This window comes from Pongo pygmaeus, chromosome 16 (assembly GCF_028885625.2).
Source record: "Pongo pygmaeus isolate AG05252 chromosome 16, NHGRI_mPonPyg2-v2.0_pri, whole genome shotgun sequence".
NCBI classification, from domain to species: domain Eukaryota; kingdom Metazoa; phylum Chordata; class Mammalia; order Primates; family Hominidae; genus Pongo; species Pongo pygmaeus.
The window spans coordinates 76,216,341-76,360,519 of NC_072389.2; the positions used below are offsets into that span (position 1 = coordinate 76,216,341).

The following is a 144,179-nucleotide window of genomic DNA, read 5'->3' on the forward strand; positions in this document are numbered from 1 at the left end:
GAAAACAGAGGCAATAAGAAGTAACTGTCTTCTACCATGGTGAAGCAGATGTCAATAGAAGCTTGTAACCACTGCTAAGGTCTGGCACTCCTGCAAGCAGGCACTGATGTATCTAGTCACCATGAACATCAAAAATTAACTTGAAACTCTTCCCTTTTTTACTTTGAAACAAGTCGGTCAAAGACATGAACATTCAGGTAGGGTAACAAGCACACGTGTGAGAACAGTTTTTAGGTCCTTGTCAGAAGAAAGCTGGTAACACTGGAGAAAAAAAAATGTTCATGTTCTAAAGCTACAAGATTTTTAAAGCAGCAATGAGTCAATGCATTTATAAGAAGAGTAGAAAATTGTAAACTATAAAATTTGGTTAGGGTCAAGAGAAAAGGTTCAACTAAAAAGCCATAAAAAAGACAAAGCTAAATTTATCTGGAATTCTAGAACAATGCTGATACAGTTAAGTGATTATAGTCACCATAATATTAAAATTTAAGATGTTCAATGCATGAATATTTGATTTTATTTCAATAGACAATTATTTATAACACTGACCCTCTATCAAAAAGAATGTGCTTTTCTGATGGGGAAGTGACAAAAAAAAAAAAAAACTACACAGAACAAGAGTAATAAAGCTTTCGAGTAAGGACTATACTCCAATAGGAACTGACTGATTCTCTCAGAGAGCACTCATTACATCTTAGACAACATCACTCTTCTTTCCTCTTGGCCATATGTTCAGGTCTCAGTTTTTCTGAACACAGAATGGCAGTGGCCAGCATTGTCCATTATCTATGTTCCACTTGTTTACTAATTAAAAAGCTTTAGTCTTCAGTGTTGTAAATGCAATTTCTGCCTTCAATATCAAAAGGTAAGTGAATGAGACAAGATTAATTGAAGGAAGTACTTGATATTTTACTCCAGATAGCTGAATGAAAATGGATATTCTCATTTGTACTTTGGAGTCCATCGTTTCCTACTCCCAATGCTCTCACAGACAGTAAATAAAATAGTTTAACTTGCAAATCTTTTACAAGAATGTTCAAAACAATATTCTAGAGAAAACTTTACTGATGGTTGAAAACAAAATAAAACACACGTAAGGTTCCCTTCCCATCTCTAATGTGGAAAATAAAACACTTAATACGAATACTCAGTTTTAAACTTTGCTCTAAGTTTTTATTTTATTTTATTTTATTTTATTTTATTTTATTTTATGATAGAGTCTTGCTATTGCCCAAGCTGGAGTGCAGTGGCGAGATCTTGGCTCACTGCAACCTCCGCCTCCCAGGTTCAAGCGATTCTCCTGTCTCAGCCTCCCGAGTACCTGGGACTATAGGCACCTGCCACCATGCAGGGCTAATTTTTGTATTTTTAGTAGAGATGGGGCTTCACCATATTGGTCAGGCTGGTCTTGAACTCCTGACCTCAGGTGATCTACCTCCCTCAGCCTCCCAAAGTGCTGGGATTACAGGCATGAGCCACCACCCCTGGCAACTTTTTTATTTTATTTTTTATTGAAATAGGTGGCCCAAAACTTGTGAAACAGAACTCATGCTGAAGGACAACATTAAACATAATAATTAAAGAAACAGATATTGCTTATGTAAACCGTATAAAGAATTAAAAATAAATCCAATTCTGACTTTCAATGTTGTTTCAACACTGAAAAAATATGATGGCTTATTCTTTGGTATGAGAAGTCATTCTGATGGTACTTTTACCCTATTAAACAAAAATGGGATTTAAAAATCCGGTTCAGGATGTTCAAAGATAATTGCTAAGGCAAATTTTGCAATTTGAGAAAACCTAACTGCAATGATCCATTTATTCAGTTATTTGTTAATACTCAAATTAGTAATTTTCACTCTGAATGCTAAATAAAATGTTAATAAAAAATAACAAGACATATAAACTTTCCCTAATGAGATGCAGTTAATAAAAACAGTTGTTTACTTCAGAGTATTTACTATAAACATGTCCACTTATGTTATTTTATTGCTATCTATATACTCTTTCAGTTTACTGTATTACTGCACTTTTCTCTAAAACTTTAAAAATCTGTAATCTAAAATCAATTCTCTAATGCTAATTTTGCAAGAAAACTGTATTTCACATTATTAATCTCATTAATATAACTTTCCTATAAATAAGCATGAAACATTTGGAGGATGCATATATAATGAGTGCTTGGTTACTATAGTAGCAAATGTCAAACTAATTGCTAAAAAAAGTCTAAAGGTTTTCATACTTTGAAAAATCTAGTATATCATTTATCATTATTCTTTAATACTGTGGCAAGAATAGTCACCACAAGTAAAAATTAAGATACTGTTGTAGACATTAAGGCAATTTTATTATAAATTCCTGATATATTCCACCCCTGCCTGTTCTTAATCTAAATGTAATTTAGCACCGCAAACCATTTATGAAAATAAATTTATTTTAAAAGGCATAAAAGTTATTAGTGTAGAAAGAAAAAATATCTATACCTACAAAAAAGGCCAAAGACACTAATGAAGTTACCTCAATAAAGATACTGTAACATGTAACTTAGCCAGCCAAGTTACAACACATTCCTCACAACTGTATTATGTCTCAAGGTTCTGAGGATCTGAAAGGTCTTTTGATCCACCTAAAAGTGGCCACCAACCAAATTAATTTCTCTGAAAGACATCTTTAAGCAATTATTTCAGCCTAACCTCGCTTCATATGGACTCACTCAGATGGCTCATGTTTTATTAGGGACTCGAAGGTTTAAAAATATGTAGTCAATCCAGGGCAAAGTTATGTTGTTTGCCTATTTGTAAAATTAACACATACAGAAAATAAGATGCAAACTGATATTGAAAAAGACTAGCATATTCATCTAATTAAAAAAAAAAAAACCTACCAATGGAACAAAATATATTTTATTTTAATTATACCAGCACAGTAAGGCCCAGAAAGACCATGGAGTTGCACAAAGAATGTTCAGCACCAGCAAGATGAAACAGATACTGGCAGTCAGTGCTAACTGCTAGCACACAAGCCCCTGCCGCATTTGTATGATCTGGAGCAGAGCCTCCTGAACATCTTCATCCATGTGACCCTTTGGAGAAAGAAGGAAGAGGAGCATTATTTTATGTCATCTTTGTTTACATAAGAATTCTAAAGATAAAGCTTTTACAGAGCATAACTAGTCATTGATTCATCAAATGCTAAATCCTCATCATTGTGATTTCTAAAGGAATTACTGGAAAAGGGAGTACAGCCCTCATGAAAATAAGATCAATTAATAAGGAGTGCACAGCTGGGCGTGGTGGCTCACGCCTGCAATCCCAGCACCTTGGGAGGCCGAGGTGGGTGGATCATTTGAGGTCAGGAGTTCGAGGCCAGCCTGGCCAACATGGCGAAACCCCATCTCTAGTAAAAATATAAAAATTAGCCAGGTGTAATCCCAGCTACTCGGGAGGCTGAGAAAGGAGAATTGCTGGAACCTGGGAGGCAGAGGTTGCAGTGAACCGAGATTGTGGCACTGCACTCCAGCCTGGGTGACACGGCGAGACCCCGTCTGAAAAAAAAAGACTAGTGCACAACAGCTGCTCTAACTTCCATTACCAGAAAACTAATGGATAAACCTCCCTCTTTCTCTTTTTTAATAACAGCCTTGGATGATAGGGGCAGCATAAGTTATAAATGAACAAAGTAAACTACAAGGAAATCTGTTGTTGCTGCTGAGGTTTTTTTGTTGTTGTTGTTTAGAAAACTAACTGATGGCCGAACATGGTGGCTCACACCTGCAATCCCAGCATTTTGGGAGGCCAAGGTGGGAGGATCACTTGAGGCCAGGAGTTTAAGCCCAGCCTAGACAATACAGTGAGACTGTCTCAAAAACTTAAAAAAAAAAAAAAATTAGCTGGGTGTGGTGGCATGTGCCTGTAGTCCCAGCTACTTGGGAGGTTGAGGGAGGATGATCACTTGAGCCCAGGAGTTGAGGCTGTATGAGCTATGATTGTGCCACTGCACTCCAGCCTGGATGACAGAGCAAGAATCTGTCTCCTAAAAAAATTTAAAATTTAAGTAATTGGTTTAAAAAACCCATATTTATGTTTTTACATAAATAAGATCATATAATATATATTATTTTATAACTTGCTTTTTTATGTAGTGTCACAGAAATCTTTCCCTTGAGCTACCCAATTATTTTAAATTATTGTATAATATCCACTGCATGGACATATTACATTTCTTTACCCATTCCCCTAATGATGGACATTTAAGGTATTTCCAATCTTAATGGAAAGATTACTAGGGAAGAAATTGCTGGGTCAAAAAGCAGTCTCAATTTTTAATTCTGTTAAGTACTACAAAATTTCCCTCTACAGAGATTATAACAATCTGTACTACCATCAATGGAGTAAAAATGCCCATTTCCCATACACTCTGGCTAACACAATAGACTATAATCTTGTGTAATATTGCCAGTCCCACAGGTGAAAAATGGTATGTTCTTATTCATTTGCATCTCCCCCATTACTGATGAAACCAAGTATCTTTTTTACATGCATGTTAGCCATTTATATTTTTAAAAAATACTTTAAACTTAAAATGGTGGCACGAGTTGATTAAATGCAACTCAATATGGTGGGCTTATTACAATACCACACCCCCTCCCAACACACACATTTTTTTTTCCTGGAGTACCTGAATAGGTTTCAGCACAACACTTCCTATTAATACGAAAAGTTTTGCTTCCAAAATCTGTTTCTATAACAGCAGGATGTTTACATTTCAAACATTAGCCATAGTTGACTGAACTGAATTTCTTAGTTAACTTTATGATGCCAGAAGGCAAGACTATTTCTGTTGCCAACTGCTTTTGTTATGTTTCATTAGGACACAATAGAAAATAATTTCAAATTCCAGAAGTGCATATTATACAAAGTGGAAAGGCTTGTTAGTTTGCTGTATTTTTCATTAAGAGCAAGCTCTTCCTCTCACGGCCAATACTAGTGAGTTTCTCAGCCTCTCTAATATAGATTTTCTACTATTTCCCCCCTTGAACTTCCTATTCACTGTTCCTCAATAATCTTCTCTAATAATTGCAATAAACTTTAAAACTCTAGTTTATCTCTGATTTGCTCAAAAGAGAGTAGCTAAGATCCCTTGTTCTATCATATCATTCATTCTTTTTCATTAGTTTCCCCTCCATTTCCTATAGAAAAGGCAGGTCTATTTATTTTAAGAATTTGATATCATAAAGTATCTTTTTATTATTTTATCTAGTTGTTTTTTTAAAATTGATCTTTTTTTGAAGCTTTCTCTCAACATCCATCTTTCCCTTCTTCGTTTTTTGTTTTTTGTTTTTTTTTGCTTGTTTTTACAGTGTGGCCTAACATACTTCAAATCCAAATAATTCCCAGGATCTCTGTCATTCTAAAATTTGTTTCTTTTAGTACCTTTTCTTCCTGAAAAAAAATCTATTCTGAGAATTTTGGAGGTGCTGCTCATGGGGTTTCTGCAGGAAATTAAGCATAGTATCCTTTCTATGTTAATAATTTCTTAGTATGATTTTAACAATAACTTTCTCAGTACACCCCTAAAAAAGGGAATGCATAATGTTATTCCTTAATTATTCCTTGGCTTTACCAAGCCAAGTTAAGGCTTGGTAAAACAGATCATTTTGTCTTTAATTACTACAATCCTATACACATAACACCCTTTTGTCACTTTTGTACTTTTCTAGTATTCAAAGCCATTCCCACTCTCCTCTTAGATGACAGCCACATGTGGATGTCAAGGCGTTGTCTCCAGCTAGCAACACCATTAACGTGTGCTACCATCACATGTTACCAAACTGTCTATAAACTGAGTGACAAGCAGATGGAGACAACGCTAAATTTAAGATGTGTTGCCATATAGCTTTGTAAATTTTTCTGGGAGATCCACAAACAATGATTAAAAGAAACATAATTATTTTTAAATAAGCATATGGGGTGCAGCTACTTTAAACATCAATTACTTTCACATAAATTTATTTGAAAATAAAAAATTATTATCTCTAAAGCAATATTCTTTCCAAAGGAGAAGTAGTTCTTTACCTGTGCAGCACTAAGAAGGTGTGTCCGATAAATTGCAATTACTTCTTGGTGCTGTCTGTCAGCATCCTAGAAATGTGGAAAGATGGGCAGATGTGAATATCAGCGTTCACATTTTCAAACTTTGGACAATGCTCAGGCTTCATGCTACAAAACTATTATTATTATTAAGGCGATTCTGCTACTTCTAACAACAAACTACCTTGGACCTACCAGATGCAGAATTCCAAAACGTAACAATATAAACTTCTCTAATGAATGTGTGGCTAAGGACAGTAATGCTACTTTCCCTAAGTAACATGAAATGATTGCTTTAGTTCACATCTAGTGCCATGAACTTCTGCAGACACTTATCACATGTCTGGATTATTGCAAACGCTTCCCATCCTGTCTTACTATCTCCACACTATATTCCTTATCATGCCTCTGAGACTAAGGTACCTATTTCCTCACACCACTTTTGGCTCAAAAACCTTGAGTGACACTTCTTTACATACATGAGAGAATCCAAATTCATCAGTTTGGTTCTCAATGACTTCCATAGTTTGGCTTCAAACATTAACTTTCAAATACAGCAGTCCCCTCTTATTGGCAGTTTTGCGATCAGCAGTTTCACTTTCTCTATTTCAGTTGCCCATGGTATAATACAATAAGATATTTTGAGATATAGAGAGAGCCCACATTCACATAACTTTTATTACAACATATTGTTATAATTGTTCTATTTTATTATGTTGTTATTAATCTCTTACTGTGCCCAATTTATAAATTACTCTTTATCACAGGTATGTATATATGGGGGGAAAACATAGCTTATATAGGGTTCACTCAGCAGGTCCTATCCATGGTTTCAGGCATCCACTGGGGATCTTGGAACATACCCTCAGTGGATAAGAGGGGGACTACTCTATAGGCAGGCCTTTTACTGCCCTCTGGCCATGCCACTTGTATTCCATCTCCATGCTTTTTTTTTACACTATTTTCTTTAGATGGAAGAGCCTCTACTTTCCTTTCACGTAACACCAAAATAGCATCTATGTTACAAGTTCAAGCCAGATACCCCCTTCTTTAAAAACTAGTTTCTACCACACCACTAATCTTTCCTTCCTGGAAACCCCTATCACTTAGAATCTGCATTCTCAATTCTATATTTGACATCTCTCATCTTGTGATTTTTACTTTTTATGAATCTGTATTTTGCCTCTCTAACTACCCAGAACTCCTTGGGGACAGGAATGGCATACTTTCTTTGTCCCTGCTTAGTACAGTGTCATGAACATAATAAACAATAAACAAATATTTCCAATTATTAAAGGGACACTATACTCTGGATAAGATCCAAATCCACAATTTGCCATCCTCAATCTGTAGGCCTACAGTGTTAAAAAATAAACACTAAAAAAAAAAAAAAAAAAAAAAAAACCTTTCTTCTATTAAAAAATAACTCAAACAATTCTACGAAATAGGGAAACATCAGCAACAATTTACATGTGATTGGGCCGTTTTACTTGGCATTTCAATGTGTATTAGTGCATAATTAAAAGCATAGTCCCAGATACTCAGGAAGCTGAGGCAGTAGGATCACTTGAGCTCAGGAGATCAGCCTCAGGACCCCATTGGAGACGAGCCTAAGCAACATAGCAAGACCCCATCTTTTGACAAAATTCAACAACCTTTCATGCTAAAAACTCTCAATAAATTAGGTATTGATGGGACGTATCTCAAAATAATAAGAGCTATCTATGACAAACCCACAGCCAATATCATACTGAATGGGCAAAAACTGGAAGCATTCCCTTTGAAAACTGGCACAAGACAGGGATGCCCTCTCTCGCCACTCCTATTCAACATAGTATTGGAAGTTCTGACCAGGGCGATCAGGCAGGAGAAGGAAATAAAGGGTATTCAATTAGGAAAAGAGGAAGTCAAATTGTCTCTGTTTGCAGATGACATGATTGTATATCTAGAAAACCCCATCGTCTCAGCCCAAAATCTCCTTAAGCTGATAAGCAACTTCAGCAAAGTCTCAGGATACAAAATCAATGTGCAAAAATCACAAGCATTCTTATACACCAATAACAGACAAACAGAGAGTCAAATTATGAGTGAACTCCCATTCACAATTGCTTCAAAGAGAATAAAATACCTAGGAATCCAACTTACAAGAGATGTGAAGGACCTCTTCATGGAGAACCACAAACCACTGCTCAATGAAATAAAAGAGGATACAAACAAATGGGAGAACATTCCACGCTCATGGGTAGGAAGAATCAATATCATGAAAATGGCCATACTGCCCAAGGTAATTTATAGATTCAATGCCATCACATCAAGCTACCAATGACTTTCTTCACAGAATTGGAAAAAACTACTTTAAACTTCATATGGAACCAAAAAAGAGCCCGCATTGCCAAGTCAATCCTAAACCAAAAGAACAAAGCTGGAGGCATCACGCTACCTGACTTCAAACTATACTACAAGGCTACAGTAACCAAAACAGCATGCTGCTGGTACCAAAACAGAGATATAGACCAATGGAACAGAACAGAGCCCTCAGAAATAATGCAACATATCTACAACTATCTGATCTTTGACAAACCTGACAAAAACAAGAAATGGGGAAATGATTCCCTATTTAATAAATGGTGCTGGGAAAACTGGCCAGCCATATGCAGAAAGCTGAAACTGGATCCCTTCCTTATACCTTATACAAAAATTAATTCAAGATGATTAAAGACTTAAATGTTAGACCTAAAACCATAAAAACCCTAGAAGAAAACCTAGGCAATACCATTCAGGACATAGGCATGGGCAAGACATGGACTTCATGTCTTTTATGTCTTTTTTTTTTTTTTTTCATGTTTTAGACATGGACTTCATGTCTAAAACACCAAAAGCAATGGCAACAAAAGCCAAAATTGACAAATGGGATCTAATTAAACTAAAGAGCTTCTGCACAGCAAAAGAAACTACCAGCAGAGTGAACAGGCAACCTACAGAATGGGAGAAAATTTTTGCAATCTACTCATCTGACAAAGGGCTAATACCCAGAATCTACAATGAACTCAAACAAATTTACAAGAAAAAAACAAACAACCCCATCAAAAAGTGGGTGAAGGATATGAATAGACACTTCTCAAAAGAAGACATTTATGCAGCCAAAAGACACATGAAAAAATGCTCATCATCACTGGCCATCAGAGAAATGCAAATCAAAACCACAGTGAGATACCATCTCACACCAGTTAGAATGGTGATCATTAAAAAGTCACGAAACAACAGGTGCTGGAGAGGATGTGGAGAAATAGGAACACTTTTACACTGTTGGTGGGACTGTAAACTAGTTCAACTATTGTGGAAGTCAGTGTGGTGATTCCTCAGGGATCTGGAACTAGAAATACCATTTGACCCAGCCATCCCATTACTGGGTATATACCCAAAGGATTATAGATCATGCTGCTATAAAGACACATGCACACGTATGTTTATTGCGGCACTGTTCACAATAGCAAGGACTTGGAACCAACCCAAATGTCCAACAATGATAGACTGGATTAAGAAAATGTGGCACATATACAACATGGAATACTATGCAACCATAAAAAAGGATGACTTCATGTCCTTTGTAGGGACATGGATGAAGCTGGAAACCATCATTCTCAGCAAACTATCACAAGGACAAAAAACCAAACACTGCATGTTCTCACTCATAGGTGGGAATTGAACAGTGAGAACACATGGACACAGGAAGGGGAACATCACACACCGGGGCCTGTTGTGGGGTGGGGGGAGGGGGGAGGGATAGCATTAGGAGATATATCCAATGTTAAATGACGAGTTAATGGGTGCAGCACACCAACATGGTACATGTATATATATGTAACAAACCTGCACGTTGTGCACATGTACCCTAAAACTTAAAGTATAATAAAAAAAATAATAAATGTAAACAAGTAATCAGTTATTATTCTATTTTCTTGATGAGAAAACCAAGAGTTAAAGGGAATGTTCCTTGCCACTTCCTTGTAAGTGGCAGGACTTAGACCAGACCTTCCAACTTTATCTTCTAAATCCAGGCACTTATCCTTCTATATAAAGTATAAAACCATAGGAATGCCTCTTTATTCACAAAGATAAAAGATTATTTTAAAACCTCCTTTAGTTTAGTGGACCAATATTTTAGAGAGCACACTGCAATGAGAAAGATGCTGGATTTGGAGTCAGCCAGTTCCAGGTTTATACCCCAGCTGAATGACCCCACGCATCAAATATTTTATTCTTTGTTTCCTTAAGAATTAAATGGAGGGAATAAACCTGCTTTGTGAGATCGTGATGAAGATAAAGTTTATAGATAAAGTACGTAAAATGTTTAATATGGTGCCTGGTGTACAGTAGGCATCAAATAAGTATTATTACACCACCAGTACAGGTAACTTTTCGTATATAAAAACAATTACATTCTTGGATCCGAACATAGATACAGATCACTTTAATTTCTAAATGAGCCTTACAAACTAACTACGGGAGCCAGCACATATTCATGCAAAGCCCTGTGTGCCTGGTTACTCACAGCCAGCTGTTGCTCCAAAGATTTCACTTGGTGCTGCAGAGTGTCAATCAGCTGGCTCTGCCTCTTGGTGGGGTTCCCACTTGTGTAGGTGAGTTGGGAAAGGCCATTAAGTGCCTGTTTTAATCTTTCCACATCATTAAGCAGTTCAGTTATCTTTAAAAAAAAAAAAAAGTTGTAGGAGAAACATTTATTCGCTTATCATGTACAATGAACATCTTTGTACAGAAATCATTCCTTTTTGGAGACACAAGCTTTATCTTTACACACCAAAAAATTGAGGTATGAATATTGCCAAGATTGTTACCAAGGATGTATACAATATGTAATTTATAATTAAATCCCTCTCCAGAAATTCTTTACAAAAGCAATACCAAATTAAGAATAAATATTACATATATCCTAAGATGTGAGTATAAACATAGTCTTACTTTTAGCTAATATATAAGCATCTACAAAGGCACATGAACTGTCTTCCAGGTATGGAACACAGGAAGGGAAGGGGGATTCCCAGCAACAAAGTGTGAAAAGTAAAAGGGTGTGGCCCGCGTAAGTCTAGGATTAACATATGTTCCTTTTTCAAGAGTTGTATTATTTAAGACCACTTTGTTGTAGAGAGAGAAAAAACAAGGAGGCTGTTTACAGGAATAGGAAGTGCCTAGAAACATAGCATTTTTCCACCCTGCTTTAAAGTCAGACAGAGTCGACTTGTATGAGCTTGGCTAATTTACTTTTCTGAGCCTTAGATTCCACATCGGTGAAAGGTGGACAATCTTTCAGAGTTAAGAAAATCAGGTTGGGCACAGTGGCTCACACCTATAATCCCAACACTTTGGGCGGCTAAGGCAGGAAGATTGTTTAAACTCAGGAATTCAAGACCAGCCTGGGCAATATAGCAAGACACCATCTCCTCCCCCACAAAATTTTTTATTGAAAAATAATAATAATAGAAAAAAACAAAGAAAATCAAATGCAATTACATGCATATGCTCAATAAATGGCAACAAGTAGATACTAATAATTAGCTCTTATAATTACATATTACTATATATATTAATAGGTACCTTCTGAACAAGCTTAGAGCATTTAAATTCTCAATCACAGAGATGGTGTGCCAGAGGACAGTATGTACAAGTACTTTCCACTGGGGAGGGCAGTCTGTGTCTGTGTTTACTCCACTGTATCCCCAGCACATGACATGCAGAAGGCATTTAATCATTACATGTTGAATGGATAAAACTGCAGTCAATCTTTATATGTCATATCCATAGTAAAAACTTTATGCAACATCAGTGTCAAAAATATTGTTGAGTACCTATTCTGTAAATTGTACTATGAGAATTAAAGATAAGATGGAAAGTTAAGTTATAAACCCTGCTCATAAAAACTGATTGGGAAGATCAACTACATAATTCTAACAAGGTAATACAAATGTTTTAAATGGATGGCAAAGCCACAGTAAAACATCCACCTTAGAGGAGGAACTGTTTACTATAGACTAGATTGGACAGTGAGGGCTTTAGGAAGCAGGATAACATGTTAATGAATGTATAGGATTCAACTCAGTAGAAAGGAGGGAAAGGACATTCTGGGTGAGGGGATGTAGACTTTCTAGTCTGTAGAAAGACATGAGCAACAGAACATAAAATGAATTGGAGGGCTCAGTTTACTACTATGGGTGAGTACCGAGATCAACTCTGGATGCTCCCCAGTGTTCTTGGTTTCTTGCAGCCCAGAAAGAGAGCTTCCCCATCTTTCACATGCCACAGACCCACTGGCTTTTGACTCTTCATCTATGAGACAAGTGAGCCTTAAGTCTCCCCATCGTTCCTGAATTCTTGGCTAGAACAGCTAAAGAAACAGAAGGAAAAATGCTTTTGACTTCTGTTTGTGTTACTTCACTTTTTTTTTCAATTCGGAATTTTTGCACACAAGTTGCTAAACTGGAAAGGGTGTGTCTAATGGTCACTTTGTTAATACCTGTGTCTACTTTCCTGTGAGATTCTGTGGTAAAGAGCACTGCTCTGGGGTTTCCAACACATAGCCATGCACACTACTACTTTGTACCTACCTTATTATCTTTTGCTTCTATTTGTTTAGCAGATTCTTGTATTCTTCTTTGTAACTCTGTGATTGTCGTTAAGGACTTATCACATCGTTCCTTCTGATCCTTAATTTCTTGCTCAATGCTGAAATGCAGTAATTCCTTCTCATCTTTTGCAGATATTTCCTTCTTTTTGGCATGCAAAACTTCCTCACATACTTCCTCATACTTTCTATTCAGATTGGCCAATTTTTCATTTAAGCTAGAAATCTGTGTCTCCAAATCACTTTTTGTTGCTTTATATTTAGACAAATCAACTACCTCTCTAGTCTCTAATTTTTTTAATGCTTGTTTAGTATTCTGAACCTCAGACTGAAGTTTGGAGACTTCTTCCATTTTGTTTTGGCTTTCTTCTTCCTTTTCTCTCAAGCTAGCTTTTATGATTCCAACTTCTTTCTCAAATGCTTCTTTAATCTGCAAATGCTCTGCCAGGGGTATAGAAGAGTTCTTTTGATTCTCCAACAACTGATGCAGTTTGGTCACTGTCTGCTGCTCTTTCTCGTAACACCTTTGCATACTCTTCAGTTCTTCCTTTAGATTTTCAATTGTGCCATTAAGAGATTTTTTCAGAGCCTCAACCTGTTCCAATGGAACATGTTGTTTTTGCAAAAGATTTTGCACTGCAAGTATCTCAGAAGTCTGTTTGGCGTTTTCTTCTACTAGCTTCTCTTTCACATTCTTTACTTCTGTGTATTTCTTTGACAAGTCTTTTAACTGTTTGTTTAGCTCGTCTGTTTTTCTGCTTAATGTTCTTTCCATTTCATGAGACTTCTCAATGAGAACTGTCTTATCCCTCAAATCTTTCTGAAGGGTAAAAATCTCCTTCTTTAACTTGTCATTCTCTTGCTTGTTTTTCTTGACTTCTTCTTCACTGACACTATACTTTTGTGTCTGCTCTGATAACTGGTCTTTTAGTTCTTTCTCTGTTGCTTTAAATTTTCTCTCGCACTCCTCAAAGCTGACAATTGGGGCGTATTTTACCTTAATGCATTCTTGTATTGTGTCGAGTTCCTTCTTCTGGGCTTTAATTTCGGCGTGCAGTGTCACAATCTCTTCTTGGCCTTTTCTGTAGTTGGCCAAGATTTCAGCGTTACTATCCTGCACCTTTCTCATGCTCTGACTTAGCGAGCTCATCTTTGCCTCGTGCTCTGCCAGGCTGATGTACTCAGCTTTTATTTGGTTCTGAGTGTTTTCCAGGTTTCTTTTTAATATTTCATTCTTATCTTTTATTTTTACAAATTCCTGATTTAGATCTTCAAATTTTTTCTTCACATCTAATAATTCTCTGTTAGTTTTAGCTAACGTGTTATTCAGTGTCATTTTAATCTCTTCATGGGTTTTAACTGGCACATACTGATTACTCATCATCTTCTTCAAGTTAGTGTTTTCAGACATGAGAGCGTGTATTTTCTCCTGGTCTTCACCACATTTTTTCTTAAGTTCAGACAGCTGTTTCTTAAGTTCAACAATATTGGATTTCAGAGCTGTTATCTCTTTTTCATGTTTCTCAGGAGGTACAAACACAGTTTCTAGGCGGCTCACATCCTTACTTAAGCTGTCATTTTCCAGTAGCAATTTCTCCATTTCCAACTTCTTTTCTGTGTATTTTTGTGTTACATCTAAAAGCTTTCTATTAAGATCATCAATAATTGCATCATGTGACTTTTTCATGTCTTCACTTACTTTTAAAGGAACATAATGATTTTTCATTTCAATTGTTAAGTTATGTGCTTGCTCCTTGAGGAGCTTATTATCCAAATAAACTTTTTCAATTTCCTTTTGTAGTGTCTGATTTTTCAATGTTAACTCAGTGATCTTCTTCCCAAGTTCTCCTGATTTCTGTTCTAATCTGCTCTTAACCTGTTCATGTTCCTCTAGTTTGACGTGCTGAGCAAGCTTGGCCTTAACATTCTCAAGTTCTCTCTTTAACTGTCTAATTTCACTAAGTGATTTTTCATGTTCTCTTTCCATTTCTACTAATTTTTTTGCTTTCTCATTCACTTCATTTGATAATGAGCTCTTCATGTTTTCAAATTTTTCAGCTGGAATGGAAAGAGCCAACTTCGCTAACAATTCTTTTGCCTGGCCTTCCATCTCTGTGACCTTTCTTCCTTTCTTCTCTCGCTCCATTTCACACGTACTAAGTTCCTTCTGTAATCGCTTATTTTCTTCTATCAGCTTGCCTTCATCCCTCTTAAACTCTTCTACTATCATCTCATTTTGTTTGATTTGGTTTCTTAATTTCCCCACTTCTGCTGAAGCACCTTCATATTTTATTTTCAAGTCTTTCAACTGATCCTTCAGTTCCTCCGTTAGTCTGTGATTCCCTGAGGCTGCTTCACTTGTTAAGTGTTCTTTAAGGGCAAGAAAATGGGTCTGCATTTGTTTAACTTTACCTTCTGACTCATACATCCTCTTCTGCACATCTTTTAATGCATCTTCTAATTGCTTTATCTGTTCATCTGAATCCTCCTTGACCCTTTCACATTCTAATGCTAAAGCTTTGCATTCTGCCACTTTGTGTGCCAGTTCATTTTGGAGCTTCAGTCGGTCTTGTTTTGCTGACTCACAGAAAGTTCGCATTGCTTCTAACTCTTTCTTTAAAATTTCATTTTCGGAGTATGACGTTTGACTGGGTAAAGATAGTTCCAGAGGTCTTAACATAGATCTGCTTTGTATATGGGCTGGTATACCTGGGGAAGTACACTGAAAAGAAAAAAAAAAAAAAGACATCAATCACAAAAGCCTAAATGAGACATTTACTATACTTATTTGCCAAACTTAGAGAAAGTTAGCACATCATCAGGAATCAAAGGGTTTTCAGACTAGGCAGTAAGATGGAAAAAAAATCACAATGCTGATTTTTGTGGTAAGGAAACAGTTCTGGATATGATTTCCTTAATACATTCACAACATTTTGAGAGTTCTGTTCACGTAAGTCTATTTCTGGCAGAACAAGGAAAAATGGCCATGGCTACTGGGTGCTATTTTGTCTTTCTTTCCCCATTCATTAACACCTACCCACACATGAGTATCATCAACTTTATCAAAACATATTTATTATTTCTATGTTTTATGGCACATAATGTGCTTAGAACTTTAAATTCTGAAGAAAACCATCGTATCCTTGAATAAAAACAAGTACTGCAATTTTAAATTTGCAGATAATTTCACAGAATTATAGATTTAACTAATAAGATTTTTGACTTCTGCGTACCTTCACTGTTAATCCAACAGAATATTCTCTAAATTATAAAAATACCACAAAAATAAACCCAACTAGTTATCAGAGTTGTCAAGAGAATGACTGGTCACAGCCAGCACCAGGGAAAGAGAGTCTCCCAATAGACAGAAAACACCTGGAGCTGGTGACAGCAGCTTCCTGATAAGATCTCCGGAGCTGGGTGAGCAGGCTCAAGCATGCGCACTAAGAGGCAAAATGGTGGATGTATGACCTTCTTCAGGGGGCATTTGACTGGTAAAGGAAAATAGCCCCTAGAGAGCATGTGCACAACCTTAGTAAAGGCACTACACATGTGGCCCCTCCTAAGTGCTGACAGGCCACTATACATGCAGATAGCCTGCCCCCAAGAGAAGAATCAAGGGAGGAGAAATGCAAACCCCAAAACCAAGCCAGTGCATAAAAATCCCAAGCCAAGGCTGAACAGGGCACTGGGATCTCTCAAGCTGCCCACTTGGCCTTCTTCCAAGTGTACTTTGCTTCCTTTCGTTCCTGCTCTAACACTTTGTAATAAACTCACTCCTGCCCTAAGACTTCCCTTGGTCTCTCCCTCTGCCTTAAACCTACTTCTGCCCCTCAGCCGAATCCTTTCCTCTGAGGCAAGGATAGAGCTTGCTGCAGATCCCTACAGATTTACTGTTAGTTAAATCTGAACTGCCTTTCCCCTGGATCAAGAGGAAAAAAAAAAACAAAAAATTATATTTTGAATTATTCATATGTCTTCCCCTTTATATGGGCAAATATGAAGAGTTAACTGATCACTGTTAATGAACAGAAACTTAGTATCAAATGCAATGAAACTATAATTCAAATCTCTTATTATAACCACTACCATCAAAAACACTCTAGAGGGCACCAGAAACAGCAATATCTGTTTTTATTAAACTCAAGAAAGCAGGACCAACTTGTCTTTGATAATGAAAACCTCACTCTACGTATATATACTTAATATACAATGCTGCTTTCTCCTCTCTTTATAAAGGCACAAAAATTTTCTTTAAATGTTTTTTAAAATTAAAAAAAAAAAGTTATTACCTGTGCGTCTGCCATATACATCTGACCTTGTTTAAGAAGCATATCTTCTTTTCCTAAATAAATGCAAATAAATGACATTTTAACTTCAATATCCATACTAAAGTAGGCTAAACATTAATTTGATGTTATTTCCTTTATTATTCAAATAGAAGAGGTACAACACAAAGTATCTTCATTCTAAAATACCCATTTTCCCCTTATTATTTCTATAAACAGAAGTACCTACAATCTACTGAACAATAGATACTAGGTTGGTTTTTATTTTTTTCTTATTTTTTTCTATGCTCTCTCTCAGCAGAATCACTAAAGCTTCAGAAACATCGAGGACTCTTAAACTAGAGTACATGATAATAAAACATATCTTATAATCAATCAAAACAAAAATGATGATTTAAATTTATAGCATAAATATTACTGTTGTAGGAGAGGGTAGTTTAATAGTCACTAGGAAACAAACAAAAACAGATTTTCTAGAGAAACTGTTTTACATTGCAGAATAAAAAAGATTATGTAGAATCTAAAAATAATTCATAAATGTAATTTTAAAATGCCTACTTGCATTAAGACTGATTTCTCCAAATTAGAAAACTATGTTTATGTTCTTTCCATAAAAAAATGAACCCTAAATATCACAAGAGGAATGTCTATGTCTACTAATCAACAAGGCAAATTTGGTAATTCATACAATATACAATTTTAAAATACAGGTAGCTAAGGAGAATCAGAGCTTTGGTAATTATCACAATATGTTAGAAGTTACAATAGTCATCTTAACGTCTTCCTAGTTCCATGTGTTGATGAAGTTTAGCAGCAGGAATATCTTGTACAGTTATTCCCGTATAGTTAAACAAGTAAGAATAAACATTCTTCTTTGCTTGAACTAGGTGAACTGTAATGATAATTCATACTTTTATACTTACGGTTACTGAAATGACTTCCTGATCCTAAATGATCACTCTGAAATCAGAAGCATAAAATATTTTAGGGTGAATGCTGCCTCATTTTGTTAAATTCTGTATCTGTTTTAGCTCTAAATGATGCAGTCATTAAAACTACATTTTTGACATTCCTGTTTCTCCGGAGCATTATTCTACTCAAACCCACAAAAAGAAACAGCACTAGCAACACTTAGAGAGATCAGCTGGGAATAAAGTACTTCACTAAGCATTTTCATAAAAGCAGCCAAGTGTTTTAAGAAAAAACTTTATTGCTCAAAAGAAAAAAAAAAAGTGAGCCCTAAATGAACTGAAACGACTTTCAAAGACTACTGTTTGCTACTGCTTTACCTCAAAAGGAAGGAAGTGGCCACATTCATGTCAATAACTCATTTTACTTTACCACTGTAGGAAGCAGAAACCCTACCTCATTGACTATGAAATATCAACATAACCCCTTCTTCCAGAGTTTATAAAATACCAAGTACTTTGAAAGTAAAAGGAGACAGAGAGCAGGAAATGAAACTGAGGCAGAGACCTACACATAGTAATAAATCCATCAATCCATTAGTTAGGAAATAATAGAGAAACTCCAGCTAAAGTGAATCAAAATATACTGGGTTGCTCCTTTTCCCAAGTAAGCCAAATACAAAGAAATCTAATATATAAATTAAAATACTATACTTCAAGGGTAAGAGTAGGCCAGGCACAGTGGCTCACACCTGTAATCCCAGCACTTTGGAAGGCTGAGACAGGCAGATCACTTGAGCCCAGGAGTTCGAGACCAGCCTAGGCAACGTGGTGAGACCTCGTCCTTACAAAAAAAATACAAGAACGAGCTGGACACGGTGGCTTATGCCTGTAATCCCAGCACTTCAGGAGGCTGAGGCAGGTGGATTGCCTGAGTCAGGAGTTCAAGACCAGCCTGGCCAACATAGTGAAACCCCGTCTCTACTAAAAATACAAAAAATTAGCTGGGCATGGTGGCGGGCACCTGTAATCCCAGCTACTAGGGAGGCTGAGCCAGGAGAACTGCTTGAATCTGGGAGGCGGAGGTTGCAGTGAGCCGAGATCGTGCCATTGCACTGCAGCCTGGGCAACAAGAGTGAAACTTCGTCTCAAAAATAAATAAATAAATAACAACAAACACACACAAAAACATTAGCTGGGCAGGGTAACCCAAGGTACTCAGGAGGCTGAGGTGGGAGGATCACCTGAGCCCGGGGAGGTCAAGGCTACAGTGAGTGGTGATCGCACCACTGCACTCCAGCCTGGGTGACAGAGTGAGATCCTGTCTCAAAAACAAAACAAAACAAAAAACCCCAGAGTGAAATGAAGAGTAAGGATAGGCAGATGTAGTTAATATTTGTGTATTTAGGTGTATTAGTCCTAAAAGCTACATACCAAACTCTGAAGTAGCTGACCATGATAAAACAGTCCACAATTCCATGACTAAATTAATGCCACCTCCATTAATCATTAGTGCCCCCACAGTATGAAAAAATACCTATAAGCTTAGTTAAGCTCTTTGTTCTATGGAATATTTAATACTAAAGTTTACAATAACTACTAAATGGCCTCATACATGTATTAGGGGTTGCTATGCACATAAGGAGTTCAAAAAACTTAATTTGGTCTTATCTTTTTTACTCAGATGAAAACAAATATAAAAGTTGTAACATAAAATCAGCCTCATTCTAAAATATCCATTTTCCCCACATTTTTATACATACAAGGGAAATAGCTACGTTATTATACATAACTCATAACAGTAAATTCTTTTGACAGTTAAGCTTTTTTAAGCATGTGAGATAATACAGCAGTAAGATATTCAATGTTTATAAATGATGAATTCTTAGTAGTTGGTTGGTTGGTTGGTTTTGAGACAGGGTCTCACTCTGTCACCCAAGCTGGAGTGCAGAGGCATGATCTTGGCTCATTGCAGCCTCCACCTCCTGGGTTCAAGTGATTCTCCTTCCTCAGCCACCCAAGTAGCTGGGATTATAGGCATGCACCACCTCACCCAGCTAATTTTTGTGTTTTTGGTAGAGACGGGATTTCACCATGTTGCCCAGGCTGGTCTCGAACATCTGAGCTCAAGTGATCCACTTGCCTCGGCCTTCCAAAGTGTTGGGATTACAGGCTGAGACACCACACCCAGGCAAATTCTTAGTAGTTTTTAATGGCTGCTGTTATAAATACTGGGTCACATATAAAGTGGGACCTGTAATTTTCTCTTTGAAAGTAAAAAATCATATCTAGCATAAAATTTCATCACAATGAATACGTAGTGACTGAGGAAAATGTCCCCATCATATTGAATGGGAACAGTCACAAAACAGGATGTACTATATGATTCCACCTGTTGAATGAGTATATAACACACAAATTATGTACAAATGTCTGAAAGGATTTCAGTCAGGTGCTAGCAGAGTTAAGATTATAGGTGTCTTTTGCATCTGCTTTCAGTTTAAATATATTTTCTTATTTTTCTAAAGTAAATATGTATTTTTATAAGAAAAATAAGTTACTTTTATGACTATTGTAAGTTATAGACTTGACAATTTAGACAAATTGTTTGTCTAAAGCTACAGAAAAACATCTTTTTTTTTCCTTCCCCTTGAGACAGAGTCTCACTCTGTCACCCAGGCTGGAGTGCAGTGGCGTGATCTCACTCACTGCAACCTCCGCCTCCCGGATTCAAGCAATTCTCCTGCTTCAGCCTCCTGAGTAGCTGGTATTACAGGCATGTGCCACCACGCCCTGCTAATTTTTGTGTTTTTAGTAAAGACAGAGTTTTGCCATGTTGGCCAGGCTGGTTTCAAACTCCTGACCTTAAGTGATCCACCCACCTTGGCCTCCCAAAAGTGCTGGCATTACAGGCGTGAGACACTGCGCCTGGCCTACACCTTACACTTAAGACATGCGAAAGTCTAGCTCCTAGAAGAAATACATACATAAATAATATCCAAATTATATTATACTTTGATTAATACTTAAAAGGCCCCGTATATACTCCTAAATTTTCTCATTCAAGTAATTCTAAGTGTAAAACTAGCATTGTAGTTAAAAGCACAAAGGAGTCAGATGCTTGGGTTCAAATCCTGACTCTGTCACTTATTATTTGTGAAACCCCTCATGGGTAAACCTCTCTGTGCCTCAAACTCCTCACCTGTGAAGTCAGGTAACAATAAAACTTATCACATAGAATTTATTTGTTTTTTGATGTACGATAAGAATGCAAACTACATGGTCAGTGCTATTGAAGTATTAGCAATCACCAGTTTCACAATTAACCTAAAAAAGAGTCTTCAAATGTGAAGAAGACAGAAGCCACTATAGCTAGATCATTCTTCGGGTTATAAAATGGTGTTTCTGAATAATCTTGAAAATTCAGTCACATAAATATGTACACATATTAAGTGTGTATAATACAATGAATTTTTGCATATGCATACCTTTTTTAATGATACACAACCCAGATTAAGATATAAAACACTTCCAGGACACCAAAAGTTTCTTCACACACCTTACTCAGTAAACCCTCACCAAAGGGTGGTCTCTATTCTAATCTCTAACATCATAGATTAGTTTTATCTGCTTTTGAACTTCATAAAAATAGAATTGTGCAGTATGTACTCTTTGTGTCTGACTTATCTCTTGCAACACTGTGAGATTCATACATGTTTTATATTATTTTCCATAATGCACACATAGTTTTTTATTTACAAAGAAAAATATTATTTTTGCTATGGTCTGAATGTCTGCCAAAATGTGTTGAAACTTAATTCCCACTGTGGTGGTATTAAGAGGTGGGGCCTTTTGGAAACTGATTAAGTCATGAGGGCTTCACTTAGGCTCCTTTTTGCCCTTTCGCCTTCTGCCAGGTGAGGATGCAGCAAAAGGCCCTCACCAGACATGAACGCCAGAGCCTTGATCTTGGACTTTCCAGCCTCCAGAACTGGGAGAAATAAATTTGCTCTTCATAAATTTTCTTTATTTTGTTAGAGCAGCACGAATGGACTAAGGCACTTTTTTAGTGTACTTTGGGGCTGCATTCACCAACAAAGATAAAAGATTCATGCTGAATCAGCTACCTTCAGTGATGCCCAGTGATGAGTCCTTTCTGAGATAATCCTGGACATATCATCATTCATTTATATGAATGCTTTTTATTATCAGTACACTCACTGCAAATTTACAGGTAGAAATATGATGTTTTAAAAAGGTAAGGATGGACAATGAAGAGAAACTAGAATGACACTAAATGTCAATTACATGCTAGTCAATTTCAATGATCTCAAGTAACTTTTATAATTATGTGGAGAAAGAGACAATCACCCCAGTTTTGCCAAAGAGGCAACAAGTTCGAAGACTTTAAATAAGCAGCCCAAGGTCACACTATAAATAAGAGATTTATAATTCAAATTCAAGTCTGATGCCAAGAGCCTTACCATTACCCATTATGAATTACAGGAAATAATTAAACTTTTCTATACCTCAAGATATTTAAATCTATTTTTCAGAGCCTCAATAGTCCTTAAGCTTTCTTCATGTTGCTTTTCTTTAGCTGCCAAAAGGGACTTCAGCTTCTCTCTCTGAAATGAAACAGAATAGATAGAGTAAAATCACCCTGTGCTTGGAATTGGATTAAAAATGTGTTTTAGAAAACGTGAATTGGAATTACATTGAGGACTGGAGTTAATGAATTCTCCAACCTGGTGAACTTTAACTACTAATAGAGTTGATAATTTCTACAAATATACTAATGAAACATACAATATCTATAAATAAAATCATAAAAAATTCAAATCTCTGTTTTCAATCTTAATGTTTTCAGACATTTTCTTTATGTTTAGAATTTTATATTATTTTCAGGACAAGTTTCACAGGAAGTAAGACTTTCAGAGGCAATAACAACAAAATGCCTACAATAATCTATGCCACTACATTCAAAACATCCTTTTTCAGTCATGTATAGATTTTGAATTTCCCTTTAATAACCAGAAATAGAATCCTGGTCTCTATCTCAATTCAGGACTTAAACCTTTACTACTATATCATCTTCAATTCCTAAAACAATTTTAATGGTTTAAAATAAAATGTCATCCTACCTCGCTTTCCAGATCATCAGCAACCATAACTTCCTAAATTTAAAAAGAACACAAAATATTTTAATTCTTAAAAGCCTATTTTAAAAGGCATGAACTGGGAAAAGATATTTTAAAAAGACTGGCAAATGTCTTTAAGACTAGGGCCAAGGATATGAGAAGAAAATTATGTACAATTCTGTTGTATGAGTTGTCATTCATTCTTCTCACTACCCAGATTCAGAAGCACTTTTGATTCTCTTGAGAACCTATCAACCACCAAGTCCTACTTGTTCTTCGTCCTCATATCTTCTGTCTACTTTTTCCTCTCCAATCCCATGGCCCTAACTATAGTTAAGCCTTTTGCTTTTGCATATGTTCAATTTTAGGAAAATCTAACATAGATAGCAAGATATTAAAGTGATACGGAAAATTAGAATCACAAGGACACAGCTGTACCAATCACGCAGTTACTTCTTACTTTTGAAATGCAAATATCACATAAGATTTCACCTGTGGTAAGTCCTGTACATAATAAAATGTATATTTAAAGAGCAAACTGATTATACTAGATTTCATATGTATTCTATTTTCCCTCTAAAAAATGATTTATGGATATTCTTGTATTTCCAATTTTTTTATACAACAAGGAATATATTACAGGTCACTGTTTCTGTGATTTTGCTCATCACAGTGTTCTCTGGAATGCCCTCTGATTCCCTCTTACTTCCTTCAAAATTCAACAGAAGTACCATCTCCCACGGGAAGTGCCCCCCTCAGAAGCGGCAGCCTACAATGATCTCTCCTCATTTCCCTGAACATTCTTTACACTGTCCTTACTTGTTAGCTTATGCTACTTTAAATGTAAAATTTCATGTAAAAATCCTGGTCCCCAGTAAGATATAACTCCTCTGAAGTGCAATGCGCTAATTTTACCTTCTTTAGCACAATCATTAACAATTTGCTATTGATGTAGTAAGACAGTTTTTTTATTTTTTATTATGCAGATTTATTTACCTCATTCAGCTGTAACTGTAAACCATTGACTTTATCCAAAAGTATTCTTTGTTCTTGCTGAATTTTTCTCAACCTCTCTTTCAAATCTTCATTTTCAATCTCCAAATCCTTAAATAATAAAGACAACAAGGTGCCAGGCCAATCTTAAAAGAGCAAATTCTTAAAGAAGAAATTTTTAAAAGCAGTTCACTACCACACAGGTGCATACATATGTAAAACACTAAGTACAAAAATACAATAATTTCAATGATATGCCAATGATTTAAAATCTACATATCAAAAATAATATAGAAAATTACTATCCTATAATAGCTAATAAATACAGGTATATACTACAAGAGGGCAAATCATCATAATTCCAATAAAGAAAAAATAAAAAGCATCTAGACACAGAAAAGAGCAAAAGAATATGCCATTTTAACTTTTGCTTAAGACCTCCCAAATTTATGAGACTCTTCTAATCCTTTTGTTGAAGTAATCATCATTTTCAGTGCTCTGGTAAAAGATAAAGGCTCAAATTTAAGGACATAGTTCATTTGCTTACACTACATAGTAAACTAAGAAAACCCAAATAAAATGCTTTTATTATACTGAAAACAGCTATTCAATTTATCATTTAACGGTGTTTCAGTCATAAAATTAATTATGGCTCCTTCCTCTAAAATAATCCTCATAATATTCTTTGGAAACTTTGACCAATATAAAAGCTAAAAAGTACTGTGTGGTTAGTTTAACAAAATTATTTTTCTCAATCAAAATAGAAAATACTTTAAGAAAAAATCAGATTTAATTTACATTAATGATCTTTTTAATACTATAATTAATTTTCTAAAATAAACACAAATGTATGGTTTACATCACAAAACAGACACATTTAAATCAGTTATATAAAGTTGCTTTTTCTAATATATATTAAAACAATACTTTCTACACCATACTTCTAGTGTTATATAATTAAATTTTATAATACTGGACTCAAACATTGATAACAAAAGTCAATTCTTTAAGAAGAGATTAGGTAGCCGGGTATGGTGGCTCATGCTTGTAATCCCAACACTTTGGGAGGCTGAGGCAGGTGGATCACCTGAGGTCAGGAGTTCAGACCAGCCTGGCCAACATGGTGAAACCCCGTCTCTACTAAAAATACAAAAATTAGCCGGGCATGGTGGCACATGCCTGTAATCCCAGCTACTAGAAGGGCTGAGGCAGGAAGATCACTTGAACCTGGGAGGCAGAGGTTGCAGTGAGCCGAGATGGTGCCACTGCACTCCAGCCTGGGCAACAAAGCCAGACCCTATCTCTAAATAAATAAATAAATAAATAAATAAATAAATAAATAGAAGAGATTAGGCAAAAAAAAAGAGAATCACAAACAATTTTAACTAGCTTCCCTCTCTTTGCCCCACTCATTTCACCCACTCTCTTGCTTCTTCTCTTCTCTCTCAATCCCACTACAAATACTGGAATTGTTTTTAAAGGAAGACACCGTTATTTTTTTCTTTTTACCTGAATATTTTGATGCTCCCTCTGATGTGACTTCACATTTACTTCATCTTGCATGTGTGTCAAATTTCGCTTTGGTAAAATATAAGAAAACACAGGTCAGCAAGTGTAAGAATACAGAAAAGTATATTTTCCTCAATTGGCAATACACCCAGTTAGTGATTTTCAGTTTATCCAACATTAGCTGCACGTAACACAAGGTGGCAGTGTTTCTATTTAAAACTCCAAAATAGAAAGGACCTTTAAGACTATGTTTTGAATAAATCAAGTATAACTTATTTTAAAATACTAAATAATAACAAATGTTAAAATATTATTAAGGATTTATTTTAACTAAAGTCACAAAATTTTAAAAAGGAGAATTTGTAATAAATGCATAACAAAAGTTGGGCTATAAAGCACTGCATTGCCAACTACTCCTAAAATAACTCAATTTAAAAAAAAAAAAAGGAAGAGGAAGGGGAAGTCACATTAATTTGTAAAGACAATATGGAAATTATTTACTTCGTCGAGCACCACCAAAATAAAATATCAAGAGGTATGGTAAGGAAGAGACAGACAGTCCCTCTGACCCGAGCAATATAAAAAGGTCTTTAAATAACTTGGTTGGGTGTGTGTTCTGTTTTTGTAACTTACTGCTTTGAAACTTTATTCCAGCTTAGAGATTTGCTTTAACAAAAACACAACATAATTATTAAACAAGAGAATAACCCCCCTTTTAAAAAAACCAAAATGATCTTTAAATCTCCACAATAACTAATGTAGAAAGCTATTTATTTCTTCCTAATTAGGTTTAAAAAAAAAACTACTGCTTTAATTCTTCGAGATAATTTTCTCATGTTTTGTATTATTTGTTTATCTTTGCTTGATCAAGTTTTTAAACTATCATTCAAATGAGTCTGGATCTAGAACTAGAGGAACAACTCCCATTTTAAAAATATTCTATATCCACAATTTGACCCTAAGTATGTTTCCAGCCTCATTCCTTCTACCAAAGGACTGTTCTTCAAGTGGAATCTGACATCTTCTCACAGCTCACCTGATCATACCACTTTCATTCCCAGCCTTCACTTCAGAATCCTCACCCACTGCCTCCACTATATCCTAACTCAGACATACTAAATCAACCCCATCCTTTAATTAAGATCCATCTTCCTGACAAGCCTTGTTATTAGCACACTAAAAGAACCTCTCTTGCACCTCTGGCTCCACTTAGCAGCGATCTGATCACGTGCACCACTGATGGGGGTGCACACGTCCTGCCTTCTGCCATCTGGTAGTTACTGGTGGGTACATATCCAAAATCCTTATCATACAAGGTCCTTCTTAATCTAGCACTTTGTTACTTTAGCAGCCTCTTCTGCTCCCTCCACGATGGGCACATCGCTCCTGTCACACTTGTCTGCTGCTGCCCCACGAACATGTCTAACCTGCTCCCTTATCAGGGGCTGGGCACCTGCCCTTCCCTCAGCCTGTGAGGCTCCTCCCACAGACCTCCACCCACTCCCTCTTCATCCCTTAATTCTGTTTTGTTTTTCTTCATAGCATCTGCTACGATACTAAATATTCCTTTGCTTATTGTTCATCTCTCACTAAGCTAGGAGTTCCATAAGGGCAGAGACTTCATACACTACAATATTCCCAGCACTTAAAACAGTAGTTGGCATGTTGTAGATGTTCAGCAGATATCTGTGAACAAACAACTGAGTGAGTCTTACATTTGCAACTATACTGTAGGCTTCTTGAAAACAGAGATTACATGTGCCTTAGTATTTAAAAAAAATTCCTATTTACAGCACATATTTAGTAAGTGTATTCAATAAATGATGGAAACAGTAATTAGGAGCAGTGTGTCTTTCTGTTCCTCGTAGAATATTAACTCCTTGTATTCACCTCAATATTTCCTAGAGCACTGAGCAGAGAACAATTCCCATATTAATATTCAATAATTCTTTTTATTTTAAATATCTATATATTTCAGAAATCATTTTTCTCTGATTCTGTGTGAGATGGCTAGTACAGTCATAGCAGTGTACATTTTTTTTCACTCTACTCACACTTAGGTTATATGAGGCACAGGGAAGAAGGCTGGAACAGTTGCTCCAGATGGGAAAGTGTCAACAGACATGACCCATATATGAACATATTAATTCAGATGGATTGAAAAGGAAAACAAGCTTTAATGTAACTTTCATGATAAGTGCAGCAAACCACCATGGCACATGTATACTATGTAACAAACTGGCACATTCAGCACATGTATCCCAGAACTTAAAGTAAAATTTTTTTAAAATGTAGCTTTCAGATTCAGGTGAGAGGTAGAAAAATGACACAGGATGATGATCAGAATTGCTCAAGGTACCTGATTACCTTCTCTTCAGGGTTTGCAAATGCTTAGGTTCCTCTCACTAGAGAAAAGCTGAAAGCCTGGAAGGGAACAGTCAGCAGGAGAGGAAAGCTGCCTACACTAGATTTTGAGCCACGGTACTGTAAACCAACCCTGCTTACTTTAACACAAATAGATTGGCAGAAAACATAAGACATTTCACAAACCGGGACATCAAAACAGGGTTAAATAGTAATTTAATAACAAATGTAGTGCAAAGCATGAATTATTTCACGTGTTGTTATTCCGTAAAGTCCTCAATTAAATATACACAGAAAAAAAAGACTGAAGAAGAAATAAAAACGCTAACAGTGGCATTGAAATCACAGTATATAATCAGTTTAGAACTCTGTTTTCCTCATTTCTTATTACATTGAAAGATTTTCCCATAACAGTCAATATTTTGTCCTGTTATTAAGGGAGACTGGGGGAAACTGTCTATGATCTGCCAAGCTAAAGTTCATCATTTAGCAAGTTACAATGTCTCCTACTTGAAAAAGCTGAATGCTCACGGCCCCAATCAGGAGGCTATTTCTTTCCCACTGGATACCTTCATTGAAACTGAGATCTAATTTGTCTCAAGCTAAGTGATAGTATCTTGATAGGACCTCATGATCTAAGTACCCAGAATCTACATGGGCTTGATTAACTGAGAAGAGAGATAGAACACATTTAAACTCAGAATAGTTATGCTAACTATTAACTAGTTTTACTAAGCACTTTAAACTATACAATACATATAATTATTTAAAATTAAAATTAATATCTACCTGTTGCAAAGATGGTCCTTTCTTCCAAAGTTCTCTCCCTAAGATTTAGAGAAAGAGAAACAACAAAATGGCAGGTTAACTTGGGGTAGGTATGTATTCCCTAACTATACAATTGAGTCAGTATTAAATAAATAAACTTTAGAGTTTCCTCTAAAGCTTACAACTTTTTAGTTTTATTTCTAAAACATATGCTTAAAACAATAATGACATCTCACTTTTGCCTATCAAATTAGCAAATTTTTTATAACAATATTCAAGTAGGTAAGATTAAAGACTAAGGATGGGAGGCAGGTAAAAAATGGGAAATTTATTTAGGCTGGGTATGGTGGCTCACACCTGTAATCCCAGCACTTTGGGAGGCTGGGGCAGGAGGATCACTTGAGGCTAGGAGTTCAAGACCAGTCTGGGCAACATAGCAAGACCCCATCTCTACAAAAAAAATATAAAAAATTAGCTGGCCATGGTGGTACATGCCTGTAGTCCCAGCTACTCATGAGGCTGAGGTGGGAAGACAGCCTGAGCCCAGGAGTTTGAGATTGCAGTGAGCTATGATGGCACCACTATACTCTAGGCTGGGCAACAAAGGGAGACCCCATATCTAAAAAAAAAAGGAGGGGGAGAAAATTTAAAAAGCTCCTAAATTGGAAGGCAATTTGTCAACATAGACCAAAGGCTTAAAGAAATGTGCATGCCCTGAAACTCAGTGATTCAATTTCTAGGAACTGACCCTAAAGGGTAATAAAAATATACTAAAATATTTATGCATAAGGACAGTCACAACCTTTGTGTACTAATGAATAATTATAAATAGCTTAAACACTACATGTAGAAAACTGCTTTATTAAATGAAACTTAAATAAATGGAATCTCATACACCAATAAAAATCATACTATAGAAAAAGTATTTTTGAGGGAAAGGCCTTCAAAATAGGTCACATAAAAAAGTAAGCTACAATTCAGATTTACAGGTGAATTCAATTTAATGGGAAAAGACTAGAAGGATATTTCTCAAAATGTTAACAGAGGCTCCTCAGTGGTAATGAGTGACTAACTTTATTCATTGTGCTTTTCTGTATTTTCCTGTTTTTTAAAAAAAAAAACATAAAAAATCATGGCATAGGCATTTGATAAATATCAGCTATTTTACATACATGTTTAAACAGTGATTCTTTAAAATTTTGTAAGTATAAAAAGTTGGGAGGTTCACCCCTCTTCATCAAAAAAAAAAAATTAGTAAAACACTTGTCTCTTCCTTCTCAGTTCTGAAGTTATTCCAGTGTCTTAGTGTTCACTGGATAAACTAGATTATATATGCAACACACGCTGCCTCAAAGCAAGTGACTATAATGTAAGTAAGCAAATCCATGTTGTAGAGGGAGATGAACCAATACTGTTTATCAGTAAGGAACGTTTTGCTTCTTATAAACTGTAGTTCTACTACCTAAGTCTTTTAAAAAGTGGCTCTTTGTTAATGTGGACTTTTCTAGTTACAGAAAACTGCTGATACCTTTGTTGGTATTTTCCGATGCAGTCTTCAACAAGGTTAGAATGTCCAGATTGTCACCAATTCTTGCATAGTAAGAACTATCATGGCCAAGCGCATCCAGCAAGCTTATATCAGCACCATTTTTAATTAAGACTTCTACTGCATCTCTGCAACCATATTCGCAACCTAGCATGAGGGCAGTTCTAAACGGAAAAATGGAAGAGCAAAAGACTGAGAAAACTCCAAGGAAATATTGCAGAAATATTCTGCCAGAGGCTCCCTTCTTGAAGAATAGACACTACTTTAAGAAGTCATGCCTGTTACAGATATAGATTTTACTTCATATTCATTGCATTTATAAAAACATTTGCTTTGTCTTCTATATCCTTATATCCTACCAAACCAACTTCATTTATTCCACTTCTTCAATGTCCTACAGGTAAATAATCACCACAAAAATTTTCCACAACTGATACTGTCACCCCATGCGCTCAAAACCCAACTTTTTCAGTCTCTTCATGAACTGAACCACATCATGCAAACCTCCCCTAAGAATCTCTTCTCCTCCAAGAGAAGTATCAGATTCCATTCCTGATGTTCTTGCTTAGAAGAACCTTGATTCTTCTACCTGGAGACCTTCACATCTTCAGACTACAACTAACGCCATGCAACATGGATCATTGCTTTATTCTATTGCAATAGAACCACTGGGACTCAAACATCTCACAGTACATCAGCAAATACTAATCATGCAACAAAATAATTGTCATGAAAATCTAGAAGGACCCTAGAAATTATTTTGTCTAATCTTCTATTTTTTAGGGTGGGGCTAACCAACACATAATGAAACGAAATGACATATCCTATATCTAACTCTGTCTTCAATTGTGAATATTGGATCTCTTAAGGAAACTGACTCTTGCCTTTTCTCGGCTATGTATGCTGTGTTTCTCATATTCCAGCCTTGTCCCCCAACTCCCCTGTAGTTGCTGATAAGAAATTCTGTACAAAACAGGCATTAACAAAGTTTTTGTTATTTAAAAAATGCTACATATAAAACAGGAAAAAAAGAAATGAATATAGAGTATTAGAAACTAAGGTTATAAATTATGTTGAAAACCATCTGCTATTTAGTCTATACAATATACACTGCCCTGCTTCATTGGCTTTTTGTGAACGCCCAATGAAAAAACATAGATAAAGTGCTTTGAAAAATGTTAAGAGCTATAAAAAATATAAAGCACTGTATGTAGATCAACCAGATTACCCCTCTGTGATCCTAAAATTTAATTTAATTTGATTTTTTTTTTTTTTCTTTTTTTTTTGAGACAAGAGTCTCACTCTGTTGCCAGTGCAGTGGCATGATCTCAGCTCACTGCAACCTCCGCCTCCTGGGTTCAAGTAATTCTCCTGCCTCAGCCTCCCAAGTAGCTGGGATTACAGGCACACACCACCACACCTGGCTGATTTTTGTATTTTTGGTAGAGATGTGGTTTCACCATGTTGGCCAGGCTGGTCTTGAACTCCTGACATCAAGTGATCCGCGCCCGGCTGTAAAATTTAATTTTAAAATCCAATTTTCTTCATCTTGCTTGGAATCAGATGATAGTATCCACAAAAACAAAGTAATATTAAAAAGCCACTTCTTAATCACATCATTTAATTGCTTAAGAATTTCCTCCTTTGAGATGCATAAAGAAAACAATTACAGCTATAAAATCTGACAACTAAAGACTATTTTTTATACTTTTATACTTCTAATAAACTACAAACAATAGAATACATGTTTGGAAGAATAAAATTAAGTCAAAAGAAACCAAAATTTTTACTAGTAACTACAAAAATCCCAGAAATTTTAGTTTAATTTATTGTAATACTTGAAATTAAATGGAAGCGGTGTGTTTCAGATACTTTGTGACCATAAACTTCAGAATTGTAATACAACAAGCACCATGATACATTAGACCTACAGACAGAGATAGGGAGAATTCTGGATAGAAATTATTAGAGCACACCAACTAAAATAGTATCAAATACAGAAGCAAAAATAAAGCAAGGGACCTCTGCAGTACAGAAATTGACAGGTTCAGAGTAGGAGATGGCACTGTACCCTGGCAGAGTAAGGAGAGAAAACACCTTGAGAAAATCTATACTGACACATGTCAAGTTCCACAACACTCAAGAACCACTTTACTCAAAAGATTCACTAATGAAGAAGTAACTACAGATGTACTTTTTAAATTCTTCTCCTATGTATCTTACTTGCACCCATTTCATTAAAGAGTTTTTTAAGCTTAAAACACCTGGGATATAATTCCTCTCTCCTTCAGTTCTTTGACCCAAACGTAAGGCCTAATCACTGCTTTTATTCACATTTACCCTGTCATCTTCCTCTATTTCCCTCTCCTTCTTTCTTCAGCAGACTCTGAAGAAAACTGACAAGTAGATGTTAATTCCAAGGAAAAGCAAGCCAGGGAAGGGGAGGCCCCACGGGAAAGAAAGGCCAAGTCAGAGAACAGAGCTGCTGCTTTGACTTGGCCTTTCCATCCCTGTGTATCCAGCTGGTATCTGGGAGCCATGATAAAAGAATTACCTGTTTTGTTTGTCTCTGGAATTAACATCCGCTCCTCTATCTATCAGCAGTTGACATATTGTTGGCCTACTCATCTGAGTAGCCAGAACAAGTGGTGTCCGCCCGTCCTAAGCAACAGGAAAAATAAAACAGCATTAAGACAACAGATCTCCCAAAATGTAGAAGTTAGAATACATGAGTTGAAATGAGAATAAACATAAACTAACTTACTACATCTTTGGCATTCACAGAGGCCCCATGGTCACAAAGCAGCTGTATGCTAGAAGGACAATCTGCCATTGCTTTAAGGAACAAAAGAAAATGATAAATGGTGAACATCTGTTGGTAAGACACATGGTGTTTTTCTAGGTCCATATAAGGAATAAGTTCTTCAATTTCTAAATTACCAAGCTTCACATCCTTCACTCTTAGTTTAGCACTATAAGCATACATTTTTCATCTGAAAATGGATTAGACAAGATCATATTATAAATTGTCTACAATTTATTAGGACCAAGGAATAACGTCAACCTTGTAGAAGACAAGAACACACTACTATTCTAAGGATAAGCACAGATACTAAAAATCAAAGTTAAATTTTGTACTTACAGTATATTTTTAAACATGGCTATAACTGACTTGATCCTTGAAGTGTTGGCTCAGTTTTTTTAAAGAATCATATCCATTTTTTACAGAATAGTCACAGTAAGTAAAGTATGAATCATACAATTCATATTTCTCATAAAAGCAGAGATTGCAATGTCCACCTTTATGCAAAGTAAGGTCATTTTGCTAATAATTATAAAATCACATTATGCTTCTTTAACACTATAGTTCATATTTATATTAGGAAAAATTATTGTTAAATTCATAAAGTAGGATTATGTTCACAATCCCCATGAATTTTTTAAGCCTTATGAGTTGACATAAATTATAAGCACAAAAAGTACTGACAAAGTGAGCATTCTTTTTTTATTGGTGAAATAATAGAATTAAACCAAACATGAGAAAATCAAGTAAATTTTCACTTTTCGTCTCTAATCCAGCAAATCTTTTATATAAAATGTTTAATCAGCTTTAAGAAAAAGATAAACTGAACCTGAAAACATTAATTCAGGAACTGTAAAGTTAGCGACCCTTTAGGTCCAATTATAAATGAGAATTTTAAAATGTAAAGCATAATAAATTCCAGAGTTTACACATAACTAGACCATGAAGAACCGCTTAAAGCCAAAAAGAGAAAACTGCATACCACCCAGAAATCCTGGACTTGGAGCTAGATGAAGTAAATGAGTTTGTTTATATATCCTCTCCTTTGGGAGTGTATGGGAAGTAGGGGCTTTGGAGATATTTGGAAGGCCAGAGAGTTGAACTGTAGCAGAAAATGCAGTATTTTACCAAAATTTGTTCTCCTCTTCTACTATAGAGTAGGTTTCAGAATATGACTAGTCACCTAGAGAGTTTATTTCTGAGCCTCCCTTGCAGATAAATATAGCCAATTGATTTTGCTCCTATCAGTAGAATATGAATGGAGAATAATCTACTACTTCCAAGTCTGAGCTCTAGACTTTGGGCATGTATTCCACTAGGCTCTCTCCTCCTTCCTGCTAGCTAGAATACGGCTACGACCACAACTCTGCTTCAACCTTGCAGTTAAGGAAGATACTCAGAGGTAAGTGGAGAAACAAGATAGAAAGAATTCAGTTTTAAAATGACCGTGAGTGACCTGTCAATAAATATCACTGAACAATTTTTTTAATAAGCAGCTGATATCGGAGTTCTTTTGTTATAGCAACTTAGTTTCCATCCTAGCTAATGCATCTAACTAATAAATATTAAGATTTCAATTGGTCAAGTTGTACCAGTTTTTAAAGCAGGGATAATAAAATATATGGTTAACTCACAGGGGTCATTGTGAGGCTCAAATGATAATGGAAAAATGCTTTGGAAATACAGCAATACCCTTCTATATTAAAAAAAGAAATGTATTGTGTAAGAAATTATCATACAAACAAATAAAATACAAAAAGCAAAATTTTTAAAAATTAAGGTATAAAATTTTGAAGGAAATTTGAAGTATAATATGTCTTCAGTGCAGACCACCTTAATCTACTGCATATATTCCATATACATGAAAAGAGAAAGTAGACTGTTTTTTTTCCTTTGGCCTTAAATGTAGGAATATCAGACTTAGCAAGAGGTCAGGATATCTTACATTCCAAAAATACCTAAATATATAACTTTTTTCAAAGTACTTTCTTTAAGACACCTAAAGAATAATGCAAATAAATTTAGACACACAAGTATAATAAAATCTCTAAAAATCAGTATAAATCTCTTTTAAAATATAGCACATTACAGTGATGTGAAATTCAGCACTGACATCCGTAAAGGAAAACAACTACCACCATTAATTAAGAAATTATTATGTGCCAGGCACTACTTATGATCTGATTATACTTATTAATACTACTTATTGCAGTAGTAGTATTAACTTCATTTTGCAAATGAGAAAAAAGAGGTTCAGACATGTTAATTAGGTAAACATAGTTTAAGGAAAGTCTTCTTCCCATTTCTCCAATTCCCAAAGATATGAAACACACACACACACACACACACACACACATTCTCTGTTTCTCACACACACACACACACACACACAGCTTGGAGCTCCTTGTGAGCAGGATTATAGTTTATCTACCTTTGTACCTTTAGTATCTAGCAAGCTGACTGGCCTGTAAATACTGACTGAATGAATCTTTTTTAAGTGGTATAATCTAATAAATTTCTAATTTGTGCAAATGGGTTTTTAATATTCTTTGTTTCTCCATGAATTATATAAATATCTATGTGTTAAAACCCTGAAATTAATTCAAATGACTAGACATTTTAACAAATATTTGTATCCAAGGGAAACCTCTGCTCACCTGCATCGTGAAGTGCAGTTCTTCCCTGCAGGTCTGCATGCTCAGTGGGACAATTGTACTGTTAAAGTAAAGAAAACTTAGTAAAGTAGGAGAGTTTTATTTTAAAATTAGATATCCAGACTCAGATGCTACAGCTGTTATTTAATCTTAAAATATTCCACTTATCAAAGAAGCTAAAGACTATCAGACAATCCATGAAATATTCTGACATGGAACAAATACAGTAACATTATATAACTAAATTAACAATATTTCACCAAACAGGAAACATACGGTACATTATAATGAATGGCATGAAATACAGGAAAATATGTATTGTTTGGGTTTTTTTTTCACCAAGAATTAAAACTTGAGATACTCAATCAGAAAAGCAAGTGAGTTCTGCTATGAAACTTAGTGAATATGTTTATAAAAATGTATGACTGAAATCTTTGATGGGAACTTTAGCCAACTAGTTAGAATGTTGTGGTTACCTAATTAAAAATGTAATAATATTATGTAGTATAAGTTATCTGTGTTTGTATAGAAATATACAGATCCTATGTTGTATTACTTTATCTTCCACGATAGTCTAGACAACAGAAAATTCCAACCTTCAGCTATGTCAACAGGAAGGTCAAGCCTTTGTTATTTATTTTTAATACACTGAGTTATGCAATTCACTTCCCTCAGAGTTTTTGCTCTTTATTGTTCACATTCCTTCACAAATGATGGAAAAAATATGTAAGCTCATAGTCAAAGTTAGTTTACTATTCTCTTTGATCTAAAATTCCAAAAACACATTAAAAATACATCTATGATTTGTTGTCAAAATAATAAAGCTAAAGTATTAACCACTTCCACTACCTGTAGAAGTTTTTGTAGGCACAATGCATGTCCATATTTAGCAGCCAAGTGAAGAGCATTTCTCCCTATAAAAAATTTAAGATACATGTGAAGGATTATTTTCTTCATATGTAAATTGAGGATTTTTATAGAAATATGGTTCTTTTTTTCCAAAACTAGTTGATAACATACTTAATCTGTAAGTATACTTTCAGTTTCCAAAGATGTTTCATCTAGCTTGATATTTTAGTAAGAGATGACATACGTACCAAAACAATGAAGGTAGAAAGAAAAACTAATTATACAAATCTATAACAAGCAGGAACTTTGTTGTATTCACTACTATATCCCCAGCATGTAGAACAGTACCTAAAACACAGCAGATAATTAAATACTGGCACAGACAAAAGGGAAAGGAGAGAAAGACAACAAGGAAAGAAGAGAGAGAAAGAAATACTGAGATTTCACATTACATTTCCAAATAGGCAGTGTGGACACTGAAAATTGAGAAAGTTAAGAAGCGTAAGGCATAGAAAGGGTATTCCTTAACTGATTTTTCATGCTTTGGCTACAATTCAAGGTTTATTATGTAATTGTATCTCTGAAAATCAGACAACTCGTGCAAATATAATTTGTATAAAATGTGCATTTTAAAGGAAATGCCAAAGGGGGTAGTAGGAGGAGAGGTTACCAGGTAATCTGAAAGGTTAATTCTGAATACCAGAAAAGAAACTTGTAGGAACTATTTACCTCCCAACCCTATTTTTCCTAATTATATTTCTTTATACAAACACCTCTTGGATGGTGAAAGATATAAGGATTTAACCAGGCTATTCCAACTTCTAATACTTAATGCTCTTAATTTCCCTCTAATCTCACAAACTTCTTTTCTTTTCAATTTATTCTTTTAGAGACAAGGTTTCACTCTGTCACGCAGGCTAGTGTGCAGCCTCATAGCTCAGTAGAGCCTCGAATGCCTGGGCTCAAGCAATCCTCACAGCTCAGCTTCCAGAATAACTGGGACTATAGGCTCGTGCCACCATGAGCGGCTAATTTGTTTTATTTTGTGTAGAGACAGGGTCTCACTGTATTGCCCAAACTGGTCTTGAACTCCTGGCCTCAAGCAATCCTGCTGTTTTGGTCTCCCAAAGTAATAGGATTACAAGCATGAGACATCACACTTGGCCACAAACTTCTTAAAATATAATTTGGGGGCCGGACACAGGGGCTCACATCTGTAATCCCAGCACTTTGAGAGGACTAGGCAGGTGTATTTCTTGAGCCTGGGAGTTTTGAGACCAGCCTGGGCAACATAGTGAAATCCCTTCTCTACAAAACATATAAAAGTTAGTCAGGTGTGGTAGTGTATGCCTGTAGTCCCAGCTACTCAGGAGGCTGAGGGCAGAGGATCACTTAAGCACAGGAGGTCAAGGCTGCAGTAGCCATGATTATGCCACCACACTCTAGCCTAAGTGACAGAGCGAAATCCTGTCAGAAAAAAACAAAAACAAAAACACCATAATTTGATTTCACAAGTAGACCTTTTTGCTAGAAGAGTAATTTATGTTTTATTCATCTTGGAGGGATAAATAAATTGGCTTTCAACTCTCTGGTCACTTCCATGTAGCTGACTAACCAGGTTGCAGAACAAAACATAGTGAGTCCAGGTCTTTCAGGTTTTTCAATAAGTACAGATACAATATATTCAACCACACCCAAACATCCTCTAATTACAAGTCAATCAGATGTGATCATTTCAAATTTCAATTTGCTCCTGTTCATGGACAAGTGTCCTAGAAACATTTCACATTGTGAAAAGTGACTAAAATAACTGTCATTTACATATAAAGTAAGAGACAGCATGGAGTGGAGATGGTAGGGTTAGGCACAGTGGCAACAGTACCTGGTGTTCAACAAAATGCTACAGAAACTTGGTCACATAAAAATGTCAGGTCAGGGATAAGGAGATATCAAATCTAGCCACTTGAGATACGGCAGTAAAAAATCAAGGAAACACCAGATCTAAAGCACACCAACATAAATTACAACACAGGTGCATACCTGGTAAGACCTAAGTAACAAGTATCTCAAAACTGCACTAATTTGAAATCTGGTCATTTTAAATACACTTTTATATTAAACAGCACTTAAGATAATACACGTAAAGATGTGTATTCACATTGTTCAGATATCTACATCTGGATTGTAACAGACATTATAGCAATTGAGAAAAGACCCTTGTATTCAATAAAGGACAACTCTAGGGACAAACATAATAAAACATATCAAATGAAAATATAAATAGCAGCAAAAACAAAAGACAGAAGAGTTAAACACGGTATGTTGGGGTGCAATATATGAAATAATTGCTGAGCTGGGGGAAGCATTTGAGCTTGATCTGCAACGAAAGAAAGCAGGCAGAAGTCACTAGATTAGCCACTAGGCAAAATGTCCAGAGCAGAAAGAATACAGACAAAAACAAGAAAGATACTTGTTTGAATTGGAATCCACACAATAAATAAAGTCTTAAGAGCTCTGAAGAGGTATGGTTAGTCCAAAATTTCTAAAAATAAATATTCTTCTACATCAATGGAAAGCATATATAAGCAATAAACACATTTCTTTGTTCACTCAAAGGTAGCAGATAAATTGAATTTGGTCTTCTTAGAATCTGATGTATTCTTAAGTAAAGATTTACCTCACTAATTCAATTGTGATCTGTCTCCCTCTCCCTCCCTTCCATTTCTAAACACAATGCTGGGTAACAGTAATGTATTTATTTGCTCATACATGGAATCACAGGATAAAAAATTGTAAAAACTAACAAACAAAAGCCTTTCAGTTCTGGGTCAACTCCTGTATTTAATAGAAAAACAAAGTAGAACTGCAAAGAACTAAGCTGTCAACAGTCCCAGAGAAGTGAGAATGTTTATCCTGATAGATAGAAAACTAGCATTCTCATGGAACAAAAGAGATAGTTACATTCAAATACTTAAAGGTCTACCTTTGATGTACAAACTTCTTTGATGTACAAACCTTTGTTGTAAGATTTTAAAGGACAGACAAAGGTAGAAATAAGTGTAAGCAGAAAACTGAGTGAGAAATATATTTCGATTCTCTATAAAAAATGATTTTTTATAAATATAGCTAGGCACAGAATGGGTTCCTTATGAGGCATAATGGTTAAGAATACAGATTCTGACTGCGACTTAGCTACTGAAGGGCCTTGGGCCAAGTTACTTAACAGCTCAGGGCCTCAGAACTTCTCTGAGTTCTGAGAGAATAAAATGAATAAGAATAAAATGAATGGGTAAAGTGCTTAGAAGAATAGCTATTAAATGTTATATACATGTCAGCTATTCTTGTTATTATTGTTGTCTTTGATGATAATGTTGTTATGTGGCAGTTAGTTCTCCATCACAAGAAACATCCAACCAAAAGCCAAATGGTCCCTAATGGTTCTTCAAAATCTGAGATTCTAGGATTCTGTAACACTACTAGGACCTGCACTAGAATTCAGGTCTCCAACTGCTCGTCAGTAAAGGAATCCCTTCTCCCAAACTCCCTATACTTGACCTCTCCCACAATACCTCAGAAGTAAACTCTTTCTCAACTATTTAAAAACAGAAAATTGAGGACATCTCTCTTTATATCACATTTAGGTCTGAATAAAAACGTTAGCAGTGGACAATGTTTGTTTTCGCTTTATGTTTTATAATTAACTATGGAGGCAAACATACCTGCAGTGTCGCTGGTTGTAATATCAACTCCATGTATAAGGATGGCATTCAAACACTCAAGATTCCCCTTTGAGGCCACAACGTGGAAGCTAAACAAAAAAAAAAAAATTTGTTGTGCTAAGGAAACGACCAAAGGTCACCTTAAATGTTACATTAATGTCACCCTTTATTCAACACACACACACGCACACAAACACACACACATGTTTTAAAGGCTACATTAGAACACCTATATATTTAATTAAAATTAAAAAAAGAAACCTATCTCATTTACATAAGGGGTCAATACTTCCTAGAAATACCTGCTTAGAGCCAATGAAACATACTAACGTGCAAAAGCCTTAATAAGAGAAAGTTCATACTATAATATCATTAACTCTAAAGTTTATAGCAAAAGCATTGCTGCTTGGATCTTAATAAATGCACTGAAAATTTTCTATCAGATTATTTTATTTAGTTTCAAATAGTTTCATTATTTTATTTAGTTTAGCAGAATGCTGAGGCCAAAGACAGATCCAAACACTTACCTCTTCTCTTTAGAATTATCAAACTAAACCTGACTTAGAAAAGCCTTCAAAACAACAAGCTAAACTACCCTTAAAATCACAAAAGAATCAGCGCTTTCTTGCAAAACATTACTAATTACCAACTACCAACTAATTCTTCCTTTTGTTCAAAGGCCTGGGCTTGTATGATTGGCTGAAGTTTCACATGAACAGGAATAACTGAATAAGTTTCCTACTAAGGTAAGTTAAAGTTAAAAAACTAACTTTAAGCCATCAAGTATTCAAAATGCTAGTTAACAATATTTCATTATTTATTTGGTCATCTAATATTTTATTAATCAACAAACATTATAGAAATATTTTGTGTGCAATGAGAACTGACATCCTGTAAATCTATGAATTATGCTGAGTTTAACAAAAAGAACTGCCACTGACATTGAATATTACTCTATGAATCCAAACTGGTAAATACAATAGTTGTTGGCAAAGGATGTTGAACTCAAGTAGAAATAGAACTGAGGCCTTAAGTAAGTGTAATAACCATTCTAGAGATGCCAGGAAACAAAAAATGTGAAAGTGCTCAGCAAGTGCCAGGATACAGATACACTCTTGTAGCCCACTCTCAGCAGAGGTCTTCCCTGACCACACCATTAAAATTTTTTACATTTCCCCATTCATCAAAACCTTAGTACTCCTAGTTCCCCCAATCCCTGCCTTTATTATTCTATATAGGATTTAATAATTTGTAACAGAATAAATTCATTACTTTCTTTATAGTCTATCAATCTCTTCCCACTCAACTATAAACTCAATGAAAGCAGGGATTTTTGTCTAGTTTTGCTTCCTATTACATCCCCCAAACCACTAACAGTGCCAGTCAAATGACAAACCCTCAAATATTTGAATAACTGCATGCTTGGAGACAAAATCTGAAGATAGCTTACAAATTCGTTTCCAAATATTACAAGACTCAGTCTTGCGACGCTATTAATATTACAATGGATATAAATGCAAACTATAGACAAAGCACTACCAAGTAAAGCAGGTTTGTGTACAATCCGAATTAGAAAGCTGTTTCTGGTAAAAGGAATATAGGATTCTTAAGAGTCAGGTAAGTTCTCCTTCTACTAAATTAAATCACTATAAGGCTGAGTATCTCTGCCTTATAATCTCTCTGCCACAATGAAACTGGGAATTATACTATGCAATGCACCATTAGAACCTTTTGAAGAATGCTAATTTCCTTTAGCAAAGGTAGTCTCCCAACAATCTTAGAGATATCATTGTTTAGTTGTTTGCTTGTTTTCATTTCTTAGCTCACAAAATGTGGAAGACCTCTTTCTTCAAAAGAGATCAACATTATAATGATGATGTACAAAAGGGCAGAAATCACAACAAATCTACAATGCATTAGTAATGCTGATGTGCTATAAATAGATGTGCTTTGGAAAGAAGATATATCAATCATTGAAACATGCAAATAATTGTATAGGAAATTTGAAAAATTGCTTTATAAAAAATACCATTTTGCAATTTAAAAATCAACTCTATGTTTAAAAACAAGACATGGACTTCTATAACATGTCTTGTTTTAAAAACAAGACATGGACTTCTATAACAGGAGATATATGTAACTTGGACAAATGTTACTACTGAGGACAACTAGAAAAGCTGTAAAAAATATGAGACATATGCTTAAAGGTGTCAGTGAGCTAACAAAATAGTAAAAAGTTACTAGGCCAGGATGCAAGGTAGGAAGAAGGCCCAGAGAAGTGAGCTCAGTATTTCAGGCCACTTTTTCCCTGGGAACATTTGCTGATTCCAGAGAAACAGGAGACTGAACGGCACTTTGACAGCCTTGAGGAAATGGGGAGACACAAACTGGAGTCCACTGTTCTCCAAGTAGCAATGGAATCCTTGGTGAACCTTCCCCATCTTGGATTGGGCCCTAGAAGGGCTGTACCTTAGGAGAGAGGCAAACAAAAGAAAACAGATCCTTGTGGTAACTATGGCTAGGCTTCAAATATTTTATTTTTGAAACCAAATTGAGCTCAAGAAGCACATGTTCTTTTGTCTTAAATTTAGAAATAAATTTCAAAATTAAAAACAATCATTTGAAACAAATTGTTTTTGTAATTGTAAATACAGAAAATATATTTGTAACATGTCCCACGCTTGACTAAATACAACATGCTTTAATTAAGAATACAGTTTGTGTGTGAGTAAAAAAAGGGAAATACTTTATTCTATGAATCCTAGAAAGAATTCTACTCTTGGCCGGGCGCAGTGGCTCACGCCTATAATCCCAGTACTTTGGGAGGCAGAGGTGGGCAGATCACCTGAGGTCAGGAGTCCAAGACCAGCCTGACCAACATGAAGAAACCCCGTTTCTGCTAAAAATACAAAATTAGCCAGGGGTGGTGGTGCATTCCTGTAATCCCAGCTACTCAGGAGGCTGAGGCAGGAGAATCACTTGAACCCGGGAGGCAGAGGTTGCAGTGAGCCGGGATTGCGCCATTGCACACCAGCCTGGGCAACAAGAGTGAAACTCCATCTCAAAAAAATAAAAAAATAAAAAAAAATTCTACTCTCTACGATGAAAACTTCAAGACTAACAGTCCTCAAATATTTCAAAAACTAAAGTTCACAGTTCATCAAATTACACCATTATAGCTGACTATTTAATGTCACTCAAAATTGAACCTTATATCAAGAACTCCAAACAAAAACTCAAGCCACCATTCACTCAAAACATTCAAAGTATGAATGGGCAGAACTGATTTCACTGATGTAGGTTTCACTGAAAAGTTTCATCCCAAAAAAGATTCACTTCATCTTTTAACATCTTAGCATTTGAGAAAAAAGAAACATGAAGAGTAATATCACTTTTGGATATTAAATTTTCACAATTTATACTGTGAGCCCTATAAATAGCTTAAAATTCAGTAATGGGGCAAGATTCAAAATAACCAGTGTTTCCACAGCTATCAAACTGCTACTTGATAAAAGTGAGACATTATGAACTTGAAACTTTTCCAACTTTATTGCTCTTAAAAACTACTTAATTTATAGTCCTGCTTTGTTATCTTTACTATATTTAATATATAAGCATTCCAAGGCAGTGACCCACATCACACATTAACTATTCACTTCCTAATATTCATTTCTATATTTAGTATCTGGTTTCCAGTTATAACATGCTGAATAAATTCATGCAAGTAAAGACTGAGAAGAATTTTAGGAAATGAGACTTTTCACCTCTAACTTTGAAAGGGTTCCCAGATAAAGTTTTAAATGCTATAAGTATAGAGGGTCATAACAGACACTAGATCTACCCTTTAACCCAACTGCTCCCCACCCACAACAAGAAGGAAAATAATGAAGATTTGAGACGAGGAAGGGGAGAAGACAGACACATCGTTCATAAGCATATATACAAGCCAGCAGTTCTCCTCAGTAACAAAAAAACAAAAGGGTGGGATTATTACCTGTATCTCCCTAAGCCACAGTAGTTATTCTGCGTCCTTTCTGCTCTAAGCATTCTCATTTAAGTGAATTACCCAAGTATAAAAATGGATTGGGGGTTGGGAGAAAAGACAGGGTAATTTACAGAACTCTTTGAAGACACAAAGCTTGGGTTCACATTTCAGCTCTGTGACTTTACCTGAAATAAGACCAAAGTATTTAACCTCCATAAACTTTTTCCCACTTCTTTTATCAGGCTGCTTCAAAGAGCAAATATGATAAGGAATATACAAAGGCTTATAATGAAAATGCACCAAATAACCACAGGCTGTGGTTTGCCACCGGGCCTAAACAATTCTAGACCACTGGATAGTATTCTAGTGTTCTCTCTCTAGACTGGAAATCTTTTAAATTGAGAACAATTATTAGTTTGTTTGAAAGATTTTATAGTGCAGGTTTTGGCAGAATTTCTTAATAAGTAAGTTGATAACTACAATTCACAAGTTTCATTTGTATCCCAAGACTATCCAAATTCCCTTCAGGCATGCTTTTATCATCAATAATACTTACACAGATCTGCCTTCCACATCTAGTTTGCCTGGATTGACCCCCTTTTTAGCAAGGATTGAGGACACTTTTTCTACATCCCCCCTTTCTGCTGCTTTCATCAATCGGTCATCATATTTATTCCAATCTGCTGCATGCTACAAAAAGGAAAAAAAAAAAAGTAAATATGGCATACTACATTAGTTAAGATTTTCTAAAGAAAGAAAAAAGAGAAAGGAAAGCAGTACTGCATAATACATCACTTATTTTCCAGTTGCATTCTAAATTTCCTTCTCCCTTCTGTGCTAACTTCATTAGGAGAGCAGAGTTATAAAATCTTCCCAAAACACATGATGTACAAGAAACATTTAAAATTATACTTTTGAGGGAAAGCATGTTTCTTTTGTTCTCTGCCCAGTTCTCTTTGCCTTTGAGGCAAAAAAGGAAATCAATAACTACTGAACACCTACCTTGTACCAGGCACTAAAGTCCCAATCAACCCTAGTAAACTAAAATTATCATCTTCATTTAGCAGATAAGAAAAGCCAAGGCCCCAGAGACAGTAAATGTCTTAAATGTTCAAGCCCAACCATGACTTCTATAGTTCCAAAATCAGTGTGCTTTTCCCATACCCTTTCAGATTTCAAATCACACTTTCAGATTTGGCTCTGGTTACATAGCTCCTAGGACTCTTAGATGCAGTGGAATTCTACATACATTTTAAGAAACTACCCGCCCCCCAACACAGACGTTTATTTAAAAAGTACTGTTGGAAATATATTTATGGAGGCAAATTATATATATATATACACACACACATTCTATAGAGAAAGCAATTCATTATGTTTATATATTAGAATAAAATAAAACTTTTACACAGAAAAAACTAAAAATGACAGACTCTAAAGTATTAATTGCTTAACATCTAAAAAATTAAGATTACAGGTTACTTTCATTTTCTCCCTTTTTACATTCCACATGTATTGTTTTTATAAAAAATAGATTTTTAATTTTAATAAAAATTCTGTGTATGTGTATTTAGATTAAAGGTGGGGGTTTTAAGAAGGATGTCTCATATAACATACATTTTAATCGTATCAAGGTTATCTCTAACTTTAGAGAAAATACATTCAAGGTATTCTGAAGCCAATAACCTAGATCTTTTCTCAATAAGCATAAATGTCAGAACATAGAACTAAAATACATGTTACTTAAACAGGGGAGATTTTAGGCTTTTAAAATATTATACCAATTTACTAGTAAATTCTGTGCTAAATCCAGTATTATTTCTAGAACAAAAAAAGATCTGGATATTTTTCACTTAACTTACAAAACGAATCCTATGGCCACAAATACCCTAACAAATCTGAGAAAAAAACTGAATCACCTGTATATCCTCTAAATGTTTGATCAATATAATTTTATATCTACTATTCCTTATAAACCAAAAAAGAAAAGTAAAAAAAAAAACACCATCACTAATTTTCTTGTTAAACAAGTAATGTAAAATTAAATACTTGATGTAGAAAATGAATATGAAAACTGAATATGAAAAAAAGACAAATACATTAAAATTTTAACTCACTTCTGAAATTTAATATTTTAATGGAACCTGGTTCAAGTACCTACACAGATTTTAGAATTGTCTCTAAATTACTTAAATTTAGTGATGAACCCACTTCCTCCTAACTTCAAAAGTTTAAACTGCCAACTATGAGTACAGAATAACCCTACCTATGGGCTCCAAGTCTAAGCTACATTTTACGCATCACCTTTCTTAAGCTTTAAAACAAAAACAAAACAGTTTACTGACTTGGGGAGTGGTCGTGGACATAAGCTTACAAGACATTGTGTTTTCAAATGCCTAAAGGATTAAATCACGTTTAACACACAAATGCTTGTTCTAGATTTGATTAGTCTATCCTTACAATTAAAACAATCTCCAGTTTATTTCCAGGTAAACTTGCTGGTGGAAAAAAGAGCCATTTAAATCACCACAAAGTTGTAAAAATCCAAAAATAAGGCTTTCTTTAAAGATAATTAAATGTGATTAAAGTCTCACATTATCATATGATTTTCAGTTCTACACCAAGTACCATTTTCAGCTCTGATTCACTGTCAGTTAACAGTAACACTGTACAATTATTAAGATTTTATCATGTGCTTTTTAAACCCAGAGAAAGAAAGAACTTTTGTTTCCTATTACTAACCCCAATCTGCTAATCAACTAAATCAAGAAGAAAATAATAAAGCAAACCAAATTAATAAAACAGTAGTGCATTTTAAAAGAACAATTTCAGAAAGTCTAACCAAGAATCTTTTGTTACACTAGACTACTGGGATACCTACTCTGTTCTTAGGAGCACAAGAAAACCAACAGTTCATCATAGACAGGATTTAGTTTCTTGTTGCTAATGGCAAACTACTTTGCATTAAGTTACAAATCTCTGTAAGCTCACAAAGCAAACTCTCAGACAAACTCCTGACAAGTGACTCAGTCCCTCACATGCTGTGCTACACTTAGCTTGGATCTCTAACGATATTTTCTTCGTCTTCAGGATCCTTCTCCGCCTTCATAACGCTCGAATATTATCTTCCTTGCAATGCAGAACTTGATTAAGAGCAGCCCCAAGTCAGGTACAGTAACTCTACCTATTTCTTATTCTTTAGAAGCTAGCTATCTTTCAAAGTTGTCCCTTTGAGGGACCCCACTGGAAAACTTGAACAGCACTCTGCATCCTGCTGCCTCAACACTGCAACACAGACGCTGCAGTGCATGATAAAACTGTCCACATCCGAATTGTCCGGTAAACAGCGTGGAGCCTGTCTCCCATTGGTTGAACTCTATTTTAGATTCCATAGGACTTGACAGCTGAATGATAGAAAGGAGCAGCTAAGAATATATTGAAAATGCATGCTTTTCCTCTGAGTAATAAATTTCAGGTCTACTGGGGAAAATGACTCAAACATATTGTAAAACATGCTTATTATATAAAAACAAATTGTGTGACATAATGACAACATTTTAAGAGACAAATTTGGTTATTCCACAGAACAATATTTAAAACCAGTTTCAGTCTTAGGATCATCTAACATGAAGTTATAATAGCCCTGAAAACAGAATATAAAATTCTATTTTAAGCAAACGTGTCACATTTTAATTTAAGGAAACACACACACAGTAACACTTTCAAATTTTCTCCATTTTATTTTGTAACCCTATCAGTCTCTCTGCATACAACCAGGTTTCAGCTTACAACTGCTGCCAGTCTGTCTCCTAGCATGCTAAATGAGAAGAGCCAGAGGCACTGCCAAAACATTAAATAGAATACATCGTGATGAATACTTTTCAACAAATTTTAAATTTAACTCAGTACTTTTAGTTTCCAAGCTTAGCACCCTGCCTAATATGACAAGTAAATATTTTATTAGTGAAAAGTCAAATTACCTGGATTCACTGGATTAAAAAAAAAACTGGTTAAACACTAAATGAGGCAAATACACATTAGACAACGAGCTAGACTATTTAAAAAATCTCCATTTGGGGACAAAGCAGATAACTTCTCTGCATTCTCTACGATAGCATACTTGTATCAACATTTCTTACATTACCAAGACCGGTGCAAATTCAGGGTGGGTTTTTTGTGGTTGTTGTTGTTGTTGTTTTTTAACCATGTTCTCATTACCACAATAGCATGAGAATAATTTACACTTCCTCTAAAAAGACACATTTGTGAAAATTGTTTCATGGGAATGCAAAACATTCCAACACAAGTGTTTACAGGAAGGAGGTAGCTGCTATATTATAGATCATGCTGCCAGTTAAAAATTCTGCTATGTACTTCCACAAGAAATCTGTTTCCTACTAACTTTACAACATTAGGCCCATATTCTAATTATAAAATATATAAGGGTCATATACCATATCTTATTTTTGAAACAATGATTGTTTTTTCCCCCAAACCACGAGATATCACAATGGATTCATTTGGCTAAACCCAGAGACTCCACCCAGTCTATGTCAGCGTTCTTCTGAGGAAATCTGTGATAGAACTCAGACCTTGTCCTTTGGGTAACAAAGCAAGCACATTATTTCTAGAAATAGGACAGCAAAGGCAAAGCAAGAGGGAAAACAGTAACAAATAACTAAAGCCATATAAGTAGCTGCCCATGCTCAGGAGATAGGATTGTGTGTCCTAGTATTATGGATGTCCTGAGCTGCCTGCCACCTCCCCAGCCTCTGTGGCTTAAACTTCTGTGCCTGCTCTCACACCTTCCTTCATAGCTATTTCCCAAGAGCCCTAGGCAAATTCCCACCTTTGCTGTCCCCTGTACCTATAAGGTTCTTCCCTCCCCTACTTTCAGGTTCTTCTCCAATGTCACTTCCTCAGAGAGGGCTTCTCAGACCTCTGCATCTAAACGGGCCCACTCTACCCCACCACTCTTTATCCTTGCGCCCTGTTTTACTTTTCTGCAGGGAGCTCATCAGTATCTGCCATTACATCAGATGTTTATCTGTTTATTAGCTTACTGTCTCCTCAGCTCCCCTCTAATTTGACTATATCTAAGGTTTCTTCTGGGTCTGGTTTGAAACTATAAAACTAATTTTTCAATAAGTAACTTGGTAGTCAGTCACTAGATTCTCACCCATCTTAAGGACCAGAATCCACATCTGCTTCATGAATCCTCTTTCCTCTTGGACTAAATTGTTAAATAGGCTAAATCTGTAACACACATTTACCAGCAACATTGTTTCCCAGTAAACTATCCACATTCAGACAACAAGTATCTATTGACCTGAGATGAGGGCAGTTAGCCCATGAGTGGTTCAGTTGATTGCAACTGAGCAAACAGATCCTACTGCTCATGGTCAATAAAAGATCCTTCTTCACACATACTCCTGCATATCCCACACCGCAAGTCTTTCTTTACCAGTCTACAAATCCACTGGACTCTTCAAAAAGCACTTTAGTTAAAACACATGTTCTTCAGAATTTTGCCTGACTCAAAAGTCTACCTGCTGTATACTAGTGGGATAATTTATTTATACTTTCTAGGCACCAGTGCCCTCAACTACAAAGCAAGGATAACAATAGAGAACCTGTATGTGTAAAATCAAATAGCTAATAGATATGAATGATCTCAGCACCATGCATGGTAGATGTTTATGCCCAAAAATGGTAGGCACTGGCGAGAGTCACAGGTGCTCCTGCTCCTGGGTCAGAGTTACTCTTAAAAGAAAAACTTCAGCTGAATTAAATTTAAAGTTGTTTAATTGAGCAATGAACAATTCAGAAATCAGGCAGCCCACAGAATCACAGCAGATTCAGAAAGACCCCAGGGATGCCTTGTGGTCAGAACAAATTTATAGATTAAAAGGAGAAGTGATGTGTAGAAATCAGAAGGGAGGTACAGAAATAGCTGGATTAGTTACAGGATGGCATTTGTCGTATTTGAATACAGTTTGAACACTCAGCAGTGTATGAGTGGTTGAAGTATGTGACTGCTGGGATTAGCCAAGACTCAGCTATTGTTACGGGCACATACTCCTAAATTAGGTTTTCAATCTTGCCTACCTATTAAGTTAGGTTATGGTTCATCCGCAAGGACTCAAATATAGAAGTACAGAGTCCTTCTCAAGGCATATTTAGTTTGCTTTAATATTACTAATCAGAAAAACACTCTTTAAAAAATTAACAAAGAAGTGGCCGGGTGCGGTGGCTCACGTCTATAATCCCAGAACTTTGAGAGGCCGAGGCAGGCGGATCACCTGAGGTCAGGAGTTCGAGACCAGCCTGACCAATGGGGTTTAGTAGAGAAACCCCGTCTCTACTAAAAATACAAAATTAGCCAGGCATGGTGGTGCATGCCTGTAATCCCAGCTACTCCAGAGGCTGAGGAAGGAGAATCGCTTGAACCCGGGAGGCGGAGGTTGCAGTGAGCCGAGATCACGGCATTGCACCCCAACTTGGGCAACAAGAGCGAAACTCCGTCTCAAAAAAATAAAATAAAATAAAAAAATAAAAATCCAACCAAACCTCTAGAAGTAACGATTTACAAGAAATACAGGGGACAGAGAAATATAATAAACTATATCACAAAGATTGCATCACAGGATGCAATCAGAAAGATCTACCATCGAGTAAACCATGGTTTCTTAAACAAAATACGGCAAGATTAAAAAGACAGAATTTAACCTATAAATTAAAAGTGACTTCAGAAACCTATCAAGCAATCATAAGTCACAGAACTTAAGTACCCTGATTAAACAAACTGTATTTATAAAAATAAAACAATTGAGAAAATATGACTACTGACTGGATATTGGATGGCATTAAAGAATTATAGTAAACTGAGATTTCTGACATGATAATCTTATAATTACTTCTGAAAATCCCCATGTTTTAAAAATACATACTGAAATATTTTTAGATCAAATGAATCAACTGATAAGATGCCTGGTATTTGCTTCAAAAATAATCAAAACAAGCAGAGGGCAAACCTAATCTAATAGCACATTTAAAAGATTATACACCATGATCAACTATATAATCTTTATTCCTGGAATGCAAGGACGTTTCAATATATGAAATTCATTGTAATATACCACCTTAATAGAATAAAGGACAAAAATCACAATGATCATATAAGTTGATATAGAAAAAGCATTTGACAAGACTCAACATCCTTTCATGGTAAAACTACCCAAAAAACTGGGACTAGAAGGAAACTGCCTCAACACAATAAAGACCATATATGAAAAGCCCACTGCTAACATTATACTCAACTACGGAAAACTGAAAGCTTTTCCTCTAAGATCAGGCAGAAGACAAAGATGCTGCTCTGGCCATTTCTATTTAGCATAGAATTGGAAGGCCTACTCAGAGAAATTAGGCAGGAAAAAGAAATAAAAGACATCCAAACCAGAAAGGAAGAAGTTGAAATCATCTCTGTTCTCAAATACAATGATCTTATTTGAAAAAAAAAAAAACAAAAACTCTAAAGATTACAGATACAAACATACTCATACACACAAAACAAAAACCTGTTAGAATAAATTCAGCAAAGGTGTGGGAAAGAGTACACAAAAATCAGTTGCATTTCTATATAATAACAATGAACAATCCAAGACAAAATTAAACAATTCCATTTACAATACCTTCAAAAATAATAAAATACTTAGGAATAAGCCTAGTCAATTAGGTGAAAAATCTGTATACTAAAAATGACAAAACATTTTTGAAATTAAAGAAGTGACAAATCTAAAGACATCCCAGGTTCACAAATTTGGAAAACTGAATACCATTAAGATGTCAATACCACCCAAGGCAATCTAGAGACCAGTGCAATCCCTATTCAAAATCCCAATGGCATTTTTGCAGAAACAGAAAAATAAATCCTAACATTCATATGGAATCTCAAGGGACCTCAAATAGGCAGTCTTGAAAAGGAAGAAGAAAGGTGGAGACCTCACACTTCCTGATTCAAAGCATATTATGAAGCTATAGTAATCAAAACAGTGTCATAATGGCATAAAGACAGACATATGGACCAATGGAATAAAGTAAACAGCTCACAGATAAACCCTCATGTAATAGTCAAATAATCTTCAACAAGGTGCCAAGAGCACTCAATAGAGAAAGAACAATCTCCTCAACAGTGTTGGGAAAACTGGATAGCCACATGCAAAAGAATAAAGTTGGACCTTTATCTTACATCAGATGCAAAAAATGACTCAAAATTGATTGAAGACCTAACCATAAGACCCCAAACTATAAAACTCCTAGAAGAAAACACAGGAGAAAACTTCGTAAATTGGATTTGGCAATGATTTCCTGGATGTGACACCAAAAGCTCAGCTACAAAAGCAAAAATAGATCAATGAAACTATATCAAACTTCTGTGCAGCAAAAGAAACAATCAACAGAATAAAAAGGCAACCTACAGAATGCGCAGAAATATTTGCAAATCATATATCTAATAAGGGGCTAATACATAAATTACATTTTTAAATTACTATGACTCAACAACAACAACAAAGATTTTAAAATGGGCAAAGGACTTGCATAGAGATTTCTACAAAGATAATATACAAATAGCCAATAAGCATAAAAAAAAGTTCAATGTCACTAATCATTAAAAAAAAGCAAATCAAAACCACAGTGAGATATAACCTCACACTCATTAGGAATGCTAACATCCCAAAATAAGGAATAAGAAAAGAACAAGTGTTAGCAAGAATGTGTAGAAATTAGAACCTTGTGCACTGTGGGGATTGTAAAATAGTGCAACTACGATGGAACACATATGGTGATTCCTCAAAAAATTATAAATAGAACTACCATATGATCCAGCCATCCTACTTCTGGGTATATATCCAAATGAGTTGAAAGCAGGGTCTCCTAGAGATATCTGCATATCCATATTCATAGTAGCATTATTCATAATAGCCAAGAAGTGGAAATAATCCAAATGTCCATTGATGGTTGAATGGATAAACAAAATGTGGCATATGCACACAATGGAATACTATTTAGCCTTAAAAAGGAAGGAAATCCTGTCACATGCTACAACATAGATGAACCTTGAAGACATTATGCTAAATGAAATTAGCCAGTCAAAAAAAGACAAATACTGTATGATTTACTTACATGAGGTACCTAAAGTAGTCAATTTACAGAAACAGAAAACAATGGTGGATATCAGGGCTGTGGCAGGGGCAGAGATGGGGAGCTATTGTTTAATGGGTATAGAGTTTCAATTTTGCAAGATAAAGTTTTAAAGATCAGTTTAAACTTACTTAACAGTTAAGTATGTTAAGTAAACATACTTAACAGTTAAGTATGTTAAGTAAACATACTTAACAGTTAAGTATGTTAAGTAAACATACTTAACAGTTAAGTATGTTAAGTAAACATACTTAACACATGAATTTAAAATGGTTGACAGTAAATTTTTATGTTTTCAGTACAATTAAAAATAATAATAAAAACATAAATGCAATCTCTCACAATACCATCTTTTTTTTTTTTTTTTTTTTTTTTTTTTTTTTTTGAGACGGAGTTTGTTCTGTCACCCAGGCTGGACTGCAATGGCACAATATCGGCTCACTGCAGCCTGCAACCTCCACCACCCAGGTTCAAGCTATTCTCCTGGTTCAGCCTCCCGAGTAGCTGGGATTACAGATGCACGCCACCCACACCCGGCTCATTTTTTTTGTATTTTTAGTAGAGACAGGATTTTGCCATGTTGGCCAGGCTAGTCTTGAACTGCTGACCTCAAGTGATCTGCCCACCTCGGCCTCCCAAAGTCCTAGGATTACAGGTGTGAGCCACTGTGCCCAGCCTATTGCATGATTAATACTAACAAATATTAATTGTTTAAAATCAATCAGGGTTTTGTGGGTATAGATAAAACAAGATTGGCCACAGGTTAATAACTGTTAAAGCTGAGTTACAGGTTCATGGGAGTTCATTATAGTAAACTATTCTCTCAACTTCTGTATATTTCATTCGCCATTAATAAACTGGCTGATGTATACATATTTAAACTGCAAAACATCGTTATCACCAATGCCTTTCGCTGAGTCATTAATGTGGCAGGAAAAGCAGCACACCCTTTCCACTCTAATCCTTTAACAAAAGATACCTCTCTGCTTCAAAAGAAGTATTAACATATCAACATATCTTGGTGAGTCCACAGTCATATACTTACAAGGCAAGCCCCATAATATCAAATGAAAGCCTTCTAAAAAGAAGTAGTACATTTTTTGAGGGGTATTAAGGTTTACCATATATTATAACAAGTAAATTTCTATAGTCAGTTATTATGTTGGTTTGAAAAAGAGACATTCATCCCATTCAGAAAGCAGCAAGCCAAAGTATCTATGGTAAAAGACAAAATATAGTTGTTTCTAGAGAACAAACATTTTAACACAAATCAGTTATTTCACTAGGTAGATCTAACTGGATAACTTTAAACTCTAAATCAACATAAAAGAAATCACTTACAAGTTTTGATATTGACTCTCATATTAATATCAATTAGAAATTCGTAACTATTCCAGATACATAAAATTTTAATTTGAAAAGTAATGTATGTTTAGTGTAGAAAGCCTAGAATACATTTAAGTTTATAAATGAAAACAGAGATACCCCATAATTCCACCATGCAGAAATAACCATTATTAAAAACTTTACATCTAGACCCTTTTCTGTTAAAAAGTCTAAACAAGATTTATTTAAGCCTATGAGTCCAATACTGAATATTAATTTATTCAATATTTAAGACGGAAAGTCTCCTAAAAAATTTATAGATGCAAATAAGTAAGTAGACTTTAACGTATATGCAAATCCATATGAAATACCTTATACTATTTAATGGCTAGTCAACAAATCATAGCTAAAATGATTAGGTGACTAGTTTTAGCCTAAAGGTAATTTATATAGGATGATAGCAAAACTTTGATAGAAAACTGCTTAAAGCCAAGAGGAGTCATCCCAAACAAAAGTATCTAATTCACAGATCTTAATAATTTTGGTGTCATGGATCCCTTTAAAAATCTAATGAGGCAGGGCGTGGTGGCTCTCGCCTATAATCCCAGCACTTTGGGATCACTTGAGCCCAGGAGTTGACACCAGCCTGGGCAACATGACGAAACCCTATCTCTACAAAAAATACAAAAAAATTAGGCATGGTGGCACACACCTGTAGTCCCAACTATTTGGGAGGCTGAGGTGGAAGAATCACCTAGTCCTGGGAAGTCGGGGCTGCAGTGAGCCAAGTTCATGCCACTATATTCCAGCCTGTCTGTTAGAGCAAGACCCTGTCTCCAAAAAATAAATAAAAAATAAATCTGACGAAAGCAGTGGACCCTCTTTTTATTTATAATGGCATATAAGCACTCTGTGAGATAGGAAAAACCAAACTTTTCCCAACTCTCACACTCACCACAAAATACTTCCATGACCAAATGCAGAGAGGTCTTCCCCACTTACGGAGCAATTCTCCAGCACACAACATCTGGGTCTCCTACAATTTAACTCATTTCTGACACTAGTTACCTGGAGATCGCATCAGATCGCACAGACCTACAGACTCAGTCCCATAAGACTGTCACTCCCACCCTTCAGATGCCAACTGCAAGCCCCAGCTTGTGACCTGTGCTTCTGACCAACTGACTGTAAATCAGGGTTCCCATGACCCATGATTAATTTGCTAGAGCAGCTCACAGGACTCAGGGAAACACTTTACCTATGCTTACTCATTTATTGTAAAGGATGTTACCAAGCTTGCAGATCGAAGCGATGCAAAAGGTAAAGAATGTGGGAAGGGGTGAAGGGCTTCCTTGCCCTCTCCTGGCTCAGCATCCTCCAGGTGCCTCCACATGTTCAGCAACCAGGAAGCTCTCTGAACCCTGTCCTTTTGGGGCTTTCACGAAGGCTACATTGCATAGGCATGAATGATTATATCACTGGCCACTGGTGATCAACTCAACCATCAGCCCCTTTCCCTGCCCCTGAGGTTGGAGTGGGCTGAAAGTTTCAACCCTCTAATCATGGCTTGGTCTTTCTGGAAGACCAGTCCCCATCCTGAAAGTATCTAGGGGCTCCCAGTCATCTCATTAGCATACAAAAGGCACTCTTATCTCTCTGGAGATTCCAACGGTTTTAGCAGTTGTTTGCCAGAAACCAGAAGCAGGGATCAAATATATCTTTCTCGTTACATCATAATATCAAAAGCACATATTCAGAAAAATTTATATTTATTTTCAAAGGGTTCACTGACCTCCTTTGCACAATATAGAATCCATAAACCCCCAAAATAAAATTTTAAACCCTAATATAAGGAGAAGCAGCAAAAGAATGTGTATTTTACATAATGTTTATAAAATAAGTACCAAAGAACTGCCAGAAGACTGGATAATTCATTTGTTCAATAAAAATTAGACTGGGCACAGTGGCTCACACCTGTAATCCTAGCACTTTGGGAGGCCAAGGCGGGCAGATCACTTGAGGTCAGGAGGTCAAGACCAGCCTGACCAACATGGCAAAACCCTGTCTCTACTAAAAAAAAAAAAAAAAAATGACGACAGCAAAATAATTACTAAACATCTATGTGCAAAAGGATATAAATATTCACTCAACATTCAAATATGTATGATCAATTGATACTGCCAAGCCCCATTTACAGTGCTAGATATACCGGGGAAAGAAAATAGACATGATACCTGGCCTCAAGCAGGTGACAGGAATTAAACCCAGTCACTTTCTTCAACTGATCTCAAAGTATAATAAGGCAGACAGATACATATATAAACATGCACAAAACAATTACAGTATACTATAACAACACCACAATAATTATGTGTGCAATACAGAAATAGTTCAAAAGAGGGAAAGTCAGAAAAGTTCTATAGAGATGACTAACCTATCTATTAAAAGGTAAGTAGAAAATTACCAGGTTTGAAATACCATCACAAATTTAGGAAACGACAAACACAACGTGTGGCCTTTTATGGTCTACAAAGCACTTTATATTCATGATGTATGTATCAATTAAAAGCTACATGCAAATGACTCAGAAACACATCTGCAACCCAGGCTCCTCTAAGCTCCAGGTGTGTGTATATATATATATATCTCCATATACCTTCTTCATGATTCTTCTTAAGTGTTTTAAAAGCACCTACATGTCCCAAACCAAAAACATGCTCTTCCTCCTGAATTCTGATCCTATTCCAAGTTTCATTAACACAGCAAAGACACCAGAATCCATCTGGTTGTGTGTAGACAGAAATCTAGATATTAATCTTGACACCTTCCTTTCCTCGGTCCCCCCATCACGAAATCCTGCTGATTTTACCTCCCCATCTTACTGAAATCTACCTGCTCATCTCCATGTCCATCAAAATTACCCTATTCCAAGTTAGTACCATCCCTCACCAGGATGGCTGCATTTATCTCCTAAATGGTTTGTTCTCATTCATTCTAGCCCCTTTCCTTGTGTTCTCCACACTGCAGTCAGTAATTTTTCTAAAATGGAAACCTAATCATACCACCACCACTTCCCTATATCCTGTCCCACCTCAGTTAAAATCCTTTCAGTAGCTTTCCATTGCTTGTAGGATAAATACAAAGCTCTTTAATGGAGTCCAAAAATCCCTGCACAGTGCTGCCCTCACTTGCCTCCTTATATCATACAGAAAGTTAACCCTGTTTCTCATTTTATACACGCAGAAATGGAGTCACTAGGAGATTAAGGGATTTGGTCTGCTATAAGGCAACTGTAATTAGTTGCAGAATGATTAAAGAATCCTGTTGTTTTGACTTCTTGTCCAGTGCTCTTTGTACTAGTTAAGCTATTTCCATTTCTCTAATCATCTGGAAAAAAATCTTCAATGTAAAAATGCAAGTATCTTTTTAAAATTTCCACATAATAAACTTAGATATCCTTTATAGCAAAAAGGATGAAAACTTCCATATTTGCATATGCAAACTTTTATGAAGCACCTACTACTGTCAGGCATGGAAGACAGCCCAAGTCTCTCTTCCCATGGAACTTGATGTTCTAATGAAGAAAGATAAGTAAGCAACCAAGGAAAACAAACTATCACGTAAGAATAGGGAAGGAGAGCCGGGCGCGGTGGCTCACGCCTGTAATGCCAGCACTTTGGGAGGCCGAGGCGGGCGGATCACGAGGTCAGGAGATCGAGACCATCCTGGCTAACACAGTGAAACCCTGTTTCTACTAAAAATACAAAAAATTAGCCGCGCGCGGTGGCCGGCGCCTGTAGTCCCAGCTACTCGGGAGGCTGAGGCAGAATGGCGTGAACCCGGGAGGCGGAGCTTGCAGTGAGCCGAGATCGCGCCACTGCACTCCAGCCTGGGCGACAGAGCGAGAAAGAATAGGGAAGGAGACGTGATGAAAATGCTGAGAGTTGACTGTTAGGTTGGGTAACTGAAAAAGGCTGTTGTAAGAACGTGATCTTGACGGTGATAGCCGAATGACAAGGAATTTACATCCCAGACAGTGGGAACAACTAGTGAAAGGAGCTTAGATGTCTGAAAGAAGGCCAATGTAGCTGACGCATAATGAGTAAGACAATCCCAGGATGAGATAAGAAGGCAGACACCACCAGATCTATAATATGGGATTCCTCAGTTTTATCATAAACATTTTTCAAAAGGGACTTCTTGAAGGATTAAGGCAACTGTAGTTTCATGAAGTTGTTTTGGTCACTTTGGAATCAAGTCTACAATATAACTCATCCTGACAATATTACCAGCTGAATCTTAACTTGCTTTGAAATCTTTACAAGATGAATCAATTATCTTAATATAATAGATATCTTATATACCTCATCCACTCCAAACCCAGAAATCTAAATCAACTTTACAATGAACTATGCTAAAAAAAACTACCATAAAAATAGCACTCCCCAAAACAGAGTTTCATAAAGTCACCATCCTCCAGATAAGGCTCCAAGAAAAGAAAGTCTTCTCCAATGGGAAAAATATATATCCTAAATAAAACTAAACATCGTTGATGTTTAGGCAAATTCCCCCAAAACATCTAATTAACAAAGTACAACAGGCTTCTATAGTACCCTATAATTACCAACATTCTCTGTTACACAAGCTCTATCACAATTGAAAACAGCAGACAGCAAAGCTTATGAAGCATAAACATTCCTTGAAGATTAGGCTGCACAATTAAGAACTGTTCTACAGTTCACTGGATTGATGATGGCTAGAAATATTTCCCCCATTCCATTTAGTCCAAAGGTTATTACTCCCACTTATATAACAGCAAATTAGAGCTTATGTAATAGAAAAGGAAAAGAATGTTAAAATATACCAGGGAAACGAAAGCTGTACAGCCAGCTTCTTTCTCCCTGACCCCTGACTCTCTTCTATTATTTCCCTTATCCTTAGTTAATTATGCCTCATTCACTTCTGTTATCCTTCCACTGTATGATTTGAAAGTATGTAGTTTGGACTCAATGGAACAAACAGAAGAAAGGGAAAATTATATCCTATCAATCATTTTCCTGACCAAGGCAAGAACAGGCTTAATCTCACTTTACTGGATTCTTCTACATAAAAATATAAAGGACAAAAAAGATGATGATGTTTTAAATAATAAATCTAACCTCTTCAGCATCTAAGGTGGCCATGAAATCTGAAAAAAAAATTAAAGAACTGGAGTCAGAAAGACTCAGAAACCATTGCTTTGCCAAGATTTCCTAACCACCCAGTTTGATTCTATTCTAGTCTGTTGTAAATACCAGACTGTCTACCCCTCCCTAATGCAGGTATTTGTTACTTTATTAGAACTGTCTGGGCACTTAGAACAGTTTATTTAAAATATAGACAAGATGTGGCTTCTCCACGTTTAACAGTTATCATTTGTACTGTAATATTACTTATTTTACCCTTCCTCAAGAGGAGATGCATTAAATTACTAAGTAAATATATACACAGATCTTAAACAGAACAAATTATAATGTATATCATACAAGAATGAAGCTTTCAGGCTGGATAAGATTTTGTTTAATATTACCTTAAAAATACTAAGCAATTGGTTATCTGGAAAAAAATAAATTTTGTTCCTTGGTATTTTTTGAAAAGTGTATTCAACAAGAGTTCTTAAAAAGCCTAAATGTCATAAGTAAAATTTTTTAAATATAAAGCTAAAAACCAAGGAGGGTCATTGTGCCTTCTATCCCTATATATACCAATGAACATAGTAATAGCTACAGTGAATTTTAACAAATATTTTTGCCAATGTTTGATATGTATCTCAAAACAGGAGAGTTTTAGAAAGCTATGTTTATTCTCAACAAAGTAAAAGGCAAAATAGATACACTTATTAAAGAGCCTCTGATGGGGTTTGATCACAATAAAAACCAACAAAAGATGTTTTTGTACTTTTGGCTTTTTCTTGGCTTTGCAAAGAAATATTAAACAAAAATAGGTTCGCTACAACTCAAAAGACTCTTCAAGTACTAAACTGAAAACAAACATTACACTATTAGCCAATATTTTTATAATGTAAAATGGGAATTATAAGGTTATATATATAAAAGCAGAGGGTTATAGGAAAGCATATGTTTTTGTAAACATATTAAAAGTTAGCTGCTCTTCCTTTTATTTATTAAATGAATAATACTTCTGCACAAATGCATAACTTTCCCCCACACACAGCTATTTCACACAGGATTTCCTTCCAGTGAGTCTTAATACATATCTCCAATATTAAAAATACATGGCCAAATTAATAATGAGAAAGAATGTTTGTTCTCATATTTAGATCTATAAGAAAAACACAGCATTATAAATAAGGATTACATTTCAAAATTGTTCAGAAAAAACCTCTTAAGTGTTGTATGTACACAATTATTAAACTTGAAGAAGAACTCTTCAAGTTAAGTCAAACTGTTATTTCTACTTTCCAAATGGGGTATAAAGGAACTAATTTAAGGCGGTGGATGATGCAGCCACTGTCCATTTCTTTCACTGCTATAAGCCCAGCCCTTTGCAATGTGATTGTGCCACTCCTGTCATCAAGAAATGACATTTATTTCCTCATCCGTTGAATCCTTGAATCCAGCCTGGACTTGTAACTTAATTTGACAAATACAATGTGGCAGAAGTGACCTTTGTAGGAGATCCTGCTGCTTCCGCTCTACTCTGGGAATGCTGCTAGCATGCTGTGAATAAGCTAGCCCCCTTGAGGGTAGGAGAGCATGACAGAAAAAGAGCCCAGCCACCCAGCCACACCAGCAAGCATCGTGTGCCAGATATTATCAGTGCTGCCATTTTAGACCATCCAGTCCTCATGCAGCCACCAGACGACTGCAGCCACATGAGTGACCCCAGACAGACCAGACCAGCAGAACAACCATGTAGCAGAGTTCAGCCCAAATTGCTGAACTACGGAGTCATCAGCAAATAAAATAGTTGTTATAAGCCACTAAATTTAAACCTAGGACTGCCTGAATCTAGAGCCTAGATTCTCTCCACTAACTAAAGCTGCAAGTATTCTTTGGTTTAGAAATACAAACATCTTACATCTTGTAGTCTAATTCAATTTTATAGATATAAGAGCAGCCAAATTGAGAAATAATAGTTTATAATTTTTTTATCTATTATCTAAAAATAGGGGATGAGCTAGGAACAGAAATATGTCTTTTTATCCTCCTAAAAGAAGGAAAATAGATATAATATTAATAATATTACGCTGATAAAATTTTATTAGAAAAGGTACTTTTTCCACTTTCCCAAAGATATGCAAGTATTCATTTAAAACCTAACAGTATTCACCTATGTTTTATCAATAAAAGCTGAACTCAGCATCTGATCTAAAAGACAATCTGAATGGCCATGCAATAAAAACTAAGAAGTTAATAATTTTTATTAATAAATTTGTGGCTTCAAACAATGAAACGTGGCTGGGCACAGTGGCTCATGCTTGTAATCCTAGCATTCTGGGAGGCCAAGGCGGGCGGATCACCTGAGGTCGGGAGTTGGAGACCAGTCTAACCAATATGGAGAAATCCTGTCTTTACTAAAAATACAAAATTAGCCAGACGTGGTGGCGCATGCCTGTAATCCCAGCTACTCGGGAGGCTGAGGCAGGAGAATTGCTTGAACCCAGGAGGCAGAGGTTGCGGTGAGCCGAGATCACACTATTGCACTCCAACCTGAGCAACAAGAGCAAAACTCTGTCTAAAAAACAAACAAACAATGAAACACTGCTACTCCTGTAATGTCTAATCAGTATACATTCATACTTGAATGGAAACACTAAACTAGGCATGGACCATAACAGAGCAAGAACCATAAGAGCCTTCTCTATGTGTATCCTTTAGGGTTTGGCAAACTTTTTCAGTAAAAGATTACATAGTAAGTATTTTAGACTTTGCAGGCCATGTGGTTTCTGTTTTAACTATTCAACTCTGCCACTGTAAACTAAAACAGCCATAGGCAATATGTAATAAATAAGCATGGCTGTTTTCCACTAAAGCTTTATTTATAAAAATGGGCAGTAGGCCATAGTTTGTCAACCCTTGTTTTAGGTACTCACTGAACTTTGGCCAGAAGACACCTAGTTTATTGGCTCTGATCAAGCTAATCTGCATGCTGCCTTCTCATAAGACCTACCAGAAAGTACTCTCCGTATTCAAAATATTTTACTATCTGCAAAATTGCACAATGTATATGTGATGGTTAAATTTTGTGTCAGTTTGGTTCTGCTATGGTGCCCAGCTGTTTGGACAGATACAAGCATAGATGTACCTGTGAAGGTATTTTGTAGATGTGATTAACATCTATAATCAGTTGACCTGGAGTAAAGGAAATTACCCTCTATAATGTAGATAGGCCTCAATCCCTTAAAGGGCTTAAAGGGCAAAAACAGGATTCCCAGAGAAGGAGCAATTCTACCTCAAGACTGTAACATGAAAATCCTGCCTGACTTCCCTGCCTGCTGTACAAATTTCAGATTTGCCAGTACCATAATCACATCAGCCAATTCCTTAAAATAAATTTCTTTATACACACACACACACACACACACACACACACACACACACATATCCTATTAGTTTTATTTCTCTGGATAACCCTGATTTACATACTAAGGTAGTATATCCTTACATTTAAAAAGGGATATACTCTGATTTTTTGGTACATCAATGGAAAGTTATGGTAGATTGTATTACTATTTGAAATTATTTATTCTCCTGCTTCCTTACAAGGTGAGAGAGAGAGACAGAGGAAGAGGGGGGTGGGGAGAGAGGGAGGGAGGGGGAGGAGGGGGGGAGAGAGGGAGAGAGGGAGAGAGGGAGGGAGAGAGAGACAGAATGTGTGTGTGTGTGTGTGTGTGTGTGTGTTTGTGTTAGGAGTTGACATCCTTAGGTTATTGCTTTGGGGATCAGCCATGTGATATGTTTGGCCAATAGAATGTGAATAGAAGTGAGGTACAATGCATGTTACCAAAAGCTTTAAGCAGCAATCTGAGTTACAGCCAGCCTTCTTGCTGTAGTACTTTGTGAAGAGACTGGCACATATCTTACAAGGGCTGTTCCTTCAGCCTTGGTTCCCAAATGAGAAAAAGTCTGGAGCAGAGCCACAGGTCAGGGCAGAACTGAAGTTGAATCACAGTCTATAATATAAAGTTAGTGGGAGATATAAGTTTGTTATCTTGAGAAGCCACTTAAATTTGGAAGTAATTACTATAACAGGGCTGAACACTGCAAAATTTGGTACCAAAAGTGGGGTGCTACCTTAACAACAGCTACCACCAAAAATAATTTTAAAATATGTGATATAGGCTTTGAAACCAGGTGGCAGAAAGCAAGAAAACTGTTACTGGAGAATGGAAAAATAGCAACCCACATAAGGCGGTGGTAAATAAAACTGTCACATAAAAAATTGAATAACTTGGCAAAAAGATTATAAAAGCTGAACTTCAGTTGTCATTAAGTAGATTTAATAAAGTACCATTAGATTAGCTCATTAAAGGAAAAAGAAATCCCCCAGTCATAGGAAGGAGGAGGGGAGGAAGGAAGGGTGGAAAGAAGGAAGGGAGGAAGGAAAGAGGGAGGAAAGAAGAAAGAGAAAGAGAAGATGAAGAGAAGGAGAAGGAGAAGAGAACAGAACAGAACAGAAGAGAAGAGGCTCAGAAAAGGGGCCTACGTGCAAGTAAGGATAAAAAAAGAGAGAACCTGAAATTCCTGGACTTGCAAGGTAGAAACTCCCAACTATTTCCCATTTCCAACAAGTAAAAAAGTTTTTACAAAGGCCAATTATGACATAAACCCAGGGCAAAGACCAAATCATAAGTGTAGCCATCATACTGTCTAAGACCTTTGAATTAATGCTGCCCCCAGTAAATCCACTCAGTGGAACAAAATGGCTTGGTGGGGGATTCCCCCGACAGGCAGAGACTAAGAATGTGGACCCACGGAAGCTCAGTAAGCTCAAGATACCTTTACTGAAGTCCAAAGTAAAATGCACATCTCAACGAGTTGAGGATGTAGCTACTGGCACATGGCTCTGACTGAAATCAAATAGATAAAAAGAAAAAATACAACCACCAAAACATCATTCTGTTTGAATTAAGGAACCATTATTCTTCTAGATTACCTTTGGGCCCTCAATTTTCTTTTTTTTTTTTTTTTTTTTTTTTTTTTTTTTTAATTTCTGAAGTATTTATTGATCATTCTTGGGTGTTTCTCGGAGAGGGGGATATGGCAGGGTCATAGGATAATAGTGGAGAGAAGGTCAGGAGATAAACACATGAACAAAGGTCTCTGGTTTTCCTAGGCAGAGGACCCTGCGGCCTTCTGCAGTGTTTGTGCCCCTGAGTACTTGAGATTAGGGAGTGGTGATGACTCTTAAAGAGCATGCTGCCTTCAAGCATCTGTTTAACAAAGCACATCTTGCACCACCCTTAATCCATTTAACCCTGAGTTGACACAGCACATGTTTCAGAGAGCAGGGGGCTGGGGGAAAGGCCATACATAGATCAACAGCATCCCAAGGCAGAAGAATTTCTCCTAGTCAGAACAAAATGGAGTCTCCTATGCCCACCCCTTTCTACACAGACACAGCAACAATCTGATCTCTCCTTCCTTTCCCCACACTTCCTCCCCTTCTCTTCAACAAAACCGCCATCGTCCTCATGGCCGGCTCCCGATGGTCGCTGTCTCTTCGGAGCTGTTGGGTACACCTCCCAGACAGGGCAGCCGGGCAGAGGCGCTCCTCACCTCCCAGACAGGGCGGCTGGGCAGAGGCGCCCCTCGCTTCCCAGACGGGGCCGCCCGGGCAGAGGCGCTCCTCTCCTCCCAGACGGGGCGGCCGGTGGGCCCTCAATTTTCTATAGGCAAGAAGTGGGTTGAGAAAGGTGTTCAACCCTTATAACATTCCCTGACCAAGAAGAGCATATCCTCCAATACTCCATTCAAATGTAGACAAGAATGATATATTAAAGGAAACACCTTACAGAGTACCCACCCAAGAATCATGGAAAACAACAAACTGGGTGAATAATCAAGGAAAATCCCCTAGGGCCAAGAAAAGTTACCCTTGCTACATTTATCCAGTAAGATTTTCATTGCTAAGGACCCACAATTGTTATGTGCTTCCTTTCTTCCCGCTTATTTATTTATAAATTGTTTGAGATACAGGGTGATATGGTTTGGATCAGTGTCCCCACCCAAATCTCATGTTGAATTGTAATCCGCAATGTTGGAGGTGGGCCTGGTGAGAGGTGACTGGATCATGGGGGCAGATTTCTCCCTTTGGTGCTGTTCTCATGAGATCTGGTTGTTTAAAGCGTGCAGTACCTCCCGTCTTTCTCTTGCTCCTGCTCCAGCCATGTAAGATATGCCTGCTTCCCCTTCGCCTTCTGCCCTGATGGTAAGTTTCCTGAGGCCTCTCTAGAAGCAGATGCCACTATGTTTCCTGTCCAGCCTGCAGAACAGTGAGCCAATTAAACCTCTTGTCTTTATAAATTACCCAGTCTCTGGTATTTCTTTATAGCAATGTGTGAGTGGACTAATACACAGTGTCTTGCTTTGTTGCCCAAGCTGCAGTGCAGTGGTATGATCATGACTAACTGCAGCCTCAAACTCCTGGGCTCAAGTGATCTTCCCACCTCAGCCTCCCAAAGTGCTGCTACAGGCATGAGCCACCATGCCCCACCCATTCTTCCCCTTTCTTAACAGGAATGTTTATTGTGGATATCCTGTCTCTGTTCCACTACTGGGAGAGATGGATGGCAGAACTGGTATTTTAGTTCATTGATCTCTGGATCAAGAAAATCTACATAGATAAAAGATGTGGAAATCCTAAAGAGGTTTAGACTTCAAGACTAACGTTATTGAAGGAAATTCTTATTTTCCTTAAGGAAGAGATAAATATATTTTGTATGCTGAAGCAAAGAAAGTTAATATTTGTGATCAAGAGGACAAACTGTGGTAGATTATATTACTGTTTGGTATTTACCAGCCCTGTCTTTGAAGAATATGCGCCCCTGCACCTCACTGACTCTACTCTGCACCTGACCATGTGACATGCTTTGGCAGTCATGAAGTACTCCACTCCTGAGCAGAAGATTTAACAGTATCACAAGTTACAGCCAGCCCTGAATTCTGCTCACTACCATGAAAATGGTAGGTAGAGACAGAGGATGCTCCATCATTCTGGATCTTAGAATGAAAATCTGGAGTGCAGCCACTTGAACTGTCAGCCCAAAGCCTACATGTGCCATAATGCTGACAAACCACCAAGATTTGGAGATTATTTGTTTCTGCAGTCAAGCTGATTAATACAGAAATCAAATGAAACAAAAGGTTAAAGGGGGAGGAATTGCGTTACATACAAGTATTATTCTGGTAGTTGAATATAGTGTGAGATGCCTTAGGTGGTAAAATGAGTACAGTTAGTGAAGTAAAGAACACCCATTCCCATTCTGTTTCTAGAATGGCTATGGGTGTGGGTAAATATAGATTCTTTAAAGGATAAATCAGTTCAGTTTGGTTGTTGGATGTAATGGGTGGCAAAATATAAAACTACAGTTGCGGCTGGGCGCGGTGGCTCACGCCTGTAATCCCAGCACTCTGGGAGGCCGAGGCGGGCAGATAACAAGGTCAAGATATCCAGACCATCCTGGCTAACACGGTGAAACCCCGTCTCTACTGAAAAATACAAAAAAATTAGCCAGGCATGATGGCGAGTGCCTGTAGTCCCAGCTACTCGGGAGGCTGAGGCAGGAGAATGGCGTGAATCCGGGAGGCGGAGCTTGCAGTAAGCCGAGATCGCGCCACTGCACTCCAGCCTGGGCGACAGAGCGAGACTCCGTCTTAAAAAAAAAAAAAAACTACAGTTGCAACCCTAATAAATTAACTTTTATTAACCCAGCACTTTGCACAGTCCTCAACTATAATCAACACAGGCTTTTATTACCATCTTCATAAAAAGAAAAGAAACTTAGAGTGAGTTCAGTCACCTGCCAACATTACACAGTTACCAAGGAACAGTTAAAACTCAAACCTGAGATTATCTAATTCTAAACTTTAAATTTTTTCTATACCATGTTGTCAAAAAACAAGGGTACAGATTATCTGGTAAACATTCAATTGAAGTGGTTACCTGATTTTATACCATTTGCCCATTAGATGCAAAAGAAAGGTGATTCCATGAACTCAGTTCTAAGTCTGAATCCTATTTAAAAACATTCTGTATCTCTATTCAGTAAGTTCTCTTAAATTTAGACTATACTAATTCAGAATTCTGACAACTCAGATAAGGGATGGCCTATATTTACCTTTTCAATATGAAAAATATTTCCCAGGAAAATTAATAATTCATTCAAATGATGGGTGATGCAGTTTGGGCATTTTAAACACTTTATAAACCCCTTAACGGCCTTCAAACTCCTTATATTTACTAGAAATTGTCATTTTTATTATACAATAATATATTCATAGTAGAAAAATAATAGTAATACAAACTCAAAAAAAGAGGAAAGGAAGGCAAGAGGGAAGAAACAGGGAAAAGACAATCTAGCAAAATCAGTTTTTTGGTTTTTTTTTGAGACAGGATCTCACTCTGTGGCCCAGGCTGGAGTGCTATGGCACCACAGTAGCTCACCGCGGCCTCAATTGCCTAGGCTCAAATGAGCCTCTCACCTCAGCCTCCTGAGTAGCTGGGACTACAGGCATGTGCCACCACACTGAGCTAATTTTTTGTTTTTAGTAAAGAAAAGGTCTTGCTATGTGGCCCAGACTGGTCCTGAACTACTGAGCTCAAGCAATCCTCCTGGCCTCCCAAAGTGCTGGGATCTGGCCTTCAAAACCACCATTGAAACAGTAACTTTATTTTTTGTTATATGTCTTTCCAAACTTCTTTTCAATATCTAGACACACATTACACTTTTAAGTCAAAATGAGAACATACTATACACATATTCCACTTTAAGGAATATTCTTAATATGAGTTCACTGGAATTGCTTACTGATGAATATTCCTGACTGAGCATTTCAAAGCTCATTAAAATCTCAATCTTTCTGGCTCCCTCTGGTGGCAACTAAGAGAAGCTATTTTTTTTTTCTTCAATTCAGTTTGAAAAAAATTAAGGTGGCACCCCTCAGAAGCACTAATTTATCATTACTAAAAACATCTTTAAGAACCTATCTGAATATGCAATTTGTCCAGAAAGTAAAAAATGGACAATTTTTGAGTGAATTTCTATTAACCAACAGGGATTTGACATCAGAAAAACCTGGACAGAGTTCCTGACTTGACATTTGTTTGCTAGTTGACCTTGATCAAGTGACTTAGTCCCCTGAGCGTCAGTTTCCTCATTTTAAAAATAATGCTAATAAAAACCACTTCATTTGTTATTAGAGTTAGGGTTAAAACATGTGTACTCTGAAAATGCTCCACAGTACTGACACAGAAAAACAGGAAACAGCAGGTGCAGTGGCTCACGCCTGTAATCCTAAACTTTGGAAGGCCTAGAATGGAGGGTCGCTCGAGCTCAGGCATTTGAGACCAGCCTGGGCAACACAGTAGACTTTGTCTTCACAAAAAATTAGCCAGGCGTGGCGGTACACATCTGTAGTCCCAGCTACTCAGGGATACTCTTATAATAGACCTATTGTTCTTAAGACCAAAGTCCTTAATGACCTCTAAGATTCTCCATGGTCTCGCCCCTCCTTACCTCTGAAGTATAATCTTGAAATGGGTACTCTCCCTCTAGCCTCCAATCTCTTTTCATAGCGAAGTTCTTCAAAATTACCAAGTTCTCTCACAGAGTACCAAGGTACAGTGCTACTCCCTTTGTGCTTCTTAATCCTAACTCATTTTTCAGATCTCATCTCAACTTTTTTTTTTTGAGACGGAGTCTCGCTTTGTCGCCCAGGCTGGAGTGTAGTGGCGTGATCTCGGCTCACTGCAAGTTCCACCTCCCAGGTTCACACCATTCTCCTGCCTCAGCCTCCCAGGTAGCTGGGACTACAGGTACCCGCCACCACACCCGGCTAATTTTTTGTATTTTTAGTAGAGACGGGGTTTCATCATGTTGGCCAGGATGGTCTCGATCTCCTGACCTCATGATCCACCCACCTCGGCCTCCCAAAGTGCTGGGATTACAGGCGTGAGCTACTGTGCCCAGCCTTCAACTTTTTCAAAGAAACTTCCTCTGACTCCCCAGATTTTGTCAGGCCCTCCCTGTTATATATTCTGGTATATCTCTACTTCGTACACTTATTACATAGAGCTGTAGCTTTATATTTTAAGTGTGTTAGCTTTCTAATCCTGTCTCCCCCCACTTTTCTGTCTACAAATTTCTCAAGAGCAAGGAGTACATGTTCAAGCTTAGCACTCTATTTGTCTACGTAGAGTAGGCACTTAAGTATCTGTTGAGCAACTGAATAAACTGAAATTAACAAATACTGCAATTAAAGAATTCTTTCTAAACCTACTTCACATAAAAGATGGTCATGGAAATGTAAAATAATATTCCAAATACTATGCTCCGTATTTCTTCTCAGGCTATCTAGTGTTCATAAAGGCTGACAGAAAATAATACTCAGAAATATATTTAACCCATACTCACAGAAAAAGTTACACCCTTCAGAGAAGAAACTTTAAGAGCACAGAACCTAAGTATATAATGATAGTCCTTTAAACACCTCAGTTTTAATTTTTTTCAAATTTTAGTATATATGTGGTTTGCTTTCTGTAGCAAATATCTAACTGAAAATGTGTCTGAAAATGGAGTGTTTTTAACTGTAGTAGACAGTTTTACTTTTCAAGGAAAACTGGTGAATGAACTAGTACAGCTAACAACCACTCGCTAAAAGGTGTGCTTCATGGCTTCCTTGGAAGGTACGCACTGAACTATTTTAAACCAAGGCACACTTATAATTGCCTCAAAGAGTGTGACCTTTTTATAGATTAAACTCTTTCTCTATATAGTAAGCATCCCCAAGCACATAGCAAATTTTGGTCCCAAATGGCTTTGTTCTCTATTCATTTTCACCAAGTCAGAAAAAAAAAGATATCTAGAAATCCCCAACCAAAGAAAGTTACAAAGTTTGCAATACTCTCACCCAGAAGTTTGAGACCAGCCTCAGCAACATAGCAAGACTCTGTCTCTACAAAAAAAAAAAAAATTAACTAGCCAGGTATGTTGGCAAGCACCTTGCAGTCCCAGCTACACCAGAGGCTAAGTTGGGAAGATCACTTAAGTAAAGGAGGTTAAGGCTGCAGTGAGCCATCACCATGCTGCTGCACTCTAGCCTGGGCAACACAACAAGACCTCAAAAAAAATCTTCGTTTGATGGAAGATTTGATAGATTTATCTGATAGATTTTTGGTAAATCCTATGACTCCAAAACAGCAATTATTTTTCCCCAAAAGCTGCATCATGATATATAAAAATCTAAAAATTAATTTCTTCCCCTGTTAGGTCAAAGGAAAACAGAGTTTAAAATACAGCTCATATTTATAATAGAATAAAATCCTTGAGGATCATCTTGTCCAGGAAAAGTAAATATTGGTACTATATGTGGCCTCCCTCCCATGACGAATATGGATAAATCAAGCTTAGCACTCTTTCCTCTGACCAAGAATGTCCACAGACCTCCCAGGTTCCTTAGGATATGGCACTACTCAGTAATATAAGAAAAGCATAGTCATTTTAATTGTCAGAGGGAACATTTGCCGTCAATGGTTGTGAAAGGAAGTAGCCAATACTTCAGGGAAACTTCCCTTCTCCCTGTCTGAAAAGAAAATCTTTCAACTTTCACAGTGTCCCTCTAACCTTAAGGAGGACCTCTCATGGCGGATCTCTTAATTCTCCAGTCTCTAGGAAGGTGGATAGAACTGTGATCTTATTAATAACATGTTTCCTATGTTATCATTTAACCAAAAAATAAAAACCAAGAGTGGGGATACAAATGTACCTAAGTGAAAGCACAGGTATATTAAGAAGGAAGGTTTTCAAGAATTCTGGCACTGGCCATGCAGAAACAATCAAAGGAAGATGAAGGCGACACCAACTCATCAAGATAACTTTGCTAGAAGAAAGAACCTGAAATGTACCCAACACATAGAAATGATAAACACTGAGGTGATGGATGCCCTAAATATCCTGACTTGATCATTACCCACTCCATGAATGTAACAAAATTTCACAGGTACCCCATAAATATATACAAATATAACGTATCCAAATAAATAAATAAATAAAAATAAATAGGATGACTTTAAACATCTGAATCTTATTCATTCCCACTGTTCTGATTGCACCTTCTCTAAGCAAGCTTCCGACAAACTTGCTTTCCTACAGGAAGTGACTGGATGGAAAATCCAGCCCCTCAACCAGCTATTTAGTTCTCATTATACATTAATAAAATGATTTAATACATCAGTGAACTTTCAGGGTAACTCAGCACCCCCAAATCCAATCAAGATTGAGTTTCTGCTTAAATAAGCCTAAGGTAAATTCACCAAGATGACAAAAGGCCTTCACCTGGCAAGAGAGGATTGGATCTTCCCCAACAAAACTTCTCAAACTTTGACAAGATGTGTATCTGCGCAGCATGGAGGAAATTGTTCAAAAAAAAATGTAAACAGCACTGATTTTCTCATTAGCTTAGAATTAGAAGCATATTCTTTGCTGTTCGTGTATAAAATAAAACTAAATCTCTCCAAAATACAGATCTTAAAAATATATATTCACGACTTTCTCCACTTATTTTCATTTCATTTGGCTTTACTTTTTCTTCTGAAATAGAAATAAGATCACAAAGCTCAGCATCCCAAAAAGGTTTTAAGATCACATGTTAAGAAATAAACACTCAGAAAACTAATGAAAGGGAATAGCCAAAAAATTAACAGCTATGGGATGTGGTATTAGAGAAGACATTTTTTCTTTATATGTTCAGTACCTTCTAAATTTTCTACAATAAATATTGTTCTGTTCAGGCTTCTTTATTTGGAAGGAACAAGTACCCATCCAATTTATTTGTGATTTATCACAAAGCTATACAAAGAATCACAAAGGAAATCTCACAGAAAATAATGGGAACCACAACTGAGTTGAGCCCTATGAAGTCAGGAGCTAGAGGGTGGCGTGGGAGTCAATTCTGTTCTGGGAATCTCAAGCAGAGGATGAGTGGCGATGCGGCCAGTGCTCAGCCATGCACACTGCTCGGAGCTCTAATCTACATGTTCTTCCACTCTCACTATCAGCTGGAAACATTCTTTTTTGCCTCCATCTTAAACTCTAGATTCCTTTCATTTTAAGTATAAGGCTGTAGTATAAGAAGGTTAGAAAAACAAGCAGCTTTTTCTTAAGGGTTAAATTTAATGCTTTTTAGATTATATAAGGAATACATAATCACAGCTTTTAAAAAGATCCAACAGTATAAAGAAGGGTATATAAAAAGGAAAATCTCCTTCTGTCCATTCCTCTTCCCTGACATATTCTGGGGAGAAGAGAAAGTAATCTATGACAGAAAAATGTATAATTAATGCATGTTTCCAAAAATCACTTATTTAATAAACCACAATATCGTATAACTTTTTTCTCATTTTATTACATAAATTAAAAATTTCTGTATAACCAAAAAATACAGATAATCAAAAAGCAAAAATAGTTCACTTTAAAATTACTTGATACTGCATACTGCATCATATATAAATAATAAGAAGCACTTTAAAATTGATTGGTTCTATTTTAAATAGACATTTTTATTAACTTTACTGTCTACGGAGTAAATACGTTTACATTAACAACCAATTTATAAATTATATAAAATGCCTCATCACTGTAGAAATATTTCAATTCCTATTAAACTTTTTATTTGTCTTGTTCTGGTTTAATTGGTTAAAATTAAAATAATTGTGAAACTGTTCTCAAAAACTAAAAACACCAAATAAACATAAGGCAGTGATGTTTAATGTATTAATTACTAAATATCTTAAACTGTTCTAGAACTTCTACTTAATATAGCCAGGAATCAAACAGTGGTTTTCAAACCTTTCTAATTTTAAAAATTTTCTTAAACGCCTTGAAATGAAGAAAGAAAGAAAGACGGGTGGCTCTGTTTGAAAGCAGGGCCTCTTCACTGCCTATATTCTTTCCCTGAACCACCTAAGGCTCTTCACAGAGCAGCTCAAAGTGTAGTAGACAAACCGTTTTCATCAAAATAACCTGGTGCATAACACTAACCAAACTAACCAAAACAGCACTGATACTGGTACAAAAACAGACACACAGACTAATGGGGAACAGAAGACAGAACCCAGAAATAAAGCCACACTCCTATAACCATCTGATCTTTGACAAGGCTGACAAAAATAAGCAACAGGGAAAGGACTTCCTATTCATTAAATACTACCGGGATAACTGACTAGCCATATGCAGAAGAATGAAACTAGACCCCTACCTTTCACCATATACAAAAATGAACTCAAGATGGATTAAAGACTTAAATGTAAGATCTAAAACTATAAAGATCATAGAAGAGGCCAGGCGCAGTGGCTCACGCCTGTAATCCCAGCACTTTGGGAGGCCAAGGCAGGCAGATCACCTGAGATCAGGAGTTCGAGACCAGCCTGACCAATATGGAGAAACCCCGTCTCTACTAAAAATACAAAATTAGCCAGGCATGGTGGCGCATGCCTGTAACCCCAGCTACTCAGGAGGCTGAGGCAGGAGAATCCCTTAAACCCAGGAGGCGGAGGTTGCAGTGAGCCGAGATTGCCCCATTGCACTCCAGCCTGGGAAACAAGAGCGAAACTCCATCTCAAAAAAAAAAGTAAAAAAAAAAATAGAAAAAAAACCTAAGAAATACCATTCTGGAAATCAGCCTCAGCAAAACATTTACAACTAAGTCCTCAAAGGCAACTGCAACAAAAGCGAAAATTGGTTAAGTGGGACCTAATTAAACTAAAGAGCTTCCACACAGTAAAAGAAACTCAACAGAGTAAACACACAATCTACAGAACAGGAGAAAATAGTCACAAACTATGTATCCAACAAAGGTTTAATATACTAATCTATATGTAACTTAATGCAACAAGCAAAAAACAAATAACCCTATTAAAAAGTGGGCAGAGAACATGAACCGACACCTCTCAAAAGAACACAAACAAGCGGCCACCCAGCATATGAAAAAATGCTCAGCAACACTAATCAGAGAAATGCAAATCAAAAACTGCAATGAGTTACCATCTCACACCAATCAGAATGGCTATTACTATAAAGTTAAAAAATAACAGATATTGGTAAGGCTATGGAGAAAAGGTAATTCATATATACTGCTGGTGGGAATGTAAATTAGTTCACCCACTGTGGAAAGCAGTTTGGAGATTTCTCAAAGAACTGAAAATAGAACTACCATTCAACCCAGCAATCCCATTACTGGGTATACACTCAAAGGAAAATAAATCATTCCACCCAAAAGACACTGTACTTGTATGTTCATTGCAGCACTATTCACAATAGCAAAAACATGGAAGCAACATAGGCGCCCATCAAGAGTGGACTGGAAAAAGAAAATGTGGTACGTATATACTATGGAATACTACTTAACCATAAAAAAGAATGAAACCATGTCTTTGCTGCAACTTGGATGCAATCAGAAGCCATTGTCCCACGCGTATTAATGCACAGAAAACCAAATCCCACATGTTCCTGCTTATGAGTGGGAGCTAAATACTGAGTACACATGGACATAAAGACGGGAACAAAAGACACTAGAGGGCAGACAGAGGGACGGGGGGAAGGGGTGAAAAACTACATACTGGGTACTATGCTCAATACCTGGGTGACAAGATCAATCATACCACAAACCTCGGCAACACACAATACATCCAAGTAACAAATATGCATATGTACCCCTGAATCTAAAAGTTGAATTTTTTAATGCAGATTCATGAACAAACACCATTCTAAATATAAATCCATCTCTAAAAGTGTTGTCTAGGAATATATCTGAGAACCTAATATTCCTAAACCCCTTAAATATAGGAAACTATTTTAAAGAGTTTGAAGAATTGATGTTTATTTTCTCAATTAAAAAAAATCACCACTAACCAAACTGGGATTATACTAATAGTCCTTCAGCTTGCTTCTTTTTACATATTTTGACATCTTGGCATGTCACATATATGTAAATATGGACAATTTGCACATTCCAAATAATAATTTACAATTTCCTACAACAAACAAAAATAATGTATTTTTGTTTGTTTGTTTTTGAGACAGGGTCTTGCTCTGTCACCCAAGCTGGAGCAGTAGTGCAATCATGACTCTCTGCAGCCTCGACCTCCCAGACTCAAGCGATCCTCCCACTGCAGCCTCCCAAGTAGCTGGGACTACAGATGTAAGACACCAAGCCCAGCTAATTTTTTAATTTTCTCTAGAGACAGGGTCTTTTTATGTTGCCAAGGCTGGTCTCAAACTCCTGTGCTCAAGTGATCCTCCCACCTCAGCCTCCCAAAGTGTTGAGATTACAGATACAAGCCACTGTGCCCAGCTGAAAACAAAGATTTTTTTAAAAGAAACGAATAACAAAGGCTTTTTAATACTTTTGTAATTTCAAGTACTTTTAATTGATTTTCAAACTTAATGTTGGGATTACAATAGTAATATTATACTGATAGATGTCTTTATGGGAAACACCTCTGGTGTGGAAATTGAAAGTTAATGGCCAGATTTCTAAATGGGTTTAATTTTCATGTTTTAGAAATAGTTAACACTTAAAAACAAGTTTGAATGTTTCACATCATATTTTACATCAGTCAAGTAGCTGTATATAAAGAATAATTTGAATTTGGCACAAATAAGTAGTTTCCATACTTCTTAGCACGCTTTAAGTATTTATGTTTATAGTCAGATTCTTTATAGCAAACTACTCTAAAAATTATATTTTATTATACTATACAATTGCGATAAAATATGTTATACTGATTTTAATAGAATGCTTAAGTATTCAACATGCTTTTTTTGGGGGGGGGGATGGAGTCTCACTCTGCCGCCCAGGCTAGAGTACAGTGGCACCATCTTGGCTCACTGTAACCTCCACCTCCCAGGTTCAAGCAATTTTCCTGCCTCAGCCTCCTGAATAGCAGGGATTACAGGCACTCACCACCACGCCCAGCTATTTTTTATATATATATTTTTAGTAGAGAGGGACCATGTTGGCCAGGCTGGTCTCGAACTCCTGACCTCAAATGATTTGCCCACCTCAGCCTCCCAAAGTGCTGGGTACAGGCATGAGCCACCGCACCCAGCCTCAACCTGGTTTTAAATAATATTTTCTGTATTTGAGAAATTATGGAACTTAAAGTTCAACAACTTTATCATTTTAATGTAAGACTGCAGTCATCTATATTGAGGTGATTATTCTAATTGTAGTAAATAAATGCTTATACTTGTAAGCTCTTGGCTGATGGTGACAGAGCTCATGACCTTTGCTTATGGCAGGGCTTGGCATTTTATGTAACAGGAGTTTCAGTTTACTGGCTATCAAATGCTAACTCAGGACACTCTTCGGTTATAAAAGGTATGAGGGCATCTTGTATCCATCCTATAATTTTTTTGAATTTCAAGGATATTGAAAATGTTTAACAATGAGCAGATCTAAGATCCAAAACAGTTATAATGCTTTAAAACCATTACGGTTCTGAGCTGATAACTTAATTTGAATAGGTGGCCATCAGGGCTGAGTGTTTGAAACCAAATGTCTTAGGAAATTTCTGTCCCTTTTAAGTGTAACAGTACCCTACTTGGGAACTATTCCTGTATTATCAACAGATTAAAGAGTGGGCAACTTCATCCATAGTATTATAAATGTGTACATTAAAGAATAAGAGATTGTGTTGTTTTTCTTGAGGTCTAAGTCTTAAATTTTATATTAGATTCTAACAAGTTTTATTCAGTTCTAAATTTGCACAGTATTTTTTCTATATTTAAAAACTTGGCTGGGCGCAGTGGCTCATGCCTGTAATTCCAGCACTTTGGGAGACCATGGCAGGCGGATCACCTGAGGTCAGGAGTTCAAGACCAGCCTGGTCAACACGGTGAAACCTCATCTCTACTAAAAATACAAAAAATTAGCCAGGTATGGTGACGGGCACCTGTAGCCCCAGCTACTCGGAAGGCTGAGACAGGAGAACCGCTTGAACTAAGGAGGCAGAGGCTGCAGTGAGCTGAGATCGCGCCACTGTACTTTAACCTGGGTGGAAGAGTGAAACTCCATCTCAAAAAATAAAATAAAATAAAATAAAATAAAATAAAATAAAAACATTTGTCAGTCTATTTGCTTATATTCATACAATATAACTATTGCTATATATAAGACATTTGGATTTTTTGAATGTCATCTGTACCTCAATCATAGCCTTTTATTTAAAGTAGAAGTAGAGTATCAGCCACAGTACTTACACAGACACCAAATCACATTTCCAGGCCCACTCTACAATTCAATAATTTGCTTGCTTAGACTTTTCCAATAATAGAGACAACACAGCCTTACACATTTTTGCAACTTGTGATTCCCTTCCTACATCTTTCCTGGACTTCCCATTAATGTTTTGAGGGGAAGATGAATTTTTAAATAGATCCATAAGTATATTATTTTTAAAAAACCAACTTTTCTATTTTATTATTTCTTAAGTAAAAGACTATGGAAAAAGGCAAAAGAACATTTTTTAAATATCCTGGAATAAACTTAATTTATATTAATCAGTAAAAATCAGAATTACAATCACTTATTTTTCTTCCGGTTTCTGCATCCTGGACTATTATAATAATCTATTAATTGGTCTCCCTGCTTCTGCTTGTACCCTTGCCTCCCCCTACAGTTTATTCTCCACACAGTAGTCAGAATATTCTTTTAGAGCATGTCAGATCATGTTACTCCTTTGTTTTAAAACCCTCCAGTAGTCAGTATTCTTGCCATAAATGTTTAACCTAAACCTAATAACTAGTAAGTAATCAAACCCAAATTGTAGGAAGTTCTTTTAAAACAAAACAAAACACACCTGGCCTGGATTATTTAGATTGGCATTCAAACACAATCCAAAATCTTTACCCATACATGATCCAGACCCCTAAGAGATCACTGACAATAATCTCCTTCTACTTTCTCCCTCTTGCTTACTTTAATTTTAATGGCTTTAAAACATGGTTTTAAAACATGAAGACAAATAAAATCTCATCTTGGGATCTTTTAACATGCTATTCCCTCTATCTGGAATTATTATTTATTAGAGGAAAAAGCAGAAACATTCATCCAAAAAAAAAAAGTATTACTATGTCTATTGCTGCAAAACTGAAACAGTGATTTAAAATAGCTACCATTTATTATTGCTCATGACTCTGCAGGTCAACTGAGAAGTTCTGCTGGGCTGGGCCAGGTATAGTAATCTCGGCTGGCTCATCTCATGCATTCATGATTGTGTCTACAGTCAACTAGTAAACAGGTTGGAGGTTAGATGGCCCAGCATGGGCTTGTTCCCAAGAAAGAATGGAAACATGAAAGACTTTTTGAGATGTAGGTTCAACATCACTTCTAACACATTCTATTGTTCAAAGCAAGTCATGAATCTAACCCACATTCAAGAGGTAGGGAAACAAAGTCACATTGCAAAGACTATGGATCCAGGCAAGGGTAGAGAATTAGGGCCATTTTGTAATCAATCTACCATATCTTAAGAGGACTATTTTAAAATAGTGGTTCATCTAAGATGGGAGAAAATGAAATGCACAAAGGATAAAAACTATACTTTACACTTATAAATCCTCTAAGGCAGGGTTTCTCAATCTTGGCACTATTGACATTTCGGGCCAGGTAATTCTTTATTGTGAAGAGGCTGTCCTGCACATTGTAGGATGTGCAGCAATATCCATGGCACCTCCCCACTAGATACCAGCAATACTCCTCAAACTTAACAACCAAAAGTATCTCCAAACATTGCCAAATGTCTCTTAAGGAACAAAATCACCCCTAGTTGAGAACCACTGTTATAAAGGGATGAATAAAGGGATGAATTAAGGGAAAGACAACTCGGTCTTACAAACTGGCTTTATATTGGCAAGAATATAATTGCTTTAAAAGGCTGTTAATGATTCTAAAGTGCAAACTTTATTTACAGGCATGTATGATATATACCAAATTTTCAACAGCTGACATATTAAAAATTCAAAGTTTTATTGACAATTCCTAGGCCACTCTCAATTCATATAATTTAATAAAAAACATTACCATACTCTTGAAGTCAATATAAAAGAAGATAATGGTGTCAGATGTTAAACTAAATTAATACTACTGGCTCTAGATTTTGATAAGTGGTGTATATATAAGCCCCAGATTGCAATAAACAAAGTTGTTTCTCTCCAACTGCCAAATATAAAATTCTGTCTTACAACTCTATCTCATCTCCAACCCTTCTCTTCCCAGTTCATGCATGACACTGGCAATTTGCCTCCCAAATCCACTTCTCATTCTTATCATCAATAACAAATGTAAAACACAGCACAGAAAACTGCAGTAAAAAACAACAGCAGTAGAAAGTATTAATTTTTTAATAAGTACAACAAATCAAAATATACCTTAGAGAACTTTAAGTCAAAAAGTTAGAAAACCTAAAAAGCAACCAAGAAATATTTGTTAATCTAAATTGTTTCCACAATACTTATGTTCCTGAAACTCTATATATAAATCCAACTACTTTAAATACATAATACTGTGAATCTTATAATACTGTAAATTGTAATCTTGTAATTTGTGAATATTATAAACCAAATATTCTCTAACATTCATGTGCAAATCTGTGATAGCACTGGCCAAGTAAAGTCATATATACAAGAACCAATTTAAAAACTTTCTTTTGGGCCAGGCACAGTGGCTCACACCTGTAATCCCAGAACTTTGGGAGGCCAAGGTGGGAGGATCACTTGAGCCCAGGAATTCGAGACCAGCCTAGGCAACGAAATGAGGCCTTGTCTCTATTAAAAAAAAAAAAATTCATCGATCAATCAAAAAATTAGCTGGGCATGGTGGTGTGCACCTGTGGTCCCAGCTACATGGGAGGCTGAGGCAGGAGGATTGTTTGAGCCCAGGAGGTCAAGGCTACAGTGAGCCATGCTTCCTGCCACTGCACTCCAGCCTGGGTGACAAAGCAAGACCCTGTCTCAAAAAAAAAAAAAAAAAAGCCCTTCACTATGGAGTTTTAGGGCAAAAATAATACTTTCTCCCTTAAAGAAAATAAAATGGGGTAACTTGCTAACGCAGTAATACACAAATGAGCTGGGCTGGCTGGGCGTGGTGGCTCACACCTGTAATCCCAGCACTTTAGGAGGCCCAGGCGGGCAGATCACAAAGTCAGGAGTTTGAGTCCACCTGGCCAATATGGTGAAACCCCATCTCTACCAGAAATACAAAAATTAGCCAGGCGTGGTGGTGGGTGCCTGTAGTCCCAGCTACTCAGGAGGCTGAGGCAGGAGAATCGCCTGAACCCGGGAGGCAGAGGTTGCAGTGAGCCAAGATCACGCCACTGCACTGCAGCCTGGGCAAAAGGCTCAAAAAAATAAAAATAAAAAATAAAATAAAATAAAAGTAAAAAGGGGAGGGCTGGGCTGAGAGTAGGGAGAGGAAAGTGCCTACGGTGCAAAATATATAAGGAGGGACTCACTGTCAAGGCCAGGCAATAAGCCAAAATGTGAGGCAAGAGCCTGCTGTTTTCATTTCACCTCCAGTCCAGCAGGAACCGCACTTAACAGCAGGCAAATAACACAGCAGGCTGATTTCTGCACTCCCAAGGTCTGTCCTGTACTAAGCCTCAGCACTTACATCTTACTCTTCACTATCTCTGTGTCCCTTCAAAGAACCACAGGGCCTACCTACATGTTGTAGATCAAACAGGGATCTGGGGCATGTGCTGATTCCCTGTTTGATACATGTGCTAGTACCAAACAAGGAACTGGGGAGCCCAGCAGAAAGAAAGGGTCATCAACAAGCATACAATTGGGATACTTGCCAAAGTTTTGAAAATATGAAGGTGGAAAAGAGGGCATTCCAGGAAGTCTCCAAAACTCTGTCCTTTATAAAGTTGGCTTTGTGTTTAAAAGTAGTTTCTAATTTAAGCATGTGTATTCACAATTTCAATGAAAATGTTATTTTAATCATTTTTTCTAATTATTGCTATTTAACTGAATCAATGTTATTACCCATGAACAATGAAAAGCAATAGTATACTATGTGATTAAAACGTTAGTTTTAATAAGTCAGTTCATGCAAAAATGACTACAGAATAGGGTTTCATCCTCACAATGCAAGAGTATTCCTTCACTACTTTCGGTCCTCTTTCAGGAGTATCTTCCATACTAGCAGTTAGGAGCAACCACAAGAAATTTCACCTTACAGGTTAGAATGAACAACAAAAACCTACCTGATAGCCTCCATGCATTAAATGAGATAATTTGTCCTAGGATACACATAAACACACCACCACACCCAAAAGTGTTTACAATGGATCATAAGTGTAGTTCCTTCCTCTTTTGTGACTCACCCTTTTCCAGGATGTCAAAACAGTTCAACAGCAGGAATGTAATTAGATATGAGCAATTAGAAAACTTGCTGATCTATTTTCTCAATGTGCATACAAAAAAAGTTCTGATTAATACAGCCTAACTTACAGGATTCCCTGCAATACAGTTCTTTCATTAAGGCTAAATTACTTAACATGGTTATAAATAATAATAGGCACAAATCCTTTCACATCTTCATTTTAAAGGCCATATATAACATAAGCAACTTGAAACCCATCTTTCCAACTGCCACTTCTACTACCTCCACACATAATCTATTTTCAAAAGCTATTTCCTCAGCAAACAAGTCAACTGGTGAGTGTCAAGGAATGTAGGATTTTTAGTTTATTACCTACAGGTTTTTAAATAACATTTATCTTACTGACATATTTAGTAATTACATAAAATTAAGGAAAACACACAAGTTTTTCACATCTAACACTTGACGGCAAGAGTCTTTTAGGTACATGAATTTGCATGTTCCCAGTAATAAATTCCCAAATAAAATTAAGTTCTTAGTTTTATATAAATATGTTTATTATAAGTTGCATTAATATATTTCAATTATAAAAAGGAATATCATAACCAAAAAATGAAAAATAAAAAACATTTCATAATTCTACCATACCTCCATAACTATGATCTTTGTATATCCCCTGCAGGTCTTTTCCCACGTGAATGTTTCATATGACTATTATCAGGTTGTACCTATAATTTTTATTTTGTTTTTTTCACTCACGAGATTTCCATTTCTTCCATAGCATTTATTCACATGGTTGCCAAGTGGCCTTGCATATCAATTTTCTATTGCCATATAACAAACCACTACCAACTTAGAGGCTTAAAAACAACATTTATTTAAAATTTTACAGTTCTGTAAGTCAGAAGTTTAGGTGGAGCTGACTGGGTTCTCTGCTTGGGGTCTGATCTCTCAAGGCCAAAATCAAGGTGCCAGGCAGGCTGGGTTCTTGTCTGGAAAAGAATCTGCTTACAGGCTCGTTTGGTTGTTGGCAGAATTCAGTTCCCTTAAGGTATAGGACTGAGGTCCCCGTTTCTGATGGGTTGTTAACCACAAGCCTCTCTTAGCTCAAGACCTCTCACATTTCTTCTCACATGGCCCCGTCCATCTTCAAGCCAGCAACAGGAAAAGTCCTTCTCATCTTTCAAATTGCTCTGACTTGCAGTTCTGCTTTGAGCCAGAGAAAACTTTATGTGTTTAAAACAGCTCATGTAATTAGAATAGGCACACCTAGGTCTCCTTTTTAAACTAAAGTCAAATGATTAGTAACTCAATTACGTCTGCAAAATGTCATTTGCCACGTAACATAATATAATCATGGGCATATTTCCTCATCATATGCAAAGTCCTTGGGATTCAGGTGGAAAATTAAGGCCATTTTTAAAATTCTGCTTACCACATCTCTGGATGTGTATTTTTCACTGCGCGTTGTAGTCAAAAAGCTTAAAGAACATCTAGCCACTGGACTAGAAAACTTTAAGGTCACTTCCAGTCCTAAAATTCTAAAAATCTAACATGTAAAGCTATTTTTTTAATTGAAAAGGAAATACAATTATGCAAATTTCCAAGTTAGTTAAATCAAAAAGGGTGCTGAAGATTTTCTTTTCCTAGTTTAAAATAAAAAGGGTATGTTTTAACAAAATTGCCATTTTGGGAGGGCCAATTTCTAGTCCCAGTAAGAGGCTGAACATCTAGGGAAGAATACAGTATGAAAGTGAAAATAAAAGTTGGTGCCAAATCGTAAAGCCAAAAGCAAAAGACTCTGAACCAGTGGCAATTTCCATACTACAAAACTCCAGTTTCATTTTAAGTATAAAGATTAGAAAAGGTAAATAGGCCAAATGAAAAACTAGGTCATAAACAGACTATTCTACCAAAGGTTCATTAACAAAAACTAGGACGGCAGGGCACGGTGGCTCACGCCTGTAATACTAGCACTTTGGAAGGCCGAGACGGGCGGATCACGAGGTAAGGAGATCGAGACCATCCTGGCTAACACGGTGAAACCCCGTCTCTACTAAAAATACAAAAAAATTAGCTGGGTGTAGTGGTGGGCACCTGTAGTCCCAGCTACTTGGGAGGCTGAGGCAGGAGAATGGCGTGAACCTGGGAGGCGGAGTTTGCAGTGAGTTGAGATTACGCCACTGCACTCCAGCCTGGGCGACAGAGCAAGCCTCTGTCTCAAAAAAAAAAGAAAAGATAAGAAAAAAAGAAAAACTAGGACTAAGGATACAAACCTTAGGCTGTTGGGTCTCTTAAGATACAGGGATTCAGCTGACTGCCTTTAGTATAAGACAGTCCCCATCCCTACCACACAAATCTAGCGGAAGGAAGGAGGGAGGGAGAGAAAAAAGTACCTCACATATACCCAATGCCACATAAATATTTGTTGAGTAAAGGTATAAGATAATAGACTATAAATTTATTAGCCTTCAGAAACTTTACCTCCCTAGCCAGAGAAGAGAACTATTTCTAAATTTCAGCTATTAATGGAATAAAAGCTACCTATACCAAGCAAGGCTGACACTGGATCAAAGGTAAGACAGTCTGCAAGAGGGCTGGATAATGGTCCTCAGGGGTGACAGAAGAAAATGGGAGCAGGCAGTGTTAAGACCAAAAAACAGTCTTAACAAATATTAGTAGAATTGAATTTTGCTGAAATTTTTAGTTTCAAAGTAATTACAACTTACATAATGGCAAATATACAAGTAGATACAGTGTCCTCAACAGAATTCCCAAGACTTGTTCTCAGCAAAATTAGTCAGGATTCTGCCTACTGGTTTAACCAGTAGAAAGAACACTTTGATAGCTATGAGTGATACCATAGAATGAGAACCTCGTAACAGTCATACAGAGAAGGCTAACCATAGCTCCAACTCTTCATCAAATACACAAGTGTAATGTTTTCCATAGCTTACAAAACACTCTTAAGTCTAGAGTTCTCATTCATTGCTCTACTCTGTAATAAAAATTTACTGGGGAAAAATACGTATTTTGACCTAGGAATCTTACAAGGGATGTGAAGGACCTCTTCAAGAAGAACTACAAACCACTGCTGAAGGAAATAAGAGAGGACACAAACAGGCCAGGCGCAGTGGCTCACGCCTGTAATCCCAGCACTTTGGGACGCCGAGGCAGGCGGATCATGAGGTCAGGAGATCAAGACCATCCTGGCTAACATGGTGAAACCCCTTATTTACTAAAAAAAAATACAAAAAATTAGCCGGGCATGGTGGCGGGCACCTGTAGTCCCAGCTACTCAGGAGGCTGAGGCAGGAGAGTTGTGTGAACCCAGGAGGCAGAGCTTGCAGTGAGCCAAGATCGTGCATGCCACTGCACTCCAGCCTGGGCAGCAAGACTCTGTCTCAAAAAAGAAAAAGAAAAAACAAGAGAGGACATAAACAAATGGAAAAACATTAATCATACACAGGAAGAATCAATATCATGAAAATAGCCATACAGTCCAAAGTAATTTACAGATTCAATGCTAGTCCCATCAAGCTACCACTGACTTTCTTCATAGAATTAGAAAAAAACTACTTTAAATTTCATATGGAACTAAAAAAGAGCCTGTATTGCCAAGACAATCCTAAGCAAAAAGAACAAAGGTGGAGGCATCACGCTACCTGACTTCAAACTATAATATAAGGCTACAGTAACCAAAACAGCACGGTACTGGTACCAAAACAGATATATAAACCAATGGAACAGAACAGAGGCCTCTGAAATAACACCACACATCTACAACCATCTGATCTTTGACAAACCTGACAAAAACAGGCAGTGGGGAAAGGATTCCCTACTTAATAAATGGTGTTGGGAAAACTGGCTAGCCATATGCAGAAAACTGAAACTGGACCCCTTCCTTACACCTTACACGTGACCATGTGTCTGCTGACTGTGACTTTGGTAAGTCACAACTTCTTCAAGGTTTCAGGTGACCTGTGTTTCTCCAACTTGGGCCCTCCTCTCCATCCCTTCCAGCATTGTAATGATGCAGGCCCTCACTAATTCTTGCCTATAATATTTCAGCAGCTTCATAACCGATCCACCTGTCTCCAGGCTAGACCCTCTCAAATCCATCCTCAACAGAGCTACCACAGTAATCCATCTAAAACACGTTTGATTTTGGAATTTCCCACTTCTGGAACCACAGGAAAAAGTACCAACAACTCTTGAAAATGGCCATTTTTAAAGCCATTCCAAGATCTACCCCCAAACCTCCTCTACTTCCTACTTCCCACCCAATCCCCTTGCTATTGTTCTAGGATTCCCCCTTGCTATTTTTCTAATATCCAATTTCCCCCTCACCCAGCTCTGAGCTCCGTGATATTTCCTCTTCTCTATGCCTTTGCTCTTGTTGTTCCCTCTGAAAGAAATTTTAACCTTTCCTAGATCACTCCTATCCACTTCTTCAATCTCAAGCTCACCCTGGCCAGGTGCGGTGGCTCACTCCTATAATCCCAACACTTCAAGAGGCTGAGATGGGAGGATCACTTGAGCCCTCAGGTGTTTGAGACCAGCCTGGGCAACACAGCGAGACCCCTGTCTCTACAAAAAATAAACAAAATTAGTCAGGCATGGTGGCATATGCCTGTAGTCCCAGCTACTCACTTGCTGCAGTGAGCCAAGACTGTGCCACTGCACTTTAGTCTGAGTGACAGAGCAAGGTCCGGTCTCAAAAAAAAATGATCACCCTGCAGATTGGTGTCTCCCGGGAGCTAGAGAAGAGTAGGTGGAAAGCAGTTGCTTAATGGATACAGAATTTTCTTCTAGAGTGATGAAAATGTTTTGGAAGTATGTAGAGATGGTGGTTATACAACAATGTGAATGTATTAAATGTCACTGAATCGTTCACTTTAATAAGACTTATTTTATGTTTTGACAATCTCATCTCAATTTTTAAAAGACAGCAGCAGCAGCAGCTTATTCCACAAGAAAACCCTCAATGACTCCTCACTCTTCTGCCCCAGACTAGATCAGTACCTTGTACACTCCTCTACCACAGCACTTACTACCTTATATTATCTGCTCATAGAGCTCCCCCACAAAACTATGAGCCTCTTCTTACCTTCCTCAACTTCTCACCCTGCAGTGCTTAGCCCAAGTGCTCAATAAATCTTTTTCATAATTGAAAAATAGAGATACCACTTATCTCCCTCAGGAAAAGGGCTAAAGCAGATGGACTTTTGAAGATCTAGGCTATATAAAAGCTTATGAGAGTTTGTATTAATTGGAAAAGATTAGGAAGATTGCTGTCAATCTGGTTATAAAGGACGACAATGGCATGACCTCTGGTGAGACTTTTCAGTTAGCAATATAAACATGTATTGAGTTACCTATATAAAGCACTGTATTAATATGCAAGCCCTTAATATGCCTTGTATCATTTAATGCTCACGACTGCTCTATGAAATAAGTATAACGATTAATCCTGTTTTCCAAATGAAGAAACAAACATATTTAAGTAACTTGCCTAAGGTCACAAAGCTGGTTACCAGGAGTGGCAAGGCTCACATCCAAGATGTGCAGGCTGCAGAGTTTGACCCTGTAGCATCAATGTGCTACCCTGCACCTTCATGCTGCTCTGGGTATGGTTTCAAGAGCTATGAATGGACATTCTCTGGCCCACAATTTGTCTTTTCTAATACTGAGAAACACTTCATTTTCCTCGTTTACCTACTTATACGTGGCCATGAATGCTATTTATATTTCATAAAGTGCTTTTTTAAAACATAAAATGTTAATTTTTAAAAAAATAACAGTCACCAAAAAGAGATGAATCATTTAAAAAGGATTTGTCATTTAAAAACCTCTAACGTGGCCAGGCACAGTGGCTCACGCCTGTGGGAGCCAGCACTTTGGGAGGCCAAGGCGGGCAGATCACCTGAGGTCAGGAGTTCAAGATCAGCCTGACCAACATGGAGAAACCCCATCTCTACTAAAAATACAAAAAATTAGCTGGTTGTGGTGGCGCATGCCCATAATCCCAGCTACTCGGGAGGCTGAGGCAGGAGAATCGCTTGAACCCGGGTGGCAGAGGTTGCAGTGAGCCAAGATCATGCCATTGCACTCCAGCCTGGGGCAACGAGAGCAAAACTCCATCAAAAAAAAAAAAAACTTCTCACGTGTAAATCAGCAAGTGTTTGTGGGCTATTCTTATACACGGCTGAAAAGATCAGAGTGTACTGGCTTTACTACAACCACACCCACAGGGCCTCCCCACTGGGACTCATTTTCAAAGTACCTCAACATCGGCACAAAGTAGGCACCCTGCTAATGCGAAAACCATATGAAATAACAGCATGCTGGAAGAAAAGTTAAACACTCCCACTTTTTTAAAAGTTTAGAAAGCATGATGTATATGTGTTCTTGTTCTCTCTCTCCCCTCCCCCCCCAACACTTAACTCTCTCTCTCTCTCTCTTTTTCTCTCTCTCTCTCTCTCTCGGAATGTCTCTCTCTAGTAAAGAGAAAATGTCACAATCTGGTAAGAAGAAAATTAACCAAGAGTCAATGAGATTTTTTTAAAAAATGATTTGTGCATCTGCAAGGGAAAACCTTACTACAGAGGTAATGTAAAACCTTGACAATATATAAATATGGTCAATATTAAAAACACGTCATCTCCTCAAAAGTGTACACGTTGTAGATACACACACATACACACACACACACACACACACACCCCTCCAAATGAAACCAAGGATGACAGTATAATATACTGGGTAAGTATACATGCATACAAAGCAAAATGACAGAAGGGGCAGTGGGACAGTATTAATATCTAACAATGTAGAATTCAAAACAAAAGTTATAATGGAACAAATTAGAGGCTTTTATACTACAAGTTACACTCTACAATGAATATAAAATAGCCAAGAACCTTAATGTATCAATTATCAAAAAATTAAATACATGAAACAAAAACTGTTTGAAATATCAGGGAAGGTAACAGAAGCACAGCTATAGTGAGACATACATTACTCTCAAGCGACGGCTGGCCAAGTAGCAAAAATAAGGATGTATAAAGCTCTTACAGATCAACATGAACATGGCATCAGCAGAAAAAATGGTCAAAGAAAATGAACAAACAATTCCTAAAACAAGAAATGAATGCAGCCAATAAGCACAGAAATATGTTCACACTCCCTGGAAATCAAAAACATGGATTAAGCCAAACTGTTTTTTTCTATCATGTTTAAAAATATGTTTTAAATAAAAGAATCTATTATTGGAAGGATATAAGGAATGCAACAATTCCACATATCTCTGGAGGGAACACAAATTGGTTTTGGAATTTCCCATAAAATTCCTCCTTTCTCCTCTTCTCCAATTTTTTTGTATATATGGCTTAAGGTGTAAATCCCATAGCATTAAATTTGAAACATCAGTTCACAATGGTAAGGACGTGGGTTCCAAAGCCAGGCTACCTAACTCTTCACTTATTAGCTATAGTGTCTTGGGCAGGTAAATTATTTAACTTGCATCTGAAATGATGGCAATAGTACCTACTTCTTAGGGTTGCGGTGAGGATTGAGTTACTAGCACTTAGAACAATGCCTGGGAAATACATGCTCAATAAATCTTGGCTATCAGCATATGGATTTCTCACAAGCAGTTTCTTTCTAAGTAACTCACTAGCATTTACTGAGTACTCCTAATTGGGACATTTGTATGTGCTCAAATAATTTCAAATTACTTACAATTTTTTTTTTTTTTTGGAGACAGAGTCTCACTCTGTCGCCCAGGCTGGAGTGCAGTGGCGCGATCTCAGCTCACTGCAAGTTCCGCCTCCCAGGTTCACGCCATTCTCCTGCCTCAGCCTCCCGAGTAGCTGAGACTACAGGTGCCTGCCACCACGTCCGGCTAATTTTTTTGTAGTTTTTAGTGGAGACGGGGTTTCACCGTGTTAGCCAGGATGGTCTCGATCTCCTGACCTCGTGATCTGCCCGCCTCGGCCTCCCAAAGTGCTGGGATTACAGGCGTGAGCCACCGTGCCCGGCCTATAATTTTTAAGTACAAAGTTTATTAGAATAAAATATACTTCAAAAAATTATACATGTATCAGCCAGGCATGATGGCTCACGCCTGTAATCTTAGCACTTTGGAGACCAAGGTGGCCAGATTGCTTGAGCCCGGGAGTTCAAGACCAGCCCAGGCAACAGGGCGAAATCTGTGTCTACAAAAAATACAAAAATTAGCCAGGCATGGTAGCATGTGCTTATAGTCCCAGCTAGTCAGGAGGCTGAGGTGGGAGGATCACCTGAGCCCAAGGAGGTCAAGGCCACAGGGAGCCATGATTGTGGCACTGCACTCCAGCCTGGGCAGCAGAGTGAAACCCCCATTTAAAAAAAAAAAAAAGCAGACATATATCATTGCTATAGAATCAAGACAAATAAATGCAGAGTGAATAACAAAGAAAGAGCATGGTATATTTATCTATTTATTTATCTTGAGACAGGGTGTAGCTCTGTTACCCAGGCTGGAGTAGGTAGGTGCTACAGTGGCACAACTGCACCTCACCATAGCCTCAACCTTCTGGGCTCAAGTGATCCTCCTGCCTCAGCCTCCTAAGTAGCTGCGACTACAAGTGTGCATCACCATGCCTGGCTACTTTTTGGGAGGGGTGGGGGGTAGAGACAGGGTCTTACTATGTTGCCCAGGCTGGTCTCAAACCCCCAGGTTCAAGTGATCCTCCCACCTTGGCCTCCTAAGTGCTGGGATTGCAGGCATGAGCCTGTACAGAATTTTTAAAAAGAGAATCAGTGGTTTATGGCATAGTTAATGACATTACAGGTGATTTGTTCTATTCTTATCATCAACTATATTTGGTTTTCTTTTTGGCGGGGGAGGGGGGACGGAGTCTCACTCTGTCGCCCAGGCTGCAGTGCAGAGTGCAATGGCTCGATCTCAGCTCACTGCAACCTCTGCCTCCCAGGTTCAAGCAATTCTCCTGCCTCAGCCTCCCGAGTAGGTGGGATTACAGGCACGCGCCACCATGCCCGGCTAATTTTTGTATTTTTAGTGGGGACAGGGTTTCACCATGTTGCCCAGGCTGGTTTTGAACTCTTGACCTCAAGTGATCCGCCCACCTCGGCCTCCCAAAGTGTTGGGATTACAGGCGTGAGCCACCACACCCAGCCTATATTTGGTTTTCTACAATGAACATGTATGACTTTTGTGGGACAGCCATTTATCTTAACCGGTTGAAACATTCACCTGTACTCTCAAGGATACCTGGCCAGGTCCCATTCAATTACAAACAGTCCCCAATTTATAATGGTTAGACTTAGGATTTTTTGACTTTACAACAGTACAAAAGCTACATGCATTCAGCAGAAACTGTACGTACTTTGAGTACCCGTACAATTATTCTGTTTTTTCACTTTCAATAGAGTATTTGGTATTGAATTCATGAGATATTCAATACTTTCTTATAAAATAGGCTTTGTGTTAGATGATTTTGACCAACTGGAGGCTAAGTGTTCCGAGCATGTTTAAAGAAGGTTAGGTTAAGCTATGATGTTGGGTAGGTTAGGTGTCTTAAATGCATTTCGACTTACAATATTTTCAACTTACACTGGATTTACCAAGACATAACCCCATAATAAGTCAAGAAGCATCTGTATAAAAATACAACTCATTGATCCTTTGCCAGTGCCTTTGGTCACTCAACTACATCAGTTCATCTTCTGCATATCATCTTGGAGACCGTATCATTTGAAAATAAGTCAATGTCAACAATATTTAGGATTTCTGACAATAAAACAAAGCCAACAGACAAAACTGTTTTTGTGACTACAAACAATCCAATTTATTCTTGTGTTTTGGGGCTACATTTTTAAGCCTGAAAGAAACATTATCTTTTCTAACGATATAAAAGCTATATAAAGCTTTTAATTGTATTATGATTAAGGAAAATAAGGCAATGAGTATTATATCCTATTGTTCCATTTATAATTTCAGGCAGCACATTTCAACTATCCATTTTTAGGCAAATTCCCCACAGAAATCAATTTGACTTCCCTTGCACATAAATAAGCATGTACAGGTGGAAATTTCAACAATATGCTGTATCCTTTAGGTGGCAGGACAAACATTTGCAAAACTGTAACAGGACAGTAAAGTTTCCATATGACAGCAATGAAACAATACACAAGTTGTAACGTTCAAATCTATTATTCTTGGATCTAGTTTACCAAAGATACAAACATAAGTTAAACAGGGCTGATAAAATCAAAATTTTGCTGGCTATTAGCTAATTCTAGAGAGGAAGGGAGAAGCAGAAGGATGAACTTATAAACTCACTAACGGGATAATTTCTGAAGATGAAACTTTCATGACTAGTCAGTTCTCTCTAAACAGTGATTTAAACTTCTCAAGTAATTTAACATTTTAATTCAAAGTTAAAAAAAAAAAAATGAATGAGGCTGGGCGCAGTGGCTCATGCCTGTAATCCCAACAATTAGGGAGGCCAAGGTGGGTGGATCGCCTGAGGTCAGGAGTTTGAGACCAGCCTGGCAAACATGGTGAAACCCCATCTCTACTAAAAATACAAAAATTAGCCAGGCGTGGTGACAGCAGCCTGTAGTACCAGCTACTCGGGGAGGCTTGAACCCGAGAGGCAGAGGTTGCAGTGGGCCGAGATTGCACCTGAGCGACAAGAGGGAGACTTATTCTCAAAAAAAAAAAAAAAAAAATGAATGAATGAAAACCTTCCTTTACCACAATCCCCAAGCTGCAGGCCCTCTAACTCCCTATTTTCACTAGAATTCTTATTTGAAGATTTGTCTATGCCTCATCTGTGCCATCCTCTACCATAAAACCAGAATTAGTTTCCAAATCTGATGCTCCCTCAGTGAGCTGTATAATTTCACAGCTCCATACCACTGCATTTGCTGTTCTTTTGCCTGGAAAGCCACTGAAATTGTCTTTCTGGCCCAAGCTCACACTCTACCTTTCAACCTTTTTATGGGCTCACTCTACACGCTATGTGCCCCCACAGCAATTTATACTGACTTCTATCATGACTCTTAACATGCCATATTCATTTATTTTTTATATCTAGCTCTTAAAATTCTTGAAGGCTGTGACTGGCTCTTTCTAATTACAGTACAGAAATTTTAGGACATACGCTAAATACAACAGTATCACAAAAGTGAATAAGCATCATGAACCACCCAGCTGCAATTTTTTTTTTTTTGAGATGGAGTCTCGCTCTGTTGCCCAGGTTGGAGTGCAGTGGCATGATCTCAGCTCACTGCAACCTCCACCTCCCAGGTTCAAGCAATTCTTCTGCCTCAGCCTCCCAAGTAGCTGAGACTACGAATGACCATGCCTAGCTAATTTTTGTATTTTTAGTAGAGACAGGGTTTTACCATTTTGGCCAGGCTGGTCTCGAACTCCTGACCTCAAGTGATCTGCCCACCTTGGCCTCCCAAAGAGCTGAGATTACAGGCGTGAGCCACTGTACCCAGCCCCAAATGCAGTTACTAACTCAAGACCAATCCTATTGCAACTATACTCCCAACTTACTATCCCCACCCACCCAAAGATTATTTTGAAGCAAATCCCAGACTCCAAAATATTTCTTTGAAAGATAAAGACTCAGCCAGGTGAGGTGGCTCATGCCTGTAATCCCAGCACTTTGGGAGGCGGAGGCAGGTGGATCACCTGAGGTCAGGAGTTCAACACCAGCCTGGCCAAAATGGCAAAACCCTGTCTCTACCAAAAATACAAAAATTAGCCAGGCATGGTGGCGGGCAGCTGCAATCCCAACTACTTGGTAGGCTGAGCCAGGAGAATCACTTGAACCCGGGAGGCGGAGGTTGCAGCCAGCAGAGATCACACCACTGCACTCTAGCCAGGGCAACAGAGTGAGACTCCATCTCCAAAAAATAAAATAAAGAAGGATAAACACTCTTTATAAACACAGCCACATTACTACCACTGTCACATTTAAATGTTTCAAATAATTCGATATCAAGTATCCAGCTGATGATTACATTTCCTCAATTGTTTCATAAACTTTTACTTTTTACAACTAGTTCATCAGGATCTAAATAAAGTCCATCATGGCAATTGGCTAATATGTATTTTAATCTCTTAAATCTCTTGTAATCTATAGGTTTCTCCTCTTTTTCCTTTTTTTACAATTTATAATTTTTAAGAAACCATTTCATTTTTCCATAGATTTCCACAATCAGAATTTTGCTGATTGCATCCATATCTTCCTTTGTTCCCTGTATGACAATAATCAAAATTATTATATGACAATAAACAAAATCATGGTTATAGCTAAAGGGTTATTATTTTGGCAAGACTATTAATAGGTGGTAATAAGTATTTCCACCACAAGATATATTATGCCTGCTTGTCTTTCTTTTTGAAACATTAGTAGCCCCTGATAATCATGTCTATAGACTCTAGATTCATTAATTCATTAGGAGCTGTAAAGTTATGATATACTAATTCTATCACCCCTTCTTCATATATTAGCTGGGACAGAATACATGATATACTAATTACATCATCCCTTCTTCATCTATTAGTGGCAGTAAAGTACACCTAAAACAGACACTTCCTCTTATCAGCTATTTGGGTACCTTGAGATACAGTTCTCACAGGAAATGCACAATAAATGTTTTATTATTTCCCTTTATTTTCCTGATCTTGAAAGAATGCATCACTTTCCTAGCATCCTCCAAAAGTCAAGAGTTGTTTTTATTTTTTTGGTCATCATTACAAACTCATGGATTTAAGGATTTCAGTGCACTACAGTTGTTATTCTTACTGATGATCAAACTGTCCTATCTTTGGGCAACTGAGAGCCTCTTTGAGTTGGCTCCAGAGTCCTAATCTTTGACAGCCTCTTTACACTCTAGCATGACAAGGGGACTCCAAGTTCATCCTCCAAACTTTCTGCTTTCAACTTGGAATTATTCATTTCTTCGAAGAGGACCTAATTAATCCATTCTTGAGCCTATGTCTTCCATAAATGTTTTCCAAACTAAACAAGGCAACTGCTGAGCAAAGTCTACCTCCTGAACTAATCATTTTTAATTTGAACAATGCATATGATGCACAATAAGTATATATAATCATTACACCATCCTTATTTAAAAAGTAATTAAAATCCTTTACTCATCACCTAAAGTTCCTGGACTCATTATGCACCAAAAGACCCACCAAACCACTCTGCTTTGGTATTACAATAAAATTCAGCAATTCAAATCAACATAATGTTCTGAATAAACTTGCTGCAGGGTGAGGGTTGAAATCAAAAACTATAAAAGGAGGGTTTCTTTATTGTAATCCTCCTTCAAGAAGCACAAGAAATACAACGCAGGGATAACCATAGGAAGTTGTCTGAATACAGCTTTAATTAAGGCAAGCATTTTTAATTTAAAGTTGGAATAGTTAATGACAATGAGTAAACAGTGCTTAAGTATCATGAGTTTAAACTAAACATAACAATTTGTTATCTTATTGACATTACCCAAAAGTCGTTATGAGAATAACATTAACATCTTTCCAAATGCACCCAAATCCCTCAGTGGAAACACAAAGCCCTCATTCTAAAAATCAACAACTAAAACAAAATCATGTTTAATCCTTTATGCTTTCTAAACATCTCAAACTAATGTTATTAGTGGAAACAGAAAATGTTTTTGAAGATTTTTTTCAGTTGCTATATTTGTAACTCTAAATTCTTTTAGAAACACCAGTATTTTTTCACGGTGCTAAGGCATTATAGCAAGATGCTTTAGAACATATTTAGTTCTGATTTATAAAATTCACTGCCCCATTTTAAGAGCAGCCTAGAGAAAGGGCAGCAAAAATAATCACTACAGAACCTCTCAGGTCAGAGATTACTTCTACAATCAAAGTACTCTGCTACGACTTTTTGTTTGTTTGTTTTTGGAGACAGGGTTTCCCTCTATCACCCAGGCTGGAGTCACAGTTCACTGCAGCCTTGACCTCCTGGGCCCAAGTGATCCCCTCACCTCAGCCTCCCAGGCAGCTAGGACCACAGGCATGCACCATCACAGCCGGATAATCTTTTGTATTTTTTGTGGAGATGAGATTTCACCACGTTGCCCAGGCAGGTCTCGAACTCCTGGGCTCAAGCAATCCAATTTAAAGTGGAATCCCCTTCTAAAATGTCTGCTTACAATATTTGTTTGCAGCACTTCTACTACTTCTGGAATTACAGTCCCTTCATTTATATTAAATTTCCTAAACTAGGTGAAAATGGAACAAGCATATTCTCACTATACATATAACTGAACACATAATTAACCAGAGCTGGTACAGTATTTACAGTCATCTAATTATCCCTTTTCGAAATCCGAAGCTCCAACTTAGTAAGTGATTAAAAATAAATGTAACAGGCTGGGCACGGTGGCTCATGCTTGTAATCCCAGCACTTTGGGAGGCCAAGGTGGGCGGATCACCTGAGGTCAGGAGTTTGAGACCAGCCTGGCCAATGTGGTGAAACCCCCTCTCTACTAAAAATACAAAAATGAGCCAGGCATGGTGGCAAGTGCCTGTAATCCCAGCTACTTGGGAGGCTGAGGCAGGAGAATCGCTTGAACCTGGGAGGCGGAGGTTGCATGAGCCAAGATTGCATCATTGCACTCCAGCCTGGGCAACAAGAGCGAAACTCCATCTCGAAAAATAAATACATAAATAATAAATGTAACAATAAAAACACTTTTCATTTATGGTTAACAGATGCAGCCATCTCCAGATTTGCTAGTAAAGGACGAATCCACAAATGTAGTTTATCCAGAATTTGTAATTGTGAACTACATTTATATGTGTACAAACATTCCCATTTAGTAAACTCTAAATTCATTGGCATATTTATAACAATGGTACTATTCAGAATATTTAAAATTACTACTTTTGCCCATAATCTGCACATAATTCTAATTTAGCATGCTAAGCTAATATGCTGTATTCCACATATTATGCAATAAAATATCTGCATATGTCACATACCTCAGTCTACTGCTGTGTCTCCTTCAGATAATAAGCTTAAATACACAAAGGAAATTATTTATGAAATAAACATTTTAAAATTTTATCTCAAATCAAAGTTGTGCAAAGTAAATAGTGACTATTTCCAAGATAATTAAATGAACAGTTTAAGACTCAAATTAGGTACCCACAGAGGAAAGAGAAGAAAGTAAGATGTACTTTACACCATAATAAATATCTTATGTATCAAAGACTTAAATGTAAAAAAAGAAAAAAAACTAGAAGAAACTTGGGGCGGGGGGTTGTTTAATATTGAATATTGCAGAGTGGAAAGGCCAAGATATAACATAAACCTAAAAATCATAAAAGGTTATAAATTCAATTGTATAACAATAACCACCTTCTCTGCACAGCAAATGCCACCATAAAAATGTCTTAAGACAAATAACCAATTAAGAAATAATATTATTCATATGAAAAGGGCTAATTTCCCTGATATAAAGTATATACAAATGAATAGGGAAAAATATCAACAACCCAATAGAAAAATGGAAAGGATAAGCCAGGCGCAGTGGCTCATGCCTGTAATCCCAGCACTTTGGGAGGCCGAGGCGGGTGGATCACAAGGTCAAGAGATTGAGACCATCCTGGACAACATGGTGAAACCCTGTCTCTACTAAAAATACAAAAATTAGCCTGGCGTAGTGGTGCACGCCTGTAGTCCCAGCTACTCAGGAAGCTGAGGCAGGAGAATTCGCTTGAACCTGGGAGGCAAAGGTTGCAATGAGCCGAGATGGTCCCATTGCACTCCAGCCTGGCGACAGAGCGTAACTCCGTCTTAAAAAAAAAAAAAAAAACAGAAAAAGAAAAATGGAAAGGATAAACTGTTCTTACCTATCAGGCTAGCAAAGGTTAAAAACTTTGAACAGACTTCTACTAAAAGCTTGGAAAACATTTCTCATATACTGGTTCCATGATGCATGAAAGGAAACTTGACAACATCCTTCAAAATTACAAATGCACATATCCTTTAACCCAGCAATTCACTTCTAGGAATTGATCCTACAAGTACAGACACACACTTGAAATATGAATATTAATCACAGAATTGTACATTACAGCAAAAGATATGAATGGGGAGGCCCTATTTACAGTTTTAAAAAAAAAAGTCCAATATATGAAACAGCAGCTAGTGTGCCAGCATTTCTATAAAGGGTGACTACATTCATATTTGCTTGTATATGCTAAGCTCTCTCTGGAGGAACATGCAAGCAACTGTATCACCAGTGGCCTCAGGAAGTGGGGCAGGGTGGCCGAAGCAGGGGTTAGGGAAACACGGTATCGATATTTTGTTGTAAATGTTTTTATTCCTTTCCAATATTAAACCCTGTGCTATATTACCTATTCAAAAAATAACTGTTTTTAAAGGAAAAAAAAAAAAAAAAAAAAGAAAGAGTGGCCCAATCATACAATAAATACATACACATGTGACCAAATCTGGGATTATGGTTTATAGACTGAAAAGCAGAAAGGATCTATTTCTCCTGTACATGTGTTTTATTCTATCAATGCTTGGTTTGGTTTTATTCATCACTACAGTTTTATTTTAAAATTTTACAGAAGTCATTCTAAGTTTTATTCATCATTACGCTTTTATTTTTATTTTTTATCTTTTTTTTTTTTTTTGAGACGGAGTCTTGCCCTGTTGCCCAGGCTGCAGTGCAGTGGCACAATCTCGGCTCACTGCAAGCTCTGCCTCCTGGATTCTCGCCATTCTCTTGCCTCAGCCTCCCAAGTAGCTGGGACTACAGGCGCCCACAACCACGCCCGGCTAATTTTTTGTATTTTCAGTGGAAATGGGGTTTCACCGTGTTAGCCAGGATGATCTCGATCTCCTGACCTCATGATCCGCCCATCTCGGCCTCCCAAAGTGCTGGGATTACAGGCGTGAGCCACCGCGCCCGGACACGCTTTTATTTTTAAATTGTACAGAACTTATTCTAATATTTAAACAGAAATGCTTGCTTTTTCTACATAAATAGGTTAATATGTTTATCTTTATTATGTCATTTTGAGAAAAATAGAACGCTCAATTGAGTGCTAAAGATTTAAGCTCAGAGATATGCACTTTATGTTCCAAATGTATAAAATGCAAACTATCATGCTGATAATACCCAGTAAATACTCTGCATTTCTAGAAAACTGGATAAAATTAAGGCATATAAACCTCCAAGTGGGATGTACATCATTAGTGCAAATGAAATACAACCAGGGAAAATAAAGCTAATAAATCTAGAAACTTCTATCTTCTATAAAGCTAAAAACACAACTTGCATTACAGAAGTAGAATCTTAACTGTAATGAACTCCAATATCACTAAATGACATTTCAGCCAGTTACTTTAAAAAAAAAAAAGTGAAACAAAGTAATCTCTGTTTTCTATAAGCTTATAAAACGACTTCATGCTTTATCAAAGAACATCAATCATGTCATCTGAATCTACTCTTTTTTTGAAATAGGAATTTAAGTTTAGTTAGTTCCTCCACAATTTCCTTTATGTCCAAGTAAAATAATCCTCGATATAGGTGGAGAGAAAGGCACAACTCTGAATTAACTCAAAAAAGCAGAAGCAGATTAATTAGTATTCTGATAAAAAGAATATAATCCTTTGGTAAAATCTGCGTTGAACTGTAAAGGTTCATTTTAATTACCCCAACTAGGTAACTGTGCAGTTGGAGCATAACTCTTTTACGTTCGACTCTTCCAAGACTTTTTAAGTGGCACTTATTTTAATGATATAGAATTTTGATGATATCGCCATTCTTGTAACATGACAAATTATCTAAATCACAACATCTGCGGTCAGGCTGTTTCTCAAGATTTCTGTTCTCCTGCCAACTAAAGAGGCCCCGACTACTCCTTGGCGCGCACACTGAGGCCGCGCTGCAGGTCAACACCGAAAGCGCCCCGCACGGATCCCGCCCCACAGGTGCGATTTACATGACCCACATCACCACCACCCCTCCCAACTTCACCACTTCCAGAGTCACCACCCTGTGGGGTTTTGTCTTTACGACTAAGCCGATTCCCTCTGCCTCGCTGGAGAATCAAACTTCCCAGTGACAACGACAGCGGCCAGCACGGGACGTCCACCAGCCCGGCAGGGCTTGACGCTGTCTCAGACCCGGGGAAGGTCCGGAGTCCGGGCACAGTGGCGCGGGGTGCGCAGCCCTGCCCACCTGCCCTACCTGGTGCGAGCCCCGGCCCCGGGGACTGGGGAGCCAACACGGCCGAGCGGGTGTGGGCAGCAGGGCGAGCGCCAGGAGAGGAGAGCGACGAGGGGGGGTCAACGGAAAGAGCGGAGTAGGGGGGCCAATCGAGGAACTTTGGATTTAGGAGGAGGGGGCCAGAACCGCCACACCGAGGTTTCTTCCAGAAGTTCGGAGGCTTGGGAGAATGGGGTGGGGAAGAGACCAGTAGAGGCTCGGGTGCGGCGGCGGGGAGGGTGCCCGGGGTCTCTGGGCTAACGGAGTCTCCGGCCTGAGGCAGGAGTCGCCAGGGCCGCCGAAGCCGAACTGGCAGAGGAAAAGCAGAGGAAGGCGGCGCGCGAGCTCGCCAGCAAAGGAGGGCTGCGCTGCTCCCGGAGCGGAGCGCCTGGTAGCCCGGGCCGCGGGACTCACCGCGCTGGCGGCGGCGGCGGCGGCGCCAGACGACGCGGGGCCGGGCACGTCCTGCCTCCTCAGGCGGGACTTGAGGCTCTTCATGGCTAACTCTTGCCTGGCCCGCGCGCGAACCTTAAAGGCTGCGGGGTGCCAGCGCGCAAGGAGTAGACGGCAGCTGCTGCAGCAGAGGCGGCGCGGGCTGTACCAGCCCCACCTGCCTACCACCTGGGGGCCCCCGGCAGCAGAAGGCGACGGGCCTGAGGCGGGGCTCCCCTCCCGTAGCCAATCGACCCCCTGCCCTGGCGGGGGCGTGGCAAACCCCGGCCAATCGGAATCCTGGAATGGGGCGGGACTTCCCTTTTAAACTGAGTAACACCCTTCCTCTCCCCGCTGGAGGAAAAGTTTGGGAACTTTAGCCCGGGAAGGGGCGGAGGAGGTGGGCGGCCAGAGGCGTAGAGATGCGCGCAGGCCCGGCTCCAGGCCACCGGCGCCCGCCCATCCGGAGCTCAAGATCTAGAGAGAGCACGGGGTCCCGCCTCTGCCACCTCTCATCTTCCCGGACTCCTCTCCTCTTTCCACCCACGCGCTCTTTACCAAGTAAAGTTCCTTCCCTTCCGTCTGGTCTTAGAAATGACTCTTGGTTACCTGCACGCAGAACAGCTTTCAGGAGCAACTTCTCTTCAGTCTCCTGTTTTACTATCAAATCCTGGTGCCTGGAAACCACCACACGCATCAAAAATTCCAGAAATAAACAGTCTCTAAGAAATAAGGTGCTGATTGTGCAGAAAAACGTACAGTTAAGAAAGACCTTGAAAGACGTTATAATAAGTTACAGTACAAGTTACGTGCTCGATTATTTGTTGAGTGAAGAATCCGCCGTATTGGAAGCAAAGGGATGGAATGAGGGCGGGGCGGGAGGGAGGAGAAGAGATGCGCCGTCAGTTAAAAATTACTCCCATAGCCAGTGATTTAAGTCGTCAAAAAAAGTTACGCCCTTTTTTCTTCAAAAAGGTTTTTTGTTTTCTGTAGAAACACATTACATGTAAACGTATACGATGAAGTTAAATCATCTTACCTAGAAATCTGGGTTAGTAAAAATTATTTAAGAGGATGAAGAAACAGGAAGGTGTTCAGCACCCAGTAATTTGCTGTTCGTGTGACATCTTCAAAAGTCTTCTTTGGAGTCATTTTTCCCCCAGCAAAACGTTTATTGTAGCATGCATCCATTTGAAAAGACAAACAGTCCACATTTTCTGACTAACAAAGGACTCTTTTTTGTCTGAAAGGTCAATTGCTCTCTTTAGAGTTTCTTTATAGTAACTCAAGGTTTTCTTCAAATATTGTAAGAAAGTTTTCAGAATTTCTTGGAGAGACAGCATTCGAAGACTGTGTTAACCCTATACAAAAAGTAAATAACAACTAACTACCCAAAAAAATTATTAAATTTCATCTTGATTAGATCTTTGGAAGAACATTTTCTTTGATTCCTCCCCCTTCCTCTAGATCTCCAGTCATTTAGTTCTTGTTGGCTCTTTAAAATGTCTGTGTATGATCAGTTCCTCTGTTCTCACTGCCACTGCAGAGCCAAAATTATCTCATACCCGGACTATTATTACAGAAGCTTCCCAGCCAGTCTCCCAACCTTCAGTCTCTTAATTGTCCCATCACCAATAAATTATCAGCCATCATCAATAAGTCTTACAAAAATAATCCTCTTGCTCAAAAGCCTTCAGCAGCTAACGAATAAAATCTAACTCTTGGCATTTAAAGCTGTATAACGTGGACGCGACCCTGTTCTCTAGCCAACACCCCAAGCGAATTACTCTTCAGCCCATTCTCCAAACATGGGTCATGGCTTTCAATTTCCACATCTTCATGCATACTGATCCCTCCCCCAATAATCTTCTCTCTGTCCACATTCATCTCAGAAATCCTACTCCCCTAAGAGTGATTGGTAGGGGATGTGGGGGGCTTCTGGAATACTGTGCTATTCTCTCTGGGTGCTGGTTACATATCTAGTGTTTTCAGATTGTGAAAATTCAGTGAACCTGTACTGTATGCAATATATTCTCTTTTATATGTGCGTTATGCTTTAACAAAAAGTTTGTTTTTAAGTGTATGTCCCTTCCAAGTGCCCTCCTTTCTATAGAACCTTCCCTGATCAAGTAACTGGAAGTGATCTCTCCATCCTCCAAATAGTTACAGCAATTATACCTCTCATATGATACTAACACATATGAGCTGAGCAAACCTTATTTCATTACTGGACTTCAATTTACTTAAAATTAGGGAATAACTGACATATATTTGAATTCCCTAGAATGCTTAGCATGTTATAGGTGTTTAATAAATATTTCTGAATGAATTGATTTATACTTATTGACTACTATAGTAAATTATGGTTGTTTGTTCTATGTATTTATGTGACACAGGATTGGGATTCCCCCTATTGTGAACACAGATGGAATGATCTGAGGCTATGGTCCTGCTCAAATATTTGTGTCTCAATCAACAACTTTGCTCTGGGCTTAAGATAAGCACCCATTTACCATCTAGTCCTCTGACTGAATCTTAAATGTTAATTGCTTACACGAGCACTGTCTCAGTAATTGGCTACTGAGTTATTAATTGCAGTGTTATGTTGTACTGGTTGTCTCTTGTAACATCCAATTTATCATAGTCCTGGTGACTGGCCTCCTTTTCTGTTGTTACTGGATAAAGCAAAGGAAACAGACAGAACCACAAGTATAGCTTGCATCAGGTTCCAAAAATGTTGGGCAAGTTATTTTTATGAACTGTCTGGATGATGTCCCCATGGTGTCTGTGTCCAGTGGCCTTTATGGATTTTTCCAGCCTAGAAACTTGATAGTTGATGTCTGCTTATTCCCATTTGAGAGCAGCTAAGTAAATAGCACTGGTCTGAATATTCAGTAAAGCTTTTTTACATTGATCTGGAAGCTGCCTATATGAAGTAAAGTCACTATTATTAGCATTCAACCAGACAGATTGGGTTTTATTTTGTTAACTCTTATCACTATTATTTATTTTTATCTTCCCTTCAGAGCAAAGGGCACTTATCAAACCTAGATGACCTTTTGTTTGTTATCACACTGAGCCTATATAAAATACTTTTTTTGTTTTACTTATTTTTTCCAGTATTTATTTATTTACAATATATACCAGGAAGGGTAATGCATTTTTTAAAATTACTTTACTAGATTATATATACACATGGTAATCTCAAATAATACAAATGGAGCAAATTGATCTGCTTACAACTCCTATTTTGATCCCTGCTGTCAAGGAACTTGTGTTCTGGATTAGATAACAAATGTGTAAGCTGTATGCTAACACATACAGCTTAACTGGACAATCACTTACTGAATTGTGTAGTAGGATTGCAGATGGTATTTAGGGAAGGAAAAGATCAACAGATAAGTTTGCCTGAAGGGAGGCTATCCAAGGTTGAGTATCCATTCAATGAATGCCAACAGGTGAGAAGTAATACCAGATAGGCAGAGGATACCCAGGGTAACTGCCAGAACAGGGAAGAGAACACAGTTGACAGATGCTCACTGATAATTCAGATGATGATAACGGCAAAAACGATGACAAATATGATTTCTCAGAAAAAGAATAAAGAATCCACACACAGGGCCGGGCGCGGTGGCTCATGCCTGTAATCCCAGCACTTTGGAAGGCCGAGGCGGGCGGATCACGGGGTCAGGAGATACAGACCATCCTGGCTAACATGGTGAAACCCCTTATCCACTAAAAACACAAAAAATTAGCCGGGCGTGGTGGCGGGTGCCTGTAGTCCCAGCTACTCGGGAGACTGAGGCAGGAGAATGGCGTGAACCCGGGAGGTGGAGCTTGCAGTGAGCCAAGATGGTGCCACTGCACTCCATCCTGGGTGACAGAGCAAGACTCCATCTCAAAAAAAAAAACAACAACAACAACAACAATAAAAAAAAGAATCCACACACAGGCCGGGCATAGTGGCTCACGCCTATAATTCCAGGACTTTGGGAGGCCAAAGTGGACAGATCACTTGAGGTTAGGAGTTCAAGACCAGCCTGGCGAACATGGTGAAACCCCATCTCTACTAAAATACAAAAATTAGCTGGGCGTGATGGTGGAAGCCTGTAATCCCAGCTACTGGGGAGGCTGAGGCAGGAGAATTGCTTGAACCCAGGAGGCAGAGGTTGCAGCGAGCCAGGATAATGCCACTGCACTCAGCCTGGGTGACAGAGCAAGACTTCATCTCAAAAAAAAAAAAGAATTGACATACAAAGTCTAAAATTTACGCATAAAATGAGTCCTTTTCAAACATAAAGATCTCCTTCCAGACAAGCTTTAGTTATGAATTCTATATCCAATGACTTCCCTCTTCATTTTCAGAACTTCTTGCTGCTCCTAGTAGCCCCGGGACCCAGGGAACAAAGCCCGTGAATAATTCCATGAAGGGGCCCATGACATCAGTCATTCTCTCAGATGCCAAAGCAAATGGCTGGCAGAACCACGTGTGGCCACAGAGTCATGAGGAAAGGCACCTCTACCCAGAAGTCATAGGCAGCCCAGGAAATGAGAGACCTGAGGCAGTTCTCACACCCTCTTCTCTTGCCACATTGAAAACTAAAACATTGCACAAACGAGCTTTAAAAAAATAAATAGGTCATCTTTGGCACTAACTTTAAAAGAATCTGTATTTTTAGTAAGCTCACCAAAGGCTGCATCTTAGAAAACTAGAATGAGAAGAAGAAAAGGGGAAAGAAGATGGTGTCTGCTCCATATAACCACAGACCCTCATGTAAGTTTTCTTAGTTACTCAGCACTAAAATGTCAAGTGGTATCAATTCCTTCTTACAGAAACAATTTCTTTCATCTCCCCTGTTGAGGACTGTTATGCGTTTAGCTATAGCAGTCTTGAGTTTACCACTTATCTTCCAAAGAAGGCTGCTTTCTACCTCTCTCTGTCTTCTCTGGCATTTACAGACTGTCATTCACTTATGACATATCGAGTGTGCCATTAGTTTCGATACTGAAAGAAAGAGTGAAAAAACAGGAAGGATCATGGTCAGGAACAAAACTAGACTTCCCCAGCATAATTGACCTTATACCTAAAAGCAGTTGAGATAACCACTGTGATTTCTTTGGATTCAGGTTTAACATCAAGTCTTGATTACACACAATCCAGAAGTACCCTTAGCTTCACTTTAATGATAAGACTGATGGCCCTGAGTGCTTATGGTTGAAAGGCAAAAAAAAAACCTCTTGATTGCCTCTTTTAAAACAGGCTACTCAGCCTGGAGCCCAGATAAATACCAGGAATTTGGTTCTGGGATCAGTAACCATCTGACTCCATAGTAAACTTTCCTGGACCTTGGAGTTTTCTTATCTTGGCCAGGATACCAGGATATGTGCAATGAGCCAAAAAACTTTCAAAACTTCAGCACTGTCAAATAAGTTGGATAGAAAAGTTTCTTGCTTTTAAATTTAAAATATGGCAGATAAAGGCTATCTCTATAGATTTTAAATGATGGTTTTACTTGTCCTGCTTGTATTTTTTCCCCTCCAGATTTCCAAGGAGACTTTTAAAATTCTGGCAAGGTGTTCGATAAATACTCTTGACTGAATGATCAATTATGAGTAAATTAAATGGCTGGTTCAAAACCACCAGTTACTCCATGACAACCTTTGCTACTCATCCTAACAAAAGAACACAGCAGGCCGGGCACGGTGGCTCACATCTGTAATCCGAGCACTTTGGGAGGCCAAGGTGGGCGGATCACAAGGTCAGGAGATCGAGACCATCCTGGCTAACAAGGTGAAACCCTGTCTCTACTAAAAATACAGAAAATTAGCCAGGCGTGGTGGCGGGCGCCTCTAGTCCCAGCTATTTGGGAGGCTGAGGCAGGAGAATGGCGTGAACCTGAGAGGCGGAGCTTGCAGTGAGCTGAGATCGCGCCACTGCACTCCAGCCTGGGCAACAGAGCGAGACTCTGTCTCAAAAGGAAAAAAAAAAAGAAAAAAAAGAACACAGAAGACAGAATAAGTTAAAATAAATCTCACTTTCGGGCCCGGCACAGTGGCTCAGGCCTGCAATCCCAGCACCTTGGGAGGCCGAGGTGGGCGGATCACGAAGTCAGGAGATCAAGACCATCCGGGCTAACACGGTGAAACCCCGTCTCAACTAAAAATACAAAAAATTAGCCGGGCGTGATGGCGGGTGCCTGTAGTCCCAGCTACTGGGGAGACTGAGGCAGAAGAATGGCGTGAACCCAGGAGGCGGAGCTTGCAGTGAGCCGAGATGACACCACTGCACTCCAGCCTGGGCGACAGAGCGAGACCCCGACTCAAAAAAGAAAAAAAGATAAATCTCACTTTCAAGTGTACCTGGGAAATGACCCGAGCTTTATGGTAAATGATCAACAATGACTTTACAGTCATTTAAATTGAAATTGCTATTGACTACATTGGTTTCAGTTATGGGAAAGGGAAAGGGAAGGTCATAGGTAAAATCTGGATATAGAAATGTTGTAAGAAAGTTATATATAAACATATTTTTATTATATTTTATATCATATAAAATTATCAATAATATATGTTTTAAATGTGCTATTTGGGATTCTTTCATCAAATATCCTTATAAATTAATACATCTTTAAGTAAATCCTGATTTTTACATTAAAAAGCAACCCATATAAGTGTAGATGAAATGTGTATTTTAGGCCAGGCACGGTCACTCTGTAATCCCAGCATTTTGGGAGGCCGAGTCAGATGGATCATTTGAGATCAGGAGTTCAAGACCAGCCTGGCCAATATGGTGAAACCACATCTCTACTAAAAATACAAAAATTGGCTGGGTGTGGTGGGGGATGCCTGTAATCCCAGCTACTCAGGAGGCTGAGGCAGGAGAATCACTTGAGCCTGGGAGGCAGAGGTTGCAGTGAGCAGAGATTGCGCCATTGCACTCCAGCCTGGGCAACACAGCGAGACTCCCTCTCAAAAACTAAAAAAGAAAAAAGAAAAGTGTATTTTAAAAGGTTAATTTAAAAAATTACTTACTGCATGATATAATACATGTTGATTGATTGATTGTTTTTTAACATTTGATTACCAAAAGACCCATTCCCTTCCCTTTCGGGAAGCAAATAGTGCAAATTATTTTCTGCATGCTCCTTCTTCAAAACTACTTGAATCAATGTTTGTTTTCATTAAAAATTAAAATATAATGTTGTACCCAATTGTGAAGTAATACTTAACTATGTTTATTTGGCAGAAACGTTTAAATTAAGGTACAATTCTTATATATAGTAGCATTATTCCACATTGCATTTAAGCCATCAAGACTATTTTAATAGCATATTTTATTCAAAGAGATTTGTCCACTCTTATGCCTTCATGGATTAACCAGATATATATATTCTTTACATCATCTATATCTATTTAGTACAAATATCAAAAAATATTTGATAATAATGAATCAGTGTATGCTTTCCCTCATGCTGTTTTATGAATGTTGTTGCCACAAACAAAATATTTAAAGTAGCCAATAAATTAAAATACTAACACATGCTGAACTTCAAAAGAGCTACATTTTAATTTTGCCAGGCTAGGGAGAAGCATGTTTTATGCTCCATAAACTTCAAAACCCTCCCTGGACCTAAAGAATAATTAAGAACAGTTCCTTTGAACCTTAGAAGGGTGTAGTCCATGAATTTACTTGAGATCAAGACATCACATTTTAAGGCTAAACTAAAAGGTGTATTTCTTCTACTACTGAGACATTGAGCTCTAAGAGAACAATAAATTGTCAAGATCCATGAACTTTTTGGTTCATAACTCTGAAGTGACACTTATCAAGTCAACAAATACAAAAAAGCCTAAAACCCCTAACACCCAGAGGGTTGAGCTCTTTTTAGGCAAGTCAAACCCCAACTAAAACTACCTTGGGGAATTCCCAAATATGAATCACAGCAAATCACCTAACAACAATAGAGTTACTCATAAACTCCTACAGCCAGAGAGCTCCCATTCAATACTACATGGCTCCAAGTCAACATTCCTTGACAGGTAGCTGTGCAGTCTATGCCAGAATGTTAACACTTTGAATGCTTTTGTTTAAATCACACTTCCATCCAGAAAGAAATTGAGGCAACTTGTAACAAATTTCATTACCACGCTTCCTGACAACAAAGGGAGGAAATCAACCTCAGGAAGGAAGAACTTATGTTCACTATTGGAGATATGGTGATATTCATCCTTGAGTTTGAAATTTGGCTTTTAGCTTCCTAATAGCCAAGGCAAAACGCAAAATAGAAACTATTAGTGACAGCTTTGAAACCAGAAAAGGAAAAGGCACTGAACATTCTCAACAGAGATAATGCTTTCCTGCTGCTACATTCTGCAATAAATTTCTCATATGAGTGTGCCTTTACTTACAGGACAGTGAGCAGTGGAATAGATAACCCCATCAACTATAAGAAATATCTTTGTTGGGTGTCCAGAGTGTTCATTCCTCCAGCAAGTGTTGGTTATCAGATGATGTGTGAGATGATACTGAGGAACCAGCAGGGAACAAGTAAACAAACAAATAAGCGACCAAGATCAATTCAGAGAATGGTATATGGGGAAAATAAAAAGGGTAATGTGCTAGAGAACGAAATGGCAGGCAGGGATGGGGAGAATGATTGTAGATTGGGTAGTTGAAGAAAGTCTTTCTGGAGAAGTGACTTTGAACTAAGGTCTGAATTACAGAAAGGAGCCTGTCAAACATAGATGTGGAGGTAGAACACTCCAGGCAAAGAAAACAGCAAATGCAACGGCCCTAAGCAGTGTGGTATGGCTTGGCTTGTTGCAGGAGCATACTGAAGGCCAGTGTGGCTGGAGCATAATGGGAGAAGAATATGGGCAAGAGGAGGTTGGAGAGACAGGCTGGGGCCAGCACAAAGAGGGCCTGGTGGACTAAAGAAGGATTTCGAATTGTGTTCTGATAGGAAGCTAACTAAGTAGGGGATGATGTGATCTTATTTATATACTAAAAAGATCTTTCTGCTGCTAGGGAGATAACTGATCATAAACGACCAAAGGGGAAAGCAGGAAGGCATGAGCAGGACTGGGATATAGTCTAGAAATAGAGCTGCCTCGCTGGTAGACTGGATGCAGGGAGTAAGACATTAAGAATCTAGGTAGATGGTGCTGCGTAATAAATGGGGATGACTATGGGAGCTATGTTTCCAAGGGAAAGTCAAGAGTTCTGTTTGATCATATTGGTTTGAGTCACCCACTGAGCATCCAAGTGAGGATATATTAAGTAGGAGGCCTAGATAGCAAGAGTGAAATTCATTAATTTGGAAGTTATGGCCAAATAAGTGTAATTTAAAGCCATGAGGCCAGATAAAATCTGTCATGGAAGAAGAGGGCTAAGGGCCTAGATGTGGGTACTGCAACATTTAGGGCTAAGGGCCTAGATGTGGGTACTGCAACATTTAGAAATCAAAGAGAAGGCTGGGTGTGGTGGCTTATGCTTGTAATTCCAGCACTTTGGGAGGCCAAGGTGGGTGGATCACCTGAGGTCAGGAGTTCGGGACCAGCCTGGCCAACATGGTGAAACCCTGTCTTTACTAAAAATACAAAAATTAGCTGAGCGTGGTGGCAGGCACCTGTAATCCCAGCTACTCGGAACGCTGAGGCAGGATTGTGCCACTGCATTCCAGCCTAGGTGACAGAGCAAGACTTCATCCCCCCCAAAAAAAAAAAAAAAAAGAAAGAAATCAAACAGAAAAAAAAAGATACCAGCAAAGAAGACTGAGAGGAAATGGCTAGAGAATAGGCAAAAACTAGAGAATGTGACACAGCAGCCAGGAGAGGATGGTTTTTCAAAGATCAACCCTACCAAATACCACTGAAAGATGGAGAAGCACAGAGACAGAGGAGCGACCACTGGGTTTGGCAGCACGGGTGTTATTGATATCCTTTACCAAACAATTTCCATCACTTTTGGGGAGAAAAGCTAACGAAAGTAGACTGGAGAAACAATGGGAGGTGATAGAGTGTTCTGAAGGAGAGCAGAGAAATAGGGATAGCAGCTGGAGAATGACAAGACATCAGTGGAAAGTTTTTTAGTTTAAGGTGGGAGAAACTAAAACATTTTTTGTAGGCTGGGAAGAGAATGATCCAGTAGAGGGGAAAGGACTAATGAAACAGAGAAGGGGGATATCTGTAGGAGTTAAGTCTTTGAGGTCAAAGGGGATTTGATCCCTCAGTTAGGAGCTTGGACATGTCATCTGCAGTAACAGGATAAAGGCAAAAAGATGCAGGTACAGATAAGTGTACGGTGGTATATTCAGTGGAAGGAAAAGAAGAAGGTCCCAACTGGCCTGCTTCTATTTTCCCATGAATCATGATCATCACTTTACAGGGAGATGGGCAATGAAAAAAACACCACTTTTGGAAATTTGAGGACAGATAAGAAGATATGAAATAGCCAATATTTTTCAGTCTTACAATTCCAAAATATCTCCTTGGTCTACCTGATCTATGAAATACCCAATGTGATTCTGAGAGTGTGAAGAATTTCTCAATTGATAATTTCTCAGTCCTTCTACTAGCAAAAGGATTAGCTTGTACAGGGACAGCCAATATCTAAGCCACCAAAAAGTAAAGGCTTAATTAATGTTCCTAAGCTATAGAAGGATTGGCCAAAGCATTTCTTCACCAAAGCACCACATCTCACCCTTTTCTGTATGTATACCCCATAGCACAAAGTACTACTATTACTATTCTACACAATCACTAAAGTTTATTGAGATATTACCACGTGCCAAGCACTGTGCTAAGTTCTTTACATGTATCTCTTTTAATACTCCCAGCAAAGAAATGAGCAATATATACTACTATTATCCTAGTTTTATGAATGATGAAGCTGAAGCTTCCAAATGCTAAATTATATCAATATTAAAGACTGGGCTGGGTGCGGTGGCTCAAGCCTGTAATCCCAGCACTTTGGGAGGCCTAGGCGGGCAGATCACGAGGTCAGGCGATCGAGACCATCCTGGCTAACACGGTGAAACCCTGTCTCTACCAATAATACAAAAAATTAGCCGGGGGTGGTGGCGGGCGCCTGAAGTCCCAGCTACTCGGGAGGCTGAGGCAGGAGAATGGCGTGAACCCGGGAGGCGGAGCTTGCAGTGAGCCAAGATTGCACCACTGCATTCCAGCCTGGGCAACAGAGGGAGACTCTGTCTCAAAAAAAAAGACCATGCAGTTGTCCATGAAATGGGAAGGACAGATAATTAACTATTATCAATCATGTCATGTAGTTATGAGTGGAGTTGTATAAATAAGTGTAAAACCAAAACCTAGTAAGGTATTTATGCTTGTAAATAGTTTGCCCATATAGAAAAAAACCAAGACTTGATGAAAATGATTTATACCTATAATGATTCACTATAGAAAGTTAAAATAGGCTGGGTGCAGTGGCTGACACTTGTAATCCCAGCACTTTTGGAGGCCAAGGTGGGGGGATTACTTCAGGCCAGGAGTTCTAGACCAACCTGGGCAACATAGTGAGACCCCATCTCTACAAAAATAAAATAAAATTAGCCAGGCATAGTGGCACACACCTGTAGTCCCAGCTACTGGTCGGGGGAGGCCAAGGTGGAGGATCACTTGAACCTGGGAGGCTGAGGCTGCAGTAAGCCGAGATCATGCTACAGCATTCCAGCCTGGGTAAAAGAGTGAGACCCTGTCTCAAAAAACAAAAAAAAGAAAATTAAAATACTTCAGACAGAAAGTCCCAACTGAAAAATGGAAATTTGAGAAACCCCGTTGACAGAACAAGGTCTGTTGAAGAAGAGACTCAACCAGTAGTATACTGGTAACCTGTTAGACAGCTGTTTTTTTATAGGTGGGAATGGGGGGCTAATTTATAGCAATCGCCAATTTCAATGGTATAAATACTTCCACCATGGAATTCAAACTACCAGTGTGACATTAGTCATCCCTCAAAAATTCTTGAAAATCTACCAGTCAGCTCTTGTGAGTCAGTTCCAGCACTCCACCGGAAGAAGCTAATATGAACCCTCTGGCACCACCAGACCTCATGTTCCCTTGGGTATGTCTAGCGAGGATCACTTTGGGATCTCAGAACTGCAGTCAGACCGAGGTTTTAGCCCTTCTCCTATGGACCAAACAAATGAAGTAAAAAAGGAACACCGGGCATGAATTATGCTGATTCTAATGTATTTTTGATATTGGAGTTAGGAATAGGTATGAGAGACCATCTTGTTTCAGTCTTTGCTTTTTGCTTGTGTTTTCTCTCTTTTTTTCCAAAGTATTCAAAAGATTAATTGAATAAAATATAATCAGACATTAAAATGAACATTAAAAACTGGATATAGAGATTGTCAGAGTGGTCACTTCCCATGTTTCAACATGCTTGTATGATTCCATGCCTGTGTTCCTAAACAGTACTTACACAGCTTCCCCATGTGAGCGCCTGAGAAGTTGGTGTTGATTTATTGGATAAGTGACTGAGTTTTGTGTATGAAAACAATTCACGCATAGAAATTTAACTTAATGCCATCTTAAACAAAGGATTCATTGACCTAATTTCAAGTTCATGGGTGATTGTTATGTGAACTTTCAGAATTATGTCTTTCCAGTTTCATTCTTGATTCACATCCAAACAGGTATGGTTTAGACTCTAGGACTGAAACGAGGGTCTAGGGTAGAATCAAGTTTTCTTTCAGACTTGTCCCATAGATTTTTAAAAATATCAGAGCTCCTGGTGTTATAGGAACACTGCATTCTTTTGTCACCTCCGACAAAAAAACTAAACAATGCTGCCTAAAATTGAGATTCCTGATAAATATCTCAAAAAACAAATGAATAACAAATAATATTATAAAAACAGGGAAAATTTAAGCAACATGAGAACTTATGACAGAGAAAATTAATTTATTTATTTATTCATTAAATATATGCTGAGTATTTACTTACTAAGTACCAGGCACTGTTTAGAATCTTTGAGATTCATCATTGCCTCCAAAGGACAGAGGTTCCTGTTTTCCTCGGATATATCCACATGACTAATTGCCTTACCTCCCTCAAATGTCTTTTTTTTTTTTTTTTGAGATGAAGTTTCACTCTGTCGCCCAGGCTGGAGTGCAGTGGCGTGATCTCAGGTCACTGCAACCTCCGCCTCCCAGGTTCAAGCGATTCTCTTGCCTCAGCCTCCTGAGTAGTTGGGATTACAGGCAAACGCCACCATGCCTGGTTAAATTTTTGTGTTTTTAGTGGAGGTGGGGTTTCACCAGGTTGGCGAGGCTGTTCTCAAACTCCTGATCTCAGATGATCCACCCGCCTCAGCCTCCCAAAGTGCTGGGATAACAGGCATGAGCCACCATACCTGGCCTAAATTTTTTTATGGAGTCCTTGACCTATCCTGCCTTCCCCCACCCCGCCACTTCTGAGTCCCCTAATTTTTTTTCCATAGCACTGGCATACATATCACCTTCTGAAACACTAAACCAATTATATATACTGTATCAAAAAGTTATAAGTGCTAGAATGATTGGAACAGGGTGAGAAAGGGTAAGAGAGGGAGGAAATGACCCAAGAGATATAGTAGGAACAGGAGTCTAGATCATGTAGTGCCTAGCAGGGTATCATAAGGGCTCAGGTCTTTTATCTGAGGGGCATGGGAAACCACATCATCGTTTTGTAGTAATCCAGGTGAGAAGCAATGGTGACCAGACCAGGTTAGTAGCAGTAAAGAAATGATTGGATTCTAGACAGATCTTGAAGGTTGAGCCAACAAAAATTGATGTGAAATGTGAGAGTCAATTATGCATCTGAGCGCTTGGAAGGACAGAGTTGTCATTAACTGAGATGGGGAAGGCTGTGGGTGGAGAGGGTTGTGGGGAGGAAATAGAGAAGATCGAGAGATTGGTATTAGCCATGTTTATTATGAGATGTCTATTACATATCCAAGTGGAGATGACAAGTAGCAGGTTTGAGAAATGATTCTGGAGGCCAGGAGGGACATGTGAGATGGAGAGATAAATATGGGAGTCATCAACATACAGCTGGTAGGAGACTGCATGAGGTCACCAAACGAGGAAATATAAAGAGGCCAAGGACTAAGCTCTGGGAAACTCCAGTATCAACCAATTGGAAGACAAGGATCCTATAAAAGAGAAGGAAAAGTGCCATACAACGAAGAAAAAGGAAAATCAAAGGGTATGGAGCCCTGGAAACCAAGTAAAGGAAGTATATCAAGGAAGAGGTCATGGTCAGCTGTGTCACTGCTGCTAATCAGTGTGCTGGGTGAGGACTGAAATTACCATTGCATTTAGCATGATGGAAGCCATTGGTAACCTGGACCACGGGCAAGTAGTGTTGAGGGGGAAGTGAGAACAAAAGTGACTCAGTGGCTTTAAGAGGAAATCGGAGGAAAAGAATTGGAGGCTACATTAATAAGCAACTTCTTCAAGTTTTGCTGCGATGGGGAGTGAGGAAATCAGGCAGAAGTGGTGGAGAAATTTTTCTAAGATGGGAGATATTAACAGAATGTCTCCAAGCAAATTATATATATATGGTTACATGTACACATCCCAACTTTAGCACTTGTATTATTCCATTTACATGTTCGTCTCCCCCAATAAATTGTGATAATATATACATTCTTCCAGCCTGGGCAACATGGCAAAATTCCATCTCCACAAAAAATACAAAAATTAGTTAGGCATAGTGACATGGGCCTACAGTCCCAGCTACCCAGGAGGCTGAGGAGGGAGGATCACCTGAGCCCAGGAGTTCAAGCCTGCAGTGAGCTGTGATCGTGCCATTGCACTCCAACCTGGGTGACAAAATGAGACCCGGTCTCAAAAAAAAAAAAAAAAAAATCTTGAGAACAGGAACCTTTTTTTACTCAAACTTTATATGCCCACAGGCTAACCCAAAGTACTCGTTTTGTATCATAGCTGCAGCAAATCACCAGAAATTTAGCAGCTTAAAACAACACAGCTCTGTAAGTTAGAAGTCTAACACAGTCCTCACTGAGCTAAAATCAAGCTCTGGCAGGGTGTTCGTTTGTTGCCTTTGTCTGCTTCTAGAGGCTGCCCTCGTTCCTCGGCTCATGGCTCCTTCCTTATCTCCAAAATCAGCATCCTTCCGTCTCTCTGACCATGTTTCCACACTCACATCTCTCTCTGACTCTGAACTCAGCTAGGAAAGATTTTTTGATTTTAAGGAGGCAGGTGATTAGATTGGACCCACCCAGAGTATCCAGGGTAATCTCTCCATGTCAAAGTCCTTAATTTAATCACATCTACAAAGATCCCTCTGCCCTGTATATGGTAACTTATTCACAGGTCCTGGGGATTACAACATGGACATAATTACGTGTCATTATACTGCCTATTATATCCGGCGACTCACACATAAATAAACAAATGTCTGGAATACAAACCTTATACATTTTTTCTCTCATGGCATTTGTCATACTGCATTCCAAAGGCCTGACTTCCTTAAGAAATGTAATCTCTGTATGAGTGCAGAAACTGTTTCACTTTTGTTCTTCACCGTATTCCCAACACCTAGCACAAGACATGAAGTAGGTGCTCAATAAATATTTGTTGAGTGGCTGAATGAATAAATAAGTGAGTAAACCTACTCTATCATGTGAGCTGCCCTAGCCGATCTCTTCTTTGGGCTCAGCAGATAATCTCACTCCCTTAATGGAAATGTGGCTCCTTCTCCAGGAGCGGGTTCAGTTTATCTTCCTTGCCTTGTTACTTCTTTCAGCGTCTGAGTCTACCTTTAGCACATCTTTTCCCTGAGGCACCCACTGAGTTCATGCCATCTGCTACGCTAATTCACATTAAGCTATTAGTGACATTATGACTGGAAGGATATGTTTAATTTTTATAAACATGGAAGGGCATGTTTACTTTTTAAATTAATTTTCATAAATGTAATATATACATGGCATTGTCAGCCCCGAAAACCTGAGACAGGTCTCAATTAATTTAGAAAGTTTATTTTGCCTAGGTTGAGGACACGCACCTCAGAAGGTCCTGAGGACATGTGCCCAAGGTGGTAGGGGAAGAGCTTGGTTTTATTTCTTTTTTTGTTTGTTTGTTTGAGATGGAGTCTCCCTCTGTCACCCAGGCTGGAGTGCAGTGGCGCAATCTCGGCTCACTGCAAGCTCTGCCTCCTGGGTTCAAACGATTCTCATGCCTCAGCCTCCCGAATAGCTGGGACTACAGGCATCTGCCACCACGCCCGGCTAATTTTTTGTATTTTTAGTAGAGACGGGGTTTCACCGTGTTAGCCAGGATGGTCTCGATCTCCTGACTTCATGATCCGCCCGCCTCGGCCTCCTAAAGCGCTGGGATTACAGGTGTGAGCCACCATGCCCGGCCCCAGAGCTTGGTTTTATACCAATATGTGAGACATTCAATATGTGTAAGATGTACATTGGTTCAGTCCAGAAAGGTAGGACAGCTCAAAGCGGGGAGGGCGCTTCCAGGGCATAGGTAGATAGGAGACAAAGGATTGCATTCTTTTGTGTTTCTGATTAGCCTCTCCCAATGAGAGAGTCAGATATGCATTTACCTCAGTGAGCAGAAAGGTAACTTTGAATAGAATGGGAGGCAGGTTGGGCCTGGCGCGGTGTCTCACTCCTGTAATCCTAGCACTTTGGGAGGCCGAGGCAGGCGGATTAAGAAGTCAGGAGATTGTAGACCATCCTAGCTAACACGGTGAAACCCCATCTCTACTAAAAATACAAAAAAAAAAAAATCAGCCAGGCGTGGTGGCGGGCACCTGTAGTCCCAGCTACTCGGGAAGCTGAGGCAGGAGAATGGCAAGAACCCGGGAGGTGGAGCTGGCAGTGAGCCGAGATTGCACCACTGCACTCTAGCCTGGGCAACAGAGCGAGACTCCGTTTCAAAAAAAAAAGAAAAAAAGAATGGGAGGCAGGTTGGCTCTATGCAGTTCCCAGCTTGACTTTTCCCCTTAGCTTAGTGATTTGGGAGCCCCAAGATTTATTTTCCTTTCACAGCACAAAAAGTTTTAAGTACAAAAGCATATATATTGAAAAGCAAATTGGCATTCGCTCCTGTTCCTGATATCTAGTTTCCTTCCAGAGGCAACATCTTCTACTCGTTTGTTTGCTTGTTTTTGTTTATTTTGAGGGAAGAAGTCTAATCTAATAGGCATACTCTATGCACATGCAACTTTTTCATATAAACACAGAAGCCTCCTAAAAAAAAAAAAAATCCCTTTTCTACACCTTGCTTTTTAATTAACAGTATCAAGCTTTCCAACAGCGGCTTAGCATATCATTAAATAGAGGTACAACAACTTAGCAAACCTTTATAAATCAGGCCCTCAAGCAATGACTTGAGTGTGGCAGAATTTCAGCATTCGAGGCAGAGAGAATATGAGCGGTCCTGTGTGTGGGAAAGGCAATGGAGAGATCTGTAGTGTTGGTGGGGCACTTGGAAGCCTAGATACGTGTCGCAAGAAAATCTCAAGGAAAACAACGTAGACAGGGTTGCAATGACTAGAAGGGGGCAGGAATGCAGACGCCAGAACAGGGAACGCCAACAAAAGGCAAAAGGAGTGGGCGCTCAGGGCTCTTCACAGCCGTCTGCACCCAACCCGTCCCGCTGCCCCGATGCATCTTCTTTTTCTTTTTGTTTGAAATGGAGTCTTACTCTGTCACCCACGCTGGAGTGCACTGGCGTGATCTCGGCTCACTGCAAACTTCGCCTCCCGGGTTCAAGCGATTCTCCTGCCTCAGCTCCCTGAGTAGCTGACATTACAGGTGCCCACAACCATGGCTGGCTAATTTTTATATTTTTAGTAGAGACGGGGGTTTCACCATGTTGCCCAGGCTGATCTCAAACTCCTGACCTCAAGTGATCCGCCCACCTCAGCCTCCCAAAGTGCTGGGATTACAGGCCTGGGCCACCGCGCTTGATACCGATGCATCTTCCTCTACTTCTCTGAGTGCCTCGCCCCTCTGAGCAGGAATGTTTCCTCTCCCAGCCCCTAGCCCTAAGCAGGCACATTCCAGGACCTTTGCTCATGTCCTTTTGCTTCCTGGGATGCATTTGAAACCATTGACGCACCCTGCCTCCTAAGCTCTCACCTGTCTAGTTCTCTGGGTCACCTTGCTCTACTGGTACTTCTGCTACCTCTCTGAACTTTCTTCATTCTCTAAATTCATTGGTTAGGGCTGCCATAACAAAGTACCACAAACTGTGTGGCTTAAGCAACAGAAATGTGTCATCGCACAGTTCTGGAGGCCAGAAGTCTAAAAGCGAGGAGTTGGCAGAGCCATGTTGAAGAGAATCCTTCCTTGCCTCTTCTAGCTTCTGGTGTTTGCCAGCAATTCCTGGTATGCTGCCCTTGTGGATGGGTTGCTCCAAGCTCTGCCTCCGTCATCGCATGGCTGTTTCTCTACATCATCTTTTTAATAAACATGTCTTTTTCTCGTCTTATGAGGACACCAGTCATATTGCATCTTACTCCAGTATGACCTCATCTTAACTAATTATATCTGCAATGACCCTATTTCCAAACAAGGTCACATTCACAGGTACCAGTGGTTAGGACTTGAACATGTCTTTCTGGGGGACACAGTTCAACCCACAACACTTCCTATAAAACAGTGGTCTACAAAATAGGGCGGGACCCCTCTCAGAGTGTATGAGATAATCCTTTGAGAAAAGGGAAGAAATTTCTATTTCTACTTTTTTTCTCTAAAAGATAAAAAAATTAAGCATTACTAATATTTAATATGTGGACTGATAACGGTGGCCTCCCCTGTATTCTGTTTGTCAGAGCCCCTTGTCATGCCCAGTGAGTGGTGAAAGCTAAAGGAATAGTAGACTTTCCTTAGCGCTGGGGGGATGACAATGGGGCCCCTGATTCTTGTTCAATTTCAGCATGTCGCCACATATTGCAATTGGAGTGCTTTCGAATATCATTAATGTGGCTACTTTTACGAAAACAAGACCTTTAAATAGTAGACTCTTTACACTACTTTGTATTGAGATGAAGCTTGATCATAAAAGTACTTTAAAATTCAACTTAAACTTGAGGTTGCACTCTATTTTACAAAATTACACATTTTCCAATTTTGCTAGTCTTTTTTCATGATGGCAAATAACAATAAGTAGTATGCTACCTAGCAAATGGTATGGAAAAAACAAAACTTCTGAGTGTGTCCCTTCAAGATAAATGCAATATTTTAACAATGAATAAGAAATAGATTTTTTTTCAAAAGGCACTCATGAGGAGAGCACATTGAAAATGGAGATTTGAAAATGTTTCCATTGTTACATAAAATAACCACGTTTCTTTCCAAAACTCTTATAGCCTTCCATTTCCAGCAATAAGGAAGACAAAATGACCTTAAAACTCTCATGCTGGGCGGGCACGGTGGTTCATGCCTATAATCCCAGCACTTTGGGAGGCCGAGGCGGGTGGATCACCTGAGGTCAGGAGTTTGAGATCAGCCTGGCCAACATGGTGAAATCCCATCTCTACTAAAAATACAAAAATTAGCTGGGTGTGGTGGTGGGCGCCTGTAGTCCCAGCTACTTCGGAGGCTGAAGCGAGAGAATCGCTTGAACCTGGGAGGTGGCGGTTGCAGTGAGCCGAGATCATACCCCTGCACTCCAGCCTGGGCAACAGAGCAAGATTCCATCTCAAAAAAAAAAAAAGAAAGAAAGAAGAAAAAGAAAAATGAAAACTATCACGCTATAAAACATTTAGTGATGTTGAAAAGAATAATTATTGCTAATGAATAACAGAGTTTCTAAGAAAGTCAGGGCAATTCCCAGGGCCAAAACCAAAGAAGGAAATAAAGCCCAGAGCTGCCAGTGCAGTCACTGCAGCTTCCTGGTACAGCCTGGAGGCAGGAGACACCACTTTGGGGTGGTATCTTGAGGAAAAGTACAAATAAAAATAAAAATTTCTATTTCCAATTATTTTCTTTCTAAAAAATGCAAAAAAATTCGCTTCTCTAATATTTCATATGTGGACTGATACCGGTGATCTCCTTTGCATTCTATTTGTCAGAGCCCCATGTCATGCCCTATAAGTAGTAAATGCAATATTTTACAGATATATTTTATCAGGTATTTTATCAGAAAGCTGAGTCTTCTGTGAAAGAACGCCCTGGAAAACATCCACCCACCAGCAAAGGGACACCTGGGGAAGAGTATCAGTGGTGGAGTCACAGCTCACTGCAGTCTTGACTTCTCAGGCTCAAGAGATCCTCCCACCTCAGCTTCCTGAGTGAGTGAGTAGCTGGGACCAAAGTGCTGGGATTACAGGCGTAAGTCACTGTGCCCGGCCGGTATTTCAATATTTCACTTAAACAATGTGAAGAGCAGAAGTTGAATATTATAGCAGCAAATCCTCTATACTAGCAAATGCTCAGTCCACTGATATGGAAACCACAGGTTCATCTAAATGATGAAGAAGTCTGTAGAATGATGTTTCCTTCAACGAAGCCTTACAGGATCCAGCAAGTCTTTGAATCATGCATGCTCATCTTCCTGGCATCTGTCCTATGCACATAACACATCTGCAACTGACTGGCTCAGTTCAAACCTAAGGCTAGCAAATTCGGAGCCAAGGGACCAGTTAGTCTGCATTTCTCATTTTGTAGCCACATCTTAGCCTATTCCCATTCTACTTTACGTACAACTTCTACCCATTGCTAAACATTCTTCACAAACTTTACTGCCAGGCACACATCTTTCTTTGGCCATTTCAGCCTATGGGCCTTTTTCCTTCCTGTAAACTTTCATCACATTTTCTCTCTCACTCACCTGATTTTTGAGAATATTTGGTTTGAGATTGACTTCACTGGATCTTATTTCCCCTCCAAGTTACTTGCTGTCATCAGGAAGCATATTGAAATCTTTGGCATCTTTTATTCTTTTAGAAGCTTAGACCCACCTCTGTCCTTGGTATAGATGTTTAGTTATTATGTAACTATTATATTAATCATATAATTATATATACAATATAGACATATAATCATATATGTACATGATTGTGGCATGTTTAAAGTTTTGAGGTGAAATGCCATCCTAGCCAAGATTGGTTTCATTCTGAAGAAATTTGTTAATTATTGAGGAATAGAGGTGAGGAAGGTATAGAAGAACAGACTAAGATCATATCTAACCTGTACAATACAACTCACTCACTTCTTTCATACATTAAGGTTAAATTTCAAAGAATCATGTAGTATAGAATGACAGCATGCTGTTATCGATTTATCGCTTCTCGTCTTCACACCCCCTCTTCACTTCCCGTGCTTGTGATACTGGTGCTGAATCCCGGAAACATTTCTCTTCACCTGATGACATAATGTTAAGCTTTGTTAGTGGAGGGTTCCAGAGGGACACTGCAGGAGAAAGGGGCTTCTCTTCCTGGTTCTCAGGTGCTTTCTTTTCTTCCTCCTCCAATGGCTCCCCTGTGGTCAAGGGTGGGACTCACCTCCAGCAAGTTTCACTTTAACCCCACAGGTAGCTTCTGGCAAGTTCCACAAGTGTCCTGGCTGGCTTCTCAGCACTCCCATGCGCAGCTTCTCAACTAGGGTTGCCTGCCAACCCTAGTCTGTCACACCCAGCAACTCCCTCTGCCAATCATTGATGACAACTATACCTTCTCTGTAAAGTCTCTGTCTCCGCATCGGGATGGAGACTCTCCAAATTTGTCCCTTTCTTGGGTTCTCTGTTTCAGCCCTAGGGTGGACCCTAAGCTGCTCCCTCTATCTGCTAGTCCTGTATTCTTCAGAGTTCACTTTACCCTTTAATAGCTAACTCCCTGCTATTAGTTAATAATTTTTTCTTTTTGAGACGGAGTCTCGCTCTGTCACCCAGGCTGGTGCAATCTCGGCTCACTGCAAGCTCCACCTCCCGGGTTCATGCCATTCTCCTGCCTCAGCCTCCCAAGTAGCTGGGACTCCAGGGGCCCGCCACCACACCCGGCTAATTTTTTGTATTTTTAGTAGAGACAGGGTTTCACCATGTTAGCCAGGATGGTCTCGATCTCCTGACTTCGTGATCCACCTGCCTTGGCCTCCCAAAGTGCTGGGATTACAGGCATGAGCCACCGCGCCCAGCCAATTTTTTTTTTTTTTCCAGATGGAGCCTTACTCTGTCGCCCAGGCTGGAGTGCAATGGCATGATCTCGGCTGACTGCAACCTCTGCCTCCAGGTTTCAAGCCATTCTCTTGCCTCAGCCTCTGAGTAGCTGGAATTACAGGCACGCACCACCATGCCCAGCTAATTTTTGTATTTTTAGTAGAGACGGGGTTTCACCATGTTGGTCAGGCCGGTCTCGAACTCCTGACCTCGTGATCTGCCCACCTGGGCCTCCCAAAGGGCTGGGATTACAGGCAAAAGCCACCACACCTGGCCCCAGTTAATAATTTTTTATGTTAAACTTCTGTTCCAAATACTGTGTGATTGCTGTCTCCTAACCGGACCCTGAAGGATACAGATAGAATCAAAAGGAACCATTTTCTACAATTCCATCACCTTATAGTGAGGAGATTGAACCAGAGGGACAGGGAGAGGGACCAGAAAAGCAAATGTCTTGCCTTTCACACAGCGAGAGGTAGAGTTAGAGGTGGAAGTCATATCACCTAGTAGGCAATATCAGCAGTGGCTACCCCTATACACACCTAGCTCAATGGCTGGAATATAAGACGTGTTGCATAGAAATGTGTTGAGTGAGTGAATTAATGAATTATGGCTCTGAGGGCAAGGCTTGGTTGGGGAAGTTCAGGGAAGAGAAAGTATGAAGGTGTAGAGTCTTTCATAACGTTAAAGTAAGTTACCAGTGAGATAAGAAAACTATGCAGGAGAGACCAAGATCTCTTGGCAGATAATTTGCCAGTTACTTCTTAATGGAAAAGACAAACCCAGCAGCTTGACTTCAGCCCATAGATGATCTGGTAATCATCATGGGGTTGATTTTTTTTTTCTTTTCTTTTTTTCTTTTTTCTTTTTTTTTTTGAGACAGAGTTTCACTCTTGCTGCCCAGGCTGGAGTGCAATGGCATGATCTCGGCTCACTGCAACCTCTGCCTCCTGCGTTCAAGTGATCCTCCTGTCTCAGCCTCCTGAGTAGCTGGGATTACAGGTGCCCGCCACCACACCCGGCTAATTTTTTGTATTTTTAGTAGAGATGGGGTTTCACCGTGTTAACCAGGATGGTCTCAAACTCCTGACCTCAGGTAATCCACCCACCTCGGCCTCCCAAAGCGCTGGGATTACAGGCCTGAGCCACCGTGCAATCCCCCCAGTGACTTTTCAGATCACCCAGGCTGCCCAAATATTTACCAGATGGAGGCAGCTTCCCTGGAAGTGTTCCCAACCTAATTGGTTTGTGGCATCCAAGAGGAGGCAGCTCGGCCTGGCGTGGGCAACATGGTGAAATCCCATCTCTACTAAAAATACAAAAATTAGCTGGGCGTGGTGGCAGGCACCTGTAATCCCAGCTACTCAGAAGGCTGAGGAAGGAAAATGGCTTGAACCTGGAGGGCAGAGGTTGCAGTGAGCCGAGATCGCATCATCGCACTCCAGCCTGGGCAACAAGAGCGAAACTCTGTCTCAAAAAAAAAAAAAGAAAAAAAAAAAGGAAGCAGCTCTCTGTTGTGGCCAAAAATCAATGGCAATAAAGGAGGCCCCTCCAGAATTGGCCCCATCTCCCACTCACTCTCTTGAGATCCCCACAACCCACAAAGCAGTGGTTTGGATTTTGTAATTAGCAGTTTGTCTTTAACAACCATGATTTTAGCATTGCGAGTGCCAGTACAGTTTCTTTGAAGCATTGGCCAGGACCCAGGAGTTGCTCCTAATTTCTAATAAGGCATGTTCAGATAGTAAGAGAATAAAGACCAGTCTAGCATTTCAATTAGAACAGGGTGGTGTGATGGATTTGGCTTGGGCAATCTCATTTTAGACAAATTGTTTTGACGAGTTCAAGAAAAAGGAGGGGATTCTAGGAGTAACAAGATCAAGTGGAAAGAACACTAGCCCTGAAGTCCAGCTCTCGGAGGTCAAGTCCCAGCTCTGCTACGAACTAACTGATTGTATGATCCTGGCCAACTCACTTCACTATTGGAGCATCAGTGCTCTCTTCTGTGAAAGTTTCACCTAAACAATTTCTGGACCCCAGCAACATCTTAAGAGATCATGGGATTCAGGGCACATCTCCTCTTCATCCACTGCCACCTTCAAAAAATTGACTTCTATATGTTTCAGAGTAAATGTTATTCTTTAAGAGTAAGGGGTTCACGGCCAGGTGCATTGCCTCACGCCTGTAATCCCAGCACTTTGGGAGGCTGAGGTGGGTGGATCACCTGAGGTCAGGAGTTTAAGATCAGCTGGCCAACATGGCAAAACCCTGTCTCCATAAAAATACAAAAATTAGCCAGGCCTGGTGGCAGGTGCCTGTAATCCCAGCTACTCGGGAGGTTGAGGCAGGAGAATCACTTAAACCTGGGAGGCGGAGGTTGCAGTGAGCTGAGATCGCTCCACTGCACTCCAGCCTGGGCTACAGAGCAAGACTCCATCTCAAAAAAAAAAAAAAAAAAGTAAGGGTTTCACTTTATGCCTACCTTGGAGCAAATGACCAAAAGTGTTTCTCTTATGCATGTATTTGTTCAGTTACTCTCTGAGCACCTTCCAGAAGTTGAAAGAAGTGCCTGAGTACTAATCCTTTTTCAGGCTCACACACTCAAACCCCTCTATATAGTTTTCCAGCTCAGCAGCATACTCTTAACTCCTCCTTTTTTGTACTCATAGCAGTCAACATCTGTTCAACTCATTTCCTAATCTATCCCATAACCTCTATTTCACTCTAGAGTTTAGGCATTAAATTGTTACCTCATTTCTCAAAGGCATTTGCCATATCTCTAACCAGATGTGAGATCTGAAGGGCAGAAACTGGACTCTGCACTTCCTACCTCCCACAGAATCTAATTCAGTGTCCTCCTTGTGGGTAATGCTCAATTAATGGTCCTTAATTGATGGGTCCATTAGCATTGTGGGTGTACAAAGGCATATAAGTGGATGTTCCTGTCCTCAGGAAAGATTCAGTGTAATTGAGGGAGACAGTGCGACCTGAAGACTTACTTAGGTGACAGTTGCAAGCAACATCGCCAGGCCTGTGATTCATTGTCAATAAATGCAATAGGTCAGTGGTTCCCAACCTTTGGACCCTGGACCTCTTGTAAACTATGGGTTATGCTAAGCATCACAAATCCTTATATCTGTAAGATGACTCAGACATGTCTCAAATGGTAGTCTCCTCCCCCCTTATCTATGGTTTGACTTTCCGACGTTTGTTACCCACAGTCAACCAAGGTTCGAAAATATGAAATGGAAAATTCCAGAAATAACCAATTCATGAGTTTTAAAATGTGCACTGTCCCACTTTATCCAGCCTGGGATGTGGACCCTCCCTGTGTTCAGTGGATCCACACTGCAGACGCTACCTGCTCGTTAGTCACTAGATAGCCATCTCTGTTATAAGACGACTGTCACGTATCACGGTGCTTATGTTCAAGTGACTCTTATTTTACAGGATAACAAGGCCTTGAATAACGTTGTTCTTTTTTGTTTTTTGTTTTTTCTTTGAGTTGGAGTCTCGCTCTGTCACCCAGGCTGGAGTTCTGGAGTTCAGTGGCATGATCTCGGCTCACTGCAACCTCCGCCTCCCGGGTTCAAGCAATTCTCCTACCTCATGCCGGAGCAGCTGGAATTACAGGCACGTGCCACCACACCCGGCTAATTTTTGTAATTTTAGTAGAGACCCCCATCTCAAACTCCTGACCTCAAGTGCTCTACCTGCTTCAGCCTCTCAAAGTGTTGGGATTACAGGCATGAGCCACTGCGCCCGGCCTCTGTTATAATGTTGATAAGAAAAAAAAAAATAGATTCTTGGCTGGGGCCGACATCTGTGTGGAGTTTGCTTGTTCTCCTCATGTCTGTGTGGGTTTCCTCCCACATCCCAAAGATATGCACATGAGGTGAATTTGCATGTCTACCTCATCTCAGGATGAGTGAGTGTGGATGTGGCTGCACCCTGTGAGATAATGGCACCCTCTCCAGGGTGGGTTCCCACCTTGTACCCTGAGCTGCTGGGACAGGCTCCAGCTACCCATGACTCTGAACTGCAATAAGAAGGTAAATAATTATCTTACTTGCTTTTAATAATCTTTCTTAAATACATGTATAGCTCACATTTATTGTAAGGTTTAATATGAGTAGTTTGGCATATATTTAGAAGTTTGGCGATAGTTTTGTCACCAGAAATATGCTGAGGGAACTTAACTATTGTTTGTATCATTAACCTATGGTAAAATTGATTTCCTTATATGTTGTTTCACTTAAAGTCCTAGTTTCTTTCTTTTTTTTTTTTTTTTTTTGAGATGGAGTTTCGTTCTTGTTGCCCAGGCTGGAGTGCAGTGGCACAATCTCGGCTCACCACAACCTCCGCCTCCCGGGTTCAAGTGATTCTCCTGCCTCAGGCTCCCGAGTAGCTGGGATTACAGGCATGCGCCACCGTGCCTGTAATTTTGTACTTTTAGTAGAGACGGGGTTTCTCCATGTTGGCCAGGCTGATCTCGAACTCCCGACATCAGGTGATCTGCCCGCCTTGGCCTCCCAAAGTGCTGAGATTACAGACGTGAGCCGTGGCACCGGGCCTAAAGTCCTAGTTTCTGAGAACCTATTGATGATGTTAAGTGAGGAATTACTGTACTTAATGGCCCCAAAGCATAAAGAGTAGTGGTGCTGGCAATTTGGATATGCCAAAGAGAAGCCATCAAGTGCTTCCTTTGAGCAAAAAGATAAAAGTTCTCCACTTAATAAGGAAAGAAAAGATATTGTATGATGAGGTTGTTTAGATCTATGATAAAGGCCAGGCATGGTGGCGCACATCTGTAATCCCAGCATTTTGGGAGGCCAAAGCAGGCGGATAACTTGAGGCCAGGAGTTCGAGACTAGCCTGGCCAACATGGCAAAACCCTATCTCTACTAAAAATGTAAAAAAATTTAGCTGAGTGTGGTGGTGCATGCCTGTAATCCCAGCTGCTCAGGAGGCTGAGGCAGGAGAATTGCTTGAACTTGGGAGGTGGAGGTTGCAGTGAGCCCAGATTGTGCCACTTACCCCAGCCTGGGTGACAGATCAAGACTCTGTCGCCAAAAAAAAAAAAAAAAGCTATGATAAGGAGTTTGTACTAGTTTGGCTGTCACACCTCAGACTGCAAAAGTTACTGCCACAGTGTGTGGTAAGTGCCTAGTTAAGATGGAAAAGGCATCAATTTTTGTGGGTGGAAGACATGTACAGAACATGTTTCAAATGATGACAATTGGGTTTGGTATTATCCAAGGTTTCAGGCATCCATAAAGGGTCCTGGAATGTGTCTCCCACAGATAATGGGGGGACTATTGTACTTATTTTTCAAATATATGTTGTGATTGGCAAAATATATAGCCTCTTAAAAGCCTAGGATTTCATGCCATTCTTTGTTAATCGTGAACGTTTAAGACAGATGCTACTATTCCTGTCCCAGGAGATTTAAAGCTGTGGGTTATAATGCAGACATGGCCAATTCCACCACCCATACCACACACAACCAGTCCCCCAAATGGCAAAAAAAATGGCATCAAGAAACCCTGATCACAAACATATGAATCTCTTAAGGGGGTGGACGGACCTCAAGTTCCTGAGGAACATGTGCTTCGAAGCACAACAAGAAGGGCCTGAAGAAGATGCAGGCCAGCAATGCCAAGGCCATGAGTACGAGAGCCAAGGCTATTGAGGCCCTCATAAAACCCAAGGAGGTTAAGCCCAAGATCGTAAAGGGTGTCAGCTGCAAGCCCCATCAGCTTGCCTGCAGTGCCCACCCCAGGCTTGGAAAGTGTGCTCATGCCCACATTGCCAGGAGTCTCAGGCTCTGCTGACCAAAGGCCAAGGCTCAAAACAAGGCTCAGACCATGGCTTCAGCTCCAGCCTCAGTTCTGGCTACAGCTCAGGCTCCCAAAGGTGCTCAGGCACCCATGAAGGCTCCCGAGTAGAGGCCTGTGTCTGCCAGAATGAATACAGAAGGACTGGTGTGACCTCTGGGCTGCTGTCTGCTTGGGGCTGGTGCCCTCCCGTGCTATTTGCATGAACAAACGTGAGGAAAAATACATACATACATACATACATACATACATGCTAAAAGAATAATTATGCAGCTTCTGTGAACATTTTTTGAAGTTAAAAACCATCATGCTCAAATAGAGTTTGTTCAAACCACTGGCATAGACGGCTAGAACTTAGAAAACAAAGTGAACACTTTAGCATAGGTGGTTCAATAGATTTTTTTTTCCCTGCAAAAGGTGGGATTTGAACTCAGCTTTGAATAATGATTAAGTTTTTAACAGCAAGGATATGTCTGAGGTTCAACCCATTTCAGGTGTCCCAACGTATATGAAAGGAGAAAGCTTCATACCTACGTGTTATAATTCTCTCCCTGACAGGTCATGATACCTCAAGATTAGCTGAATTGGAGCACAGCTGGATGGAGGCCCCAGGTTAATTAACTTCCTTTGAGAGCATCCAGAAAATTAGCAAAGACATGAGAAACCATTCACCCAGGACAACCAATCAGCCAGGACACTCCGAAACCTATTAAATCAGATTTTTAATCTTCTAAGCCTGTAGACAACTGTGTGACATCAGCCACACCCTCAAATCTTAAGGGAAACATGAATACAAGAATACATGTGTTCAAGGAATCATGCATAAAAGGATTGTGCCTTCAGATCAAGTCCAACTATTTTTATTTGTCATCAAATGTGAATGGAGATATGGGTACTAGTCCCAGGAATGCCATAAACTAGCAGTGAATCACTTCTTGAATAAGTCACCTCATTCTTCTAGACTTTGATCTGATAAAGGGAGGGATCGGACCAAAGAACCTTTAAAGTCTCTTCCTACTAGTATGTTTCTGCCTTTTGGTTGATGACTATGATGAGCAGAGCCATCTGTTCCCAAGGAGCTGACTGGTGCCACTGCTCTACCCCTGTGTTCTAGGAGAAGTGGATAGAGGATTTGCCGAGGGAGGTGAGCAGAGGAAGAGATGACTTCCTCATTTGATGTGAAATAAGTCTCAGTAGGCTGTCATTTCCATAACCCTTTCATAAAAGTTGTTTCTTTGCAAGAAGTAAAGCTTCACTTTCTCCCTTTTTTGACCTGTCCCTTTAGGCTAAAATTTGCCAGTGAACCTGATCCATCCCTTCCTCCCTCCCTTCCTTCCTTCCTTCCTTCCTTTTTCTTTTTTCTTTCTCTCTTTCTTTCTCTTTCTCTTTCTCTCTTTCTCTCTTTCTCTCTTTCTTTCTTTCTTTCTATTTTTGAACTTGATTTCACTCACACAGGAAACGCTGCCTATTCACTCCGTGCACTGCTGGGAGGAAATCATGTAAGATGACCCAGCTCTTTCAAAAAATATTATGGCATGAAAGATCACAATGCTTACAAATGTTCATAGCCTTTTATCTTATAATCTTACTTCCAGAAATCAATCTGAAGAAAGTAATTCTAAATGTCATTAACAGATTTAGGCATGAGGATGCTTATCATTGAGTTGTATAACTGCAAAAACTGAAAGCAACCTACACTCTCAGAACAGAGGAATGGTGAAGAAGTCATGGCGTGTTGAAATGATGAAATATTGTGTTAACAAATGGTGTTCAACAGTTTGAAATAGAGACTTGAAGACCACTTATTTCGAAAAATGGTAAGTCAAGAATATGAGACACAAAATTAGGCCGGGCGCAGTGGCTCATGCCTGTAATCCCAGCACTTTGGGAGGCTGAGGCAGGCGGATCACCTGAGGTCAGGAGTTTGCGAACAGCCTGGCTAACATGGCAAAACCCCGCCTCCACTAAAAATGCAAAAATTATCTGGGCATGGTGGTGCATGCCTGTAATCCCAGCTACTTGGGAGGCTGAGACAGGAGAATCCCTTGAACCCATGAGGCAGAGGTTGTAGTGATCTGAGATCATGCCACTGCACTCCAGCCTGGGCATCAGAGCGAGACTCTGTCTCAAAACACAAAAAAAAAGAAAAAGAAAAAAGAAAACTCACAGGGCAGGAGACCCTACCAGGAAGATCATCGTGGGGCTCCCCTAGAAGCTCTTCACCCGTATGGGTAACCCTGAAGAGATGGAACATGTACACACTCATTAGTGGATCCATGACCTGCCAAAGTGGCCCAGGCAGAAGGTGCTCTGCTGTGCTTGTCACTAAATTTAGACTACAGGTGGCAGGAAGGACACAGGAGGAAGGATTAAAGATCCAAGAAGGCCGCTGCTTAGGACATTTTAGGAACCTAAATCTAGGTTGTGCTGTTGAGTGGAAACACCAGTTCCAAATATCCCAGCCAGCTGGTGTGGCACTGTTTGTCCTGAGAACTGGAGGTGAACATTCCCTTGTCCACACGAATACCCAGCCTGCGCACCACCAGCAGGAGTCTGCTCAGACCAGGAGCCAACTGGTCAGGCAACCCCACTAGAGACTCTCGGGGTGCTCTGCTTGCTCTTGTAGGCTGGCTGATCCCAGCTGCTGGGAAGTCAGATCCCACAGGCAGACGTTGCAGGCAGCCTCGACAAAGCCTGGGAAACACCTAGGAGATCTTCCCTTCATTCAAACATCTGGCATAGAGGTGAAGTGTGAGGGCTCTGGAGTGACAGCCCTCACACTATTGTCTTCCAGCTCTTCTACTAATTAGGCTGGAGGATAAACCTTAGATAAGCTGCTTGATTGCCTCACTTTCCCCAGTTAGCATGGAACCTTGGACCTGACATATGGTGGATGCTTGACAAATGCTGTCAAATGAAGGACAAAGAGTAGGATAGGGTGGGCCTCATCAAGCAGACCCCTGAGGTAGGTTCACAGGGGCTTCTCCCCTTTGGGAAGAAGGGTTCCCTGCGCTCCCACACCCTTTCACCGCTCAACTAAGAGGGAATCTCCTTCTATCCATGCAGGCATGTTTCTGGCTTTCCTCTTGGTGGGTAGGCACACATCCACAATCTAGGCCACAATTAGGCATGGCTCAGTCTTGGCAGGGTTTGGGGCCGCAGAGTCCTCACCATCGGTTGGTGGGAGCTTCTTTCCTACATCGGTCTCACAATCTTGCTTCCTCTAACATATTTCCATCTTAGCCACAATGTTATTATATTATCTTTAAGAATGTAGGAAAACCCTCCCCCCTAATTCCCACCACCCCTACTCTGCCTCTGGTCACAGGCGATGGAGTCCAGGCTTGGGTCAAATGTAACCAGCCCGCAAGGGTCAAGAGGGCCCCAGGGGACCTTAAACATACAAGGAAAAAATAAGAGCACATCAAAGCCCTCCCAAGGGGCAGCCGAGAGAATGTTGAAGCCCACGCAGAAGTTCTTTAACAATTGAGAGAGGGTGGGAGAGCCTCCCTCAAGGGTGACTGAGAAGAAGGATAAACAAGAAAATCAGCATTCAAAGGAGAGGATGAGGGAATGGAGGCTATCCCCAAACATCCAGGGTGAGCAGTTATGCGAGATCTCACAGTTCACCCACAGCTCTCTCTCATTCTAAATCTCTCTGTGACCTCTGAAGCTACAAGTTTCTCTACTTTTAACCTCTTGAGCAGAGACAGAGGCATGTCAGGCGTGAACCACAGTAACCAGTTCACGATGGAAATTCAAGAAGAGAGGGAAACATCTCACAACTTGCTGCCCGGGCTTTGTGGGTGGAGGGGCTGGGGGAGGGTGGGGATGGGAGATGGGGTTTATCCACCAGCTGATCAAGCCTACTAGCAGCAATTCCTCCGGGTGTTGGGGATTTGGGGGCTTCTTCCCAGGCCAGTGTAGCTAATTTAAGTCATCTGTGTGCCGAAATTCAGTTAAAATGGAGTTTTAGCAGAATTCTTCATGTGGATGCTGTGGTTAAACAGAAATTCCTTTTCAATGACGTTTGAACAGTGAGTCAAAATAAGGCCAGTAATAAGCTAGTGATGAGTAACTCCAGGACCGAGCAAGACCTGGGTGGAGAGGATATTTACGTGGAGCACACAGGCCAAAGTAGAAGGGAAATGATTCCTTCTCCAGGTCTCTTAGCAGGAGGTGGCCTCCTGCTCTCCTCCCACCCACCCCGTTCTATAGGGATTATTGTTTCCTTATAGAATTCCTGAGCCTGATTGAACTTCAATGATCATAGTCAAGGATCTGTCTTTTTCAAGATAAAATTTCTTTTATCACTTTTTCTTATTAAAAAGTACCACTGCTCCGCAGGCACGGTGGCTCATGCCTGTAATCCCAGCACTTTGGGAGGCCGAGGTAGGTGGATCACTTGAGGTCAGGAATTCAAGACCAGCCTGGCCGACGTGGTGAAAGCCCATCTCTATTAATAATACAAAAAATTAGCTTGGTGTGGTGGTGCACACCTGTAATCTCAGCTACTCTGGAGGAAAGAATCTCTTGGACCTGAGAGGCAAAGGTTGCAGTGAGCTGAGATTGAACCACTGCACTCCAGCCTGGGCTACAGAGCAAGACTTCATCTCAAAAAAAAAAAAATATATATATATATATATATATTACTGCTCATTACAGAAAAATCAGAAAATACTAATACAAGTAAAAAGAAGAAATGTTAAAGTATTCATAATCTCTCTTAAACATCACTATTAATGCCACTTTAGATTACTAGTATACCCTCCTAGGTAAATATATATATATATGTAATATATTTGGGTATATATAAAATATATGATACACACACTAATGTACTTTTTTCAAAGAAAAACAGGTCTGTCCTGTAGTATGGCTTTGTGCTGTATTTCTCCTCTTTTACCTAACATTTCCTGTGGCTGTAGATACATTTGCCAGCATCGTTTAGTGGCTGCATATTTTCCTACCACCTGAAGTACTAAGTTGATTTAGCCAGTTCCCTGTTGTTGGACACTTAAGTTGTTGCAACTTTTTCTCGATTATAATTGTAATGAACATCCATGCAGCTAAATCTTTGCATAAATTATTTTTTTTTCATGCCTCAGGTTTATTTGTACAAATAGCACAGGAGGACACCAGCCCCATGCAGATGGCAGCCCCGGGGGGTCGCACCAGTCCTTCTGTCCTCACGTTGGCAGACAGAGATCTCTACTCTGAAGCCTTTGTAGGGGAACTGGGCACCTTTGGGAGCCTGAGCTGGAACTGAAGCTGGAGCTGCAGGCTGGGCCTTGGTTTGATCCTTGGCCTTGGCCTTTGGCCGACACAGCCTGAGCGCCTTGGCAATGTGGGCATGAGCATGCTTCCCAAGCTTGGGGTGGCCAATGTAGGCAAGCTGATTGAGCTTGCAGCTGAAACCCTTTGGGATCTTGGGCTTAACCTCCTCGGGCTTTACGAGGGCCTTGATAGCCTTGGCACATGCACTCATGGCCTTGGCACTGTTGGCCTGCATCTTCTTTAGGCCCTTCTTGCTGTGCTTCTTGGCAAAGGGCATGTTCCTAAGGAACTTGGGATCCACCCCCTTTAGAGACACGGATCTTTGTGATTGAGATTTCTTGATACCATTTCTGTGCTGTTTTTGGAACTGGTCATGTGTGTTGTGGTTCTTGGACTTGGCCATGTCTGCACCATAAGCCATGGCTCCGAAAGCTCCTAGAACCAGAAGAGCTTGCATAAATTCTTAACCCTTTCATTGGATAAATTCCCAGAAGTTAAATTGCTAAAGCTCCTTCATATTTATATGTTGGGAAAAATAAACCCAGATATTGGCCTAAAATACTGAATTAACACTAAAATGTTACCACCCTTCAGTGGGGAGTTGGACAACCCATGCCAATGAGCTCCAGGGGCCGTGCTGTTTGCTCTGTACAAGGAAGAGACTCTCCATCCTCATGTGACTGTTGCAGATACCAGCTGTGAAAATGGAAGCCACAATTATAACTTCTTGTAAAAGCAAGGGCTCTTCATTAAAAGCTATCTATGGGAGTTACCCATCTTCTGGAGCCTCAAGTGTGGGATACTTTGGAATGCATGTATGTATATCAGACCTGTCATACTTACCTACCTTTAGCATGCATGGACATTGCATCCTTCTTTCTCTTCTCTTTGCATACCTTCTTCTGCTGCTGGCCATGGGTGAATTGGGGTATAAATGGTTTTTGGAATTCTATAGGAATGTCCTGGCCCATTATCAAATAATGCCTGCTTCTCACTTAACACCTCTGCCCTGAGGATATTTGGAGTGCAATTCAAAGGCCTCAGAACAGAAGCACAAATTGTCATATCTGGTAGAAAGCAGATCAAAGCTGCATGAGGTGGCTCACACCTGTAATCCCAGCACTTTGGGAGGCCAAGGTGGGCAGATCACTTGAGGTCAGGAGTGCGAGACTAGCCTGGGCAACATGGTAAAACTCTCTCTCTATTAAAAATATAAAAATTAGCTGGGCATGGCAGCAGGCACCTATAATCTCAGCTACTCAGGAGGCTGAGGTACGAGAATCTCTTGAACCCAGGAGGCGGAGGTTGCAGTGAACCGAGATTGTGCCACTGCACTCCAGTCCAGGTGACAGAGTGAGATTCTGTCTCAAAAAAAAAAAAAAAAAAAAAGAAAGGAACAGGTCGAGATCCCCACCCCCACCTTAGAAACACAATTTAAACTGAGTCAGCTTGTGGTTAAATCTGTAAGCTAATAATCCTCCCCCAAGGAGAATGGCGGCTGGGTGAAGGGTTGCTGGAGCAGGTAAGGATTTGTAGAGGAATACAAGTGGGGCTGTAGTGGAAAGAGGAAAGTGCGCATTGAAGTTGAAAGAGAGTTGGCTTGGGAGTGAGGAAACTGGGTTCCAGTTCTGCCAACGACGTGCAGTGTGTCTTTGAGGAAGTTGCCTCCCTACTCTGCTCCTGTTTCTTTATCATTTAACCAGGTGCTACCATCCCGTCCTGTTCTCACTACTTTGCTCTTTTCCTCACTCATTTGATAATTTTCTAGTAACGTGGTTCATGACTTTTGACAGTCTTTTACACTTTCTGAATTTTGTAGATGGGCTGCCCAGTAACTGATCACATCTGAATGCCTTGGAGAGTTAGCAAGTCAACCTCTGGCTTTCACTATTGTCAAAGCCCTTCAGTTTCCAAAGCCTCTCCTATAGCAGCAAGCTCTTGTTTATAGGTGAACATGCTCCCTTGCTTTTAAAGCCTAGAACATGGGGGCCTCCGGGAGCTAGGAATGTCCACCTCATGTATACCTGGAGAATTCCCCAACTTCTACTCACTTTCTGCAAGGCCTTTGGCCACCAGGAACTAGAGAGTTGGCAGATAGATTTCATCCAGCATGCCAGCCTAATCAAGTGGTGGCAGCTGCCTCAACGGTCATACGGAAAAGCACTCTAAGGCCACTTCCATTCTCAACCAGAAAGATTCCCATGTCTGCCATGAGCAAGGAACATCGGGAGGAGGTGCTATTACTGCCATTTCTCGCTCTTCCTGACCTAGTTTATGAGAATCAATGAATTTGCAGATCTCAGCTTTCCAGTAGGTTCCTGTGCTCCAGGGCGGGGATACAGAAAATCATCCCTCTTAGGGAACGTGAGCTTGAGCAGAAGATGACCAGTACTGTAAAAGGAGGTGTGCGTCTCACTCAAAACCGTCTAGCAGCATGGAGGTGAGGTGTCTCCTCTCACTTGGACACTGCATTTTCTCAAACTGTGTTTTACCCTTGGTTGGTGGCTTATCCTCCCCAAGCCTTCTCTGGATGTTAATTTTAACTTTTATCCTGTTTTATTTTGAGTAGGTAAGGTGAGAACTCACAGAGAAAGTGGCTTTGAGCCTCTGTTTTCCAGCGGGAGAACATAGCTGGACCACTATGGGCTGGAAGTTGGGACTTCAAACACAATCCATTATTTTCTGGATGGAAAATGTTTAGAAGCTAGCACTGAGGGAAGGGTTTGATGTGTTCTCCTCATTCTTTTGATGTGAGTGGAAAGTAAAAGAAGTGTGGGGTAGTTATTAGAGGAACTCTAAGGTGGGGAGCAGAAAACTCCAGAAGGGTTTGTTTGTTTGCTTGTTTTGAGACAGAGTCTTGCTCTGTCACAAGGCTGGAGTGCAGTGGCGCGATCTCGGCTCACTGCAACCTCTGCCTCCCAGGTTCAAGCAGTTCTCCCTGCCTCAGCCTCCCGAGTAGGTGGGATTACGGGCGCCTGCCACCATGCCCGGCTAATTTTTGTATTTTTATTAGATATGGGGTTTCGCCATGTTGGCCAGGCTGGTCTCAAGCTCCTGATCTCATATGATTCACCTGCCTCAGCCTCCCAATGTACTGGGATTACAGGTGTGAGCCACCGCTCCTGGCCTCCAGAAGGGTTTTGAAAGCAGGCTTCTTAGAACTGGAGCTAGCATGCATCTGTGTTCGTGGCAGTGTGGTCTACAGGGCAAACCAAGGCGTGGAATCAGGAAGCCAGAGCTCTATCTTCAGCCTTGTCACCCATTGAAGAAGTCAACTTGCCTGTCTGGGCCTCAGTTTCCCCATCAGTTAAAACATGCCCTGCCCACCCCAGTTTTGGGGATAATCTGATGAGAGAAAGGATGTGAATATATCTTGAAAAAAAAATAGCTAAAGAGCTATATAAATGGAAGGCATGATTGTTTGTTTTCCCAAGTGAAGCTGTCTCTTTGCCATCACTGCTGGAGAGGCTGTTTGGATTGTAAGTATTTGGCCTCTGAACTTTCATTCTGGACTGGAGCAGCTGTGGGTGGCAGGAATGCAGAGAGGGAGGAAATATCAGAGTTAGCAAGCCTGGGCCTCAGTCTCAGAGTTGGCCAAGTTTCTAGGGGAAAAAAATAATCTCAAGTAGCTCTTTGTGGTCATGAAGGATACACTTATGCAATTGTTTTCAATATTTTAAGAGTCTGAAGAACTTAAAAGAGTCTGAAGAACTTTTCTGAAGAAAAGCTTTAAGGAACACTTATCCCAATGGAAACAATAGAGTTCCTCATTCAACCTAGACTGAACAAATCTGCATAAAATGGCGAATAGAAGAAATTATCTAAATAATTTAGCACTCCCCTTTTTTCTGGCACACACACATACATAAACACGAGGATTATTTCACCCACACTGATTACACTAGTGCGTTTGGTGTGTTCTTCTTCCCCCTTTCCAACAAGTTAGAGCTTTTCCATTCTTCAAAGTTCTTCCCAATTGCTTTGTCTTTTTATACTCAGTGCCAAGCACAGTATAGTAGGCACTCAGTAAGTTTCTGATAAACAAAATACCGTCCTGTCTGGGGTATACCTGACCATAATGTCTCCCAGCAAATCATGCCTCTCTCAATCCATGTGCTTATGGAGTCCCTTTCACACTGACTCTGGGCTCCAGCACATAACTTGCTTTGGCCAATTGGACCTTAGCAAATACATTTTTTTTTTTTTTTTTTGAGACGGAGTTTCGCTCTTGTTGCCCAGGCTGGATTGCAATGGCGCGATCTCGGCTCACTGCAACCTCTGCCTCCCAGGTTCAAGCAATTCTCCTGCCTCAGCCTCCCTAGTAGCTGGGATTATAGGCATGTGCCACCATGCCCAGCTAATTTTGTATTTTTAGTAGAGATGGGGTTTCTCCATGCTGGTCAGGCTGGTCTTGAACTCCCGACCTTAGGTGATCTGCCCACCTCGGCCTCCCAAAGTGCTGGGGTTACAGGCATGAGCCACCGCACCCGGCCAGCAAGCACATTATAAGCAGGGCCTTGAAATGCACTTATACACTGAAACATAAATATCATGTGAAGAAGTCTAAGCGAGCCTGCTGCAGATACCTGGCCCAGTCAACAGCCAGCTCTAACGAAGGGTCATGTGAATGAGGCCATGTTAGAGCGTCCAGTCCTCATCAAACCACCAAATGATTGTAGCCAGACAAAGTCAGCAGAATTGCCCAGCTGAGCTCAGCCCAAATTGCTGACCTTTAGAATCGTGAACAAGTAAAATTGTAGTCTTAAGCCACTGAATTTTCATGTGTTATGGAGTAATAGATCACTGGGATGCCACTTCTTTTTAGAAAATTAATAGAAACTTTTAAGTCAGAAATGGTAAATATTATGTTATAGCTCATCTATCGACTTTGGTAGTGTTTTTTTGGACGACTGCCATAAGAAGAATTTGAAGGCTAAATTAATGGAAAAGAAAGTCAGCCGGGTGCAGTGGCTCATTCCTGTAATCCTAGCATTTCGGGAGGCCGAGGTGGATTGATCACCTGAGGTCAGGAGTTCGAGACCAGCCTGGCGAACATGGTGAAACCCCGTCTCCACTAAAAATGCAAAAATTAGCTGGGCATGGTGGTGCACACCTGTAGTCCCAGCTACTCAGGAGGCTGAGGCAGGAGAATCACTTGAACCTGGGAGGCGGAGGTTGCAGTGAGCCGAGATCACGCCACTGCACTCCAGCCTGGGTGACAGAGTGAGGCTCCATCTCAAAAACAACAACAACAATAAACAAACAAAATAAATGGAAAAGAAAGCCAAATTCATTAGTGGTGTGTGCAAACAACATGGGCAGAAGTGGAGACAATATATATGCTATATATTTGCCATTCTTGTTCCATATTATCAATCACAGGTCAATGAATTTAAAAAGCAGAACTTTTTTTTTTTTTTTGAGATGGAGTTTCGCTCTTGTTGCCCAGGCTGGAGTGCAATGGCGCAATCTCAGCTCACTGCAACCTCCGCCTCCCAGGTTCAAGCGATTGTCCTGCCTTAGCCTCCTGAGTAGCTGGGATTACAGGCACCTGCCACCATGCCTGGCTCATTTTTGTATTTTCAGTAGAGACGGGGTTTCACCATGTTGGCCAGGCTGGTCTCAAACTCCTGATCTCAGATGATCCGCCCGCCTCAGCCTCCTAAAGTGCTGGAATTACAGGCGTGAGCCACCACACCCGGCCAAAAAAGCAGAACTATTAAAGTTGAATGTTAGGTGGGCCAAGACAACTGGTAAGGAATTTTTCCAATGAGTTAGGTCACATTTTTCAGGAACAGTGATAGTGAAGGCAGAACATCTTGAGTAGACACAACCAGGCATTATTTATGTCACTGGAGAACACAATTATATACTGGAGAGGCTCACAATTTGGGACTATTTGGTCGACTAGCAGGTTACCTGGGGCAGTGTGAGAGTGTGTTTACCATGGCTCCAAGGTGTCATCAGCCTCGTAGGTCCAGAAACTCAGTGCTGTTAGTGCATCCAGAGCTGACTGGACTCCTGGGAACAGACCTACAAGAACCATGTTCATGAGAGACTGACAGCAAAATGAAATGCAAAGACTTCCTAGGATACGACAATTCTTATCTGCTCCCTAGACTAAATTAGTCATCAGAAAGGCTTGGTCCTGTGAAAAGGATGGAATGAGAAGAAAGGAAGTGGGAAGATTCAGAGGGAATGTTTCACATGAGTCAAGAAGGCCGGATGGAGCATCTCTGCCCCACAACGGTGCTCTTTGCAGCAGTGGGAAAAGCCCTGACCTCAGGCCCAGCGCCTCTGTCCCTTGAGCATAACTAGAGGCACACTGACCACTTGCAGACATTGATTGCACTTCTAACATCTCTGCAGACCTCATTTCTCCCGGGAGACCTGCTTCCTCCAACACATTAACATAATTGATTAGGCCATTGCTACTTTCCTGTTCAGAAACACCTTCTGGGGATTACACCATAATTAGAATTTTGTTTTTCCAAATCCCTGATTATCCATTACCACTTTGATTTATTTTATTTATTTATTTATTGTTTTGAGATGAAGTCTCCCTCTTGTCCCCCAGGCTGGAGCGCAGTGGCACGATCTTGGCTCACCGCAACCTCTGCCTCCTGGGTTCAAGCGATTCTTCTGCCTCAGCCTCCCGAGTAGCTGGGATTACAGTGCCTGCCACCAAGGCCAGCTAATTTTTGTATCTTCAGTAGAGACAGGGTTTCACCATGTTGGCCAGGCTGGTCTCAAACTACTGACCTCAGGTGATCCGCCCACTTCAGTTCCCCAAAGTGCTGAGATTATAGGCGTGAGCCACCGTGCCTGGCCTACCACTTTGATTTATAAGACATCTTACCCTTTTGAAGATTTCCATATAATGTAATGATTTTGTCCATCCATCCTTATATCTATTTTTTCTATTTCATCTGTTTATTCAATAAATTCCTAATATACACTCAGTTGGTGCTGGAGGAGGTTAAGAGGAGTAAAGCACAACTCTTTCCTCCAAGGAGCCTCAGAGGTGAGAAAAGAGACAGGAGTCTAGGTGAGAGACCAGCCCTAGAAAAGAACAGGGAAGAAATGAGAACATTCTGCCTAAGGTGGAGCCGGTGTGATAGGGAAGCAGTGGCAGGTATCAGAGAAGGAGAGATGCTAAAGACAGAAAATAGATTTAGTGACTGCCTTGTGGGTGGGCAATGAGGGAGAAGGGACCAGGATGATAAAAATGAATGTCAACTACTAAATATTTAGTGTCATCATCATCATTATTAACAGCCTGCATTTATTTATTTGTTTTTTATTTTTCTTGAGACAGAGTCTTGCTCTGTTGCCCAGGCTACAGTGCAGTGGTGCCATCTCGGCTCAGTGCAACCTCCAGCTCCTGGGTTCACGTGATTCTCATGCCTCAGCCTCCCAAGTAGCCGAGATTACAGGTGTCTGCCCCCATGCCCAGCTAATTTTTGTATTTTTAGTAGAGGTGGGGTTTCGCCTTGTTGGCCAGGCTGGTCTCAAACTCCTGACCTCAAGTGATCCACCTGCCTCGGCCTCCCAAAGTGCTGGGATTACAGGTGTGATGCACCGCACCCGGCCTAATAGCCTGGATTTATTAAACACTTCCAGCATACCAGGTGTTGGGAACAGGCCCCCCAAAATCTGGCCATAAACTGGCCCCAAAACTGGCCATAAGCAAAATCTCTGCAGCACTGTGACATGTTCGTGATGGCCATGACACCCACGCTGGAAGGTTGTGGGTTTATCGGAATGAGGGCAAGGAACACCTGGCCTGCCCAGGGTGGAAAACCACTTAAAGGCGTTCTTAAACCACAAACAATAGCCTGAGCGATCTGTGCCTTAAGGGCATGTTCCTGCTGCAGATAACTAGCCAGACCCACCCCTTTATTTCGGCCCATCCCTTCATTTCCCTTAAGGGATACTTTCAGGTAATCAAATATCTATAGAAACAATGCTAATGACTGGCTTGTTGTTAATAAATATGTGGGTAAATCTCTGTTGGGGCTCTCAGCTCTGAAGGCTGTGAGACCCCTGATTTCTCACTTTACACCTCTATATTTCTATGTGTGTGTCTTTAATTCCTCTAGCGCCGCTGGGTTAGGGTCTCCCCAACCGAGCTGGTCTCGGCAACCAGGCACTGTTCTAAGCACTTTATAAGCATGAATTCATTTAATCCTCACAACCCAATGAACCAGGCACTGCCATATGTCTGTATTTCAGGTGAGGAAATGGAGGCAGAGAGAAATAGATAACATGTCCAAGGTGATGCAGCTAGTCAGAGGCAGGGGCAGGGTAACTCTCAGGTATCTAAGTGTCCAAGAGGGTGTCTGCCACAAAGATAGGAAACTGGAGGGAGATACACATAATAGTTTTAGAAATGTGTGATTTGAGATGCCTGGGGCCATCCGGTGGAGAGTTCCAGGAGGGAGTTGTATGTATAGGAGGGAGGCCAAGGAGTGCATCTGCCTGGAAATAGTTTAAACACCACCAGCATCTCCATGTGGCAGTGGAAGCTGTAGGTCTGGTGTGGAATATCACGGATGGGGCCAAGGTGAAGACCCAAGAGTGAAGAGGCATTAGGAGGAAGAGGACCCAGATAGGGATTGTGGAAATGAGTGATTAAAAAGCTAAGGTATGAACCAAGAACAAGCAGTATCATAGAAGGTGAGGGAGTGAAAGAGTTTCCAAAATCAGGCAATGCTCAAGTGCATCAGATACCACCACCAAGACAGCATTCAGATGAGGCTTGAAAAGCAGCCACTAAGGTAGACATTCAGGAAGTTTGACAACTAATGGTCTTGACAAGCACAGTTTTGTGGCATATGAACTCTAGCTCCGAAAGCACCCGGATCAGTGGTTTTCAAACTCTGGTACAAGAGAATCTTTTGATGGTTTATGAAAATGCAGATTCCTGGAACCTATGAACCTGGGTTCATAAGGTTTAAGGCCAGGCCCAGGAATCAGAACTTTTTAAAAGTTGCCCCATCAGGTGATTCTGACATCGGTGGTTCATAAACTATGTTTTGACAAGCATGGCCCTGAAGACACAGCATTTTTTTTCTACCTGCCCCAGGTTCTGGTTTCTTGTTAAATGATCTACAACCTCTCTCTGGGAAATCAACATATTAATGGCCAACCTTTCAGTTCACACCTTCCCCCAAGGGCTTTGCACACTTAAGTGCATACACAGAATAGGTAAGAAAGACATTTATACGTGACAGAAACACTTATAAGTAAGTATAAATACCTATGAGTAATCCAATGGAAGAGGAGACTAGAATAATAAAAATGGCTCTCAAATACACTTATATTTACTCTTCAGGACATAGAAGGAACATAGAAGAAAGAGTAGTAAACTCAGCTTGGAGGTGTTAGCTAAGGCATTCCTGAGAAGGTGACATTTGAATTAGGCCTTGAAGGATGAATAAGAGTCCATGAGGCAAAGAAAGGGAAAAGGATTACACGCAGAGGAAGAGCAGGTGCAGAAGTACAGAGACATGAAGGAGCACAGTGGTTTCGGGAAAGGTGAGAACTGTACTGTGGCTGGAATAGAGGAAACGGGGTGGAAGAGAGGGTGTAGAAACAAATGGAATAATGGTGAACCAAGTTGGAAGGTTTCATTGGGCAGCCCTTTGGCGGGTTATCACCCTTAGGAATTTGGGCTCCATCTTGGAAGAAATGGAGAGCCCACACGGTTTTCAATTAGGGACTTGTAAATTTGATAGCTAAGGATATCTATCAATGGTGGGAAGGCTAGGAGACCTCTTCCTGTTCGACTCTTCCA

At 39.2% G+C, this 144,179-nt stretch overlaps 2 protein-coding genes and 1 pseudogene across 4 annotated transcripts; 1 reads left to right on the top strand and 2 right to left on the bottom strand.

Moving 5' to 3' along the window:
• Window positions 1-2,888: 2,888 nt before the first annotated feature.
• Window positions 2,889-101,927, bottom strand: UACA (uveal autoantigen with coiled-coil domains and ankyrin repeats). Of its 3 annotated transcripts, none has more exons than XM_063652710.1 (19): window positions 101,725-101,927; window positions 44,814-44,947; window positions 40,273-40,361; window positions 36,554-36,618; window positions 35,708-35,765; window positions 33,012-33,082; window positions 32,802-32,908; window positions 30,230-30,411; window positions 28,723-28,760; window positions 25,570-25,638; window positions 24,064-24,171; window positions 23,071-23,103; window positions 22,456-22,554; window positions 17,942-17,978; window positions 17,022-17,074; window positions 12,713-15,451; window positions 10,645-10,797; window positions 6,078-6,143; window positions 2,889-3,085 (listed from the first exon to the last, which is right to left on the bottom strand). In XM_063652710.1, exons 2-19 carry the CDS (start codon window positions 44,909-44,911, stop codon window positions 3,014-3,016), a joined length of 4,137 nt encoding a protein of 1,378 aa, XP_063508780.1. In that variant the 5' UTR covers window positions 44,912-44,947; window positions 101,725-101,927; the 3' UTR covers window positions 2,889-3,013. The 3 variants fall into 3 exon arrangements, with proteins under 3 accessions (XP_063508780.1, XP_054307145.1, XP_054307146.1); XM_054451170.2 differs by lacking the exon at window positions 101,725-101,927 and adding an exon at window positions 101,098-101,399; XM_054451171.2 differs by lacking the exon at window positions 101,725-101,927 and adding an exon at window positions 47,139-47,570.
• Window positions 101,928-128,740: 26,813 nt separating this feature from the next.
• LOC129013862 (large ribosomal subunit protein eL29-like) lies at window positions 128,741-129,214 on the top strand (annotated as a pseudogene).
• A 4,999-nt stretch (window positions 129,215-134,213) lies between these two features.
• Window positions 134,214-134,783, bottom strand: LOC129013863 (large ribosomal subunit protein eL29-like). The gene has a single exon (XM_054450589.1). The coding sequence runs from the start codon at window positions 134,781-134,783 to the stop codon at window positions 134,214-134,216; it is 570 nt and encodes a 189-aa protein (XP_054306564.1).
• Between the last annotated feature and the right edge of the window lie 9,396 nt (window positions 134,784-144,179).

Bases quoted from the DNA above. Each gene is read 5' to 3' on its own strand.
- UACA (XM_054451170.2), bottom strand. From the start codon at position 101,181: ATGAAGAGCCTCAAGTCCCGCCTGAGGAGGCAGGACGTGCCCGGCCCC. The intron at 35,766-36,553 runs GTAGTGGAAGTG...TTACTTTAACAG, and splicing joins GCCTACAAAAACTTCTACAG to TACAATTGTCCCACTGAGCA. The intron at 6,144-10,644 runs GTGAGTAACCAG...CCACATTTCTAG, and splicing joins CTTTGGAGCAACAGCTGGCT to GATGCTGACAGACAGCACCA.
- LOC129013863 (XM_054450589.1), bottom strand. From the start codon at position 134,783: ATGGCCAAGTCCAAGAACCACAACACACATGACCAGTTCCAAAAACAG.